At 45.9% G+C, this 137740-nt stretch overlaps 15 protein-coding genes, 2 non-coding genes and 2 pseudogenes across 20 annotated transcripts; 6 read left to right on the plus strand and 13 right to left on the minus strand.

The window, feature by feature from the left end:
* Positions 1 to 14422: 14422 nt before the first annotated feature.
* Positions 14423 to 15369, minus strand: LOC120647667 (annotated as a pseudogene).
* A 5508-nt stretch (positions 15370 to 20877) lies between these two features.
* LOC120647668 lies at positions 20878 to 21474 on the minus strand. The gene has a single exon (XM_039924538.1). The coding sequence runs from the start codon at positions 21472 to 21474 to the stop codon at positions 20878 to 20880; it is 597 nt and encodes a 198-aa protein (XP_039780472.1).
* A 1051-nt stretch (positions 21475 to 22525) lies between these two features.
* Positions 22526 to 26875, minus strand: LOC120649715 (UDP-glycosyltransferase 83A1-like). The gene is made up of 3 exons (XM_039926586.1): positions 26201 to 26875; positions 25218 to 25753; positions 22526 to 25120 (listed from the first exon to the last, which is right to left on the minus strand). Exons 1-3 carry the CDS (start codon positions 26688 to 26690, stop codon positions 24773 to 24775), a joined length of 1374 nt encoding a protein of 457 aa, XP_039782520.1. The 5' UTR covers positions 26691 to 26875; the 3' UTR covers positions 22526 to 24772.
* A 2205-nt stretch (positions 26876 to 29080) lies between these two features.
* Positions 29081 to 31895, minus strand: LOC120649716 (protein Asterix-like). Its single transcript, XM_039926587.1, has 3 exons — positions 31640 to 31895; positions 31324 to 31424; positions 29081 to 29342 (listed from the first exon to the last, which is right to left on the minus strand). The coding sequence occupies exons 1-3, from the start codon at positions 31805 to 31807 to the stop codon at positions 29276 to 29278; spliced, it is 336 nt and encodes a 111-aa protein (XP_039782521.1). The 5' UTR covers positions 31808 to 31895; the 3' UTR covers positions 29081 to 29275.
* A 129-nt stretch (positions 31896 to 32024) lies between these two features.
* On the plus strand, positions 32025 to 36903 carry LOC120649714. 4 transcript variants are annotated; one of them, XM_039926585.1, is made up of 7 exons: positions 32025 to 32215; positions 32654 to 33842; positions 34317 to 35303; positions 35498 to 35546; positions 35636 to 35859; positions 36069 to 36176; positions 36338 to 36903. In XM_039926585.1, the coding sequence occupies exons 2-7, from the start codon at positions 32668 to 32670 to the stop codon at positions 36561 to 36563; spliced, it is 2769 nt and encodes a 922-aa protein (XP_039782519.1). In that variant the 5' UTR covers positions 32025 to 32215; positions 32654 to 32667; the 3' UTR covers positions 36564 to 36903. The 4 variants fall into 4 exon arrangements, with proteins under 4 accessions (XP_039782519.1, XP_039782518.1, XP_039782516.1 ...); XM_039926584.1 differs by having other exon boundaries at positions 32036 to 32215; positions 35633 to 35859; positions 36338 to 36889; XM_039926582.1 differs by lacking the exon at positions 32025 to 32215 and adding an exon at positions 32544 to 32564 and having other exon boundaries at positions 35633 to 35859.
* Positions 36904 to 38090: 1187 nt separating this feature from the next.
* Positions 38091 to 43147, plus strand: LOC120649718 (guanine nucleotide-binding protein-like NSN1). Its single transcript, XM_039926588.1, has 8 exons — positions 38091 to 38481; positions 39990 to 40128; positions 40211 to 40384; positions 40476 to 40690; positions 41164 to 41428; positions 41613 to 41792; positions 41870 to 42078; positions 42561 to 43147. Exons 1-8 carry the CDS (start codon positions 38215 to 38217, stop codon positions 42915 to 42917), a joined length of 1806 nt encoding a protein of 601 aa, XP_039782522.1. The 5' UTR covers positions 38091 to 38214; the 3' UTR covers positions 42918 to 43147.
* Positions 43148 to 43769: 622 nt separating this feature from the next.
* Positions 43770 to 46737, plus strand: LOC120649719 (protein CANDIDATE G-PROTEIN COUPLED RECEPTOR 2-like). The gene is made up of 6 exons (XM_039926589.1): positions 43770 to 44229; positions 45174 to 45365; positions 45771 to 45930; positions 46024 to 46126; positions 46205 to 46286; positions 46440 to 46737. The coding sequence occupies exons 1-6, from the start codon at positions 43930 to 43932 to the stop codon at positions 46515 to 46517; spliced, it is 915 nt and encodes a 304-aa protein (XP_039782523.1). The 5' UTR covers positions 43770 to 43929; the 3' UTR covers positions 46518 to 46737.
* Positions 46738 to 49603: 2866 nt separating this feature from the next.
* LOC120649720 (PLASMODESMATA CALLOSE-BINDING PROTEIN 3-like) lies at positions 49604 to 55419 on the plus strand. The gene is made up of 4 exons (XM_039926590.1): positions 49604 to 49898; positions 50002 to 50241; positions 50391 to 50424; positions 54950 to 55419. Exons 1-4 carry the CDS (start codon positions 49835 to 49837, stop codon positions 55116 to 55118), a joined length of 507 nt encoding a protein of 168 aa, XP_039782524.1. The 5' UTR covers positions 49604 to 49834; the 3' UTR covers positions 55119 to 55419.
* A 5528-nt stretch (positions 55420 to 60947) lies between these two features.
* LOC120649721 (LRR receptor-like serine/threonine-protein kinase RPK2) lies at positions 60948 to 66136 on the plus strand. Its single transcript, XM_039926592.1, has 3 exons — positions 60948 to 64501; positions 65434 to 65654; positions 65766 to 66136. Exon 1 carries the CDS (start codon positions 61271 to 61273, stop codon positions 64454 to 64456), a length of 3186 nt encoding a protein of 1061 aa, XP_039782526.1. The 5' UTR covers positions 60948 to 61270; the 3' UTR covers positions 64457 to 64501; positions 65434 to 65654; positions 65766 to 66136.
* Positions 66137 to 67839: 1703 nt separating this feature from the next.
* On the minus strand, positions 67840 to 69280 carry LOC120649724. The gene is made up of 2 exons (XM_039926594.1): positions 68717 to 69280; positions 67840 to 68529 (listed from the first exon to the last, which is right to left on the minus strand). The coding sequence occupies exons 1-2, from the start codon at positions 68775 to 68777 to the stop codon at positions 67850 to 67852; spliced, it is 741 nt and encodes a 246-aa protein (XP_039782528.1). The 5' UTR covers positions 68778 to 69280; the 3' UTR covers positions 67840 to 67849.
* A 148-nt stretch (positions 69281 to 69428) lies between these two features.
* LOC120649725 (60S ribosomal protein L13a-4) lies at positions 69429 to 71358 on the minus strand. Its single transcript, XM_039926595.1, has 4 exons — positions 71002 to 71358; positions 70789 to 70905; positions 70605 to 70692; positions 69429 to 69782 (listed from the first exon to the last, which is right to left on the minus strand). Exons 1-4 carry the CDS (start codon positions 71271 to 71273, stop codon positions 69639 to 69641), a joined length of 621 nt encoding a protein of 206 aa, XP_039782529.1. The 5' UTR covers positions 71274 to 71358; the 3' UTR covers positions 69429 to 69638.
* LOC120653116 lies at positions 69984 to 70065 on the minus strand. The gene has a single exon (XR_005666799.1). It is a non-coding gene; the product is annotated as a small nucleolar RNA SNORD24 (small nucleolar RNA).
* On the minus strand, positions 70302 to 70380 carry LOC120653050. Its single transcript, XR_005666744.1, has one exon. It is a non-coding gene; the product is annotated as a small nucleolar RNA R12 (small nucleolar RNA).
* A 2766-nt stretch (positions 71359 to 74124) lies between the features above and the next one.
* LOC120649722 lies at positions 74125 to 77751 on the minus strand (annotated as a pseudogene).
* A 681-nt stretch (positions 77752 to 78432) lies between these two features.
* Positions 78433 to 84432, minus strand: LOC120649723 (ABC transporter B family member 25-like). The gene is made up of 17 exons (XM_039926593.1): positions 84241 to 84432; positions 84094 to 84141; positions 83909 to 83944; positions 83748 to 83822; positions 83236 to 83360; positions 82876 to 82975; positions 82613 to 82784; positions 82263 to 82381; positions 81956 to 82066; positions 81727 to 81871; positions 81418 to 81550; positions 81247 to 81322; positions 80373 to 80438; positions 80157 to 80264; positions 79360 to 79467; positions 79087 to 79284; positions 78433 to 78993 (listed from the first exon to the last, which is right to left on the minus strand). The coding sequence occupies exons 1-17, from the start codon at positions 84304 to 84306 to the stop codon at positions 78733 to 78735; spliced, it is 1947 nt and encodes a 648-aa protein (XP_039782527.1). The 5' UTR covers positions 84307 to 84432; the 3' UTR covers positions 78433 to 78732.
* A 2620-nt stretch (positions 84433 to 87052) lies between these two features.
* On the minus strand, positions 87053 to 95770 carry LOC120649726 (serine/threonine-protein kinase dst1-like). Its single transcript, XM_039926596.1, has 18 exons — positions 94926 to 95770; positions 94728 to 94816; positions 94420 to 94527; positions 94218 to 94325; positions 93958 to 94048; positions 93790 to 93842; positions 91529 to 91591; positions 91037 to 91081; positions 90897 to 90932; positions 90638 to 90693; positions 89667 to 89748; positions 89447 to 89563; positions 89251 to 89356; positions 88529 to 88679; positions 88196 to 88430; positions 87844 to 88044; positions 87685 to 87770; positions 87053 to 87591 (listed from the first exon to the last, which is right to left on the minus strand). Exons 1-18 carry the CDS (start codon positions 95704 to 95706, stop codon positions 87492 to 87494), a joined length of 2508 nt encoding a protein of 835 aa, XP_039782530.1. The 5' UTR covers positions 95707 to 95770; the 3' UTR covers positions 87053 to 87491.
* Positions 95771 to 98921: 3151 nt separating this feature from the next.
* Positions 98922 to 102886, minus strand: LOC120649727 (cleavage stimulation factor subunit 50-like). Its single transcript, XM_039926597.1, has 13 exons — positions 102561 to 102886; positions 102379 to 102476; positions 102208 to 102277; positions 101920 to 102003; positions 101750 to 101836; positions 101433 to 101503; positions 101224 to 101275; positions 101073 to 101130; positions 100566 to 100660; positions 100301 to 100455; positions 99616 to 99724; positions 99331 to 99387; positions 98922 to 99256 (listed from the first exon to the last, which is right to left on the minus strand). The coding sequence occupies exons 1-13, from the start codon at positions 102738 to 102740 to the stop codon at positions 99101 to 99103; spliced, it is 1272 nt and encodes a 423-aa protein (XP_039782531.1). The 5' UTR covers positions 102741 to 102886; the 3' UTR covers positions 98922 to 99100.
* Positions 102887 to 103390: 504 nt separating this feature from the next.
* On the minus strand, positions 103391 to 107788 carry LOC120649729 (solute carrier family 25 member 44-like). The gene is made up of 6 exons (XM_039926598.1): positions 107466 to 107788; positions 106805 to 107186; positions 106493 to 106689; positions 105611 to 105752; positions 104627 to 104780; positions 103391 to 103881 (listed from the first exon to the last, which is right to left on the minus strand). Exons 1-6 carry the CDS (start codon positions 107528 to 107530, stop codon positions 103850 to 103852), a joined length of 972 nt encoding a protein of 323 aa, XP_039782532.1. The 5' UTR covers positions 107531 to 107788; the 3' UTR covers positions 103391 to 103849.
* A 19487-nt stretch (positions 107789 to 127275) lies between these two features.
* On the plus strand, positions 127276 to 136093 carry LOC120649731 (COBRA-like protein 3). The gene is made up of 7 exons (XM_039926600.1): positions 127276 to 127479; positions 128382 to 128461; positions 128704 to 128830; positions 134401 to 134730; positions 134914 to 135067; positions 135185 to 135462; positions 135582 to 136093. Exons 1-7 carry the CDS (start codon positions 127386 to 127388, stop codon positions 135806 to 135808), a joined length of 1290 nt encoding a protein of 429 aa, XP_039782534.1. The 5' UTR covers positions 127276 to 127385; the 3' UTR covers positions 135809 to 136093.
* Positions 136094 to 137740: the final 1647 nt, after the last annotated feature.

The raw sequence follows: 137740 nt of genomic DNA on the forward strand, positions 1-137740 counted from the left end.
ATGAAATTCCAACCACTGTCATATACCATCTTGAAGGGAAAATTTTAGAAGAAATTCTGGTGGTTTGTGAATACCTCGATGTGTTTCCGGAAGACTTGCCAGGCATGCCTCCCGATCGGGATATTGAGTTTGTCATTGAGTTACAGCCTGGCACAGCACCCATATCTCGAAGGCCATATAGAATGACTCCGAGTGAGTTAGCTGAATTAAAAGTCCAGTTACAAAAGTTGCAAGATAAAGGTTTCATTCGACCAAGCACCTCACCTTGGGGTTGCCCGGCTCTGTTCGTAAAGAAGAAAGATCACGGGCTGAGGCTATGTGTGGATTACCGACCTCTGAATGCAGTCACCATCAAAAATAAATATCCACTTCCCCGTATTGATCTTCTTTTTGATCAATTAGCTGGAGCGAAAGTGTTCTCAAAAATAGATCTTCGATCTGGCTATCATCAAATCAAGATCAGACAGGCTGATATACCAAAAATAGCTTTCTCTACTCGTTATGGTCTCTACGAGTATTTGGTGATGTCTTTCGGATTAACCAATGCTCCAGCTTACTTCATGTACCTTGTGAATTCAGTATTCGTGCCGGAGTTAGATAAGTTCGTCGTGGTCTTCATTGATAATATCTTGATCTACTCCAAGACTGAGGAAGAACATGCTCGTCATCTTCACATAGTTCTTCAACGTCTTAGAGAGCACCAGCTTTATGCCAAACTCAGCAAGTGTGACTTCTAGCTGAAGGAAGTTCCATTCCTCGGTCATGTCATATCTGCTGAGGGCATCTCTGTGGATCCCAGTAAAGTACAGGATGTACTCGATTGGGAAGCCCCAACTTCAGTTCCTCAAATCCGCAGTTTCCTGGGTTTAGCTGGTTATTATTGTCGGTTCATCCCAGAATTCTCCAAAATTGCGAAGCCGATGACTGAACTTCTTAAGAAAGGTGTCAAGTTCTATTGGAGCAATCACTGTGAAGAAGCTTTCCAGAAATTGAAAACACTTCTCACCTCAGCTCCAATCTTGGCCCAACCCGACACTACAAAACCTTTTGATGTCTACTGTGATGCCTCGGGCACAGGACTCGGCTGTGTCTTGATGCAGGAGAACCGAGTGATTGCTTATGCTTCTCGATCACTCAAGCGGCATGAAGAAAACTATCCCACTCATGATCTTGAATTAGCAGCTGCGGTCCATGCTCTAAAGATCTGGCGACACTATCTTCTAGGTACATTGTGCAACATTTATACTGATCACAAGAGTCTCAAATATCTTTTCACTCAAGCTGATTTGAACATGCGTCAAAGGAGATGGCTTGAGTTGATTAAAGATTATGAGCTCGAAGTGCATTATCATCCGGGAAAGGCAAATGTAGTTGCCGATGCACTAAGCCGCAAAGCTCACTGTCATTGCATTTCAGCTATACCATTAAGCGAGTCTCTTTGCTATGAAATGGAAAAGCTGAATTTAAGCATTGTACCACATGGCACATTGGCTCATCTAGAGCTTACTCCTACTCTTCGTGATCTCATCATCGCGGCACAAAAGCAAGATAAAGGGGTGAAGGAAATTCAGAGAAGACTATCAGAAGGAGACCCTAAAGTGAATTGCTTCCACCAAGATAGTGAGAATGTGTTATGGTTCAAGAACCGATTGGTGGTTGTAAGGATCGATGGACCAAGAGGGGGGTGAATTGGGCCTTTTTCAAATTTCTAAAACAAAGTAAAGCAACCTTAACCTATGCAATACTAGTAAGGCTCAATTCACCAACCGGCTAGCTAAGCAAACGACACAAGCTTACGAAGATACAACTAGATAAGAAACTAAGCAAGGTAGAGCTAAGCTATGATCTCTAAGGTCAAGCACATGAATAATTGCATGAATGTAAGTGCTTGAAAGTAAAGAGTGGGCAAGAGACAACCGGATTTTTTCCTGTGGTGTCGATGTGTTGGCACACACCCCTAATCCACGTTGTGACACTCACTAAGAGTCTTGTCACCTCCCAAGTCACCGAGACAAGGGCGCTCACTAAGAGTCTCTGTTCACCATCCCGGCGTGGTGGAGCTCAAGCCACGTACAAACTTCTTCGGGCTCCCACAATCGTTGGCAAGCTCCGGAAGAAACACCTTCAATCACCAAGATCGCCTAAGTGCTGCCAATCACCAAGAGTAACAAGCTAGGGTCTTCACTTGAGCAAGAACCGATCACCAAGAACGGATGCACACAAGCTTCTCTCTACTCAAGTCCTTAGTCTTGCTTCTTGAATGATTGAATGAACAAATATGTGAATGATGAAGCTCAAGATGGCTCTCAACAATATATGAGTGTATGAATGTTGCCTGGTGTCAAGAGAGTGCAAAATGACCCATTGGAGGGGTATATATAGGCAGCTCACACGAATAGAGCCGTTGGAGAAAAGCTGCCAGAAAACTGCGTAGCGCCGGTTAATCCGACGATCCTCCAATAGCCAGCGTCGGTTTAACCGATGAATGTAAACTTCCCATTCTGAAAACTAGCCGTTACAACTCGGGCAGATTAACCGACGTATCATCGGTTTAACCGGTGAGTGTAGTTGTCCACTGATCAACTGAAAAACCAAGTCTCTGGACAACTGCACCGACGTTAACTCAAATCCATCGTCGGTTTAACCGGTGAATACAACTCCTGAAATCCCTGGAAAAACCATCTCACTAGTCAATTGCACCGACGTCTCATTTCAAATAGCGTCGGTTTAACCGGTGTATTGAACTTGAAATGCCCTGGAAAAACCAACTCTGGACTAATGCACCGACGTTAATTCAAACATCAGTTTAACCGGTGTATAGAACCTGTCCAGACTCTGCTGACTGCGTTTAACCGACGTATAGAAAAGTGGAAGCGTCGGTTAAACCGGTGTATAGACTTTTTCTGATTTTGTCTTTTCTGATTTGAGTCTTGAGTGAAATCCAAATATTCTTGAGATATAAGTTGAAAACTACTTATTTGAACTTCTAGAAACCTGAGTGACCATAGTGTGCATCCATTTTCAAATGACCATGTCCATGCTCAAGTTACTTGACCTTAACCCCTCTTAATAGTGCGATCACTACAAAACTATAAAACCTATACTAACCTAAGTGTCCTTCTCAACCTTACGACACTTAGGACTAGAAAGATCCTTAGTCTTGTTATATATTTGAGTTGAATACCGAGATCGCCTTTTTGAATAACGGAATTGAGGGGCCTCTTTTGACATATGACCAAATGAGCGATAATGATCTATTAAGCTGCACAAACTCATTAGTCACAATAATGGTTGTCATTAATCACCGAAACATACCTTGAGGGCCTAGATGCTTACAGTGGTGCCTAAGGACTTTGAGCTCAGAAAATAAATTCTTGATGAGGCTCATACCTCTCGACTATCAATCCATCCGGGTAGCAACAAGATGTATCAAGATCTTAAACAACGATTTTGGTGGACTCAGATGAAAAGAGAAATTGCCAAGTATGTGTCCGAATGTGACATCTGTCGAAGGGTTAAGGCCAGTCATCTCAGGCCAGCTGGAACTCTTCAACCCTTGAACATTCCTGAATGGAAATGGGAGGATATCAGCATGGATTTCATCGTCGGATTACCTCAAACTCAAAAGGGATATGACTCCATTTGGGTTGTGGTGGACAGACTGACCAAGTCAGCACATTTCCTGCCAGTCAAAACTGTATATCCAGCAAAGAAGTATGTCGAGTTGTACGTGGATCGCATACTATGTTTACATGGTGTGCCAAAAACCATCATCTCTGATCGAGGGACTCAGTTCATTGCTCGCTTTTGGGAGCAATTACATGCTAGCTTGGGAACCCATCTTATTCGCAGCTCTGCATATCATCCTCAAACCGATGGCCAAACGGAGAGAATAAACCAAATCCTAGAGGATATGCTTCCTGCATGTGTCTTAACCTATCCACAGAATTGGGATGAATGTTTGCCATTAGCTGAATTCTCCTATAACAATAGTTATCAAGAAAGCATCAAAATGGCACCATTTGAAGCACTATACAGTCGTCGATGCCGTACACCTCTCAATTGGTCTGAAACCGGAGAAAGAACTATCTTTGGGCCCGACATGGTTTAAGAGGCCGAAGAACAAGTCCGTCTTATCCAAGCAAACTTAAAGATCGCACAGCCTCGGCAGAAGAGCTATGCTGATAAAAGGAGTAGTCCAGTCGTTTTTGAAGTCGGTGACCACGTCTATTTAAAAGTATCACTTTGGAAAGACGTGCAAAGATTCAGAATAAAAGGGAAGTTAGCTCCTCGCTACATTGGTCCATATCCAATTGTGGAAAGATGCGGTCCTGTGGCTTACCGATTGAATCTTCCAGCGAATCTTTCTGCAATTCATAACATTTTCCATGTATCACAACTTAGAAAGTGCCTTAGAGTTCTGACTGAAGTTGTGGAAAGTGACTCGATTCAATTAGAGTCTGATCTCACTTATCCTGAGCATCCTATCAAGATTATTGATCGCAAGGATCGAGTTACTCGCCGCACAACTAACCGATTCTACAAAGTTCAATGGAGTAATCACTCCGAAGATTAAGCTACTTGGGAGAAGGAGGAATTTCTGATATCCAAGTATCCGGACTTTTTAAACGAGCATTCAGGTATTCACCTTCGAACCTTCTCGCCTTTTATATTCTCTCGTGCCTGAATCTCGGGGCGAGATTCTTTTAAGGGGGAAGGGTTGTAACACCCCTGTGTTAATCGTGCTCGCTAATCCCAGATTTAATCGCTAATCATGGATTAAACGCATCATTAGCGTTAATCGTGTTCGCTTAGTAAACATTGTTTTAGCCATGTTCATTTATGTTTTTATCCTTGATCCGAGCCTCAAATCAACTTTCGCCCAAAACGAAAGTTGTAGATCATCTTTTTATCTACAGCTTCTATTTTGACCAAATTTCAAGTTCCTATATGAAATTTGGAGTTTCAACTGGTCAAAATCGGTTCAAAACTTTTCAAACGCGGCACTGTTCTTCCCCTGTGCGTTACTGTGCTCGTACGCGAGCCCATCCCGCGACCGACCGCCGGCGACTCCACGCGTTGGCCGGCGGCGATCCTCGCTCTCCGCGCAGACGCGCTGCGCGTCCCTATAACTTCCCGAGGCCACGTTGCCCTTATCCATCCCTTGCCTCTCCTTCTTCTAGCTCGAGTCGAGCTGCCGCCACGCAGAGCACGAGTAAGCCGCCGCCGAGCCTTGCGCCGGCCAACCTTCGCCGCCGTAGCTCGATTCTTCGCGCCCCAACCTCCCTAGCCTCACCCCGAAGATCCACCACCCCTCCTCGAGCTCGGTTGAGCCCTCCGACGGCCGAATCAGGCATCCCCGACGCGGCCGCCATTGCCAACCTCGACGAGCTCCGCCCCTCTCTGTCGACGACCCCCTTTCGGCCCTCCTTCGCCCAAATTGAGCCCACGGTGAGCTCGGTCGCGACCTCCTCTCCCTCCCCGACCTCTTCTCCGCTCGAATCCGGCGCCGCAGCCGCCGGAGCGTCGCCGTGCCGCCGTGGCCGCCGCGCTCGCCGCCGCGGGCTGCTCCTACACGTGCTCACGCTACGCCACCGCGCGCCCCAGGGCCGCCTGGGCCCCCTGGCCGCGGCGCACCCCGCCTCCGCAGCTGGCCGGCCCTGGCCGGGCCGGAACGCTGCGAGCCGCCGAGCGCCCTGCCTTGCGCCACCACGGGCCATCGCGCGCGCCCCCCTCTGCGACTCCTCGCGGCCCCCTGCTCCGCCCTATGCCGGCCCCACCGGGAAGCCCTAGCTGCGGCCGGGCCAGACCCCGCCGCCGGCGAGCCGCGGGCCGGCGGGGGTTGCGCCGCTGCGCCGGCCGGAGCGATGGCCCGCGCGTGCGAGCGATGCAGAGGAGGGGGACTGGAAGCTGGGCCGGCGTCTACTTACATGTAGGGCCCGGCTGTCAGCCCCCCACCCCTTTTGTTTTTTTTTGTTTTTTTATTTCCAGAAATTATTATTTCAGCTGATATTTCATAAATGCATAATAAAATGCAGAAAAATGATAAAAATTCAAAATAAATTTTCTTAGGTTTCAAAAATTGAGATCTTCAGAAGAAAAATAATTGTGCATGGGAAATGTCACTTTTACCCCTGCTAAAAATTCGGGTTGTGTTTAAGCTAGATTAATTAATACCGGTTGTCCTATTGCTCTAAAAATTATGAAATTTATTCAGTAGATTACTCTTTATATGTGTAGTCCACTGAAAAAATTTCAAGTGCATGGCCTATGTGTTTTTTTGTGGATATGCTAGTGTTTGATTTCCTTTTCTAGTGCTAAAAGAAATACTTTTCTATATCAATAAATGTTGGTAATTTATTTATGCACTCCTTATCATTAGTTTTTCATGATAGAAAGGTTGTGCTACTAGATCCTTGCGGCTTGTTATGTTTTGAGTTTAGCTAGTTCCTAGCTTTCTTAAAGCAAGTTTAGTAGTGTTGTTGAAAGGAAACACTTCAGGCTAAGCTAGGTTGGAAACTGAACCCTCCTAGCGGCGCCATGTCTTTCTTTTTGCTCGGTTCTCTTTAATTGCTAGATAAATGATTGCCAGTCAGGTCTCTCTTTTAACCGCATTGCATTGCATCGTTTTGAAATACATCACATCCTGAGCACTCATGCGTCGCACTATGTCCTAACTGTTGCATGGCATTCTTTTTCATATGTGTAGACACCGCGAACGAAGTCGCCTACGAGCTGATCGCCGAGCCGATCCAGGAGCCGCAAGCGGGAGAGCAGCAGGAGGACGCAGTCGAGCCCACTTCCGAAGAAGTTGCTAACCCCGCTGACCTGCAAGGCAAGCCCCGGAGCATAACCCATAAATTTAGTATAGTAATGTTTAATTAAGTATTTGTGCATTTATGTTCTAGGAGTTGTATGGAACCCTAGTATGCATGTTTCCCTAGGTACCCGGGAGTCAATACTAGTATGCAGATGTCGATAGAAATGCTCTGCTAAGTAGGATCTCGATAGAAGTCGAGTGATTCCTGTCGCTCGTGAGATTTAAGATAGTGTTACTTATGGCAATGTGGTTGAGAGTGAATCAATGAGGAAAAGAATTGAAGACCGGGTGGAGATGAAAAGGGTTTTGGATATAAAATGGATGGAATATAGCCTCCGCCTGTGTCAATTGAGGACCGTACCATTGTTGGCATTGTTGATCGAGGATTGAACAGTACTAACGACATGCCGGAAGTAGGAGGTAGTCGAAACCGGTAAGCTGTGTACCGCTTTGCAACGATAGTTTGAATTCCGACCTGCTACGCTGGGCGTGGGAGTTGGCGGGTGTGGGATAGGATGCCACCTTCGGGTTCTCTGGGAGTTCACCGGGAGGGGCCCATCACCTGGGTTTTAGCAGGCGTGGTTCAGATGTCATGGTAATGATGGAAACAGTTGACGCGCGTGGCCCGACGGTTTTAGCAGGCGTGGTTCAGATATCGTGTTGGTTAGGTCCACCTTGCAAGGTTAAATCGGATCGATTCGCCGTGACTCGCGGATATGAGAGCCTTGGTCACTGTGTCACATCGTAGTAAGAAAGGGAAATGAGAACGGAATGGAAAAGGTTGGTTTGTGAGTTACCAAAGGATAATCTGATCCACCATGTGTGCTCTAGATACTTAAGCGAATTTAGTTAATACTCGTTATACTAAATGGAGCTAAAATATTGAAAGTAAGGATTCACTGCTAGCAGCCTTTCTGCAAAAAGAACTCCAGAGCCAAAAAGATTGCATGTCTAGGTAATGGGCTAAGTATACCCATAGTCGGGTAAGCCTTGCTGAGTATTAGTATACTCAGGGTTGTTGTTGTAACCCTCCTGAGCAGGTTGCGTTCCCGTTGACTTCGAGGAGGTATGTGCGTCCTGGATTGGACAACCACTTCCTCCTAGGTGGACCGTCGAGTGGGCCCGTCTTGCCCGTGAAGATTGGACAGGTTGGCATCACATTGGTGGGCAGGATGTGGAGCTCACCTTGTATCGTCGTCGTGGTTATCGTATTGTATTTCGAACTCGGTTTTAAACTTCCGCTGTGTTTTTGAACTCTGTCATTTGTACTTAAAGCTTTTATGTAAAACCTGTGTTGTAAATTAATTTTAATATTTCTATATGCTTGTATCACCTGTGCTCGTCTTCGTATGGGTCTACTAGTGCAATTGTGATCCTAGAGTACAGTAGTTTAATCGGGATTTACCCGACAGCCTGTCAGATTACACGTTTTAAGTGCACAGTAACTTGATTAAGTATTAAGATGATGGTTAGTACATTTAAGCTGTTTTAATTTGGGCGGTGCTGCTACAGCCAGTACAACAGAGTGCAGCATTAATTCACCTCTCTGTCGATGTGTGCAGCATTAATTTACTCTCTCTGTCGGTGTGTGCAGCATTAATTCACCTCTCTCTCACACACGTCTCTCACTCACTCCCTCTCTATCGTGGACAAAAGGCCACGAGGCAGCAGCAACATCTCATTCTCTCTATCGGCAGACTCCTCTCCTCCTCTGATTTTTTTTTTTTTGCTTCTCCGCACCAAACAAGCAGGCGGCAGCTGCCTCTGTTATTTTCCCTTCTCTACATGAGCAATCCAGCAAGCACGAGCTCTCTCTCGCTTTGTTCTTGCTTTTCCCACTACCGCAGGAAGCTAGCACCTATGCCGCCTTTTTTTTTCTCCCCCTCAAATCAAATAGCAGAGCTAGCAGTCGAGCAGCATGCCACACGGACAATGAGATCGAGCTTAGGAGCTACGCCGTGGCGACGACGCCAGCCTCAGGGGAGGCGGATTCGGTAACGTACGGTACATGACTTAAAGTCACTTACGTGTGGGGCCGAAATTAGAGGGGTCCACATGTTAGTGACGTGTAAGTCACGTACCGTACGTCACTGAATCTCAATCCGGCCTTGGCAAGGAGCTGAACGTGGACTGCAACGCCGATGCCCGCAAGGAGCCAAGCTCGAAGCTGCTCCTGGTGCTTCGCGCGGCTGGGATGGAGCTGCACGACACCGCACACACGCCAGCGATGAGGACTGCGCCGACCCGCAGAAGCACGAGCTCACCACGGCCATAGCGACTCCGTTGCCTCCTCCGCCTCCTCGCCATGGTCTTCAGGGAAGGCAACGCCGCCATGCGTGCGCGCTCGAGCTCGAGCGTAGCGGTGGAGTTGCAGCGCCCGGCACTCCGCCGTCTCCTGCTCCCTCCTCCAGTGCCCTTCCATGGCGCTGGCGGACGCCTACGCGGCGGGGAGACGGCGGGGCTGGCCAGATCTGGTGGCCTCGAGCTCGGCCCATGGCGGCGGCAGCCGGATCTGGCGGCCTCGAAATCCGACTACGACGGTGGCGGCGCACTCCTCGAGCTCCGTGGCGGCCCGATTTGGCACGCCCTCTTCCCCTTCCTGGCCGACGGCCATGGCGGGTGCCCGCGCGGGGCCATGGCGGGGAGCAGATCCCCGACACGCGGCGCGGTGGAGCGGCGGCGGCAGCCGGATGTGGCGGCCTCGACGTCCGGCTACGGCGGTGGCGGGTCCCTCCTCGAGCTCCATGGCGGTCCGATTTGGCGCGCCCTCTGTGGCGGAACCACCCAAAACTACTGGGCCCGGGTGCACTGATCTTTGTTGCTAAGCAACTCTGACCCAAATTGGCACTCACCGGTAGTTCCTCGAGTGAAGCCTCGATTAAAGCCACGCTATTCCAGGATCAGCAGACAACACTCACACGAAGGTGAGCCCAGAGATTACAACACAGAACACTTTATACAACTCAGAGTGATTGCAGCGGAAAAGAAATTTATTACAAACCATGTTCAGAATAGTAAAGTACTACAGAGTTCCATATACTCAAATTATTCAAGTTTCATTGTTCAGCGGAAGCATTAAAAGATAACTAGCGAAACACGTGATGCATCGATAAAAGCCCGTACGAAAGCGTCACTCAGCAGGAGGGCGATCAGCACCAGCTGAAGGGCCATCCCACTCAACAGACCAACCCGGAGGCAAGGTACACGGCCAAGTAAGACTCGCAAACAGATCCTCGAAGTTAGTACCTGAAAAACAGTGCCACAAGCAAGGCTGAGTATACTAATACTCAGCAAGACTGACCCGTCTCCGGATATAACATAGTCCGATAACTAGACATGCAAGGCTTTTTGGTTGGTGGGGTTTGTTTGCCAAAAACGCCACTAAGAGTTGATCCTTATTTTCAGGTTTTAATTAGTCATATTCTAGTTGGATTAACCATTCTAAATTTGCAACTAACTCTACACAAACATGGTAGAACAACCATTTAGTCATCCAGCAGTATTATCATCATCATGTTTCACTTGTTACTCTGTGTGACCGAAAGCATTAAGCAATCTCATGCTGTGAGAGGCGGACGATTCTGAATCGGATTTCAACCTAGCCAGGGGAACCTAGACCACACGCATGGGGATCGATTTCGCTCCCGCCCACGCTACAGTTCCCCTTTCTTTCCAGTCTGTGGATCCGGGTCACCCTCCCCGACTACAGAGCCCGACGTCTCTGCACCCGTATGTCGCGACAAAAATATAAACCCTACTTCTACCAAGAGGGTGAATGGTCGTTCCACTCGCCGGTCCAATCAGGTACTTAAGCTTACCGATTACCATATTTCTCGGCATGTGGCTAGTACTTTCAAACGCTTAACGAAATGAGCCACACACCACGACCTTAGCCATTTTTGACTACACCAGCGGGGTATCACAACTACACAACCCCGCCCGTTGTCCTTATATTTCAGCAGGAATTAAAGTCAGTCAAAAATCCTATTTGCTCGCGAGGGGCAGGAAACCACTCGGCTTCTACCGTTCCTAATTAGCATGGCAACTAGTCGATAAAAAGATCCGGGATCAAACATAGGTACCTAGGGATCATGCATGTAAGGTTTCCGATCAACGCCTAGAAAACTTAAATGCAGAAAGAAACTCTTACAACACATTATAAAAAGCTAAAATGGAATAATTCGGAAAATAAGGCATAATGCACTGGGGCTTGCCTTCTTGGGCACTGTCAGGCAGAAAAGCCTCTGGGGCTTGGCCCAGGTCTTGAGACAAGTTAGCACAATTCAGATTAACCTCCTGTTCCACACGAGAGTCCGCGGGCACCAACTCGTAGTCACCGTCCGCGAGATTAACCGTTTCTATATGCAATGCAAGATTATGAATTATTCATGAATAACAATTTCTTTCCTTCATGATAAAGTTGTAGTTCAACCAAAGTGAACTTAGTGATGATTTCAACATTTCATTTCATGGGCAGTCGTTTATAGAGTAGTAAACATGACTATGTTTCTTCATGAATGGGTGGGGTTTTGGTTTTTCCTTTTCAATTTAACACATAGCATGCTCTCATTATTTCATAACAACAAAACTACTAATAAGCTAGTGATGAACAACTAAGTAACACAGATCCAAACTTAAGCATGTATGGTATAAATTTCAGATTCTAACCATAGAGCAAAACCACAACTACTCATGTAAGTAGATTACTCTAGTTACTTCACCTTTTTTGTAAAGATCGTTTAACATGGGTTCTGGTACTACAAATTTTATGGGAGCATCTACAAAATATATACTCAGTACTGAAATTTTTCCAGATTTTATTCCCTTATACTGTAGAGGTGACAAAAAGAACAAAAACAGCAACCCATTAACCAAGATTAATTCTACAGAGAGTTATACTAGGAATATGGTTCTCAAATTTTTACCAGAGCCTATTCATAAGCTAAAAATACTCCAAAAAAATTATCAAGCTTTATATCCACCAGATAAATTAGTTATGCAATTAATTTAACACGAGTTAGCATAAATTTCTCACAGTTCAAATGACCAGTAAAGCATGTGAAATTTTTATTACAGACATATCATACTCTACACAAGAACATGTCAAAAGATCAAGATCAGATAGGGTGTATTTCACTCAGAACAAAAATGGTAAAACTAACCATAGGATGCTAAGCATGATTATTCACCAAAGCAAAACTCAGTAACTGTAGCTCAAAATTTTTAGGCAGGATCAAAGAGCCAAAAACAGACTTCAGAAATAAATATAGATTTTTCTGAGCATACAAACTATATATGAAGAATTAAGTTGATTAAACAAGCATAAAACATGGTATATAGCAAAAGAACTCTAATAAATCCAAAATTTTTGTATTAACAAGGTTTCAGTTACAAATGTACGCAGTAAAAATTCCAGATCAAGTTCATGTGCATAATTTCCAGTATTAAATCGAGATAGCTAGCAACAGATTAGAGAATCTTGATTGTTCCAACATCATTACTGTTTTTTTCTGGGTGTCATCTTTTTAATGTGATCTTAATATTCCATTAGTGATAACATATCCAAAAATTAAGGTCATTTGTTGAGTAGAACTTCCTGAACATGCATAGGTCGATTTTCTTATTCTTTTTCCTAGATTAAATTTGGTTGAGTTTCTGCAGATGTGACTGTTACAAAATTTGTAGATCTTGTTACAAGGATTCCAGATCATTTGAGTTTACATTTTTACAATTTTTTTGTGATTTATTCTGCATTTTAGAAATTCACTGGTATACACTGGAATTCTTGCAAACACACCCTTGAACGAAAAAAAGAAATTACAACCGGGCCCTTCGTCGGCCTTCTCTGCCGCTGCAGCTCGCCCGGTGGTGTTCTGCTAGGCAGGGCTTACCGGGGCTGCAACGGGGAGGCGCGTGGGAGAGTAGGGATCGAGGAACACCTACCCTGGTCGGCGTTCGAGTGTTTGGTGCACGGATTCGAGCTCGTCGGCGTCAATGGCGGAGCGGTTGTTCGGTTTGCCGGCGTTGTAGGTGAAGGAGGGCTCGGGGTAGGGGAACAGGGCATGCACGAGCACCGCGTGAGCTTGAGGATGCGCCTGGGGTAGCTGTAGTGCCCGGTCTCCCTCGGAGCTGGCCGGTCCGCGGCGAGCTCGAGCTCGCCGGCGGCAGCGCAAAAGGGGAACGGCGTCGGGAGAGGGAATGGATTCGATTCAGCACGCGTGGAGCTCAACTGGAAGGTGGAGAAGCTGTTGCGGTGGTTGGATGGGACAATGTAGGGCTGTGGTGGCCGGTCCGCGCGAGCTAGATCTCGCCGGCCATGGTGGAACGGCGGGAGGAGGAAGAAGGAGGAGAAGGCGCGCGACGGTGGAGCTCTGTGGGTCTTTATAGGCCAGAGAGCTCCTGGGCGAGGTGAGTAGCATCTGGGGGCGATCGATTTGGCCCTGGGCGAGTCGACGGTGGACTGACGGGGCGAGCGGGCGGCGCTGCGCATGGCGGGGGTGGCGTGGCGGCTCGGGAGCGCGTTTGGGACGCGTGTGCGCACGGGGAAGTGCCAAGGGGCAGGCCAGGTGGTGCTGGAGGGCTCCCCGGGTCCATTTGGCCGCGGGCGCACCGTGGACGAGGTCCACCGGCGGCGTACGGCAGGCGGCGGCGAAACAGAGCAAGCCGGGAGGAGAGAGATGGAGATAAGGGCATATCTGCAATTTCTGAAATTCCAGGGATCTCTCGGTAAACTAAAAATATCTCCTATTTTGAGGGCTCAAATGAAAAAGTGTTGAATACCAATTTTGCATAACTTTTCAAGATCTACAACTTTCGTGTTATGCAAATTTTCATTTGAAACTCACATTTTGAACTATTTGTAAATTTGCAAACTTACACAAAAGGGCTTTGGTTTTATTCTGTTTTTGATTGATTTTTGGCTGAAGTTCAATTGAGCACATGTCAATTGAAGTACCTTTCTTGAGCCAACAAAAATTTTGTGCACATTTTTTAATTGAATTTTGAGTAGCTTTTCACTCTTTTTCCTTTCTCCTTTAATTTCTTTTATACATTTTGACTTTTATTTGACCCCTTCTTTATGAATAAATTTTCCCCCTTTTTCTTTTAAGTTTAGTAAGGTACAGTGATTGTGTTTAAGTGTACTGAAGCACACCACTAGTACAAGCGTGTCGACTCTCAACTCATCGTTCACGCAGCAAGGACTTAGGAATTTTCACAACTACCTGTGGCCGCAGCAACTATCATATATAGAAGTGCACTTCTAATCCTCTTTAGTTCAAATATTTGTACTATTTCTCCTACACTCTTTAGGGTCACCAATTTGCACCTCTAGACTATCGAGCATTGCACTGCATCTTGAGCTTCTCCTGTGATTTCGTATGCTTATTTTCATTTTATATTTCTTCATAAATTTCACATGATAAATTTTCAATGTTGGTTTACTGGCCGTGAGTGATGTTTGTCCAAATGGTTTGAGAAATTGAGAACACAATAATGACACATTGTATTAAAGGCCCGCTTTTTGTTTCACCCCGGCCACAAAAATCTCAGGACCTGTCTTGCGTCGAGGGCATGCATGCGTGGTTGAAGCTGCTAACAGAGTCAAATATGAATGAGGAGTACACTGCCGGCGGCCACAACTACAAGCGGGCAGACCATTTCCCATGCAAGCAGGTCCACGGCGCCGGCCTCAACCTCGCGGAAAGAGTTGCACACCACCATCTCGGCGAGGGCAGGGAGCCTGTCGGTCCGGCGGAACAGCTCGAAGACGATGACTGACTGCTCCTCGGGCGCGCCGGAGTTGATCCACGGCAGCTGCGACGTGTGGAGCGGCGGAATCCCGGGGGCAAGCTGGAACGTCTCATCACGCTGTGTGGCCAACCTGCCGCAAGTGCGCCATCAGTAATGTCCGAATTCAAATTGAGAAATCCAATCTAAAATCATGTAAATTGAGAGATTTAGGAAGAACTAATAAAGTTGTTTGCACCGTCCGTACGTACAAACCCTTGTTGTCGAGGAGCCCATCCTCCGTCAACTTGGGGATGTTGAGATTAATGGCTAAGCACGCCGCCGCCGCCGGCCAGACTGCGGCCACGCGGATGCCGAACTTTTTGGCGACGTCGAAGCAGAAGGACCACCACGTGTACACGTCGCACACAAGCCACTTCACCTTGGGCCTACCGGCCGCCTCCATTTCGGCGATGAGCCGCTCCAATTGCCCCGGCATGTGCCGGGAGTTGGAGTCGACGACCTTGCCGACGTCCTTGCGGTCCTCATCGCCTTCCAGCCCGTCGGAGATGGACGCCAGGTGGATGCCGCGCCGGCCAGCGCCGCCGTGCCGCCCGCCGCCTGCAGGGCGCCGACGACCCGCGCGTGATGCGCTTCGGTGTTGACGAGCGTGACCTCGAAGGCTCGAAGCCGTGGTCAACCAAGCAGGGGGAGAGCTCCATGAGCGGGGTGACGTGGCCCTGGGCCGGCAGTGGCAGCACGAGGATGTGAGCCTTGGGTTTTTTAGAAAGATAGGCAGACCGCCCTGCCCCATTTTCCATTACGAAAACAAAGCAACATGGCACTCTCTCTTTCGCTCTTGGGTTGTACAAGGCTACAAGGGGCAAAAGCCGCGCTGCGAGCCTGCGACTCCGATTATTGATGCTTCATGGAACGACACATCAGTGTTGGAGTACATGCCTTGAATACTGAAACTGACCTGCTATTGAAATGTAGTAAAACAGGATCAGGTCCTGGAATAAGGCGTTACAGATCCTATGAGCCTGTCACAAGATAGTTCAAGATGGTAGAAGTAATTTAGCATACGACTGACAGTTCAAGGCTTTTAGTACTCACATGATCATTTTTTATGTTCTGATGTAGCATCTTAACAATTGTTTAACCGGGGTGGATGCATCTCTGTAGAACTGTATAGGGCAACCGAATCGAATTGTATTGATCAACAATGAGTACAATATATAGTGTACAAGGAGTGCCCTAGGCCGGCGATCAGCCGTTGTGCGCAGCGCGCATGCAATGGCGAAGCGTGCGGTGCGGACGCGAGTGCGCGGTGAGCGCGCACTGGGCGGGCGCGAGTGCGCGTGGAGCGCAGGCCGTTGGAGATCCGCAGAACGGGAAGCGCAGCCGTTGGAGATCCGCAGAACGGGGGCGTGCCCGGTCACGCGCTAGTCGTTGGCGATGTGATTCTGCTGACACCCCCCCGCAGTCGCGACGTCGCCGGTCGTGACGGAGAGGCTGTCTCTGAAGTCGAGGAACAACGCCGACGGTAGCCCCTTCGTGAACACATCCGCGATCTGGCGTGCACTAGGGACATGCGTGACTCGGACCTCGCCAATGGCCACCTTCTCTCGGACAAAATGAATGTCCAGCTCAATGTGCTTCGTCCTCCGGTGATGCACAGGATTCCGCGACATATACACCGAGGAGATGTTGTCGCAGAACGCCACGGTGGCCGACGGCACCTGGCAGAGAAGTTCGCCAAGGAGATGACGCAGCCAAGAACACTCGGCGACGGCATTGGCGATGGCTCGATATTCGGCTTCAGCGCTGGACCGCGAGACCGTTGTTTGGCGCTTGGAGGACCACGAGATGAGGGAGTCGCCGAGAAAGACACAGAATCCGGACGTCGAGCGCCGGGTGTCTGGGCAGCCGGCCCAATCTGCGTCGGAGTAGACAGTGATGGTTGGTGAGCGAGCAGCGCGTAGCTGAATGCCCATGCGCAACGTCCCCTTGATGTACCGGAGGATCCGCTTGAGCATCGCCTGATGCACGTCCCGTGGAGCGTGCATGTGAAGGCAAACTTGTTGCACGGCGTAGGCGATGTCGGGCCGTGAAATTGTGAGGTACTGGAGTGCCCCAGCGATGCTGCGGTAGGTTGTAGCGTCAGTGAGGAGTGCGCCATCAGAGGACGAGGACTTCGACTTGGTGTCGGCAGGTGTGGCAACGGGCTTGCAGTTCGCCATGCCAGCGCGCTCAAGAAGCTCGTCGGCGTACTGGGATTGTGAGAGGAAGAACCCCGCACTATCCCGGCGTACGTTGATGCCGAGGAAATGGCGCACCGGGCCCATGTCCTTGACGGCGAAGGCGTCGTGGAGACGGGCGATCACTTGACGAAGAAGACTCGGTGTAGACGCGGAGAGGATCATGTCATCAACATATAAGAGGAGGTATGCAGTGGCGCCGTCGCGGTTGTAGACGAACAAGGATGAGTCCGCCTTGGATTGTACGAACCCAAGCGACGTGACATGGCCGACGAAGCGCTCGAACCACGCACGTGGAGCCTGACGAAGTCCGTAGAGTGATCGCGTCAGGAGACAGACGTCGTCGGGTCGCCGCGGGTCGACGAAGCCGGTCGGCTGCTGGCTGAACACCTTCTCCTGAAGGTTGCCGTGGAGGAACGCGTTGGACACATCAAGTTGATGTGCCGGCCAGTTGTGAGTGGCGACGAGCGTGAGCACGGTCCGAATAGTGGCCGGCTTGACCACTGGCGAGAACGTCTCCCCAAAGTCGATGCCAGGCCGTTGATTGAAACCACGAACAACCCACCGAGCCTTGTAGCGCGCAAGGGAGCCGTCGGGATGCAACTTGTGTTTGAAAACCCATTTTCCAGTGATCACACGAGCACCGGGAGGACGTGGGACAAGGCGCCATGTTTGATTAGCCTGCAAGGCATCAAACTCACTCTGCATCGCGGCGTACCAGTTAGGATCCTTCAGTGCAGAGCGAACGCTCCGGGGAACTGGGGAGATAGCTGCCGTCAACGTCGTCAGGGCGTACTTTGGATTCGGCTTGTGAACGCCAGCTCGTGCCCGTGTCACCATGTGGTGACCGAGGGTAGTGGTGTCGGTCGGCGGCGCAGGTGACGGAAGCACCTGGGTAGAAGTCGAGGGCGCCGGAGCCGAGTCGGTTGGGGAGGGGGCCGCCAGTGGGAGTGATGGAGTAGACATTGGCGGTGGCCCGGATGGAGCCAGCGAACGCACCGGAGCTGGGGATGGTGGGAGCACGTTGGTGGAGCGCGCGGAACGTGCGCGTGTAGGAGGCGGAGTCAGCTCGGCGGCGAGGCGTGGGGGAGACGACATCAGTGCGGGCGCGCGTGGTGCAGGCACGTGGCGCGTCGGCGTCGGTGGTTCGCATGGAGCAGATCGCATGTTGTTGGAGATTGGGAGCGGGGCGTCGCGGAACGGGAAGACCTGCTCGTCGAAGACAACGTGACGCGAGGTGATCACGCGGCCGGAGCTGACGTCGTAGCAGCGGTAGCCTCGGTGATCCGGCGGGTACCCGAGGAACACACAAGCGGTGGAGCGCGCGGCTAGCTTGTGGGTAGAAGTAGCGATCAGGTTGGGGAAGCAGCGACACCCGAACACGCGAAGCTCGTCGTAAGAGGGTGGAACGCCGAAGAGGAGCTCGTGTGGCGTCGTGGTGCCCGTGGCGCGGCATGGACGGCGATTGATCAAGTACGTCGCCGTCTGCAGAGCTTCTGCCCAGAACGTAAGAGGTGAAGCACTGTGAAGAAGCATGGTACGCAAGCAGTCGTTAATCGTGCGAAGCACACGTTCGGCCTTCCCATTCTGTTGAGAAGTATATGGGCAAGACAGGCGAAACTGAATTCCCAAGTTAGAGAGGAGAGTGCGCATGGCATTGGAGTCGTACTCCCGGCCATTGTCAGTCTGTAGAGCCAAGACGGGAAGGCGAAACTGAGTATGAACATAGGAGAGAAAGGCACGAATGGTAGAAAGAACATCAGACTTGTTCCGTAAGGGAATGGTCCAAATATAATGTGTAAAGTCATCAAGAAACACCACATAGTACTTGTACCCGGAACAACTGTAAATAGGAGAAGTCCAAACGTCTGAATGTACTAACTGAAAGGGAAAGAAAGTCTGAGAAACAGAGGCAGCAAAGGGAAGGCGAACATGTTTCCCCAAGCGGCAAGAAGAGCAGGAGTGATCTTCAGACTTATTGCACTGGAAAGGGAAATTTGCTAAGACTTGAGAGGTGATGTGGTCGCCGGGATGCCCCAACCGTTGGTGCCACAAGGACGTAGTCGCAGTGGCGGTGAGAGCTTGATGAGGCAGGCGCAAAGGGTAGAGATCGCCATGGCTATCACATCGGAGCATCTCCGCCCTGGAAGGAAGATCCTTGATAGAAAAACCGGAGGGGTCAAATTCAATAGATACATTGTTATCACGTGTGAGGCGACGAACACTGATTAGATTCTTAATGAGGTGAGGAGAAATGAGAACATTGTTCAAATGGAGGGGTTCTGTGGCAGTGGGAATGAACGTGTGTGCTTGGTGAGAGACAGGCAACCGAGCACCATTGCCCACTGTGATAGAGGAGGAGGACGGGTGAATGGAGGACGGGTGAAAGTTACCAGAAGAGGAGGACATGTGCGACGACGCGCCGGTGTCGAAGTACCAGTCGGTGGCGCTGGGAGGTTGCTGTGGAGCGCCGGCAGACTGGAGAGCGGCGTAAAGGCCACTCGTGTCGAACGAGTTGCCGGGTGAGGGAGCCGACTGATGCGCCACCGTCATGGCCTGCTGAGGCTGGAACGGCGGGCGGGGCCCCAGAACGCCGGCACCCGGCACGCGGAAAGGCATGGACCAGGCCTGCACCATGCCCTGCCAAGGGTTGTAGCTCGCGGGCCAAGGTGCAGACTGAGAGCCGCCAGACTGGTTGTTGGAGCGAGAACTGCCGCCGGTGCCGGTGTTGGTATTGTTGCCGCGACCCCGACCACGACGCCGATCGGATCTGTTGGAGGAGCGAGCATTGACACCGCCATTGTTGGATCGGGACGGAGCGGAAGAAGATCCATCTTTGGCGCCGGTGGGAGAGGAGTTGGACGAGGCACCGTGCGTCGCGGCGAGGGCTTGGCTGGCCTCAGTGTTCGCATCGTGCTGAGCGCCCATTTCCTCAAGAACGAGGAAAGAGCGGGCACTCTGGAAGGTGTGCGGCGGGTACTTGGTATGGATGGCAGCGGGGTGGGTTCGGGGCGGATACCCGCGGGTTTCGGGTTTGCGGGTTTTGGGTTCGGGTTTCGATCTTCGCCCGCGGATTTGCGGGTTCGGATATCCGAAATATTTCGGGTTTGGTGCGGGTTTTAAAATGTACCCGCGGAGCTCCATTGGGCCTCCGAAAACAACCAGCCCAATAGAAGCCCAACTAATATCCATAACTATATAAGCCTAGAAACCCTATTCCCACCCTCACCCACACCTCACCCCGTCAGCTCCCTAGCCGCCGCCGCCTGCCTCCCCAATCCTGCCCGATGCCGCGACGGGGCGCCTGCATCCCGCCCGGCGCTCGCATGACTGCGGCTTGACCGGCGACGCGATGGGCGGAGCTCGGCCCCGGCCCCTGGCAGTGTGCGGAGCTCGGCCGCAGCCGCGGCCCCCGGCGGCCCAAAGGGCGGAGCGACGGCCATGGCGCGACGGACCTACTCCCCTCCTCCGGGGCCGCCGGCACTCGGCGCTCCCAAGGGCCCCGGTCGGGGCGGCGCTGGTTCGTGACCAAACCGCGCGGATCTGGGGGCGTGGCAAGGCTCCTGGAGGGGCCGCTAGCGCTCGCGCGGCCCGGCCCTGCTACTCCACCGAGGCAGGGGGTAGCGTGGAGGGGGCGAGGAGGGGGGCAGCGGATGGGCGGCACGGAGAGGATGGGTGGCGAGGCAGCGACCTCCGCGGATCTTGGGCGGTTTCTTGGAGCGTCGCGGTGAGGACCGGGCTGCGCGGCGAGGGTCGAGCGGCCGGCGAGGCGGCGAGGGAAGAGTGGCGTGCAGGGAGGGGATCAGAGGGTGGCACGCAGGGCCGGCGAGGCGGCGCTCGCCAGGGAGCTCGGGGTCGGATGGGGAAATCGGCCGCAACTGGATCCAGGAGGGGAAAAAATATTCGGGTTTCGGATTATCCGTCGGTTTTTGGGTATCCGCGGGTTTCGGTTTCGGGGATAGATTTCGACCCGAATTGAAGTTCGGGGCGGGTTTGGGTTTCAAATTCGGGTTTCGGGTTTGGGTGCCCAGACACTCCACCCGAACCGAACCCGACCCGTTGCCATCCTTAGTACTTGGAAGTGATCACCGGCTTGACGTAGCGATAGCGAGGGTTGAGGCCACGGAGGAGGTTGAGGACCTGGCTCGGTTCGGAGACCGGATGGCCGATGTCCCGCAGCTTGTCGGCGAGGCGCTTGAGTTTGGTGCAGTAGTCGTTGATGGACATGTCACCTTGCTGCACGGAGCGGAGCTCGGTCTCGAGGAGGACGGCGCGCTGCAGCTCGTTGTCGCGGAACAAACCCTCAATGGCGTGCCAGAGGAAGAAGGCGTCCTGGCGATCGCGCCGAACCATGTCAAAGATGCTGCTGGAGACCGTGGTGAGGATCCAGTTGACGATGCAAGAGTCCACCATGCGCCACTCGCCGTCGCGATCCGCAGAGGGAGTGGTGGTGCGAACATGGCCGCGGAGACCAAACTTGCCGAGCGTGGAGTCGAAGAAGAAGCGCCACTGGCCGTAGTTGCCTTCGTCCATGTCGAGGATGACCGGAACATGGTGGCGGATGGAGATGCCTTGAATCACAGAAGAGGAGGCTGGGGCGACGGGGGGAGCATCGTCGTCATCAGAGGAGGAGGAGACGCCGGAGTGGCTCGGCGAGGGCGCCATGGAAGCGGGAGGAGCGGAAGGAGGAGGAGGATCGGGTTTAAGCTGATACCATGTAGAACTGTATAGGGCAACCGAATCGAATTGTATTGATCAACAATGAGTACAATATATAGTGTACAAGGAGTGCCCTAGGCCGGCGATCAGCCGTTGTGCGCAGCGCGCATGCAATGGCGAAGCGTGCGGTGCGGACGCGAGTGCGCGGTGAGCGCGCACTGGGCGGGCGCGAGTGCGCGTGGAGCGCCGTTGGAGATCCGCAGAACGGGAAGCGCAGCCGTTGGAGATCCGCAGAACGGGGGCGTGCCCGGTCACGCGCTAGTCGTTGGCGATGTGATTCTGCTGACAATCTCGTGTTAGTGAAATTGATTATTTTCTGGAAGGTAGAGAACTGAATCAAATCGCTTTGAGTGCGACTTTGAGGAACTGAATCGGATCATTGTAGGATCTGATGAATTGCTACAGGTATGTTAAGCTAGTGTTGCAGTCACTTTCACATATAACAATGCAGTTGGTACCGTTACAAAAATGGTAGTCTTGTCCTGTCTGGCTGTCTGTGATCAATGCATGCCCAGAGGATGTGGATCCGAATGCAGATGAAGGCTACAGCGACCACACCTTTGGTGTGGCTGTTAATGGAATGGTTGCTCGTTGTGCTCTTACTCTTCCATACTAGTACTGGATCTCCGATTGGCACCTCGGTGAGAAAGGGGCGTCACCCTGCTTCTGATTCAGGTGTTTAGCGTTGCCTGGCTGTTCAACCGCAAGCGAGCCAGTCAGTTGGATGTTGTGCCATGACCATGGTTCAAAAGCATGCCATGCTGCTTGAACTGATGGTCTGCTTCCAAAACAATTTGCCGATCTGCTCTATGACTAGGGCCCACGACACGCAGCATCAGCTGCAACCATTTGGCAAGCCTTTAGAGCTTTGACATTGTTATTGGTGGCCCAATTATCAGGGTCACCATCTCTTGATCTCTGTAAACAAGTTAAATTTAAAGTCCAGCGAAGAGTTCTTGGGATCGATTATAGACATTCACTGCACAAAATAATCTAATTTGATCCACATTAACAATAGCCAACATAACAATTACAACCATAAGACTTAAATAGCAGTTATATGAGTTACCATTTCTATGGCACATTTACAGAATTACAGTCATGGCAATCTGAGAGAAACAGCAACATATCGCAATAATGCAAAGCCGGAAATTCAACTCTATACAAAACTTGTCAAGTTACTAGAACCATATCCTGCAATAATTAAATTAATAACCACTAGATCACATCAGGGTTAACCTTTCCGTTTTTTCTTAAAATCCCGCGATCATCCGAAACGGAATTTCGGCCGAAATTTCGGCGGATTTCGCTATTTTCGAACGAAAGGGGCTTTTGAATTCAAAAACAAAATTCCGATGAATTCCGGGCGAAATTTCGGTGATTTCGACCGAAATTCGTGGTTTTTCTACCGGAAAATGATGCATATTAACAGAAAATGATGTCAGTGTTATGTATATATGAAAAAATTGAAAATTTTGGCAGAGTTTCGCCTGATTTTGTGTATATTGATAGTTTATAATGCATAACATATATATAACTCCACAAAACAATGACAAATATATCATTTAACACATGAAGTTCATGAATAGCAAGGTGTAAGTTCATGAATATCACATGAAGTAGCAACTCGTGTTCTTTTTTATAAATACCTACTAACAATCCATGAATATCACATAAACTAACAATTCATTAAAACTAGCAATTCATACATATCAACTAACATGAAAAAATTCATACATATCAACTAACTGGTTTTTTCTATGCATTCTATGTCACATGGTCTCTAGAATCTCAAATCAACTAACTTAGATCGACATCAACAAGCATCAACATCAAAAAAAACTTCTCATACCTTAAGTTCCAAGAGCCGCGGCGAAATCCGGTCGATTTCACCGGTTTCTCGCCGGGAAATCACCGAAATCCGCTCGGATCTACTCAACGTTAACGGGTCCGAACCCATTTAGTGATTTTAACCAACCAAATCAACTTATATTTGAACGATTTCAAGTGCTACTCGCTCAAAAAAACACCTAGTTTTTTATTATATTTTTTTACAAATTTTTTTGAATTTTTAAATTTCGAAACGAAATTTACCGAAAAATACCGAAATTTCACTTCCCGATAACTAGCGAAAACGAAATTTTTACCGAAATTCCGCCGAAATTGTTAACCCTGGATCACACACCAACATTGTCATGATTTCCTAGAGATTATGCCATGTGTTTGGAATAACATAAATACTTCCATTCACAGATTCATTACCACCTATAGAAGTGCCATTTTGATTTCTCGATTCAGTGTACAAATCAACATGATATTAAATTAGACACCAACATTTTGATACATGATCCGATCATGATCACAACGCAAATGAAGGCCATTTTTGTTTGCCAATAAGATTATATAATCCAGCTTAAAATCTGAAAAATAATCTCACAAGGGAACAAACACTCCAGCTTATTCAATAGATTATATATAATCTACCCTCCTAGATTATAATAATCCATAAACTGCTGTAAACATGGTTATTTCAGATTATAGTAATCTTAGATCTCAGATAATCTATGTTGCCAAACAGCTCATAAATTGTTTCTCTCAAATTTATAATAATCCAGAATATATAATTCATTGCCTATAATCTAGATTATATAATCATGCTTGTAAACAAACAGGATCTTAGTCGGACAATGTAATTGGTCGGTGAATAAGATGGTAGATGCTGTATTTGATTGATCTGTCCATACCTCCATAGTACAGCCGTTTTCTATGCACTTGCACCAATTGGTGACTGCACAAACACAATAGAGCACCAGAAACACATCATAGACTGTAGATGATGCTGGCTCCCTGGTAGGTACTGCAGCCTTTTACTCGTCTGTTTGGCGGCAGAAATACAATGGTATTTGATAACAAAAAATATTCTTTCTTGCAGCTGATCTTCGCAACTACACATTGGTTACGAACATGGGCTATCCTACAACAGCCCTCTTCGCAGGACACCCTTGTGGCGGTGTCGTATTTTTTGGCCTAGGTGGCCAATGACTTTTTTGCCCGGGTGCATGGATGGCAATCTAGTCTTAGGATTGACAGCTATTAATGTGTTTGGTTTCTATTAAAAACTTTTTGGTAGGGTTGTGTGTCATTAGGGTAAAGGCCGGGAACATTTCAAGACGATGTATCAAACTTGAAATTAATAAAATTTCTTTAAAAAAAAAAGATGATGCTGGCTCCCCAAGCCAACTACTCACTCGCTTAGCAGGTCCACGAGCTTTTTGAAGTTCTCGTACGAGGATCCCCCTTCGCCGACGCACCGGAGAGCCGCGTCCCTCAACAGCCGCGCCCTCTGCCTGATCTCGGCGTCGCCGATGATCTGCTCCACCTTGCTCCTCACCTCCGCCTTGGTCACGACCCCGTCCGCGTCGGGGGACACCGCCAGGCCGGTCCTCCACACGCGGGAGATGTAGCTCCGGTTCAGGTACTGGTCGCAGAAGTAGGGCCAGCACAGGAAGGGCACCCCGTTCCGCACCCCCTCCATCGTCGAGTTCCACCCGCAGTGTGACACGAAGCACGCCACCGCGCGGTGCGCCAGGACCTGCATTGAAAATGGAGCACCGCTGTCTATCGATCAATCTCTGTCTCCCAACAGTCAAGCAATAGCGAGTACAGGGTTTGGTTGAATTGAAGGTGACCTGCTGCTGGGAGCACCAGCTGACGATCATGCCTCTGCCGGCGACGCGCTGGTGGAACTCGGCGAGCCACGCCTCGCTGAGGCCGGGGGTGAAGTCCGGGCGCACCACCCACAGGAACGGCCGGGCGGTGAGCTCCAGCCCCTCGGCGAGCTCCTCGAACTGGCGCGGGTCGAAGATGGCCATGCTGCCGAAGGCCACGTACACGACGGAACCGTCCGGCTGCGCGTCGAGCCACTTGACGCCCCGCTCGTCCTCCGGCAGGAAGCTCCCGACGGGCCTCCGGAACTCCCCGTCGGCGAACAGCGGCCCGATGGGCAGGATGCCGGGGAAGAGCGTGAACGCGCCGGGCTCGGCCTCGTGGAAGGAGTTGCCCACCGTCATCTCGGCGAGGCCGTTGAGCTTGTTGTTCCGGGTGACCAGGTCGAAGATGATGTGCTGGCCCTCCGGCGCGCCGGCGTTGTTCCACGACAGCTGTGACGTGTGCAGCAGCGGCATCCCCGGGGCGAGCTGGAACGTCTCCTGCCGCCGTGGCAAGCCTGCACGCGTTTTTCCGGCACGTTAATTGGATTTTTTTTTCATTTTTATGAAGGAACGTCATGTTAGAATTCAGTCCACAAGGGCGTGCGACAAAGTTTCAACGTCCATGTCCACTAAAGTTGCAAGTTGCATACTTGCATTAGTTAGTTCAAATTGTCTCAGCATGCTGCAGATCTGCCATATTGCTTGGCTGCTGAAATCCTTAAGATGTTGTTCGGTTAATGACTTAAATCTGTTCACAAGGGGGTTGAGAAGGATTTAAAGAGCTTGAGAGGAATTTTGAATTATGGGGTCTTCAATTTCCCTGCAACTGAACAAGGTCTAAACTGAGACTAAGCTTGATAAGACTTCGATCGATTAGTGCGCGTCAGCTATATATATTGATCGGTAGTAAAAGATTTAGGTGCAAATAAGAAGTGAACGAACAGGGTAAAAATATCGGTTACCCTTGTCGTCGATGAGTCCGTCCTCGATCAGCTCGGGGATCTTGAGCATGATGGCGAAGCACGCCGTGGCCGCCGGCCAGAAGGACACGACCCGGATGCCGAACTTCCTGGCGACCTCGAAGGACCAGCCCATGTTGACGTCGCCGACGAGCCACTTGACCCTGGGCCGCCCGGCGGCCTCCAGGTCGGCGATGAGCCGCTCCAGGTGGCCCGGCATGTGGCGCGTGTAGGCGCCGATGAGCTTGTCGGGGTCCTTGCGGTCCTCGTCGCCGGCCAGCCCGTCCGGGATGGACGCCAGGCGGATGCCGCCGCCCAGCGCCGCCTCACCGCCGGACGCCCGCAGCGCGGCGACCACCATCGCGTGGTCCACCTCGGTGTTGACGAAGGTGACCTCCAGGCCGTGGTCGACCAGGCGGTGGGAGAGCTCCATGAGCGGCGTGACGTGGCCCTGGCACGGCATCGGCAGCACCAGGACGTGAGGCTTGGCCATGGCTCAGCTAGCTATACGCCTAGACCCTCCTGCTTGGTCCCCCTCTCTCTGTCTGTCTGTCCCTCTCCGACTCCGAGAGGTGGCGACCTGCTGGGAATCATGCACTACAAGACACACAGTGGCGTGTGGTTGATCATCACTGCTTTATAGGCAGCCGGCCGGAGGAGAAGATAATAATCTCTTTGGATGAAAAAACAGAATGGATATTTTTTCTGGCTCACCGGCCAACACTTGCACCGCCGATCGCGTGGTACACCGAGCCAAGAGGGTCAGCTAGGAGATAAACTTTGACGACGAGACCCAGCTCATGTGTGGCAACAAATAAGGCTGTGTACTTGTACTCGGCATGATGCCATATTGTTTGGCACCTTGTCTCTAAAGTCCGGACACTGGAGCTGGTGCAATGGAGACCGGTGGCGAGAGGAGCAACCTTAATTGGTGTGTACAATGGAGAGCTCAGCTTTTTATTTTTTTAAAAAAAAATGGAGCTCAGGAAAGTAGATCCATGCATGGAACGTAACGTAAGTTTAGCGAATCCCATCGGAGCCTTTGAGGTTATGGCAGCGTATCCTATGAAAATCAGCTATTTCGTAGAAACTATAGAAACTCTAATCAAGACTTTTGGATGCTAATCTGATGGATAGAGGTGGAGGTGGGACAATTTTACTCTTAACCCCTCCCGCTCATCTTATGCTAATCTGTTTTTTCCAAATCACCCCAGCTTAGGGTCGACTGCCGCGTCTTTCGTCTACGCGATTACAAAACGCCGCCGCGATTAGAAGCCGGACGCCGCCGCCGCGAATACGAAGCCGGACGCCTCCGCGCGAGTCTCGCTACACGCCGCCGCCGCGCGAGTCGTCGCCGGACGCCGCGCCAGGTTGCGAGGTCTGGAGCCGACGATCACCACCTCAGGCGGCTGCTCCGTCATGGCCAGCACCTTCGTGTCCGGTGGCGGTTGGAGTAGGATGTAGGAGGCGATCTGTAAGGCGGCGGTGACGAGAGCCATGACCATCGCCGCCGCAAAAAAGTGCGCTGCTCGGGCTCACGGTGCATTTACCGTCAGCGTTGGCATGTCTCTCGTGGTCCGTGTTCATCGCAGCACCGGCGAAGAAGAGTGCCATCGTTATTATCGCCATGACCCTGCAAATTTTCACAGAAGAAAATTAAAGTATGCATGTTGACCAACACAATAATGGAAAGAGGAGAAGAGGGCGATGCCGACCCTGCGGGCGGTGTCCCTGGGGAAGTCCCACGGCCGGCACCACCCGGCGAGGTCGGAGGAAGAGCAGGTCGCTAGGGATAAATGAAGGGGCGGCAGACCTCGCGACCTGGCGGGGCGTCCGGCGACTCGCGCGGCGCGGCGGCGTCCGGCGACGACTCGCGCGGCGGCGTTTCGTAATCGCGTAGACGAAAGGACGCGGCAGTCCGCCCTTGCTGCGGGGGTGATTTGAAAAAAAAAACAGATTAGCATGAGATGAGTGGGAGGGGTTAAGAGTAAAATTGTCCCACCTCCACTCTATCCATCAGATTAGCATCCAAAGGTCTTGATTAGAGTTTTTTTAATTTCTACAGGATGGCTGGTTTCCATAGGATACCGTTGCAAAGACGTGCTGTATGTCGTGCTGAAAATTGAAATTGTTCACACGGAAACATTTTTAAACGTGATAGTGTGCTTCCCGGCTTTCCCACCGGCATAGTTCCTCAGTCGTCGTTAAGGCTACTGTTTGTAGTGTCGTTTGTATCTGAGGTTCGTTCTGCTCTCATTTTGCAACGTCATTCCCAACTGAAGTTACTAGCAGCCGCCACAAGATCATCGTGTAACACTACAGTAATCTTTGCTTCTTTGGCAGGCCTGACTCAAGAGTGTAAGCGATGGGGATCTGCTGCGACAATGCGAAATCAAACCGAGAACGAATCGCAGAACAATCCTGTGGATCTTTTGTGCAATGATCTGAGACCAAGCAGTTCAGGGGCGATTATGCAAAGGCAAGAACCTTGTTTTGCTTTTGAAAGGAACAGAAGCCATCAAGAGCAAAATTGGATCCACGTAAAATACAAGAAGAAAATGTAGTGAATGGAACGGAAGGAAGTTCACGCATCAATCAGTCAATTATACGGAGTCTCTTGTTTTGAAGAAAATCTCTCACGAGTCCACGAATGTCAACGAATGTAAATCTGAAGCAAAATATCCCAGCGTTTATGGCGAAGAAAGTTATCACCTCAACGAAAAGAGAAAAAACAAGAGCCAAAACAAAGAAAAACGGTGAGGGGAAATGAAGCGAACAAAAAAAAACTAAGATGCATCGATCAACAAACCATGAAGGCACCAAAACCTTCAGCACACACAGTTGATGCGCTGATAATGATGAATCTACAATAAAAACATTATCTAGGAGAACAAATGCTGCACAGATAAATTATTGAGCATCATGCATGTACCGGTCCGTTAATTGGTGTTGTACAAACGTACTCGTGCTCAAATTGAACATACATAAGTGTCAGCGCTGACCCATAACATATATTGAGGCATCTAGAAAACTGAGTAGATACCCTATGAAGGATGAAGTGTGGTGTGCATCCACAGATTAGCGCTTTGTACTACCTGGACGAGGGGGGCCAAAATAGTTTGTCACCAGACCCATAACTGCGAACCTGGAAAGATTAAAAGTTTCGGTGAACTTCTCTAGCTGCATACGCATTACATAGTGAAAAATTGTGATTTCTCAGAAAGAACAAAACTATATATGAAAATCTGAGGAAATTAAGGACCAAAAGTAGAAAACAGATGCAACCTAACTTCAAGATGAATTTGGTTCTTAAACTACTACTTTTGCTAGCAGAAAAACATACATAATTCCCTTCATGATATCTAATTCCCTTTCACGATACCTATCCAAAGTTCCAAACCCACCATGGTTACAACTATGCAGTCTAAAAATTAACTGATGAGGTCACATATACCCCTATAGGGAACAACATGCTAGAATCACATAGCCTCCTTCACATCATTAAAGCAACAGTAAAGGGTGCAAATATTGTTAACTACACTCCTGCTTTCTAAAATGGAAAAAAATTCTTTTTTGAAACACGATTCCCAAGAGGATAGTAAAATATTATGAAACACTGTATAGCTAATTTCTGGCTTTGCTAACATGGCATCAAATACTGAAATACATACAATGTGTTTGGCAATATGGGCTTATTCATGCAATTTTGTAGATGGGCAATTGGGAATTTCCGTCTAGAAACAGATTTTTGCTGACATAATATATTGAAAGCAGAACCCAAACAGAACATTTGAAAGCAAAATCCCAACTACAGAAGCAAAGTGATGCAAAATGAAGTGTGTGTAGGTCCCTCTTATCTCATTCTTAGGTCTATCTTGTTGCATGTCAATTTTTTTAGTCTCTAGGTACCGTTACAGTACACGAATCCTTATCTCTTAATACAGTATCAATCAAACAGGTCTTATCAATCAGTTTCCAGGGGTTAGCGAAATATAAACCATATTATTGCAACACCGATGAAAAGGAAATGCAGAACATTAAGTGTATAACTGGCAAGGAAATTCAGTATTTCACAATGCAAAGACAAGCCATTGCTAAATTTGGCTCAGGAAACATACAACCACAGCACATAATGTCATTTCCCATCTGGTTAATGCTTGCTTTTGGTTTAATGGTAGATTGACAAACAGAGAAGAACATATAGTATCGATTACTTTCTCATGCCATAGGTATTACTCCAGGTAAAATACTAAAAACTACTGTTTTGTTATATTTTATTTCTTAATTCTACAAATATACTCAAATAAAAATTGGTGATCAAGGTGTTTTGGAGACCACAATGATTTCAGATTTCTAAATGACAATATGATTGGAGGGTGTATTAATTTGGAGCAACACAATAGTTGTAGACTGGGCAAGTTGAGCCTTGAGATATATCAAGCTGAAGTCCTAACCACAGCCCCGGGCTGGGAACTTTGCTCAAATATACATTTACCAGTGTCTGTACTAGCAATCCTCAAACTTGTTCAGAGGTGCCAGAAAAGATAGGTCCTCAAACTGTTAATTTAACTGAGTGGTACATTACAAGGTTTAGGGAGCCAGATCTGTAAAATGATAGTGAGAGTATATTTGACTCGTACGAACAAGTTTGAGGACTGCTGATGCAATTTACTCTCTGTAAAATCACAATGGTTGAAACTCAAGGTGACTGTGACTCTAGACTCTAGAGCTCAATGCCAGGAAGCATCACCGTAACATCAGTAACAATGAAATGACTTACAGGTTGCAATAGTACACCAGCAGTAACATCCTAACAATTCCTATCAAGAGCAGCATAGTATAGGCAAATGCTAGTCGCATATAAACCAGCATTAACAAACCCACAAATTGAGGATCTCATAGGGCAATAACTAAGGAGGGACGATCCGAGTATACGCAAGTACTATATAGGCTCCTCAATTGCTGTATATGTTGATAAGCGTGCAGAATGAAGAGACTGTCAGGGTCAATTAAGATACTGAGGAAGCATATGTTGTTATACAACTCTAGATTTCAACTGTATAGTATTTTTAGAAGCCAAGCTCATAGTTCAATGTATAACCCTCAAGTCTGTTAAGAAAACTCACATGAAAGCCATGGAGAGCTGCTTCAGATCATTCTCGAAGTTCTTCATGTTTGCCAACGACTGCGCGCAGAAGATGATGGCAATCCACGAGCACACCTTGTACTGTAAACAGAAACCGGTCAGATTTCACAGGAGCTAGTGACAAATCCAGTAAGCCAAGCGCAGCATCACCGTCCACATCGCTTACAAGGCAACAAATTACTCACGCGGGAACGTACAGATCTACCACAAACTCGCCCAGATCCACTCATCACTCGGAAATCGAACTCAGATCGGAGAGGGTGAGAAGGGGTGTGGCGAGGAGACGGTTTACGTACGCGGAGCATGACGCCGACGACGCCGAAGACGACGGCGAGGAAGCCCGCGTAGTCGATGGGCAGGTCCTGCGGCGACAGCTTCGGCGGCGCGTACGGCTTCGCCGTCGACGGCTGCCGCGGGTCGTTGCCCCCCGCGGCCGCCCCTCCCCCCGACGACCCCTCCTTCATCTCCGATCTCTCCCCCTCTCGAAACTCCCTCTCTGGAGATCCAAAGCAAAAAATCGAAGAGGAGAGAGTGGGTGTGAGACAGAAAGAGAGATTAAGAGTAGATTTATACGTGGGCCCATACGGCCCGGGCCCGGTACGGCCCAGTTGGCGGCCCCCGCCGCTTGGTCGCCGACCGCTGAAAGAAAAGTCAAAGCGCACGAGTCGGCAACTCGGCAGGCAACTTCCCCGTTCCCACTTGCGCGTCTGCGCCCCACCCTCCTCCTCACTGCTGCTCTCCTTGGCCGCGCCGCTCCCAGCTCCAAAACCCTAACCCCGGCGAGACAACCCCGCAGCTGGGAGCGGGTCCAGGAGCTCACGGGGCCGCCGAGTTTCCGCTACACTCCGCCTCGTCCGCGTCGCCGGTTGCTGGTAAAGCCTCGCTTCAACTCGCCGCGCACTTGTTACTTCTGTCGGTGTCTCCTCATTTAGCTATTCTAGTGGTTGATTGGTTGCTTAGCTACCCGTTCCGGTTATTAATTACCTTGAGCTTGGAGAGGTGGCTAGCTGTTGGTTCTCCAGTGTGAATGTCGACGCCCTCGGGCATTTCAGAGCTCTGGGGTTTATTTGGTGGATTGGGGATGGCGCGTGCATTCTTTTGTAATTTCTAGCTCGCGGCTTGCAGTTCTTATTTCCTTTCCTTACGTGTTGTTTCCCGTTTTCATTTTCTTAATAGATGCACGTGAGGTGATTTTTTCATAGCTGATAAGATGTGAAATGGGTAATTCGGGTCTTATGATTGGTTCAGATTCTGTTGAGCTGCTCAATTTTAACTGGCTTGTTTAAATGTTTCGGTCTAATCATCTGCAGATGCTGATCAAAGCATGAGCACCACTCCTGTTTCAAGTTTCAGGGGCCCAGCCTCTTTGCAGTTGCAGCCCCAGTCTAACACTTGTGCCGAAATTTTAGCAAATGTGGATGGATTCACCGCAAAAGATGTGTCTGTAGACCCAAGCACATTTTGTTTTCCACAGGATGCTAATCAGAAATATTATAATCGAACTTTGCAACACAGTTATTCAGTTTCAAGTCAGGGATTTGAAGACCAAGGTCTCCTAGGTAGTGCTCCAGAGTTTGGTCTGAATAAGGATTCTGCGGCACTGGGAGGATATCAACAATTTGACCACTTTTGGGGGCCTTGTCAGCCTGGAGAGTATGAAGGAATGCAGATGCAAAATATCAATGCAAATATCGCTCACCGGCATAGACCTTCTAATGCATCATGTCTTGATCATACAGAAGAAATAACTTCATATGACAATGATGACAGAGCTGTCTCATTTGGAAGTAGTTGTAGCACGGGAATAGCAAGTTATCCATATAGTACTCCATTGCAAAGCAATAACCACATTTCTGACACACGGGATGGGACTTGGGATGCTCTTATGCAAATGCAAGAGGCTTTGGAAGTGACTAACAGTGACAATGGACTCAATGAAGAGTGCAGTGACTTGACTTTCAATCATGCAGAACTTTCAGGCGGACAAACCATGAAGCATCAAGTTGTTTGGGACAGTGGCTCTCTGACAAGCCCATCTTTCACCTCAAATTATTTCCCCTACCCTGGTGATTCTGAGACCACCCTCACAAATACCTCCACTGTATGTAGCTTTCAGAACTTTGCTGATCTCCAACACAATATGAATAACATCAAGCAAAACAGATCATCTTTGGAGCTTCAACCGTCCCATCAGAAAGGGCCCTCTGAAAGCCATATTTATGAAAGCCAAGGTGAAATGTATCCTGCTGAATGTGGAACAAATCCTGGTCATGTAGAATCTTCTGGTTTTACGCCAAACACCACTTACAGGCAAAATGATAGGTCACAAGAACTGTCAAGTTCATTTGTAAACAGTGCAGGTGGATCTGTGGATAATAGCCCAAAAAAGTCACACCTCCTGTATGAAAGTGAAGAGCAAATGGAAATTGATTCGCTTCTAAATTCATTTGGTGTATCAACTGATTCCCTTTCACAAACATATGGAATGTTCCAGCAAAGGTAAATATAAGTTGCTGCATATTATTGCTGATTAAAGCCTTGATTTCATTTTCTTGTGGAAATTTGAAACCTGCAACTTTCCTTTCATAGGTTTGGAATTGTACAAATGCAAAACATAAACTCTTTCTATGTGCAGATAGGATTGTTAGTTTGTGATGATGTATTACTGATACTGGTTCTTCACAGTAACAGCAAGGTGTCTGCAGCACTTACAAACACGAACAATTTCTATAAATAGAATTTTTGGTTTGTAACAAAAATGTACCAGCCAAATACTTCATTGGCGATGGCTCTTGCCATTTCCAGTTAGATGGGTCTTAATAGCTTACTGTACAAGAAACACATGGTAGCAAATAGTCCACATTATCTCTATGGAAGTATGGAGTGAGGTATTCTATCTGCCCTTAAGTATCACTGCACAATTTGGTATTTTTTGCATTGCAATCTAATTGAATGTGTTAAAATTTTATGCAGTGACAATTTGGTTGAATTTGATACAATGGTCAAATTAGAGGAAAGTGGTTCGGCTGCATGCTTTAGCAATACTACCACATATATGCAAACTGGGCCCCTGGAGTCAGCTGCATCTGATGGAACTTCTTATCCTGAACAGTGTCAATCTACTTCTCAAACATGTGGTTTATTTTATGATGCAGCATCACAGTGGCAAAATATTTCAAGTTCTGGATTGCCTTTTCTGGGTTACGACAAAATCATTAGTGAGCCCAAGTCAATAATTAACCTGGGGGGAAATGGCAAAGGTCATCTGCTGCTCTCAAGTGACAGTGCTTTAGTACAGCAACAACAGAGTGTTGCTAATGATACTAGATTGGAAATGACCGACAATGTTGCTAATTCCTATCTAGAGTTTACTACTAACTTGGATGGCCAATCTTATCCCATAGGGTCGTCTGCATGTCATTATGAAGAAATGGCAGACAAAATTGTACAGACAGCAAAACCAGACATTGTTGTAAATTGCCCCTTTGGAGTACATACTTCAAACCATGATGGACATTCAGACATGCAGCTACCCATTACACAGCCTACTCATGTCCAAGGGCCAATTCTGAGTTTGTCCAAGGGCCCCAACTTATCATGTATTGAAGGAACAGAGCTTAAGAATGTTGAGCCAACATTAACATGCAGTACCACCCAGAATCACCTGGGGCTTAATATATCTGAATGCTATGGCATCCTTCACTCCAAGTCTTTTGAACAAAATGCTCCTGAGAATATTAAAATGGACATATACCACAGTGATGATTATAGCCAGATTGTTGATCCTCAGAAGAGTACCATTCTCTCAGCGAGCAAACATTCACGCTCAAGTGTTCTGCCCATTATCAAGTTTGATGGCAAGGTGGTTCCACAGCAGAAAAAACGGAAAAGGGCAACAGAAAATCTTTTAGCATGGCATGCACAGGTCACGGTTGGGTGTGGGAGCATGCGTCTTAGAAGGTGTGGATTTTCAATAGAGCTCACCTTTCCTTCTTTGAACAATGTATTTGAGTTTTAGGTTTTTCTAGAACATTTGAGCTTTTACTTTGGCCTGCTTTGCTTCTTTTGTTAGAAAATGTTTATGCCACTCCTTTTGGCTTGACGTGTCCCAACTCCCAAGGTTCTGATGCATGTTGTGTCATTTTGCACTGTAGGACATCAGAGTTGGATTGGGCTCGTGCTACCAAAAGATTGGTCGAGAAGGTTGTATAATTTCTCTGTGTTGTATAACACCCTTTTTCTGTTGTGCAAATAAATTTTCTCTGGTCTGACATGCCTATCGTGCATAGCAGGTAGATGGTGGGAATACAGCAAATGAAAGAAGCAGCTTTGGAACTCGAGCTCGAAAAAGACTTATTTTGACAACTAGCCTAGTTCAGTACATCCTTCCTGTTGTGCCAGCTAGACTGCTTGCGGCAAACATCACTAATTCTGGTGAAAGCACTGTATACCACCTTTCAAAACTGGCACTCAGCGAAGCATGTGATGCTGTTCTATCTTTTGTAAATGATGACATGTAAGCATTCCTTTCTTTCTCTTGATGTGTTTCCAGTTGTAAATTCCCCAAAGTTTTAGTATGTTCAGAGTTAGGAGTTACATGAAAACTAAAGAAGTAATTACTTGATTTAGATATAACTATGTCATAACAGCAGCTGATTTATTATTTATATATATTTATGAGGTTCGTGGCACTACAAAAGCTTTCTTATTGTGGTGTTTGGCCAGGCTACTAAACCAGACCAGCTCTTCTGGGAAGGAAGATTCTAAAGTCGTACCGAGAGTTCTGGAAACCTTCAATTCAAGGTTTGGCAAGCTGGAAAGTTCCTTATCAGGGTATGGCGTACCAATAATTCAACTAAAACTTGCTTTAGTATTTGAATTTCTTCAATTTGTCATGATTTCATAGTTTTTTTTATTTCCAGTCACTGCAATAATAATGATGCTCTTATACTATCCTAATTTGTCATTCTTATGTGTTTCCCTGTGTATCTCAGTGCTGAGAAGGCGACCACGTTACATGATCTGGCGACTGAGCTACAGGACTTGGAGCGGTGGCATATTGTCTATCATCTTGCAAGGTCGCATGGATACGCTCGAAAGCATGGGGGTGATGGAGCATCTGGACTCGGCCCATACACAGCAACTGTCAAGAGACATGATGGAGCCGCTGCAGCACCAATACACTTGCTGAGTGGCATCAAGTGTCGCTTACTGAACTAGAGCATAGAGCGGTTCAGTGACAACTAACAAGTCCACCCTGTTTTACCAAGGTTTCAGCAGCTGCGCTTCACCGCAGTAGTGCAGGGCTGCTTATAGGAATATATATAACCATAGAATGAACTGCCGTCCCTGTTGCCTTAGGAAAAAATTAGACGCAACTTGTGGGTTGAAACGTAGGATTATGGTGATGTAATCTATTACGGGTTCTGTGATGGGATGTAGGAGTGCGATTATGTCGTCATTTTGCAAATGTAGCTACGATATGCTTTCGAGTTTCGAAAGAGGCTAATATTACTCGTGGGGCCGCTAATTGTCTGTAACTTGCAGATGCCGCTGTTAATTTCGGTTCCTTTGTTACTCCGCTTCATATTATAGGTTGTTTGACTTTTTTGACACTAAGTTTGACCGTTCGTTTTATTCAAAAAATTGTGTAAACATAGTCAAATTTAAATTATTCTTGAAGAACTTGTACTGATAAAGCAAAACACAATAAAAGAAATGGTATTTTGAATAAATTTTTGAATAAGACTAGTGGTCAAATTTAAAGATAAAAAAGTCAAACAATCTATATAATTTGGAGCGGAGGGAGCAGATGATTGCGCTCGTGGACATTTTGTATGGTGCAGATGTGGGACCACCTTCCGTTGCGGGTACTTGGAGGGTCCTTGTGGTGAAGATGTGGTCATGGCCATGTGAGATGAAGTTTCTTTTTTTTTTTTTTGAGGGGTTGAAGTTTCTTCTTATGCTCCGTTTGGATCTGAGAGCAAGTAATTTTTAGTTCTTGGATTTGGATGTTAACTGAACATGGGCTAATTACGAGCTAATTTGCATAGATAATGGTTAACTGGTAGGCTAGAGCCCATTATCTCTATTTAGCCCACAATTAGCCATGTTTAGTCCATTATCACATGTAGGGATGATTTTTTAGCTGGGAACATATCTGATGCAAACTACAATTTTCGTGAAAACCCGTGCAAACCACGGTAAAAAAATCATCTAAATTCACCAAAAAAATCACACATGTAGACAATATGATGATATACAATCTTATAAAATATTTTGTCCAAACTCGACTTCATTTGTGAGATATAAAAATAACAAATTTGAAACCAGAAAGTTGTCCAGATGATTTGTTAGAAACTTGTTATTTTTATCTCACAAATGAAGTCGATTTTGAACAAGATATTTTACAAGGTTGTGTATCATCATATCATCTACATGTGTGATTTTTTGGTGAATTTAGACGACTTTTTTTATTATGGTTTGCACAAATTTTCACGAATGTTGTGGTTTGCATAGATATGTTCCTTTTTAGCTCCTCACTTTTAGCTGATCCAAACCGGACCTTAGAAGACTTAAATTTTACATACACGAGATAATAAGTTCATCACATTATAGAGAAATTTCAGAGGGCCGAAAGCGAGTTTTGGCGTGCTGGTTCTTGTCGGGCCGGCCGAAGACGTCACAGTAAGCCCATCTCGGAGCCCACCACAAACGTTTCCCTTCTCTGCTCCTGGCTTAAACCCTAGCTCGGTAACGCCGCCGCCTCCGCCTCCGCCTCCGCTAACCTCCGCAGCCTAGCCGAGCCCCTGTCTCCCCTCTCTCCTCTCTCCTCCCTCCACCGGCAGAGACAAGAGAACACGGCGGCGAGATGGTGAAGAAGAGCAAGAAGAGCAAGAGCAAGCGCGTCACGCTGCGCCAGAAGCACAAGGTGCTGCGCAAGGTGAAAGAGCACCACCGCAAGAAGCGTAAGGAGGCCAAGAAGGAGGGCAAGGCCGGCCACCGGAAGAAGGTCGAGAAGGACCCGGGGATCCCCAACGAGTGGCCGTTTAAGGAGCAGGAGCTCAAGGCGCTCGAGGCACGCCGCGCCCAGGCGCTGCAGGAGCTCGAGCTCAAGAAGGAGGCGCGCAAGGAGAGGGTAAGTCCCCTGTGTGCACTTCCCGGCAAGATTCTTTCTCTCTCATCTGGTGTTGCTATTCGTGGCGCTATGCTGTTAGTGTCAGGAGCCAAAGCTACCTCCTGTTTGTTAGTTGAATTTCATTGTTTAATAAGCTAATGCTTCCTTAGAAGATGCTTCTCTAGATTGGTAGTTAGTGTGAAATATGAAAATCATGGACGTTATCAGTTTCGTTATGACCGTGTCATCAAATATTCAGATGCCTATATGCATGGTTGGCAAAATGTGCAGTTTTAGGGGCCCGAGTGAGGTGTGGATTCGAGGCACATATGGAAACAGGTTGTGGGTGTAATATTAGGTACTAGATGGCCTATAAGCTTGTCTGTGCTACCTTGACAAAGTTGGGTCTGATTCTTGCTGTCAGTTGTAACAAAATGCTCACGGAAACTGATATTGCTCTTATTACACATATGTTTTTGTTTGTGAAAGTTTGGCCATCAGTTGAGAGCTGAACTGAATGCATATCCTATACTACAAATGATATCATTCTGCATGAAAGGCATATTTTGTGATGTAGACTTGTTTCAGAGTATTTCTGATATTTCTACAGCTTTCCTAATGGTTGTTGCATTGGATTAGTTCTCGTAGCACCTTGGGGCTGGTAGCATGGATATGTTCTCGTGGTCAGTGTTTTAAAGGCAGCAAGGTGACCCAAGGCGAGCTGGGTACGCCTAGGCGGCGCCTAGGCAACAAGGCGTGGCTGTTGCCCAAGGCGAGCTGGGTCCGCCTGGATGCCTATGCAAGGCCTTTAGAACTATGCTCGTAGTGATGTGGGACATAGTGTATGGTTTTTCTAATTACAGTCTCTTATTATAGGTGAAGTTTTCCCTGAACATTTGAATACATGATTGTTTCCAGGGCAATTTTATTGTGCCTAATATTGTTTTCAATCATCCCAATTTTTATTTAACAGAATAGACTGTTTATTGTTTTCTTCTACTTGATGAGGAGAGTTTAAGTGTCATTCTGAAAGGCAAATTGAATCGTATTCTAGGAAGGGAAAATTCAATGCAGTATTGCATTCTGTCTAAAAGAGGTCTTTGGTAGAATTACTTTACATACTCACCGAAAGTATGAATGGAGCTTTCAGATCGACCAGAGAGTAGAAACAACACAAATGACCTCGACAGCATCCAAACACAATCTGTTTCACAAAATAAATAAAAATTAGCCAAGTATAGTCAGTACTATACTATGTCGATCGGTATGGTAGTGAGTTTGTGGAATGATGCTTAATGTTTTTTGTATAAGCTTTCTGTTAACTCTGTGGACTATGGGCATGTCTATATGCTGGACTTGGCAAATAAAATTGTGTTGCCTTTTTCTATGCTAGGCAGATGAACTACACAGCATTTCTTGCTTGAAGTATTGTTTGTTTTCTTTATTTAGTTCCATAGATACACCAATTTTCTTGTTCCTTGTGGTGGTGGAGTGGATCAATGATACATAAATATGCCTTTTGTTTTCAGGCTCGGAAGAGGAAGCTTGGATTGCTTGAGGATGAGGACATTGCCAAATTGGCATCGGCAGCTTCTGCACAGGGCAATGAGTTTGCGGAGAAGGATGCAACAAAGGAGAACGCTCCTTTAGAAATTGCAAAGAGCCATGGTAAAGTTGTCTTCTATGAATGATGATATTGGCTAATGCATGCAGTTACAGTACTGAGTAAAGATGCTTAATGTGTCATCAGATCATTCAGAGAGATCGTTCTACAAGGAGCTTGTTAAAGTGATTGAGGCTTCCGATGTGATTCTGGAAGTTCTTGATGCAAGGGACCCACTGGGTACCCGTTGCATTGATATGGAAAGGATGGTCAGGAAGGCTGATCCTAGTAAACGAATTGTGCTGCTACTCAACAAGATAGGTATATAACATTTTATTGAGTTTGGACTCTAGAATTGACTCATACCTTTTTTTTGACATTTTTTATATCGATTTTGATTTATCATTGCTAGACCTTGTTCCCAAGGAGGCGGTCGAGAAGTGGCTTACATATCTAAGAGAAGAAATGCCAACAGTTGCATTTAAGTGTAATACCCAAGAGCAGAGGACCAAGCTAGGATGGAAATCATCAAAACTTGATAAAGCGAGCAACATTCCACAAAGCAGTGACTGTCTTGGTGCCGAGAATCTAATAAAATTACTCAAGAATTATTCCAGAAGCCATGAGGTAAATGATCCCGGTGCTTTTAGAGAACTGTGATGCATATTTAGCTTGGACACCTGTCTCACTTGTTCACTGTTGTTTGGTCTAATTAATTAAAACGTCATGTGCATCAGCATCCTATGTGCTTTACCCTGGCTCATTGTAATTTGATCTTCACTTACTTTTTCTTGCTCATGTGCCCTATGTTGTGGAACTATACGGCCATCCTTTTGATTTTCAAGGGCGAGTGTCGTGAGTTTCAAATGTGGACCTAGTGGCTTGGTGTTTCTAGTTGTTTTATTTACTTATATCTTATCATGACAGTTTGATTGGTAGTCGTCTGTTATTAATTTCTGGAATCTGAATTCAGTTTCTAGATACTTGTACTTCAGTATTACCAATTTTGTAATGCTCCTAGACGATTTATAGGTTTCTTTTCTGTCCTGCTTGGTTCGGCTACTTTAGTTAAGTTTTGTTATGGATGGGTGTTCTTGCAGCTTAAACTAGCAATTACAGTGGGTATTGTTGGGCTTCCTAATGTTGGCAAGAGCAGTCTGATCAACAGCTTGAAGAGGTCCCGAGTTGTTAATGTTGGTTCCACTCCAGGGGTTACTAGATCAATGCAAGAGGTTCAATTAGACAAGAAGGTGAAGTTGCTGGATTGTCCTGGCGTAGTTATGCTCAAATCTTCCAACAGTGGTGTGTCTGTAGCCCTTCGCAACTGCAAAAGAGTTGAGAAAATGGAAGATCCAATCAGTCCTGGTAAGTGCTTTTTGCATTGTTCTCATTTTGTTAGCTCTGCTGACTTGCTTTGTGTTTTCTACTATGGTCTTATTCTTGTTTTATTCTGTAAGTACTATTCCATTTTACAAAATGCATAATGTTTTTGGAAGTGCAACAAGACTTGACATGTTCCAATTTTTTTCTGTTTCTCTAATGCATTTAGTGAAGGAGATCCTAAGTATTTGCCCGCACGAGAAGTTGCTGTCTCTGTACAGGGTGCCAAGCTTTAGTTCAGTTGATGAATTCCTCCAAAAGGTTGCCACTCTTCGGGGGAAATTGAAGAAGGGTGGTATAGTGGATGTTGAAGCTGCAGCAAGAATTGTGCTTCATGACTGGAATGAAGGTACGATTGTGAATTTCTCTCATTAAGTTTTTGTTGATTCTTTTTTATCTTCAGTGATGTGACCCTCTTGTTTGCAGGTAAAATACCGTATTATACACTACCACCTAAAAGAGATGCTGGGGAGGACTCAGATGCAGTGATAATTTCAGAAGGTGGGAAGGAATTTAATATTGATGAAATTTACAAAGCTGAGTCGTACATTGGTGGTCTTAAGTCTATTGACGATTTCCATCATATTGAGATTCCACCGAATGCCCCACCTGGCATTGATGAAGAGATGCTTGAGGTAATATCTGTTGTTTTCCCTGAATTCAACTAATAATTTTACTATGGAAATCAGTGTAGATTTTCTAGAGTCTTCTTACTGTTTCCTATTAGTTCTACAGTTCTGCATACATAATTCGAAGTCATTGTTTGTCTGAGTCCTTTTTCTGATATTGTCCCATCTCCACATGCTTATGCTAGGAGGTTTCAGTCACTCTTTTAGTTCTGCATACATTGTTTGTATGGGTAACACTTGTAAGTCGTCATTAATTGTCATCATGTTAAAAGGCAGTGCATTCTTCTGGGGGCTCCCTAGGAATTCTGCAAAGGTCTTGTGACTTATACCCCCATAGGAATTCATATGGAAATTTTTCAAGGCAGTATGCTTTGTTGTATACAAAATCTTTTAAATGCATGAGGAACAATGTCTTTCACATGACCTCTTGTCATGTGAAATTCATATGGAATTCTCTTTTACATGACCTCTTGTCTTTCACTAAGCAGGATGGCAAGAAGCCGAGTGAGCCTGTTGAGGAAATCCATGAGGAGTTGATGTCTGATGTAAATGATCATGAAGGAAGCAAGACGACCAGTGGTACCACACAGCATGACAAGCTGTACACAGCTGAGGGCATACTTGATCCTCGCAAGAGGAAAGCAGAGAAGAAACGACGCAAGGCGAACAAGTTCAGTGCACTGAGCGACATGGATGCAGACTATGATTTCAAGGTGGACTATCAAATGCAGGATGCGGCAGCTGATGGTGAGGATGATGAGAGTAACGGAGCCCCTGCCAATGGTAAAGATGGCGGAGATGAAGCCAAGGATAATGACCTGATGACCGGCGTCGATGATGCGTGAATGATGTAACCCCTTCCATGTGTACTGAGTCACCACTCATAGGTGATGTTGAGTGCTAAAAAATGGAATTGTGGGGTTACAAAATTAACCCACGAAAGTTTTGTGCTCAGTTCGTTTCAGTTAGAAGATAACAGATGTTAAACATTTCATGAGTAGGCATGTGATTTTATCATTCCCAGCAGTATATTCACCATCTCTAAAATCTGCAGCTGGGTTGGGCTGTTCGCTCTTTTATGAGTGAAATTTCGTAATTTCTCAACTCCTTCAGAAGTCAAACTGAACTGTGCCTCTATGTGGGAGCTGTAAAAAGTCATATCATGTGATAAAATAAAATAATTATATATCGATCCGTATCGTTATGTATTATTTCTCGCCCCAGTGAGCTATATCAATATATAGATCATCCACCGTTACAACGAATTGAAGATATATTTGCTAAATTATTTTGGCCCTTTGAAATGAAAAAAATATAGAAATTTTAAAGGATTATAATTATAATATAGGAAATTCCCTACATAACCCTTTGAAACAAGAACAAGGGCTTGCCCCTCATGAAATTTCCTAGGATTTATTTGGGATACATGAATGCATATAATTTTGGAGGAAAATTAGTATACGTAAAAAAAATAAGAGGAAAACTAACTTCTTTTTTTGAAAATATGAGGAAAACTAACTTGAGGTTGGATATCATGGAAATTTATGCTCTCTCTCTCTCTCTCTCTCTCTCTGAATTCATGTATTTCTTTAAATGAAGTTGAATTTAAAAAGATTCTAATGAAACATGATGCCCCGGTTTGCACCTCGTGTAGTCGTGCTCGTGTCAGCCCGCAATATTGCGTACGCCGTCCTCGTCCTCCTCTGCCTTTTGACCCCAAAATCTTACCGATTCGGCAACCGGCTCAATCTCCGTGCGACTCCACCTCCGAACCGGAAATCCCCCCACACCGACCCAAACCCTAGGGCGCACCCACCTCCCATCCCCGCCCCTAGCTCCGGCGAGTGGGCGACTGAGATGCGGGCGCTGCTCGCGGAGGGCGCGATGGCGCTGGCGGTGGCGCCGGAGGCTAACGCGTCGTCGGGCGGAGCTGCGGCGTCGTCGGCGGGGCCGCTGTGGTGGGTATCGGACTGCCACGGGGTGTGGTACAGCCTGGCGGTGATGCTGCCGTCGCTGGCCTTCGTGGGGTTCCTGGCCTGGCAGGCGCGGCGGAGCTTCCGCAGGCTCAGCTACGGCCGCTCCCACGTCGTTGTGGTCGCGTACTACGCGCTCCTCTGGGCCGTCGCCCTGCTCAACCTCCTCTGGTGCTTCCTGCAGGTTCGATTGCTAGCATCTGTTGGTTGTCTCTAAGTCCGGATTGCCTGATCATGAAGCGCTATGTTATTTGATTAAGTTGTTGATCTGAGCATTCGATATGTAGGGGTTATTCCTCCATGAAAAGTCAGCAAGCAGTAGCATGTTGTGCGTGCTGTTCTAGTAATTACTAGTGCAAACTGCAAAGCAGGGGCATTACTTCGTGAAAATTCCGGGCAAGTGGACCTAATGAGTCATTAATTAGTTGGTGAAAATCAGCTGCCACAAGCCTACACCGACCAAAGTGATGATCATGAAACTTTTGAAATTTGTTTTCGATTTCAAGTAACAAGCATTGACGTTTGTATTTCTGCTAGTGTTCGATTGCTGAGTAGAATAAATGGGTAACAGAGTGGAATGTGAACTTTTGGTTGAGCATTAGCTGTAGCTTAGTAGTCTTTTGATGCTTCAACTTGGTAATGGAATAACTGAAGACCGGGTTGTGATTTAATCCTATGGGTAGGATGGATAGGCTAAGAGTTGGTCAATGGCCAGGGAATCATAATCATAATGATGAGCCAGTAGCAAGCTTTGGTGGGTTTCCAAAAAGGAAAGAGAAACCTTCTGGTGGTCAGGTAACAGCTGGTAATGATGAACAGGTAGCAAGCTCCAGTGGGTAAAGGAAAAATAAAACCCTGGTGACTAGGTGATATTCGAATAAGTACCAAGACTTTACATTTGTTCGGTTATTAGGCTTAGGTTTCAAGTGCACGTCTTGGTATTGTTATTAAAATAAGTGGATTGATTCATATTTTGATTAGATGGGATGATTCTGTACAGCAGGGAGATCAAATGAACAATCATGGCCTTATGAATTCAAATTTCGTCTGTATTGTATTTTTTTTACATTTTATATTGACTGTTCTCTTTTATAAATATGAAACCTATTTTGTTCCCTCAAATGGCAGGCATGGCAATGTATGCCTGACAGGGCATTCTCATGGAATGTGCTGTCACTGTTTACAAAATCAGGAATGCTGTTCTTGGAAGTCAGTCTCATAGCATTTCTACTTCAAGGAAATGATGCCAGTGGTTTTGAGTCTTTGGCGCGAACCTTTGTTATCTCTGGAGCTGTAGTTGCTGCTGATGTATTGCTCAAGGTACGATGCTACTCCAAAATGCAGGCATAAATTTTCAAATATGACATGACTTGTCCATAATCCGTTATTTCCATTGACTGGTGTATCTTGTCCATAATGTTCCTTTATTAATACAATATAATATGTTGTTTCCATTGTTCCATAATGGATTGGTCATTGCAAGTAGGTATAGGTTTTCTATTGGTAATAAATCTTGCTTGCTCATCTCCTGCCCACTGCAAAAGGATTTTTTGGCTGCTCAAAAAAAGACAAGGCCTCGTGACTTAAGCAGACCTGTTACACCTTGCGATGTTTCATTGTGTTGAATTACACTGCCAGTGGAAACTGGGTTAATTCTCCATTTCCCTTGTTACAGCCTTTACGTTATGTTATGTTACCCATGAACTAACTTTTGTCTTTATTCAGACCATATATGTTTTTGGCTTCGGTGTTCCTTTGTTCATTGATGCTGATCAAGGAACTGGTGGGAAATGGGGCCTATGGATTCTCCACAAACTGGTGCTTACTGGAATCTATGGTCTGATTGTTTTCATGCATCACTCAAGATGGAGAGACAGGCTACCTGGTAATCAGTTACTGTTCTCAGTAGTATCTTGTATATTTCAAAATATTTTGTTTTCTCTTTGATGACCATGATCTCGTGGTTGCTTTACTCCAGCAAAACCAGCATACTACAACTACGTATGCGCGATGTTGCTACTGAATGGCATATCACTGTTTGGATGTTTCCTTGTTGCAAGTGGAGCTGGATTTGGTTTATGGTAAACGCTATTTTCAAAGTTTATGGTATCTTATTCATCTTCAAGAGCTATATTTGACGATGACCCCTCCTTTTTTAGGCTATATAACCTCACAACTGTATGCTATCATTCTCTTTATCTTCCTCTCCTATACGCAACTTTCTTAGCAGACTTCTTCCAGGTACCTTCTTGCCTATGATCTGTTACTTAGTTTTTCTGTAGTGCTTTTTTCTGAGCTTTTTTTTTAAAGGATTCTTCCTGATTTTGTCTACTGGTATAATTTCGTGTGCTTGTTTTAGTGAAATTGTTTTTCTTTGCTGATTTATTTGTGTAGGAGGAAGACATGCTCCTAGAGAACGTCTACTATTCTGAAATGAAAGACGCTGGGTTCTTTGACGCTGACTGGGATTAATCTTCAGCTACCACGCTGTATGATTATTCTCATGTGAACTGCACGCTGTATTTGTATTTAATCTCTATACCCAGCGATTGACAGAATGTATGTAGCTAACCATGGTGATGAATGAAAATATGTAAATCTTACTGCTGCATGCTTCCAACTTGGAGTCATCTATCTCTGTTGGTTGAGACATGAAATGACTACCCAGCAATGGATGAGAAATTCACATCTATGTTAGAAAACCGCGTAATGAACTGTCCGAAATTGCATTTTTGCAGCCACATTTATAAATACGTCTGAGCGTATCTCATAGGGTTCTATCAACGAGTAGATTAGTAAATGCTAGTACATGTGTATTCATATTTCTGACTTTGTTCTGCTGGCTGCTTCTCCAGTCAACCAACAGTATTTGTCTCACACACCAAATTAGCACCGGCCACCAGCTATTAATACATGTTGTTTTCTGGTGTTTGTTTTTGTTTTTACCTGAAGAGATGTCTGCTTTTGTTCGCTGTGCCGTGGCTGGTGGTTAGTGCTGATTTGTTGTGAGAGAAAAGTACTGGTGTCTGCTGGTTTGGTGTGAGAGAGAAAATATTGTTGTTGACTGGTGAGAGAAAAACACTTTCGTTTTATCTAAATCAAACTGCCACCCTGCAATCCATTGCTTTCTCGGTGCCATGCCATGTACCGCAAGAAAATGTTATTTCGTAGGCTTTGCTTTCTTGGCCTGCGTTCTATTCCTACTTGTAGAGCGTCAGTACAGCAGTATAGGGGGGTCAGTGCCGCATTGCATTTGTTGGTGCTGCTGATGGTGACGGTATTATTTACGCCTTGAAGTTGAAGAGAAGGGTTGCTCTCCATACTTGATACTCCACACAGTGAAACCGGACAAAGGTGGGTGCTCGGAGTTCTGACTGCGACAGCACCTCAACGGGTAGAAACATCAAGCGCCCCCCAAATCCCCAGTGGGGCTGCCGCGCCCGTGGACATGGCCCTTGTCATGGCAAGTTGCAAGTATCGGCATGATTTGATAGCACACGACGCGTTTCGTGCGTTTCTTTGTGACCAAACTGTCATTATGCAGACGCTTACGTATAGGCAAAGATTTGCTCCTAGCAATACTCTTGCAGCAGTAGGTTCGTGTGAATCTCTTTTTGAAAAACTGATTCATGTAAATTTCAAACGACCAATTGCTCGTGCAGCTTCGTGCCTTTTAAAGGCACGGCCGCGGGATGTAGCGGACCAAGTGCCATTACTCTAATACTGCAATGCACCTAGCTGCACTGTGAACCTGTGATGAACTGAACCCATGGTGCATCGAGATGTACACGGGTTGTGGAAGTAGTGCGCGCCCCTATCCAACATTCCAGGGGTCCATTGGCCATTGGGCCCCCAAGCTCCCCAAATCCATGGCTGCCAGGACAGGACAGCACAAGTGCAGAACCCTTGCCTGGGTTTGGGACCTCGGGGTGGTGCCGTGGTGACTTGGCCGTTGGGGTCTCCCCTTCAGGCTCTCCGCAGTGGGACTCGCTACCCCGCTGTGTAAGGCTTTAGCGCACGTATAGCGCACTTTTTTGGCTACAGCGGCACTCGCTACCCCACGCGCTACCGTTGCGGACGGGGCTCCCGCGCGCCAAAGCTAGCGCGGTAGCGACGTGGCGTGGGGCCCGCCGCCGGCAGTTGCACCCTGTCCTCCTCCCGCGCCCGTCGCCGCAGCGCTCCGCCGCAGCCGCCGAGCTCCATGAGCAGAGGTGGCGGCTGTCTCGCCGCGCGGCCCGCCATGGCCCCGCGCCGGCGACGGAGGAGGAGGGAGGCGGCGGTGGCGGCCGGATCCGTCAAGGCTGCCGAGGGGGCCGGCCGGAGCTCCGCTAACGGGGAGGAGCAGGGGAGGGGATTCGGCCCCACGCCTCTGCCTCGCAGCGCGGGCATCCATGCCGCGCCAAGCTCCGCTGCGCAAGGAGGGGCCGGCCGCCCGCCCTGGAAGGAAGGGAGGAGGGGCCGGCCGCGCACCGCTCCGGATCTAGTCGCCGGCGAGGGAGGGGGAAGAGTGGCGCCAGCGATGGGCGAGCTCCGCCGACGGGAGAGGGAGAGGCGCGGCGGCCGGTGCTCGGGCGGGCGGAGCTCGGGGCGAGCCGTGCCGCCGCCGCCGCTGGCCCGCGCGGGCTCGCGCGCTTGCCGGCGCAGTGAGCAGGGGAGGGAGGGGCAGGAGGGGGGGTTGGGAGTGGGGTAGGGAGGGAGGGAGGGAGGGAGGAGGGGCACGCGCGCGGCCCCCTCCGTGGCCGACTCGCGCCATCCCGCCCTGAGGCCGGCGCCGGCAGTCGGGGAGCGCCGCCGCCATGGCCACGGGGGGCAGGGCGGAGCGCGGGCCTGCTCGGGCACCGGCCGCGCAGGCCTCGGCCTCCGCGCCCGGATCTCGCCGCCGCGTCGCGAGGCCCGCCGCCGGAGGAGGAGGTGGACCGCGGCGGAGGCCGGAGAAGGTGGCCGGCGGCGGTGGTCGGGGGAGGAGGGGCGCGGTGGCGGAGGGAGAGAGAGGGGCCGCGGTGGGAGAGAGAGAGAGTGGGGAGGGAGGGGTAAAAAAAGAAAAATAATTATGACACGTGGGCTCCACTCGCGGTAGTTGGTATAGAGTAGAAATTTAGATAGTGAATGAACGCGGAGAAACTAAATATAAAGAGGAGAATCTTGATGACCAGATAAAAATATTTCTTTTAGAAAGTGAATTTAGAGAATGACGAGTGCGGAGAGGCTCAGGCCAACGCAAACGGACAGTATACTCCCTGTACAGTACCCTGGCACACAAAGCATACGGGTAGTAGTCACATTTACTGCACCCACCCTGGTGGGACCCGGCGCGCAGGGCACAGGGTCAGCACGTCTGCCATAACCACCCACCTGGTCCAGTCAGGCTCTCTGGCCATGCGTTTTTTGACCGTTCATGAAAAGCCACACTGCCTTCTGGCACTGGCGCCGGACCGGCCGGGCAGCGGCAGCGGCGGACACGCCACTTCACGAAACGGGGGCGCTGCGCTGCTGCACGCGGCACGCCCAGCGTGCAGCAGACGGGCGCCCTGCGCGTGCTCGTGAAAACAGAAGACACCCGACCCCCGATCCGCCCGACCCTTCTTCCCTTCGCTTGTGACTCGTGAGGAGCCAAACAGGGAAACCCTTCCTGGCGCCTGCTCGCCTGCCGTTGCATTTAAACCCCCCCTCATCGCTTCGGGGATTTTACACAAGGGAAGGGACGCCGCCACCCCTGTCGAGGTTGCTTTGCTCGCCGTCGCCGCCGTCTGCAAACCTCGCAGCCGCCGCAGCACAGCACGGCGTGCTCCATGGCGGACGCGGCTCGCCTCTTCCTGCTGGTGGCGGTCGCCGCCGCGCTCGCCGGCCGCTCAGGTGCGCCGCGCCGCCATGGATTTCTTTCTTCTCTTGGTTTCGTCTCTCGGCAACCCTTCTGAAAATTGTTTCTTGCATTGCCTGCGGCGATTGGATTCGGAAGACGGCGCCTGGTGCGTGTGCCGCTCGGACCTCGGGGACAGCGCGCTGCAGAAGACGCTCGACTACGCGTGCGGCGCCGGCGCCGACTGCAAGCCCATCCTGCAGAACGGGCCCTGCTTCGCCCCGGACACCGTCAGGGCGCACTGCTCCTACGCCGTCAACAGCTTCTACCAGCGCAACAACCAGAACGCGCAGGCATGCGTCTTCTCCGGCACCGCCGTGCTTTCCAGCACCGACCCGAGTAAGGAACCTGCTCGCTCTTCTTTCTGAATCCCTCCGCCCAAGGTTCAGATGAAATGCCTTCTCTAGTTCTCTTCTATATCTGTGGTTGGCCGGAGTTTCGATTTCTTTCTTGGTTTAGATTCCTGACGCCGTGTTTCTTGGCTGCAGGCGGCAATGGCTGCACTTACCCTGCAACCTCAAGGTAATCCTCGCACGGCATTGCTACTTTCCCTACTCCTTTCTCTCTTTTCTTGGCACGAGCACAACAGGTGTGAGTTGGATCCATTACTTTACCTTTACTAATCAGAGCAAAAAACCAGCTAGCATTTCCCATTTACTGAGCCGATGGAAAGAAGATAGGGATTGTTCAGGATTCAGGAAAAAGTCGCATCTTTCTTAAACCCCCTGAATCAATCTGATGGACGTTGCCAGTTCTGCTTGGCCCTCTTGAGAATGTCTTAATGCCTAAGCCTGGGTCCAGGGTCCTAGTAGTGCCATGACAGATATGGTTGCTTTGGCCTTGTGGTACCAGTACCAACATCCGTTGGGCGGCCGTGTGTTCCTTTTTTTTTTTTGAAATCACCCAGGAGCACTGGGGAATCATGCAAGAACTCAATTGGCCGTGTGTTGTTCTTGGGCTGGAAATTCTGGTATAAAGGCGATTTGCGCGTAGTTCTTTCCTTTCCCACATTTGCCTGCATCCATGCCATGAACAACTCTGTATTCATGGAGTCTTTTTAGGGGAATCCGGTACCTTTCTGGTTCCATCAACCAGCTAGATGAGCCAGCCTCTCTGTCTCTTTTTCTTGTGCGTTTGTTTCTGTGTAGGTTCTCGCATATTCCTGCCTCCTTTTTCAAGCTATGGGAGTAGTGGTATTCATAAGAACCTGGAATCTATGATACGTGGATACGCCTGGAGAGTGGCGTATCCGTATCTGACACGTATCGGATACGGATACGCTTTGGATACGCTTCGGATACGTTTTCAGCCGTATCTCAAAAATATAGATACGTATTGGCTCGGATACACGTATCCGACACGTATGGAACACCTATGTGAGAGGGAAACCATGGGGGGAGAGACGCGAGAGTGAAAGGACCGTGATGTCGCCTAGAGGGGGGTGAATAGGCGCACCTACAAATTTTCACTCAAACGCAGCGGATAAAATTCATTGTCTGCCAAACCCGGAACTTCCGGGTTTCAAATCCGGAACTTCCGGATTTGGGCTAGACAGTGGGTGAGCTCGGAACTTCCGGGTTTGTCAATCCGGAACTTCCGAGTTCACTCAGAACAGAGTGAACACAAAGAGTAGTGCTAATAAATGAATGTAAATTCAAACCCCAAATGTAGAGTCTGCTCAGAGAAGTTCCTTGAGCAGGTTCACGCAGATCCTGCACATACGAAAACACAATATCTCCAAGACACAAGTGTCTAATGGAGAGTTCCTCAAATCCACAAAACAAATGTAAATGCAATGAACACAAGGATTTGTTTTACCGAAGTTCAGATTCACCCCGTGCACCCACGTGTGAATCCTAGTCTCCGTTGAGAAAGCTTATATCGACCCCAAGGTCAAGCTATCTCCTCCTTCCACTATATGACCATGCGCCCTCGTGGCACAAGATCGGTGTTGCAATAAACTTGCCGCTGCTCACCACAATCCTTGGGAGCTAGCCGGCGACGCCTAGCCGTCTAGGAGGCTTCACCTCCAAGAGTAACAAATGCAAATCACACAAATCACGGCTAATCTCAAGTGCTCAAGGTTTGCTGTGCTCTCTAGTGCTCTCAAGCATTCAACTCTCTCAACCCAACTCAAGGATATACAATAATCACACAATCTCACAAAGAGAGGTTGGGGAGAGCTCAACTATGGCTACCAAGCTTCTTGGGACGACCAGCAATCAATAGAATGGAGCCTGGAACAGCAGCCCACCAAGGAGGGGGCTAAGGGGTATAAATAGTCAGTCCCAACAAAACTAGCCGTTATGTGACAGTTAGAATCCGGAACTTCCGGATTCTACAACCCGGAACCTCCGGGTTTTCAAACCAACTAGCCGTTAGTACCACGTGTGCCAAATCCGGAACTTCCGGATTCCAAATCCGGAAGTTCCGGATTTGCCCTGGCAGCAAAGTTAATAAGTGTTCTTGAGGCTTTTGTGTCTCTCTCAACTCACATGGGTTACTTGAGCACTGAGACTAAACCAAAGACTATTGTGATGCATCCATCTTGATAGTACGGCATACCTAAACTCAAGATCAAAGATAAATTACATTTCAACTTCTTGAGCTTCTATTTTTCATCCTATGCCGTGTGTTGATCAATCACAATCTGAGGTGTGCATCCAACTTGGCTTCTTTACTTTGAGCACATCTTCCTTGAGCTAGTGACCTTGAACCTTTATCCTTGAATGAAATCCACTTCTAATTCAAGTCGCCATCTTCACAACAAGATTCTAGAAAGATTGATACTTGCCAACATGAACACCACACATGACCAAGATTCTTCAAATTGAACCCAATGAACGTTTCGTCACCCTAGCATTGGTTCATCGGCACAACCACAATTGCCCTTCTCCAAGCTTAGTACCTAGAAGCCCATTCCCGAATTTCAACTCTTCATCCTTGCATCACATATAGCTTCATATAGGCTTGTATCACAATTAACTTACAATGAAATCTATGTTTGATCCACAAGCAGTTTTTCTTCTCTAATGAATGACACTTGTCAATATGAAATTCTCCATGTCTCTTAGAATTCTTGGACTTGATCATTATCGGTTTATTTGCTCATGCCAAGCCTTTGCTTACATAGCCTCTAGAAACACGCCTTTCGATCCCATCCATTTATCCTCAAGAGCCCTCTTGAACTCACATTGATTTTGCCATTACAATGAACATCATTTCTTTCATGCTAGCTTGATCATCAACTATCTCATATATTCCTTATGACAAGTTTCTTCAATTGTGAGACTATGCCTAAGCATACCTTTGTCTCATTCACAATACCTTGGCTTGTCATTTTGAATTCCACTTATGTCAACAAGCTTCATTTGGATATACTAATAAATTCATTATCGTTGATATATATCCCAATTTCCATGGTAGCTGTTGCTTGTTAATATTCTCATACTAGAACATGTCATTCATCTTGTCATATGAGCATGTGTCTTGAATCTTGATTCATTTCATCACATAGATTACAATTGTGTTAATCAATTCCTGCTCATATACTCAACAAGATAGTTAGTCCTTTAATCGTGGTGTCAATCAATCCACCAAAACACATTAGGGGCCGAGATGCACTTTCAGAGAGAGAGGAGGCGGCGCGGCCGTGCGCGAGCCAGAGGCGAGCGGCTAGGCGGCCTCGACGGTGGCGGGATGCGGACGGAGGAGTTAGGTGCGGTGGAGGCCGCGCCGCAAGGGAGGCAAGAGGCCTGCCGCCGCGCCATTGGGAGGAGGGGAACTAGCTAGCGGATGGAGCCGCCGTCGCCGGCCGGACCTGGGCTTGCCCAGCCTGGCCGCGCTGCTCCCCTCGCCGGAGAGGGAGGGAGGGGGGTCGAGCCCCAAGCAGCTCGGCGCGGCGGTGGCCCGAGGCGGTGGCCGGAGGATGGGCGCCCCTGCTGCCAGCGCGCCGGCCGCCCCGGCCGCGAGGAGGGAGGGAGAGGGAGAGAGATCGAGAGCAGAGGAGGCGTGGAGAGAGAGAAAGAGAGAAAGAATGGGAGGGAGGGGGCCGCGGGGTCCAGATGCACTTGATCTCTTCGGGGGGTTTTTTTTTTGAGGGCCAGTTGATTCTCTCCAGTTGAGTAGGACTCTAGCCACTACAATACTATTAGTTTGATGTAAATACTACTCTCATCACTCAAGAGTGTGATATTTTATATAAAAATTATTAATATTAAATTATTCTAGCCGTATCCCCGTATCGGTGTTTTTTGAGGAAGTGCGTATCCGCGTATCTGATACGGTATCGTATCCGATACCCGTACCGGTATCCGAGTAACATAGCCTGGAATGCTATCAGGCCATTAGATGTGAGCATTCTTCAAAGTAGGTTCTAAGATTCTTAGGGCAGGTACAGCAATGGGCGTTTCGCCCAACACATCAGCTGCCGGACCGAGCTGGAGGAGAGATAAAAGAGGCGAAGAGTGAGCTTGCTCCTGTGACCGCGAGCGCTTGCACTGTTCCTTGAGTAGGTGGGGTCTGCCACTTCCTCTCATCCAACCACAGCGCTTTCAAAGTCAGGAACGCCTCCACTCAAGGACGAGGTGGGTCCAAACAAATTTAAATAAATGAAGTTGGAAGATGCGAAGAGATGACATGGACTTGGCTTATAGCCAAGCTTATTGGCCATGCTCTTACTGTATGATTTTGATGCCTTCCTGGTCTGGTCTCGTTGTCGGGGTGGGGTTGATGAACCCTGGCATTCAGCTGGTCTTTGGCTGCAACTGCAGGAGTGACCTGCATTCCTCTGGCCTCATCTGTAAATGCCTGCAATAATAAATTGCTAGCGTAGTAGCGTTTTTTTTTTTTTGAGCATGATAAGCAAACACCACATTTGGAATTTTAATATGATCACTCAAAGGCCAAAGCACGCACACAACTGACTTAATGGTATCCCAGAGATAGCCGAGCAAGCATCAACAATAGAGACTGTACTACCCCCATCTCATCTGCCTATGCATCTGGCCTTTGAAACTGACTGCTCATGTTCATCTGTGTTGTGCAGCGCCGCTGCTACAAGCAATGGTGGTTCGCCTGGCGTTTACAGCCCCCCGACGATGGGCCCGTCAGCCCTCAACGACAACAGCGGCGTGGGTGTTCTCCCGGTGGCTGGAGTCGCTGCTCAACTGGTGATCCTAGCCTCCTCGCTCATGGCTCTCTGCCTGAGCGCGTGATCACGGCGCCGAGACGAGACGCCCCTACGCCGCACTGTGTCGGGCGTCTTGTTTGTTCAACTTTTCTTCTAGTGGCAGGCAGACGGAACCCTATTGATGGCACCGCGTTCAGGCGAAGAACTAGGTTTGGATGACCCGCATTGTGGTTGCTGCAATTTCCATTCACTTTTCTCTGCTGTAAAATCTTAGATTGTAGGAGGGAAATGTTGACTTGAGGACGTGGTGTTTAATCGGGTGTTTAGGAGGGAAATGTTAAGTTGCCTGAGTTGTCTGATGTTGCCTTTACATCTGTTTGCCCTGATGCAGACTAATCTGCTGGTGTTTCTGACGGTAACACATCTTCTAGGGAGTGGATCCGTGAAAAAATTGATCTTTTTTCCATCGCATCCTAGCCAGTGGCCCCAGTGAGCAGAAGAACTCACTCAGTCATATGACCTCTAGGTTCGTGTTTACTCCTATGCAACAGAAAATCAGAAATGTGAAGTCAGGAAAAAAAATGTCAGACGATGAGGAAATTGCCAACTGAAGTGATGCAGCAAAGCACTCGGAAGTGTGAGCTCTAAACAGGCCAATCCAGCCCAGTCTCATGAAATGCTCTTGTAGCCCGGCCCACAGATTTATTTGGGCCTTACCCTCTCTTTTCACCCCCAGCGGCCCCGCCCCGGGGCATTTCCGCTACAAGTGGCCACCATTTTTAGTCCGCCGAGAAACCATCGGTGGGTGGGAACACAGCGGGATTTACCAGGCACAATAATTTACCTCGAAGTGGCTGCTTTTCTATGACCTTTACCAGAGTACCAGACCCTGGGCTTCCGCTAAAAGTTTCGTCCGCTCAGTGGTACGGGAAACTGACTTTTGAGTAGCTTTCCACCGATTAATTCACACTATTTTCGTTCAAAAAGAGAACAACAATTCGCACTAATTTAATTTACTAAGCAAATATACTCATACATTGCTATAGATAAAGACTATATAAGTATCGGGTACGTATAGTTGCCAGTGAGTTAATTTGCAGGGGTCACCGTAATCTAGTTGTGGATAGAGCGCTGGTTCGACTCGCATATGGGATGAATCAAAATTCACATGTTAATGATAGAAGTTGAATAAAATTAAAAATTAAAGTGGAAACATTAGGTGATTAGAAATAGGTACTCCCTTTATTCTAAATTATAAGTCATTCCAAGAATCTTGGAGAGTCAAATTATCTTAAAGTTTGACCAAAATTATAGAGAGAAATATAAAAACTTATGACATCAAATAGGTGCACTATGAAAATATAGCTAACAAAGAATCTAATGATATTTAATTGGTATCATAAATACTATTATTTTGTCATATAAATTTAGTCAAATTTGAAAAAAATTGACTCTCTAAAATTCTTAAAATGACTTACGGAGGGAGTAAAGAACTTGACCGTGGTCGGTAATTGCCGGTTAGCACAGGGGGGAAAAGGCTGGTGTTTGTCCTGCACGGCTCTGGTCGAGTCAGCACGCAGTCGGCCGATGCCTCCCGAACGTGGACGCGACGTCGCACCGACGTCACGTGCCCGCCGGCGAGGCGAAGCTGCGACGCGGCTGCCTGGGGGCCTGTTTGTTTCCGATTAAAAGCCGCTTTTTGGGGAAGGAACGCGAGAATCGGAAATAATCCCGCCAAACATTTTGCGGTGGGCGCGATTGTTTTCATCGCCGCTTCATTCCGACGGCCGGTTTTGTACTAGAAAGCGAGAATCACGTAACACGGATAGGGCGTGTTTGTTTCCGCTCGATGCGGACGCGCGACTCGGTCGATCGGCGTTCCCCAGAATCGTGATTCTATCCGTGTTACGTGATTCTCGCTTTCTAGTACAAAACCGGCCGTCGGAATGAAGCGGCGATGAAAACAATCGCGCCCACCGCAAAATGTTTGGCGGGATTATTTCCGATTCTCGCATTCCTTCCCCCAAGAAGCGGCTTTTAATCGGAAACAAACAGGCCCATAGAATCACGATTCTGGGGAACGTCCATCGACCGAGTCGCGCGTCCGCATCGAGCGGAAACAAACACGCCCTGGGTCAAGCGCGAACTCCAGGGAGGCGCGGACCACGCGCAGAAGCGAGCTGACAGGTGGGTCTGCCTACGGGCGGTTAGTGAGGTGGGTGGTTGGGAGCTCGTGTTGCACACTTGCGCACACCTGGCGCTGGCGGCTGGCAACTCGCGGCTCGGCTGCCCGCAGCCAATAGCGACTGCGCCACCGTCTCCTCTCCTATGATTCGCTTCTTTCTTCCTCTTCTTCCCACGCAACATCAGTTGTCCAAAGTCCAAACCCAGTTTTTTTTTGGGTGGGGGGGGGGGGGGGGGGGTGGGGGGTTGGGGGGCGCTGCGACCGATCAGGCCAATCTGAATTGATGTCACTAAGCTGTTGTATGGTTTCATGAGCTAAACTTTAGATCATGTAGAAGCATTTAGAAGTATTAAATAAAAGTTAATTATAAAACTAACTACAAAATCTTAGGGCTAAACTACGAGACGAATCAAATAAGGTATATTAATCCATGTTTAGCGGATGGTACTGTAGCATCACTGTAGCAAATTATGAATTAATTAGACTCATTAAATTCGTCTCGCAAATTAGCACTCAGCTGTCAAAAAATATTTATAAACAAATTTTATTTGATAATATAAAATGGTAAGATTTCTTTTGATGTGACAGGAACTTAAAGAAAAGTCCCTATAACCAAACAAGCTGTAAATGTTTTATATATGTTTACCCGCTTAGCCTGAGAAGATGTATGGCATTGTATTTATGCTGAATGATCATTTACGTTTACAAAATAATCTGCAAATTAGAGCCTCGGATTCCTAACAGACTCCATGATGCAACTGGGCATAGCTTAGAGCGTGTTTAGTCCACGAAACTTTTTTGAGTTTTGGTACTGTAGCACTTTCGTTATTATTTGATAATATGTTTAATTATGAACTAGTTAGGCTTAAAAGATTTGTCTTGTCGTTTACAGTTAAGCTGTGTAATGAGTTTTTTTCAACTGCATTCAATATTTCATACATATGTCCGATGATTCGATATAATAGATATTGTATAAAAAAATTTGGGAACTAAATACGCCCTTAAGGCCGTCTCCAATGAGGTGGCCAAATCACCGGATCATGTGGATGTGACTAGCGTGATGGAACGTAGGGCCAAAGTCAGAGACAGTGGCTTTCTCATTAGGTGTTTGCGCTTAATCGACTACAGGCTTGCTCGCGCCTTATTTTTTTTTCTCTCTGTCCTCCACGTCGGGGAAAAAAAAGCTGCCGTCTGCTGGCGATTTCGACCGGCTTTGGAGATGGCCTAGGTCATGTTTAGATGCATAAACTTTTGAGTATAAAGTAACGTAGTACTTTCGTTTGTATTTATTAATTATTATCCCGTCACGGGTTAATTAAGCTCAAAAAATTCGTCTCACAAATTATAGACAAATTGTGTAATTAGTTAGAGCATCTTCAAGAGTTTGCCATATTTTACTTGGCATATCTTGTGTTTTGCCAACTTCTAAAAAGATATGCCAAGTAAAAAAAGAGCTTATCTCCAACAGTTTGGCATAATTCACTTGCCAAATCCAGATCTAACTTACATCAAGAACTCTGAGAGAGAAACAAAATTATATTTATGCCCTTCCACCTCTTGAAAACTTAAATCATGAACCCTTCTCTGTTATTTATTTCTTTTTTCACCCTCCCACCTGACTAGAAACCACGATGCCAACAGCGCGTCGCGCGCGTATATTTACGCGCTGGAGGCTGGTTTTTCCCAAGTTGCCAAAAATTGCCAAGTCTTTTGTCAAACTGTTGGAAGAGTATTTTTAACGTTTTTGTCAAAAATCAAAGATGGCAACTCGATTTGCCAAACTGTTGAAGATGCTCTTATTTTGTTTAGCTACATTTAATACTTCATGCATGCATTGAAACATTCGATGTGATGAGAAATTTTGAAAAGTTTTGAAATTTTGAAGGCAACTAAACAGGGCGTCGACAAGACTGCACTTTTGCTGTCACTTGATCCTTTCCCGTTTTTATTATCTTGCTTCCAAAAAAGCTTTCAACTTTACCTAACATAAATCAGGAGAAATAGTACAAAAATGAACAGCTCAAGGAAGCAGGAAAAGAAAAGGAAAACATGCCAAAGATATTGGAATGTGCAACGAAAGAGGAAGGAGGCAGGCACCACACCATCAGCTGATCATAACATCGCTACTTTTATTTTAGGGGATCAAACATCGCTACTGAAAGGGTGGGCCATGATTGGTGCTCAGTGCTGTGCTCCTGGACTGGGCACCGTCGCAAGACCGACCCAGTCGTCCTCCAAGTCTTCCCTGGCAGGGCCCACGCTCGGTAGATGGGCAGCTTGAAGGTTTTTTTGGGTTGATTTTTATTACTTCTAGTGAATTTTCAATGAAAATAGCACATGCTGTAGCTTTCTTGTGCTACAACTTTCGTAGAACAGTGTACCTCCGTGCACTGAAGATCTAGGGGCCGTTGATGTCTTTGCGCCCATTTTGGGTAATACGAAATGTAATTGTTGCGGATTTAGGTGTCACTAATATCTCTGTGTACATTGTTTAATAATTTTTCGTTATGTCTAGAAAAATGAATAAAATAAAGATATGCAAAAGAAGATAATATATCTTCAACACGTGATAAGAAATGTATGAACATTTTTTTTCTTTTTCCCTCTGTTCTATGAATATTTTGTACCACAAAATATTAGTTAAATTTACTTTGAGTAGCTGGAAGGAGTATCTTGCATTGTTTGACTTATATATATATATTTGAAAAGGAAAAAATGTTAACATACGAGAAATAATAAATTCTGAAACAGCTGGTGCTTATTACAATATTACTGCTTCGTCACTGTTACATACTCACACCGTCCCACAAAGACTATTTATTTAGCCTCTAAAGTTTATCCTACAAAGGTTGTTTATTTAAATTGTAATGAGGTTTATCGAAATAAAGTAATGTCAAGTACCAAGAAACTATTTACTAGAGAAAGGTAAGAAGCCAATCAATCAAGTACTCAAGTACTCCCTCCATTCCAAAATGTAGGTCGTTTTGATTTTTTTAGATTCATAGTGTTTGCTATGCATTTAGATATAACATATGTCTAGATACGTAGTAAAATATATGAATCTAGAAAAATCAAAACGACCTACATTTTGGAACAGAGGGAGTAGATGTTATTTTTCTGTTTCCAATACATCTACATTTATTAAAGATCCTGGGAACAATAAACAGCGTGATTTTCAATCACAACTGCTATAATTAATTAGGGATAATAAGGTCATTTCTCACCACCAGTAACGTGTTTGAAATTTTCTAAACGAATAGTTTTTATAGGACGGAGAGAGTAACATTTTTTTATCAAGCTATAATACCCAACCTGCATGGTAATCATTTCTCACTTCTGGCGTTTCAGTTTCAAAAGAAAGTAAAAGCATATTAGAAAGAATAAATACCACCATCAAGCCATCAAGTAACAAAGAGCCATTAGTACATCGACAAGGCACACACACATTCTAGTAGTCTAGTACTGTACTGGAGTAGTATCAAGCAATTCTATTGCCACCATTCTCCCTTAACAAAGAGCCATTAGTACATGGATATTTTTTTTCACCCATGAAACGCGAGCACGAGACGCGGAAGAGTCAGCCCCAAAGCATGGGCAGGCCAGGCGAGCCCCCATCAGGCCATCAACAAACAAAACCAATCTTTCCAAGGGCAAAATCGTCACGCCAATCAAGCCCAAAAATGATTAAAAAAATCAAGCAAGAAATAAAGAAGAATTATTGTTGGACCTGGAGTCCTGGACGACGAGTAGGGGACGGTGGCGGAGAAGAAGAAAGAGCATCGAAGGAAAGGAAGCAACAGAACGAGGACCGGCACCAACCAGAGAGAGAAGAAGCAAGCCCGGGAGAAGAGGAGAGGCCAGCGCGAGATCATCAGAGGGAGAGAAGTTTGCAGGCAAAAAAACTAGCTGTCTCCCCTCCGGAATCTAGCTAATTACTTTCCAGTCCTTCTCCCCCATGTAAGTCTCCCCTCCCCGCCGCCTGCACCTACCGGAAGCGACGCCTCCTCCAGCGGTTCTGGTCCATTCCCGGGTCGTCGCCGTCGGCTATCTAGATGGTGGCCGCTCACCGGAGCACGGCCTCCACCGCCGCGCTCCTGCTGCTCCTGCTCGCGGCTGCGGCCTCCGTCTCTTCTTCCGCCGAGTTGCACCTCGGCCAGGAGCAGGACAGATCGGCGCTACTCCAGCTCAAGAACGCCTTCCCTTCCGTGGAGCTGCTCCGGCAGTGGTCCCCGGACTCCGGCGGCGCCGACCACTGCACCTGGCCGGGGGTCACCTGCGACGAGAGGTCCCGGGTCGTCGCTCTGGAGGTGCCCGGCCCTTCACGGCGCTTCGAAACCGGCGAGGAGCTCGATGGCGAGCTGCCGGCCGCGGTTGGGCTCCTCGCCGAGCTGAAACAGGTCTCTTTTCCGTTCCACGGCCTCCGCGGCGAGATCCCCAGTGAGATCTGGGGGTTGGAGAAGCTCGAGGTGGTCAACCTTGCGGGGAACTCTCTCCGGGGCGCCCTTCTGGCCGTCTTCCCGCCGAAGCTGAGGGTGCTTACCCTTGCTTCCAACCTGCTTCACGGTGAGATCCCCTTCTCCCTTTCCACCTGCAAAGACTTGGAAAGGTTGGATCTTTCAGGCAACCGGTTCACTGGATCGGTGCCCGGAGCTCTTGGCGGCCTGCCCAAGCTCAAGACGCTTGACTTGTCCGGAAACCTTCTCTTGGGGAGCATCCCCTCGAGTCTAGGGAATTGCGCGCAGCTCCTTTCACTGCGGCTGTTCTCCAATTTGTTGAATGGTTCTGTTCCAGCAGAGATTGGAAGGCTGAGCAAGCTGCGGGTTTTAGATGTCTCCGGTAACAGGTTGAGTGGACCAGTACCATCAGAGTTGGGTAATTGCTCAGATTTGTCAGTTCTCATATTGTCTAGCCAGTTAATTTCAATCGATTCGCATGAGCTAAATCTGTTTGAAGGGGGGATTCCAGAGAGTGTGACAGCTTTGCCAAGGCTCAGTGTTCTTTGGGCGCCAAGGGCTGGGCTGGAAGGAACTGTGCCGAACACCTGGGGAAGGTGTCATAGTTTGGAAATGGTTAATCTTGGGGAGAATTTACTTTCTGGAGTGATCCCAAGGGAGCTAGGGCTGTGCAGTAACCTCAAGTTTCTCAACCTTAGCTCTAATAGATTATCAGGTTCGCTGGATAAGGATCTCTGTCCACATTGCATGGATGTGTTTGATGTCAGTGGAAATGAACTGTCAGGATCAATTCCAGCATGTGTGAATAAAGTCTGTGCGTCTCGGCTAATGCTAGATGAAATAACATCCAGTTATTCTTCACTCCTCATTTCCAAAACTCTAGAAGAACTGTCATTGAGTTTCTACAACTCTGGAGGGCATTCTATTGTGTATCATAATTTTGCAAAGAACAATCTCGAAGGGCATCTTGCATCCTTGCCATTCAGTGCAGACAGGTTCGGAAACAAGACGTCATATGTGTTTGTTGTTGATCACAATAAATTCAGTGGATCACTGGATTCAATTCTGTTGGAGAAGTGTAGCAGCTTGAAGGAGCTGATTGTAAGCTTCCGAGACAACAAGATATCTGGTCAGCTCACAGCAGAGTTTAGCACAAAATGCAGTGCTATCAGAGCTTTGGATTTAGCTGGCAATCAAATTTCAGGAGTGATGCCTGCTAATATTGGTTCGTTGGGAGCTCTTGTCAAGATGGACATGAGCAGAAATTTGCTGCAGGGTCAAATACCTGCTAGTTTCAAAGGATTCAAGAGCTTGAAATTTCTGTCATTAGCTGGTAACAACCTTAGTGGTAGAATACCGTCCTGTTTGGGTCAGTTGAGATCACTGAAGGTTTTAGATCTCTCTTCAAATTCTCTTGTTGGGAAGATCCCAAGTAACCTTGTGACACTAAGAGATCTCAGTGTGCTTCTACTCAATAATAATAGGCTCTCTGGAAACATTCCTGATCTTACCTCTTCTCCATCGCTGTCCGTATTCAATGTTTCATTTAATGACTTGTCAGGGCCACTGCCTTCAAAATTTCACTTACTGACATGCGACAGTGTTCGTGGAAATCCATCCCTCCAACCTTGTGGATTGTCAGCACTCACTGATCCACTAGTGAATGTCCGAACTCTAAGTGAGACAGACACTAATCCACCAGCTGACAATACAGCTCCTGATGGCAGTAGTGGCGGTGGATTCAGCAAAATAGAGATTGCCTCAATAACTTCAGCATCAGCAATTGTTGCCGTTCTCCTGGCTCTGATCATCCTTTATATTTACACACGAAAATGTGCATCAAGACCGTCAAGACGTTCTCTCAGGAAAAGGGAAGTCACTGTTTTTGTTGATATTGGTGCTCCTTTGACATATGAGACTGTTTTACGTGCCAGTGGCAGCTTCAATGCAAGTAATTGCATTGGAAGTGGTGGCTTCGGAGCAACATACAAAGCTGAGGTGGCACCTGGAAAATTGGTGGCAATAAAGAGGCTTGCTATTGGAAGATTCCAAGGTATTCAGCAGTTCCAAGCAGAGGTCAAAACACTTGGGAGGTGTCGCCATCCCAACCTTGTGACACTCATAGGATACCATCTCAGCGATTCAGAGATGTTTTTAATATACAATTTTCTGCCTGGTGGCAATTTGGAAAGGTTCATACAAGAAAGGACTAAAAGACCTATTGACTGGAGAATGCTTCATAAAATTGCTCTAGATGTTGCACGTGCACTTGCATACCTTCACGACAATTGCGTTCCACGCATCTTACACAGGGATGTCAAACCAAGTAACATATTGCTTGACAATGATTTCACCGCATACCTTTCTGATTTTGGATTAGCAAGGCTGCTTGGAAATTCAGAAACACATGCAACCACTGGTGTGGCAGGTACTTTCGGATATGTTGCTCCAGAGTATGCGATGACATGCCGTGTTTCTGATAAGGCAGATGTGTATAGCTATGGAGTTGTACTTCTTGAACTTATTTCAGACAAAAAGGCACTGGATCCTTCTTTCTCTCCATATGGGAATGGATTCAACATAGTTGCCTGGGCTTGCATGCTTCTACAGAAGGGGCGAGCTCGTGAGTTCTTCATAGAAGGGCTTTGGGATGTGGCCCCGCATGATGACCTTGTTGATATTCTACACCTGGGTATCAAGTGTACAGTTGATTCTCTTTCTTCTAGACCCACAATGAAGCAAGTTGTTCGGCGATTAAAGGAACTCAGACCTCCATCTTACTAGGGATAGCAAGGATGGATTGACTTGCTTCTGCAAATTAAGAGCAAGGTAAATAACAATTTTTTCTGTCCTTTTTTGCTTTGTTGAACTCAACCAAATAGTTATTTATTTGGATTATGTTTGGTTGTGCTGATAGTATAGTTCTAATCTAAAAAATGTTAGATCATTCTGTTGCATATGATTGTGTTTTAGGAACCATGGACCTTAACGAATATAAGCGTCCATGAATCTTCTTGTACAATAACTGTTCTCATTTTGTCCCATTGCAAGTTGCCGCTTAATTATATTGTCCTATGGATACTGTTTTCTGGAAGAAGTATGGCATGCACCAGAATATATGAAATTGCTCTTTTGGGGTTGGTTTCGTATGTGTTCTGATCGATATCAATAGTAGAAGGTCAGCTAGCAATGGTAGACCCTCCAGTTTTAGAGGATGCCCACCTGGGCTCAGAAGCCTCAAACCCAGGTGCTTGTATGTCCACGTGTAGATTTCTCCCTGAGAACTATTTTGTGAAAGTTGCCTGGCCAGCTCGGGTTTGGTTATCCGTTATCCCCTCCTTTATGACAAAGCTTGGGGGTGTCTTCTCCCTGAGGTCAAATTTTTTTTTGGAAAAAGTAGCTGCTTGTTTCATTATGTGGTTACTCACTATATGGTCCTTTCCTGAATATGTGACAAAAAAGTGGTTTTATCATGTGGATGAACCATAAGCTGTATTCTCAATCAGATGGTTTTTTTTTTACTGCAGCTGGTTTATCTTGTGGATGAACCATAAGCTGTTTTTGATTGTCACTCGCCAAAGTGCAAATTTTATAGTTACATTGCCTTTTCTTATGCATTCTTAAATTGATAAATAGCTGAAGAAGTTTGGATGTTCTGAATGCCCATTTATATAGGTTTTTGACATGTGCTAACTGCTATGTTTCTTTCATCTTTATTATCAAAATCTGAAACGTTCTGTACTTTTTTTCGGGGTATATAGGCTGTTGCTGTTCTGGTGACTGCAACTACCAGTAATGTTCCCAACAAACTAGTGGCAAGTAATTCAAATGCCATCTCTCAAGGGGCCCTCAAGCAGGATGTTCATGGTGTTTGTACCCTTATTGATTATGTGGCCTTGGATTGCTGTATGGAACACTGACATCGCTTCAGTGCCACTGCAAGCCAGAGGAAGTTCTTCCATGCTTGCCAAATGCCAAAGCTGTAAGCAGCCTCTTCAACTACCCGTGGCATTGTTGTTTCTTTTGGAAAATTTCGCTCATGTATCATTACCTAACCTGAGGACACCCTTTGTTGACTCTTTGTCCCGTGCAGGATGAGGCACAACCCAGTTAACATGATGCATTTTTATGCCTTACTGAGCAATTAAATTGGCTCAAGGCGCCTCAGCTGCTCTCCTTATGGGAGTTCGATTACCATGTACCATGGAACATACCAAAGCCAAACCATTGATCTAGCAGTTCTGGCCATCTGTGCGATCAGTCAGTGGAAAAGGATTGGCTGCTGACCTGGAGCTTGGAGGACTTCTGGACTTGTAAGAGCGTCTGGATAGCACATATATGTCTATCAAAGCAAAACCATAACTATGTAATCACTGATTAGCTTATTGCCTTTGTAATTGTACATATTACTTTCTTGTCATTATGGTTCATATTGTAATGGAAGAGATTGTGCCAAGTCCATAATGGTCAAGATTCCACACAGAACATACCATAACCCTAAACCCTAACCCTAAATACCAAAGCCAAACCATTGATCTAGCAGTTCTGGCCATCTGTGCGATCAGTCAGTGGAAAAGGATTGGCTGCTGACCTGGAGCTTGGAGGACTTCTGGACTTGTAAGAGCGTCTGGATAGCACATATATGTCTATCAAAGCAAAACCATAACTATGTAATCACTGATTAGCTTATTGCCTTTGTAATTGTACATATTACTTTCTTGTCATTATGGTTCATATTGTAATGGAAGAGATTGTGCCAAGTCCATAATGGTCAAGATTCCACACAGAAGGGTTAAATCAAGGGCCTTTAGCTTGGAACCTCCTGACTTACCTGAGCACCATCAAAGACCTTGTCATAAAGTATCAAAAAAATATGAACAGAGGTGGATGCCAATGTGGGGGGGGGGGAGACGACTCCCGCGCTGGGGATCGAACCCAGAATCTCTGGTTCCATAGGCCAGCGCCTTATCCATTGGGCCACGGAGTCCTTGATGATAATATATGATCTTAGTAGTATATTATTATCCCCATAACATGCTGACTCCACGAAATACTTGATTATGGACCAGTCGATGTTCAGAGCTGGTAATGTGCTCAAAAAAATTTGCTACTCTTGATGGGTGCTCCCATTTGATGATTCTAAACCACCAAGATCTTTGGACGCCATTACTTGATTTATGCAGTGTATCTATTGTATTGTAAATTACTAACACATATACACATACACCGACCACTGTGATGCGCCACACCCTTCTCATACCTCAGGCTCTCACAGCAGGTGCGGAAGGAATGGACTATCTTACATACATTTGTTTGCAAGATTTGGATGGGCTACAGGGTCTATTTGGAACAAAAGAATTCAAAACATTGGAACAGAAAAAATGCAAAAAATGAAGTGAAGTGATGAGTGAAAAACTGTAGGATTCCAAAATATAGGAATGTAAAGTTAGACTGTTATTGTAGGAATCCATAACATAGGAATCACAAAATGCTAGGCTAATAGAAATACTGACTTGATTTTAGTGATGCAAATTAACACGACCAAATGATGAAAGCTAGATTTTTGTTACCACGCAGAACAGGTGATATATCTCTGGTCTTACATGTGGGCCCTATGTTTATTTTACCATCTGGATGCTAGAAGTTACCCCCATCGACCTTATCCACAAACTGTCACACACCAACTAGCTCAGGCACCATGACCCCAAGGGACAACGGAGTATCCCCAACTGGTTTCGCCTGAACCTCTCGTTGGCCAACCAAAGTTACGCTCCCAAACCAAGAGAAACAAAGTTCTCTCTTTCTATGGTTGTGTCAAAAAAAAAAGTTCTCTCTTTCTAGGTGGAGTTTTTCCAAGTGCTCAAAGGATTCGTTAAGCTCTTGTTCAAGCTGAAGCTCAATTCGATTTTGTTTGGGCTTTTTCTTCAATCCTTTCTATTGCTCGAATGAAGTTTCCTCATCTCAGGCTGCGTGACAACGTTTTTTTTCTTTCCTCCAAAAGTACAGGCTTCCCCGACATTCCTCTTGAAAGTTTGTCTTCGATTGATTTTCAGGCTTCCTCGCCAAAAGTACAGGCTTCCTTGCCATTCCTCTCCAAAAGTACGGGTAGCTTGTCTTCCTTTCATCTAGAACTGAAACCTCCATTTTTTTTTTTGAAACAAGGCAGCAATATATAAATTAATTTAACAAGTCGTTACAGAGGATAGCCCGGATAGATTCCGGAGCATTATATGACCAAATAAAACCAGCATTCTGATGAGCTAATCTAGCTATTACATGAGCTGCCTCATTACATCCTCTAGGGATATGAGTGAAGACAAAAGAAGTGCCTCTAACTAAATTTATAATAACTCTGATAATGGGACCCACCAGGGATCTATCCATTCCAGGAGCTTTAATCTTCCTAACAACATTTAAACAGTCAGAGGCCACTATAACATGCTGGAGATTCATGTCTTTTGCATAGACAACTGCATGTCGAACCGCCAAAGCTTCAGCTAGTTCAGGATCAGCTGCAATGTCCATCTTTTGGCAAGAAGCAGATATAAACTTCCCACAATGATCACGGATGACAACACCCATTCCTATAGAAGGCGGATCATTTAAGATTGCTGCATCTACGTTGGCCATCATCCATCCATCCGGCGGTGGAGTCCATTTCGAAACAAGATTATTAGACTCACACCTGTGATATGTTGATGGCTTAAATATGTGCAGCAGGATCATCTCCACATAAGCTTTCACCTTTTCAACAATCATTCGTGGGTGCATCACATTCTCCCCATTTCTAGCTGAATTTCTTGCTTCCCAAATATGCCAAAGAGTAACTGTGAGTAATGTAGCTTCTCCTTTAGATGCTGCAGCAAGAAAAATCAAAGAGCCAATGTTTAACTGATATGAAATGTTGGAACTTAAGTTTAAGGCCAGAACACCTTTTGATGAGGTGCCAAACTACAGAGGCATGCTGGCACATAAACATAGCATGCTCTAAAGTTTCCTCCCGACCGCAAAAGAAACACATATCAGAAGTAAAAATATGCCTACCCTTTAATAGTACCCCTGTAGGCAAACAGTCATGGGCAATTCTCCAAAGTAGAATCTTCATTTTTGGTGGTGCCTTGATGGACCTGAGTTAAGCTATGAAAATTTTCCAATCTTGTAAGACAGTAGCCAGATTTCACAGTATATATTCCTGCTTGGAAACCTCCATTTTTTCTGCTGCCGGGATCACCGCTCAGCTTACGCCAAAAGAACTCAGACGCCGCGATAAATGGTGAATAACTTAGAGCAACTCCAACAAATTGATCTTCCTCTTTCCCTTTTTCACTTTTTCTCAATATAGGAGATTGATGTTGAAAAAACCTACTCCAATAGATTGATTTTTCATCTCCCTTTTCCCTTTATTTTTCTCATTCCCCAATAATTTCTCTCCAATCCCCAATAAAAAAAAGAGACATCGCATCTCCCTTTCCATATAGAAAGAAGGAAAAATCAATCTGCTGGAGCACTTCTTTCATATATGTTGAAATTGAAAAAAAAAATTCCTATATAGTGAGAAAAGAAAAAAAAATCAATCTGTTAGAGTTGCTCTTAGCTCCACATCCGGATTTAAGCTTCCGATTCCCTGGCGGCAACCAGAGAACGTACGAATCATCTAAGCCCAAGATGCTACCACATTGCCCGGTTTCAGACAATTGTTTTAAGATGCTACCACATTGCCCGGTTTCAGACACAATCGTTTGAAGATGTACAAACAGACAAGATGCATACCAGGGCATGCACCAATAACACACTTGACAAACGAAACAGTTCATTCGACTAGAAAATGTTTGAAATAATAGTCGCAGAAGTTGACAGATAACACGGTTTACCACTCAAGATTATACTGCCACAAAGTTTTACCGAACTACTGAAAATAAGGGGCCAGATGTTCCACAAAACTGGTGACGCGCGAAAGCACAGCTTCTCAATACTTGATCGGGGCAAGAATCTCCAGCTGAGATCCCAGCTTCTCCTCAGCAGCCTTCTCAGCCTTGACACGGAGCTTAGCCAGTTGCTTCCTCCTCTCATAGGCAACCTTGGCCTTCTCCTTCCTCTTCTCCTCGAGTTCCTGATTAAGGACAAACACATGGTGAATGAGACATTATGACTGGCAAGCTAATTTACAGGAGCAGCAAATAACATGGTGCACATCACAAGAGCTGTAAAAGCAAACCTTACAAAAAAAACATACTCAATGCAAAATAAGATGTTATCTCAAATTACAGATAACACAGTCAACAATACAATGAAGATGCTGCGAAAAATAAATGGCCTCAGAGATCTTGGTGGTTTAGGATCATCAAATGGGACACCCATCAAGAGTAGCAAATATTTTGATCACATCACCGGCTCATCACAAAACAGGGTAAATTACATAACAAAATGATGAACCTTTACAGAATCATAGAATACAATCTGAAAGTACTATACTAAATATAGGCAATTAAATCATTGTGCCCAAGTCCAAGCAAGACTTGGGTCAATTATTATATCATAAAAAACTGATTTATAATCATAAAAAAGCACAAGCATCAGCCAAATTATAGCATTGTCAAAGAAAAGGAAAACATGTCCTGAAATGGCATGATCTTGTCAGAAGTAGCTGGTTGTTAAAATCATATTGAAGAATCAATGGGAATCCGATTGATTTTCTTCATCATCCAGAACCATGACATTTCAACAGTTCAATTTCAAAATATCAACATTCAAGCACTATGAATTCAATAGCAAAATTTCTAGTACCACTAGAATTAGCAAAACATCACGTTTATGCTAGATGTAACAATGTGAACAGCTCTCCCTATAGTCAGTTTCATTTAGTATCGATCATGTGATGTCTCCGTGCAAACGAAGTCACATAAGAACAAGGGTAAAGAGGGGGGGTGCTTACCCTGATGGTGTCATGGTAGTTCCATCCGACCTCTTTGGAGAGCTCGCCAAGGAGGCAGTACTTGTGCCCAGGCTGTAGCCTCAGAACCCTACAAGACAAACGAGAAAATGTCATCAGACGCGGATCACAAAGAAAAAAATCAGTAAATAATTCAGATGCAATCTAGATAACGAATGAAACATACTTGAGCGCGTCAGGGATGACCATGCGCTTGGTCCTGTCGTACGGCGGCGGGACGCCCTCGTACGTCTTGAGCCTCGCGAGCGCAGCCTCTCCCCTCTTGGTCTTGTGCGGAATCATACTGGAAAAAACATAACAAGCAGGGAAATCTCACCAACAAAATCGAAAATGGGCAAAACAAAGCAGGAACCCAACGGATCCAGTGATGCTCACCTACCCGCGGATGGTGCGCCACAGGATCTTGGCGGGGGCGCGGAAGTGGATGGGCCCGTGGGACGGCTTGGTGTTCATCCTCTTGCGGAGGAAGCGGAGGTACTTCATCTTCTGGCGGACGAGGCCGCCGGACATGCAGATCTCCTCGCAGCGGACCACCACGACCTTCTGGCCGTTGAGCAGCTCCTTGGCGATGATCGAGGCGAGGCGGCCGAGCATGTGGTGGCGCGCGTCCACCACGATGCGCTTGGCGCACACGCCGGAGCCGGACACCATCGCGCCCTTACCTGTGTGAGGCGGAGGCGGCGGCGGCGGCGCGCTAGGGTTTCGAGTGGCTGGTGGAGGCGGATGGAATGGAGGCGCGGCTCTAGGGCTTCTTATTTATAGAGTTCGACGATTAGGGTTCCATATTGGGCCGGGCCGTGGCGCTGTTTTGTTTTGAAGGCCCAATATACGCCGGGGGGGGGGGGGGTCTGTCGTGTGGTGTACTATACTCGTGTGGTGTTTCCCCCTCCTTTTTCTCTGGGATACAGAAATGTGCTCAAGTTCATTTCCAAAATCCCAGAATAAAAATACTTCTGTTTGAAAAACGAATAAAAAATTAAAAATTGGAAAAAAAAGAAAGAAAAATTGTGCGAAGTTTGGAGAATAAAATCACATCACGAACTAAAAACACACAAAAAATTTGAAAGTAAAAAATACATATTTGGAACTATGTATAAACACGTTTTTATTGACGAGAAACCTTGTACTCCCTCCGTTCCAAATTATAAGACATTCCAATAATTTTGAAGAGTCAAATTTTTTTATGTTTGACCAAATTTATATAATAGAATAATGATATTTATTATATAAACTAAGTACCATTAAATTCTTTATTAGTTATATTTTCATAGTACATCAATTTGATATCATAAATCTTTATATTTCTCTATATAATCTTGGTCAAACTTAAGATTGCTTTGACTCACCAAGATTCTTAGAATGTCAATAATTTAGAACGGAGGGAGTACTACCTTTCAAAGTAACTTTCCGTGAAGTCTGCGTACTGCATAGCGAGGCAGCGGAGAACTGCGGGTAGCAAGAGCTGCATCACATGCAGATCCTACCATTGGCTCGATCGCCTGTGATCTATCCCTGAATCGTGATCTCTCTGTGATTCAGGAATGAGAATTGAAGAAACTGAAGTCTGCTTGGAGGGACAGAGATTTTTATATAGGATCATACTAGCAGTAGCATTGGGAAAGTCTAGTTTTAGCTCCTCTGCTCCTCTTTATTTTTTTATTTTTTTGTGGCTGTCGGTATGGTTTAACCGCACCCTTTTTGCTGCAAACGTTATCCGGGCAGCCCTCCGCTATCTCCTCGTTGCATTCCCTGCTCACCATCACCAAGCACAGATTGCTACGCAACGGAAGAAAAGCATGCGAGATGTTACAAGTCTTGTCTACGTACTGTGGTTTTGCATAACTGTTTGGCATGCTCAATCAGTAGCTTGCAGTAGAGCTCAATGGTGTCGAACGCCAGCAGGCTGCAGCACGGAGAAAGGAGCAACCATTAGTGCTCCGGCATTGGAGAGCAACCATTAGTGGCCGAGGGACAGGAGCTGCGCGACATCGCTGCGGCAGATTGACCTCCGAGCGAGGCGGCGGCGGCGGCGGCGGGAGATGGCGAGCTTGAGAAGCTTCTCAAGCCTGGAGGTCTTCCTGTAGAAGAATCCCATGGTTGATCCCGTTTGGTGTGGCCGTGTGGGGACAGTGATTGTTGTGCTGGTCTTGTTTGTGGATACTGAGGTTCAGCTTCCCTGTTGGTCTTTTGCTTGATGGAGAGGAATGGTCGAATGGGAAGATGGTGCGTTGCTCGTGGATTGATCTTTAGCCTGCATTTGAGGGGATAAAGATTTTATAGGGCCATACCAGTAGCCTTGGGAGATCAAACTTTAGCGTTTCTGCTGTCAGCTCAGTCTAAAATGAGCTCGTTTTGCATTTGTAAGTTCAGAGCCGTGTTGCAACTTGCAACACGTGCCTCAAGGGTAAGAAGCTAAACGTGCGCAAACTTACTGGCGGTAAAACAAAGTAAACGTGCAAAGGATTTACCAAGGATAAATCAAACGGAGCACGCCAAAAACGGTGTGGTTTAGCTCTTTAGCTATCTGTATAGCTGTCCTTCGCTTGGCCTATTTTTACTGTCAGGTGGATAAAACTAGAGATATTTGCATGTCCTTGATTATCTTTTTTTCCCTTTTATTTATCCAGTGGCCACACGAGAGTTCTGCCAGAAAGAACACCCCATGGATGAGCAAGCAACTAATTCTGCATCATTGAGAGTTGAGCTATTGGTATCGGTGACAGACAGACATATAAAAGGAAAATGGAAGACAAGTAAATAAACATGAAGAGATTTCTAGCAAATCGAGACTATGAACACTGCCGCACCATTCATTCATTTGGTTACCTCTCATAGAGCCTACAGATAAACTGATACTACAAAAACTCTGTATCCTCAATAGCGATACAAGCAAACAGGTACTCCTCAAGAAGATCACAACATACAAAGCTTAAGGGCAACTCCAACCAACCCCTTATTCACACCCCTATCCTATTTTTGAGAGTCCAAACGTCAAAAACTATCTCCAACCAATTCCTCATCCAAACCCCGACTCTCATCTGAACTCTCATTCACCCACCCGAACTCCTAGATGTAGGAGCTCCTACTCGAGCTCTCATCCGGCCGCGCCACCAACTGCCGCTACTCGCGCCATGGATCGGAAACCTCCCAATCGAGGCAGCCACTGCGTTGCCGACAATATTCCACAGAGCCCAGCAGCAACAGCACCCGCGTCGTTGCTCCCCAGGCGGACAAGCGCTTCCTCCTGCCCCCCAGCAGCTGCTTGCGCCTCTGCAGGGGCTCCGCCCCAGTCTCTCCTGCCCAAGCTAGCTTGGCGTCAGTGGCTGCTTGCCGGAGTGTGAGAGAGAGACAAGGAGGGAGAGAAAATACTAGAAGACGAGACGAGAGAGAGAGATCAGCTGGATGCGAGCTTGCCGCTAGCTGGTGTTGTTTTTATATACAATTCATCTCATCAATAAATTACTTTTGTGTTTTCTTATTATATATTTTTTAAAATCATGCCCATTTAATTCGTGCAACTATGTATGAACAACTTATCACAAATAGTACCATTTACATATAAAATAGCTATCTTGTTAGTTACAAGATATAGATAAAATAAAGGTGTGTGAGAGAAGTAGGGAGGCAAATGAGAGATTGGTTGGAGTGCACGGAGAAATAGAGAGTTGAAATGTGGATGAGAGACTCTTATATGGTAAAGTAGAGGCTCAGATTTGAGAGTTTGGTTGGAGGACACTACTGGGCTCCCAGGAATAGGAGAGTTCAAGCACAACATGTCAAGGGGGCGCTCCCTTTGTTGGCAATCTGAGCGTAGAAGTTCCAATGTGGATCACTCTCGGTGATGAACGGTTGACCAAATGGATTATTACGGACAAAACACTCAACATCATCTGCAGCAGCTAGGTGCTGCAGATAAACACGAAGGTCTCCACCAGGGCCTGCTTATTAGGAATTGAAATTTAAGCATGAATAAGTTGTACTAAAATAGAGGTAGAACATTAGTAGTGATGAGCACATACCTAGTGAATTGTCATTCCAGTTCAGATAACTGTACGAGCGAGGAAAAATTGCAGTATGTGGCTGCACAAGAAAGACATAAAAAGAGCATTTGAGATGTGTAGTGTAAGTAAGTGTATTTGAAAATTGGTGTATAGAAGAGGCTGGAGAAATACAGGATTACGCAGGGCTTTGTAAGGAGAATCATCCACAAGTAATGTATTCGAAGCCAGGGGCGGATACAGGAGGGGGGCTAGGGGGGCTCAAGCCCCCCCTAAGCTCCCCTAATTACATGTAAAACACTGTAGCAAGAGTCTCAAATCACCATTAAATCTTCACACAAATCAACATTTCTATTGTTTCAGCCCCCCCCTTGTCTCCCAACGTGCATCCGCCACTGTTCGAAGCTGAATAGTCCCCGTCTTCCCATGGAAGATCAGGATCTTCCTTATTCCACAGTTTCCTCAGTTCCTTCAGAACCAATGGTTTGTGCATGTTCTCCAGTGTTTTGTGTCCAGTAAATGTGCATTGAGACATGTCCTGCGCAAATTAAGGTCATACACATGTTATAAGCAAGCAAAGAAAAAGTCAGAATAAGAACAAGCATGTGCTAAGTAGACCTACCCAACAAAATAGCAGGCGTGGTTTGAAATCTCTCATAACGATATTAACAACTGAAGCGACATTTTCTCTGGAGAAATTATAGTGCCATAATGACTAGCAAGTAGAACAAAGTTTGTTCTCTCCACAAAGTAGGAAAACCAAAATGAAGAAAGATGAGAAGAAATCATACTTTTTTCTTGAGGACCATACACCAAGCTCGAAATTCAGTGCACAGAAATTGAGAAAATCATCACAGTAAGGCCTTCGGAAGACTGATAAAAAGGTATACCAATCTTCTGTCAAATTTTAGATCAGTACTGTTGCAAAATAACAATTACAGACAACAGTAGAAACTTCACCTAATTTTCCTCGAACCTTGGCATCAGCCATGTGAGCATTGTGGTAGTCATCATTGATGTCCGCAAGTAAACCATTAAGATCTAAGATGAGAAGCTTTTTCTTCAGAAACCCTAAGGGTCGTCCTGGTGAAAAGGCAAGTTTGAGCTCTTCCATATATGCCTCAGCCAAATGGGAAGGGCTCAGGTAGTTAGCACTGTGATATTTTGATGAACATAGTATGCCTCGCTCTTGCAGATCATTTCTCTCCATATCTGTGTAGTCCAAAATACTCTTTCCCAGCTCACACCTCTTTTCAAAGGTGCTGTCTAAATTACCAGTTCCCCGTCCACACCTCTTTTCAGTGTTGCTATCCAAATTTACACCATATGCTTCTGATCTCTTTGCAGTATCCACTGGAACAAAGTTACTTATGGGTACCTTGTTCTGATCCTGATCCTAACCTCTGTCCCTTGGGTTTGAGACATGAAGTATTCTCTTCAGAAACAGCTGCCATCAAACCACAAGTATCAACAGCAGTTGGCAATGGAGAATCCTGTGGAGTTGCTTTTTTGCAACGATTATGTCTTTTCCCGCCTCTTCTTTTCCTTCTCTTCTTTTCCTCCATTAAACTGCTGGAGTTGAAAGAAGCTCCATTTTCATTTTCCTTATATTTCTCCGACTTCTGCAGAGAGCTACAGCCAGGAAATATTCTGTTCTGGTATACTTCTTCCAGGTTCCCTGACAAATGGTGACTCTTCATCTCTGGAAGGTTTGATTTTTTATTGTGATAATCAGATCCTTGTGCCGGGCAACCATCAACAGGGAATCTCACATCAGATCTCTTATGTAACTTGCTCCTTGAGGCTTCAATTTGTCCAACGGAATGCTCATGGCGAGCAAGACAAGAGCAGGCAGCACCATCTGCCGCAGAAACATTCAGCACCTTATTTCCAGCCTGAAAATCTCTCTTTCTTGTTTCATTTGAGTCCGTTATCTTCTCAGCCGTAGTCTGCAGCACACTGTCGCGCAAATGTTCTGCCACTGCTTCCAGATGACGACTTTCTTGCAGAGCAGGACCTTCTTGAGTCGAAATGGCATCTGCCAGACAATTAGCTGTGTCATGCAGGTTCCATCTCGTACAAAAAATAATAAAACTGAAGAGGTATAAAAACAACAACAACAAAATGATACGCTTGTCTATCTATTTCTCAAATATACGTGTCTGAAAACTGAAAATCGCACCCTTTCACAAATGCTGACCAGAAATCTAAAATGAATCGAGGTGATCATATATTAAGCGTGCAGAAACAATTTCCAAACATTTTGGGAGCATAAAACCTACCAAGCACCAAAAGAAGAAAAAAAAACGAGGACACAAGTAAATACTCGCCTTAAGTGCAGATTTTACTTTCTGCCGAGGCACCCTAGGAACGTATATTTTTCTCGGATTCCATCATCAAGTCGCAACGGAATTGCTACAGTCCGCTGCAACGATTGTCTTGGCATGACAAACGCGAGGCTTGGAGTTTTTGGCCCACCAATACAAAAGGCGGTCACGGAACCAGGAAGAGCAAATCCATGGCGCGGGGCACGTCAGGCAGTGGCGGATTACCTGAGACGGGAGCTCCCGTCTTCTCCGACGCGGCCGCCTCCTCGCCCGCCGCCGCCGCCGCCGCGCCCGCGCCGGCACTCCGATCACGCCGCCTCCGAGACCTCCGCCGGTTCCTGCGCCTCGCCGGCGTGGCGGCGCCGCCCGCAGCCACCGTGGCTGTCGTGGCCGCTGCGCTTCCCAGCTCCACGGCCAGCACGTCAGCAGCCCCCGTTGCCTCGGCTGCAGCGGCGCTCCCCCCACCCCGCCGCCGCCGCCGCCGTCGGCTATCCCGGCGCCTCGCCGGGGGCTGGTCCATCCGGATCTGGCTCCCGGAGGAAAGGAAAGGATTACGCGAGAGAGAGAGAGAGAGAGAGGGGCGGCGAGCCCGGTGTCTGTCTGGGCGGCGCGCAACCGCACGAGTCATGAGCCAGAAGGCACGTCGGCCATGACGCGCTAAAGAGCCTCGTGCTCCTCCCTTCTGCTAGCGTGAGGAGCTGAGGTGGTCGGACGGACCAGCCGTGCGTGACGCGAGCTGGGAGCCTGGAGAAGCCGGCGGAGGTTTTTGGTTCGGTCCTTGGCGTGTCCCACTGTCCAAGGATGAGACACGGTTGACGTGCGCCTTCTTCCCTTTCTTTCTCGAGATGTGTGCGAACAATGTCCTGGTTTTGAACGCCAATACCCCACCCGTTTCTCCCTTGGAGCATAAGTTTAGGTAATTTGCTGCTGATGTAATAAAAGCACTTTGTTAGCAACCAAGTAGGGGATACACTTGGGATTACTCGACATGTTAGCAAATAAATGGTTTTCAAGAACAGAAAAAAATCCAATGGTAACGTACTACAGTAACCCCGACATGTCGTCAATGAAAACCGGTAAATAGTTTCCACAGCTAAGATAAATCCAGTAGTAACGTACTACAATTAATCGACATTTTGTGCGTTGTCGACAAAAACCGACAAATAGTTTCCATGAACAAGAAAATTCCAATAGCAACATAAACGACGAAACAAGACGAGATGAACATGACAAGTAACTCAAATCTTCCCTCTCAACTATCTTAAGAAGGACCTTCTCCAAACATGTTATAGCCTTATAATTCATCAAATCTTGGGGCTTAGATCAGCCTGCACAGAGTACAGACATAGCTACCTATAGGTGAAGGTTATGCGTTAGTGCAGTTTCTTTTAACACGCTTAACACAAAGGATCGGCAGCTAATAATCACAAATGAATTTCAAAGTACAGTATGCTTTGAATAAAGTTTAGAAACGACAACGAAGAATACCACTAGACTATACAGTGGCGTTGTGTAACGAAGCAAAGCAACGTTGAGAACGGCATTTCCACAAAAAGGCCCACTACAGTGTAGCAGCAAGAAATCAGCACAGCATAAGCACAAACCTGAACTAATCATGTAGGACTACCCTTTACTCCTGCAACATTCTGTAGCGTCGTGTGACATCTAAAATGTTTCATAGTGTGGCATACATCAGGATCAGGGTTACATATAATTCAGTGGGGTTCGAATCAACTGTGGCCTGACTAACTTGGAGGGGGCCAGGGCACCTATCAGCGCGAAGGGCTATTGCCCATTGCTGCTGGGTTCGGCTTGTATTTCGCCTGCCTCACTGATGCTGCTGGTGGCCTCGAACTTCGGCCCTTGCAGCTGCCTCTTCACCAAGGCGGTGTAGATGCCGTCGCGGGCGAGGAGCTCGTCGTGCGTGCCGCTCTCCACAATTTGGCCGTCGGAGATGACGGCGACGGTGTCGGCACTCTTCACGGTCGAGAGCCGGTGAGCTATCACAAGAACGGTTCTCCCCTTCATCAACGAGTCCATTGCGTCCTGTGACAAGTAGGGAAACAAGAGCACTATAGTAAGGGTGCTGTTTGGTTCTGGCTGGAATCAGCAGTTCAGGAGATGAGAAGTCGTGCTTACCTGGACAAGATATTCACTCTCGGCGTCCAGGGCACTGGTAGCCTCATCCAGGAGAAGCACTCGTGGGTTCATAAGCAAAGCTCTAGCAATAGCGATCCTCTGCTTCTGCCCCCCGGATAACCTGATCCCTCGCTCGCCAACTACGGTCTTGTATTGGTCCGGAAAGCTGCATATGAAGTTGTGTGCGTTCGCCATTTTCTGTATCATAAAGTTAGTTGATAAGGATGTAAAATCCTGCAGTCATGCACTAGTTTTCTGAATGCAGATACTTACCGCTGCGCTCTCAACATCAGCAAAGTTAGTTTTGCCCTCTAATCCATAAGCAATGTTCTCTTCGATGGTGCAGTTAAAGAGTGTAGGCTCCTGACTGACTATGCTTACCTGAAATCAGTCAGTAAACATTGGGAAACATAAGGACCTTCTCTGAACTCAGTGAATATCCATATTAATAACTGTACTTGTAATTGTAATTGCCAGAAAAATAATCTCAGGGAGTCAGGGTTTGCAGCGCGGTGCTCATATAATATAGAACCTTTTCAAGGGCTTTCCTTTAATTCCTACAAATTATCAATTTACTTGTTGATTTGTAACAAATTGTCTGAAAAAACATGAAAGAAATATTGAGTCTTTTAAAAAAGAAAACACAATAAGTATGGAATTTTCGCTGTTAAAATTGGCCACGTGATAATTAAACAAAATTGACTGAAAATAAAAACCTATAGGTTCTCTTAACCTCACAGTTAAAATAGCTACAGATTTAGATAGGTAGGCTGCTTGTTTTTAATCCCAACATTGCATAGTATAGACAATAGAAAACTAAGCACCCATCAGTAACATTAGCCAGAATTACTGGATTCACCAGAGTCCAGACTATTAGGTGGAACAGCTAATTATAATTTTGGCACGAATGAAAAGATCTTACTTGCATACAGACAGTTCAGGACAATATTCTATCATCAGTGATCAGTATTCTGAACCTTGAAACATTATAATAGCTTAGGTAAAATAATCTTTTCCACCATATGACTTGAAATAATCTTTCCCACATGACAAATAGTTGCATGTCATACCTTGTTGTGAAGATATTTATGCGAAATTTCTAACAAGGGTACTCCATTAAGTAAGATCCTTCCCTTTAGAGGGTCATAAAACCGTTCAATCAAATTTGCTATTGTGGTCTGCAAGAGATAATGTTGCAATTGAGGCTGCAGTTTGAGTACACTTTCTACAATCTACATTAAGACAAAGCATGTCATGTAACTATCACATGGACAAAAAATCCTTACTTTACCACCACCACTTGGCCCGACAAGTGCGACCTTTGAACCCAGGGCTAACTTCAGTGTTATTCCCTGCAATATTGTTGACAGCAGGCATAAGCATAACTACAATGCTCACCTTGCAAGTACTAGCTGAAGAGCGTATGTTGTGATATTGATAAGGCTAGTAAATGACTGTATACTGTACTCTGTTATGAAACATGTAGGCTTTATTTTACAAGTAGATCTAATTATAGCACCAACTGGCCACAAACATCCTTGCTGTGTCTGACAAGGGGGGCGTCCCACTTATCACTGCCAGATTTACATTGGATCTCCTTTAATTAATAATTTGTGCTTAAACTAAAAATGAAATATCTGTCATTCTAAAAAAATCCCATATGCATCAATCAAAGCAGTGTTTTAAACAAAACTAAGTTCATTTTTGTTGTTAACATTGTAATGTTAGTTCATGTATATCACTGCATTTTTTTCCCTTTTGGAGTGAGAATGGTAGAGCTCTGCCTACAGCCCTAGTTAAAGTAGACAGAATACTATAATAGTACGAAACAGGCTTAACATTGGGCAGCACCAACTGGGTTTCACAAAAGAGCAATCACCTGGGAACACAGAGGAACAAATTACAACAAAGCAGAATGAGAGAAAACACGATGAAAATGAATAACCTTTTTTTTTGGAAAGAAAGCCCGCTAATATGGTAATCATGGAAAAGCCCACAAGAATATGGACGATAACTGATGCAAGTTTGGGTCGTAGTTTCTCTTTCAGACGTACATTATTAAAGCCCACAAGAATATGGAGTACATTATTAACACATAAGGGAAGAAAATGTCAAATCTGGTAAATATCCATGTCAGTTCCACAGTATTCTGGAAAATACCTTAAGAATCATATGACTAGGGCGAGAAGGATATGAAAACCAGACATCATCAAGCTCAACTTCCCCATCTTCCTCACTAAAAAAAAGAGGAATTTTCAATATTAAAGGTGCTGCGTGCTGCTATTGAATAAGTACAACCACTCCAGAAAACTGATAGACAAAGAAACTAACTTTATCGGACATTTGTCCCCAGAGTTTGGCATCGAGGAAACACGGTCCAGAAGTTGAAAAACTCTACGGCTTGCACCAGAGGCTTTCATTACAGTTGTGTATAGTCCTGACAAAGCAGATACTGACGAACCAACTGTATACAGACAAGGAATTGAATTGTTCATAAATATCAATAAACCGTAAACGATACATGTAAAACCAAACGTGCCACCCTGTGTACATGATGAATATTGTGGAATTTTATATTTACAGATACAAAACCAAGCATGATGCTAGGTTCAATATAAATACTGTTGATGTGAAAAGTACCTGTAAGGCTGTATAAGATGAATGATGTGAGAGAACCAGTTGTCATGTAACCATTGATGGTCAAATTGGCACCATAAATAACAACAATAACCACTGACAGGGTTGATGCTGCATTAAGCCCTCCAGAAAACAAGCCAACAACTTTCTACAAAAAAGAAAAACATGAATTGAATTAGACCATTATATTATGGAATGTGGTGCTATTTTACACAAACGGTTGGGAACTCACAGCTTGCTTGAGACCAAGTTTAAGCGTCTCCTCTACTTTTTCACCATAGCGTGAAATCTCGTGAGATTCCTGAGCAAAGGATCTCACTGTGCGAATGGCACCAAATGATTCCTGAATGGTAGTATAGACTTATCAAGGCATGAATACAAAGAAACAACAGTTCTGTTATATGCTTACAGTTACACTTAGAACTGAAAACACCAATTTGCTTGTTTTTGGTGACAGTGCCCAAATAAAGGGTTCGGAGAAAACCTCCTCACATGCCCATTAACAAATCACAAGCCACAAGATGCTCTGGTATACAAACCTCAGCTATGGATGAGGCTAGGGCTGCAGCAGCTTGTGTTTGATGTGAAAGTTCACGAAGAAATCGTCCAAATCTACGCACAGCAACTGATATAACCGGGACAATTACAAGTGCCAGCACTGCGCAGATAGTAATCAATGAGATTTCCTTGTTCAAATTACATTGAGTTTGTTTAACAAAATTAAAGAAAATGCTCAAAGAATTGTTGATGATTTGATGGTATAACATGCCCAGCCATGTTCCTTTCAGAAGTTCAGCCAAGCATATAAAGCTTCTGTGCATCAAGTCTTCCAAAGCAGAACAAAATGCCAATGAGTTCTATATATATAGAGTACAAACATATTACTTACATGTTAACTTCCATGAAGTTGAAAACATAAAACCAAGACCGATAGCTATAGTAGTGATATTGCGCAGTGCCTCCGATAAGTTGGTTGTAGCCGCATTCTTTATTATCTGTGTATCTTCAGAAAGCCTGCTTAAGAGCTCTCCTGTCCTAGTCACATCAAAAAATGCTATTTCCTGTGGTGGCATAAGATAAGTCTTAAGAGTATGAATGATGCTGTGTGCAGGACTATAAATACTAACTTTTATAAAAAGCAAACTTGCTTGCCTGGTTTATGAGATGACTGAACAAGTCCTTCCTAAGTCGAGCGACTACTCTCTCACTAGCAGAATTGAATAGCCATGCCCGAAGAGCCGTGCAAACTGAACTGAAACAGGGTAAGAGATGTTTTTTTACTATTCAAGGCATCCACCAAAGAGTTAACTTGGTATATTACATAATCATATTCCATTTTCTAAATGAGAGTGTATTTAGAAAAGAAAACATGGTTTAATTAGCGCAAGGTAAGATTGCGGCATAACTCAGATTCACTAAACATACAGGGAAACAAAAAGAAGCTCATAAAGTTGAAGTACGGAGCATTTCTTAATGATTTTCAAAGTAAAGTTTTTGAAGAAAGAAATATACCCGACTACAACGATTATCACAATGTACAAGATTGTGCCCTTCACGTCCTCCAAGGCTTGAGCTTTATCTTCTGGGCGCCGAACATCTCTTGACACAATGTCAATTATCTTGCCACCATATTTCGGCTGTAGGACACCACAAAGACCATCCATCCATTACAACATGAAAAGAATGTTTGATGACCTTGTTGTTTAAGAATGAAAATAGCAATTGCCCAGAAAGATGAGAAAGTGGTTGTATTTTACTCATATCACTGAACACTGATTCATACTAACAACAGAGTCGACTTATTTCAAATTAATTAAGACTCGTTAACTCGTAGTGCTAGCTGAATTTTAATCAACATACATGCTAATTGCTAATAGAGGAACCAGAGCTCTGCACGCAGTGCTCAGCATTCATGAAGACAGGAAAGGCTTATTCAGCAGGTATCCTTTCATTTCAAAAAAGTTAGCAAAAAAGAACTGTTAGCAGCAATAATTTTTTTTTTGTAACAAGTTTCAGGTACCTACAACGAGAATGTTGCTGAGGGAGGCTACGAGCAGCGCTATGGTGGCGAGGACCAGCTTCCCGGCGTCATGCTTGGCCTGCAGACCCGTGCTCACGCGATCAGCACGAGCAACCTCAGCACAACAGACAGAGATAAAAATCCAAGGCAGCAGGGCTCACTCACCAACTTGATTACTCGACAGAACCCGACGTTCCCTGGCTGAGATAATTCCAATTTTGACGATGAAAAAGACAACAGAGAGAGAGAGAGAGAGAGAGAGAGAGAGAGAGAGGAAGGTTAATCAACTGGTTTGCGCGCGGGGGTGGAAGAGAGCGAGGGGTTTGCGGGAACGGGGCTGGGCACCGAACCTGAACGTTGCTGCCCTCTTCCAGGTCGGAGAGCGTCCTCGACGTCTCCTGCACGCACCAGCGCACGCAATCAGAAACCAAATTCGAATAGGAAAGCCGCCGCTGCGCTGCGGGGCAGAGAGGGAGGGAGAGAGATAGAGCGCCCACCCCGTCGCCGAGGAGGGGGACGCGGTTGGCCTTGGGCGCCGTCTTGATGCGCATGTTCTTCCCCATCGCCGCCGCCCCCTCGGTCCGCGCGCGGGAGTGGGGGGGAGACCGGCAGCCAACGAACGGGGGTGGAGTGAGGTGAGCCGCGGGGCAGGGAAGACGAGACGAGACGGACGAGAGGACCTGCTTTTGGGCCCGTTTGGCACGGCTCACGCCGGCTCCGGCTTCAGCACTGTAGCGCTACTGTAGCACGGAGCCGGGTGAGCCACCCAAACCCAGCTCTGCAGTTTTCATGAGCAGTACCGCATGTCAGTGAGAGAGACGAGGAGGAAAGAGTGAAGCCGCTCCATTGAACAGTGTTGCTACAGTGTTTTTTGCAGCGAAGCCGGAGCCGCTTGAAGCCCTCCCAAACGGCCCGTTGTTGCGTAGCGCCGTGCCCGTGCCGCGCCGCGCCGCGGGGCGGTTGCTGGTCGTGGTGGTGGCGATCACATGGCGCGGGCAGGGACAGGGGAGGGAGGGGAGGCAGCGCGCGTCCGGCCAAGGCCAACGACCCGGGCCGCGGACGCGACTGGGACAGGCGCTACGTACTGCCAGTGTAGGACAACGTGCGCGATCCGGCGACTGGCGTGCCCACCTGGGAAAATTTTCAGGCTTAAAGGACTGATTGGTTGGTTAGCTGGGGGATCTGCAGCTTGATCATTGGCGTCAAGACCCATGTCGCACAGGAATCTACCTCTATGCCCTTTTGTTTTAATGGAGTACAGCTAGGCGCGCATCACACGCACTCGGGTTACCTTCTGCTGGCGTGCAACATCTACGTGATGCACTTTCTTTATCTAGACCTCAGACCTCGTTTAGTTGCCTTTAAAATTTCAAAATTTTACAAGATTTTCCATCACATCAATTTCAACGTATGCATGAAATATTAAATGTAGCTAAACAAAATAACTAATTACACAATTTATCTATAATTTGCGAGACGATTTTTTTTAGCCTAATTAACTCGTGACGGGATAATAATTATCAAATACAAACGAAAGTGTTATAGTATTTTACACCAAAAAAATTTCGCATCTAAACAGGGTCTAGTATGTGCCGTGCATCTTTCTACGGGGTAGTACGAGGCACTTACAGTCTGACGCACAACAAGCTCCTGCAAGCGGACACATACAATTACCTACGCAATTTCTATATTATCGAACTAATTAGGTAGCAGCACTAGGAATGCACGTCATCACTCACGTCACTTGCCCCGTTATCTCCCTCTCTCTCACACACACAGTTCGGTGAATCTGCGTTCGGTATTGGGTATGCTCAAGTGTTGTAGTCTCTGCCAGCTGTGGTTCAGTGGGATGCGGCATCATTAGATCCCAGGATGTCACATCCAGCTGACTAGCTTTGAGGTATGGCCGGCTGATTTGGTGTTTCCTGCTGGTTTCCGGAGTATCAATCAGCTTGTGCTAGACTGCTGGTACCAATTTTGTGTACGTGGAACCTGTTTGGCTCACAGAATCGTGGAGTACTTGGCAACCTAGATGGATAGAGATGGTCAGGACACAATCTGAATATATTCACCATGTTCGCTGTGCTGGTGCTGGAGGCTGCTGTTGGAGTGGTGTGAGAGAAAAACACTATTGACTGATTAGTGGCTGGAGATTACTGCTGGAATGGTATGAAAGGAAAACATTGTTGGCTGGTGCTGGAGCAGGTGATTTCAATTCCCCGGCCGGCCTCAGCCCTCAGCTGGGGCAGGCGTGAGCATGCATCAACAAGAACCACACCGTCGTTCACATGCTGCGCGGCTACAAAGCACCGGCACCTGTGACGACGAGAAGAACGCCTTAAAATGACCAATCATAAGAAAACAGGTGGGGAGGCAGCAAATATCACGCCTTGCAAGAATTTGAAGAGTCAACATAAATGATGACGATTTTTTTTTGATAAAACAGTACATGTATTAAACCAACATCATACGTGTACAAGACCAGGACCATACAGGCACCTACCAGAACCATAGAGAGGAACTGTCCACATACATTTGCACAAAAGACCTTGACAAAAGAGAAAATTACAACTAGGTCCAGCAGATCTTTTGCACACGCTGTGGCCACCAGACGTCGCCGTCGCCTTCCTCCGCCGTGCCCATGGTCAGGGCCAAAAGAAGACGACGTGAACATCGAGGTCAAAAGGAACTCCGTCGCTACAAAGCTTTGAATCGAGCCACAATAGAAGAGAACGAAGAAAGCGCATCGGCCGGGGACGCACCCAAAACTCCTTTGACCGTGGATCTACCCTCCTCGCCGATGAACAGCAAAGAACAAGTCCAGATCCACCCACCACGTAACCAACAAACCAGCAGTCATCCCCCTCCAGAGCTTCGCAGACATACTTTGCTGGAACCTCTGGAAGCCGACTCCTACCTTGGAATCACGAAGGACCAGAAGAAACCTCGCGTCAACGAGGCACCCCGCTCCATGGGACCCCACCCTCACTAGCCCCTCGCCAATGCCGAAGGAAACATCGCCGAGACAATGAAGGAGCTGGAGGGACTTATTCCATCGCGCCGCCGCCATCATCGCCTCGGTGACGCCGCTTGAACACCTACCTGGAAACACAAATCTAGACAAGCTAGTACCTAATCTACACCACCGGACTGAGAACCGGAGATCCCCCTCACATCCGAGGCCTAAAAGGCCACCGGAGGCGGGGGAGATCAACGGCCTCGCCGGCAGGAGCACGGGCGGCCTAGCAAAACAGTACGGATAGTACAGTATAGCACAAAGAAGAGGTACATGGTAAAAAGCCAACCATCGAAACTTCGAACATAGAACTCGATGTTGTTTATTTCGACCTATCAATTAGTAGATCTATTTATTTGGATGGATGACAGTTGCCTTGTCGAAGTCCCAGAACCAAAGTACAGATCGGCACCGCAAAATTTGATTAGCCAAAATCGATGCACGGTCTCTACATACACGGACCACTGAAACAACTAGAGGCTATTAACACGCGACAAAAATTTCTATTTTCCAGAAGAGAATTCACAGCTTCCAGTCACCAAGCGCCACGAAATTCAACGTAGGCTCCATCTGCGTTGCCCCGCGGTTCGCGCCATTCCTCATGCCTGCTTTCGATCCTGGTCCTCCACCCCGAGCAGGTCATTGTCCAACATGGGAAGCCATGTTCACCCTTGGCTCCCAGACGCGCTTCAGAACTGCCAAGGTTGTAGGCTTGTAGGCACTCATGCACGTCTACAACCTCAGTATGGTTCGAAGGGTATCACAAAGATTTTGTATCGTCTGCTGCTCTTGTGTTGCTTGTGAATCTTGTAGAGGCATGTCCTCGTAGCAGCTATAGAAAAAATGCAGATAAGCTATTAACTTCAGTCATATTGCGAAAAAGAAAATAAAAACTAGCAACACAGAGTTGTCCAAATAAACACACGTCTTATGGTATGCTAGAGCTCGGGCCAGGTTCATCAGTGTGGGGCATGTCGTTAATCTGTGATGCACACCAGGGGGAAGAGAGACCTAATGCAACCAAATCCAGTATTAGAGTCAGTATCACTTGGCAAGTGTTTATTAAAAAGAGTCTGCAGCATACTTCGTTTTGCCCTTTGCGTCCTTTCTTTGCCTGCCCATCACCACTGAACAGCTCCTTAACTGCTTCCAAGGCATCATTTGTACTTGACCCGGCCAGGCCATTTCCTGCTTCATTTTCTGACACTAGAGCTAGCGGTGAAATGTCAATTGCCTTGAGAAATGGTATAGGCACAGTGTTGCCGGCAGCATATATTGACCAGAGCTACAAATGAAAAGGAAAATTCATAGGACACAGGAAAATTAGACATGGGGCTCAAAGGGGAAGGCGGGCAATTATAAAATCTGAAATACTTTACCCTGGTTCAGTTATAAAAAAAGTAGTACGTGCTTATGTCTGAGCACAGAGCATATACCTTATCCTGAACAGAAAATGCTTTACGGCTTGGGCTGCTACTCAACTTAGTCGTTGTGTTGGCAAAACCTGGTGATGAGCCAATTTGACTATCATGGCGTCGCATAGTCCCCTCTGCACTCATATGCTTCTTCACAGTTCCAGTTGAAGTTGTGATTGCTTTTGGTTCCTGCATGTCAAGATGATCATCCAGATCCCGATCTTTATTGGCATCACTATCAGCTGCATTCTCCGCCCTACCAAAATATCATGCATGAGATTTCCGATGGGGTAAATAATAAGTTTCCGTCGTGATGTTTTCTATGTCTGGAAATATAATTTGTGTTTATCATACCAAAACTTCGAAATGAGTTCGGCTCTCTTTGGATCATGTGTGAAAGAACTGATGCTACCCAGGCCTGGAATGAACTCTGTTTTTGGGAAAATGGGTGATTCTGCCACATCGTCGCCATCTTCAGAATGAACTATCATTGTACCGAAATCACCTATAAGGGAAATAATTAACTGGTAGTGTTGGACTGAGGATAAAAGCCCCCACCCCTCCCACTATAAAACCTGGGTTTTATGGTCGGGTTGGCTAGGTGGGGCGCGCTAACTGGTAGTTTCAAGGTAACAGCACAAGATATGAACTCATGAAACTGTACTATATTTATAAGCATCCCATTTAAGGAACAACACACTAACCTGACCCCCAAGATAACCAAAGAATCCCCTAATCAGCTATTTTAATAGAAGCCATATGGAGAAGTATTATGACTTACGAGCATGCCAAAGAAAAATGTTGTATTCAATTGATATTATAGTTGCTCGACAAAAACATTCACAAGAAATAGGAAATGATGCTCATGTCAGTTTAGCAATCATCACTAGCATGTCTAGTGTGCAAATGGAACTGTGATGAAGAAAGACTACATGCAGAGGAAAATAACAACAAATCTCAATTGAAAGATTACATGCAGAGGAAAATAACAACAAATCTCAATTGTTTTAAGAAATTGACGTATAAGCAATATAAAGAACAATAGCGATATACTAGACTTGCTCATTTATCATTACCTGCCTGACCATCATTATATGTTGTGTGTTTCATGTGTTGCTGAGAGTTCGCAGGAACAGTTTCCCCAAAGTCTTCATTTATTCGAACAGTTGCATCTAGCATTGTCTGCAGATATAAAAGCCAATCCTACAGAGTTGAGCGAATACCATAATAACCAACCAAATGCAAACGACAGTATAAGAGAATGTGGCATACGTCGTCAGGGCCATCCAGCTGGTTTTGTGCAGCAAGTGTGGCTCTAATCTTCTTGGCATCCTTGATCTTTGCCAACATTTTTGAAGCTCCAGTATTGCACTTCTCAATAAATTTGTGCTGCAGAGGGAATTTGAAAAAAAAATACAACAATAAGTAAATATATAAATAAGAGATAATGAAAATGCACCTTAAAAGTCACCCCTGAGCATGAATTAAGTACCTTCAGCATCTCACTTGCAGCAGGCCGAAGTCTTGGATCTTTTGTTAGACACTTTGCAATAAAATCATGGAAGAGGAGAGACCTGATGGGTAGGATAGCAAGAACATAGGCAAACTGATGCTCAAAACTATTGTCTTATGTATAATCTTTTGATGTTTTTTTACCACAGAAAAAACTTAATAGATCATTTTGACAAGTGTTAGTGTGTGATATAAATGATAAAATCAAATTTGGGAGCCTATAGTTGCAACTCTAAATAAGTCAGGAGTCCCAATGTTAACTCTCATACCTGTCAACTAGTCTGGTATTTTTAAAGCCTACAAAGGTTAAATGGATAGAATCTGCCAGCTTCTTGGACCAAGCACTAAGCAAACAAGATCTTGAATTTTCACAAAGAGAACTGGCTGGAACTTCCATCAAGCTATATACCTAGACGGAACAACTATCTCATATAATTCAGGTCAAAGTGGTAACTTTAAGACAAGCGACACAACTGCTGCTGGTCATAGCAAAAAAGCTAAGTTGACTATAGAAGCCCACAGAAGAGGAAGATGGGATAACTGGATAAGAACACAGTTAATAGAAAGGCAGCATGTATTTCTGCTCACTCATAAGTTTTCTCACTTTCTATACTTTGTCTTCAAGTCTTCAAGATATAATATGGCCCAAATACAACAACAACAACAACAACATAGCCTTTTTTCCCAAGCAAGTTGGGGTAGGCTAGAGATGAAACCCGAAAGAAAAAAAAAAGGTACTGACAGACAACTGATTAAAGCATCAGTTTACAATCCCAGAAAGAGCTTGTTTGGATGAGTGTGCCTTTAATTTCAACAGTTGCTTATGTTCATATCAATTTCATTGCAGATCAAAAGAAATCTGGGCCAGAATCCTTTTGTAGGCACTTAACAATCTGAGATGTGACGGGCCTATCCCCTATTCAACTAAATAGATGATAAGAAACCACTTACCACTTCTCCTTATCCTCCAGCATTGGTGCAGGCTCGCTAGATATCATGAAGATAACCTGAAATAAGGGAGGGAAAGAGAATTAATCGATGAATCAAGCTGGATGAAGATGGCATAATAGATTGGTAAGAACATATGCAAAATTGCAAAGTAAAGAGACAAGAGTACAGTACACAAAGTTCAAAGCAGCCTTAATTATGCTATAGATTATAGCTACATTAGCTGCAGAAACTAACAAGTATTGAGAAACATTGCACGTACTCTCATTGGATGCACAGTGGATCTTGGTGGCATGCCCTACAGTAAGAGATACAAAAGAAATATGAAAACAATAGCACGTCATAACATAAAATAAAAAATTGTACTACAAAAGAAAAAAAAAATCAAAGAATACTGTCTACCTCTGCCATCTCAATTGCAGATACACCTAATGCCCAAACATCTACCTGGGGCAAAAGACAGGGACATAAGGTTACCTTTGTTATGATAGATGGACAGGACAAACTAAAGAAATAATCCAACAGTCAATAGTAAACAGTATATTGTTGTTTAAAGGCTTAGTTATTAGGTACGGAGTAATAACCATTAAGTTTTGTCACTTGAGAAACCACCAAGAGGCAACAAAAAGAAAAGATTTCCATATTTCTGCAACGGTTCTATAATATTCATTCACTGGATGCAGTGAGTACTGATGCCCTTGCAGCTACATGTAACTTTCTTCTGCCATATGTAAAATCTTCACACCCAAAGGAATATTTTTTTAAAAAAATCCTACTTGCTGAAAAAATCCAAGTATCAAAGTCCTAGAGTAAAATGCCAAAATCCATTAATTAATAATATTGCAAAAATGAACAATTTTGAAGCTCTATACTGTAGAGGGTACGAGATGATACCTTTCCATCATAACGACTTTCTTGGATGACCTCTGGTGCCATCCAATGTGGAGTACCAATGAACTGAAAGTATAAACATGAAGCATCAAGTTATGGAAATTATTATGCCACTTAAACCTTTATTCGTCGCCAAAAAAGAAGCACTGAATATTTTTGGGGGGCAAATTTCATTCTAGAGTAAGTTTAGTGTCAGCCAGTTGTGCAACGATAGAATTATTTTGCAGTAAATTTGGGAGTTTTATCCATGCATTTTGGTTGAAGTATGTTTCCCCCAACAATAGAGACATCCAAGATACTATGCATGTATGATGAATTTCATGTGGTCCGTCATGAGGGATCCAGTCTCAGCTTTTGTATGCTTGCAGAAAAACAATGAATACCTTTTAGATAATAACTATTGTCACCACGCTATGTGACAAAAAAGGGATGTAAAATGAATCATTTTGAGTTCCTCCAAGCATCTAGGTATGTCCACGGTTGGCAACTAGAGAGTGCAGCAGCCTAGCAGGGGTAGAAGAGAAAATAGAAGCCTTGGGAGCAGTTGAAGAAGGGAGTATTTTGATTTCTTTCTTGTTAGATTTCAATAAAATTATATAGCCAACTCTTTTATAGCACTACATGAAAGAACCTTCCTAGGGCTGTAACTTTCCTAATTCATGACTCAATTTAACTCCCCTCCCAACCTGATTTGCACTTCCTCTGCGTCAACTCTTCCTCAAGTGCCAAACGGAGTCTGCGATCCATAAAAGAAGATGAAACAAGAAACTAGCTCAATACCATCCCAGGGGTATAATTTGGAAAGTGCCATCCATAGCGAAGATGACATGTCAGGCTGCATGCTGCATGCCAATAAGACAGTAGCACATTGGATGGTATGTCCCAACTTGGCAACCTTTGCAATGGTACTGATTTTCGCAGAACTGTTGGCTGGATATGTTACTGTCACAGTAACCCTCTACTATCTCCCGTAGCTCCAGCAATTTGCCAGTTTGCACCCAGCAGTATGAACAGAAGAAATGTTAAGTGGTCCTGCACCAAGTGTGCTACTGGTCGTTCATGATGTCAAGGAAGAAGCACAGTTGGAGCATGGCAGGAGCGAAGGGGATTAAGGTTTTGCTTCGGTGAGCGAGAGTGTCCAGTTGGTCCTTTGTCGTTTTCTTGACATATTGTGGCGTGAATGTAATGAGATGGATGCAAGGGTGTGGGTGGGTGTGCTGTAATTGAACCTTTTATCTAATCTTACTACAATGACATGCAATTCTCCTGCGTGTTCGAGACAAACGAAAAATCTGAGTGGTGAACGTGGGTGAATTCAAGTGGGAAGTGAGCAAGCTCGTAAGAGGTTGCTTGGGGCCTAGAGGTCATCAACAAGTATTTGCTTTGAAGAACGGAAGTACCAACGATTGAGGCAGCACATAGTATACAAACAACAACAACAACATAGCCTTTTTTCCCAAGCAAGTTGGGGTAGGCTAGAGATGAAACCCGAAAGAAATAAGTTCAAGGTTCAGGCACATTGATAGCTAGTCTCCAAGCGCTCCTATCCAAAGCTATCTCTTTAGAGATATTCCAATCCTTAAGGTCTCTCTTAACCAACTCATCCCACGTCAGTTTAGGTCTACCTCTACCCCTCTTTACATTATCGACCCGCTCAAGAACCCCATTACGCACCGGCGCCTCAGGAGGCCTTCGTTGGACATGTCCAAACCATCTCAGCCGATGCTGAGTAAGTTTCTCCTCAATTGGTGCCACCCCGACCCTATCCCGAATAACTTCGTTCCGGACTCTATCCCTCCTTGTGTGCCCGCAAAACCACCGCAACATCCGCAACTCCGCCTATGCTGACTGGAAGACTCTCTCTCTCCGGAGTCGTCTCAACATAGCCGGTCCCAAGCCCGGGTAAAGGAGGAGGGTTGCGTTAGGTTTTGGCAAACCAGCATAAAAAATGTCACTCTAATGGATTTGAAACCCACAAGGCAGCACATAGTATATTTTCCCTTTTTTCCATTTTAACCTAATAGAACCAATGCAGTCGCAAAAAAAAAATCAACATAAATAGTCTGGATGTTGGCGTTATCATTCCCAATACAAACTGTTTCCAAGTTTTCCACCAAAGTACCATTATATTAAAGAACTACGAATAAGCACAAATGCGGGCTCTTATGCTAAGCTTGCATCTGTTGCTTCATTTTACGTTACATTGATGTAATGGTTATGGAACTTTAGATTTGAAGTAGCAAAACAAACATTGTTAAGAATACCGTGTTGCGCTTTGACATGGTTCTTGTCAGCTGGGCAGCTACACCAAAATCGCCTGTTTGAAACATTGTCGTTGTGGTACACCATGCCAAATTTACAAGTCAGGACATGCAGAAATATCAAGCAGTAATAAATGAAATTAAGAAATAACAGAAAACAACTGCACTTACCCAGCTTCACCTCGCCTTGCTCAGTTAGAAGAATGTTGCCACCTTTAATGTCTCTATGAACTTTAAAAATTGAGTGCAAGTAAGCAAGACCCTGGAGAAGAAAATATCCAGGCAAAAATAAGTATCTGAAAGAATTTGACTACCCCATACAAAATATTTCTAAACTCGTGACTAAGGGTGTTGCGACATAAGTAGCAAATCTCATAGTTATGTGATACGATACTTTAACTCCACATGCAATCGTGTTAGAAGAACAATACCTTTAGTGCTTCTCTACATATGTAAGCTATCTGGGATTCATCAAGAGGCTCCTCTGTGATGCCTATCAAGTCAGCGACACTTCCACCGCCACAGTACTCCATAATTATCTATAAGTAGAGAATCGCATTCGCATCAAGCTTGTTTCATAAGTTGACAAGCAAATATAACAAAGATGGACATTATCAGGTTATTTGATTATACCCATAGGTATTCTTCTCCTTGATAACTTCCAAAGTAGCGGACAACATTTGGATGGCTGCATTGCTGCAGCATCTCAATTTCTCCCCGTATGTCTTCATATCCTTCTTCCTGAAGACCAAAGATAGAAAGTTTGACTTTGGAACAGGCAAGTGCTCAGACGACAGACAGTGAAACAGCTTCAAATTTATGAGGTTCTCTCACAATTTAAGCCCATGCAAACTAAATGATCACAACAAAGCAAATATGGATGCAAGATATGTCACTGGTGGCCTTTAGAATCTACACAGAACTTTGTTATAGAAACTGACCCCTTCTGTTAAGGAGATGATCTTGACAGCCACAAGTTCCTGAGTTCTAAGATCCCTTGCTTTGTACACTGCACCATATGAACCTTTCCCTGCATTCCCAATTGAATGTTGCATTATGCAAACAGCTCGAAGCTTCAGACATTCTACAAATAGAGATATCAAAGCAATAAAATACTAATTCCAAAGCGAGAGCCGTACCGAGCTCATGGAGCAGCTCGTACTTGGTGGAAGGATCCTCCCTGGTAATGCTGTCTGGCACTGAGCTCACCGATGGCTTCCGCCTTGAATTTTGCTGTTGTTGCTGCTGCATCAGAGGCGACGGCTGCCGGAGCTCCTCCGACTGCTCCACCTCTCGACTCCAGAAAGAGGACCCGAACCCCCCGCCGCCGCCAGTGACAGCCTCATGGGGACTGGAGCCCCCGCTGGTGTGACGAATGAAGGTGCCAGAGAACGACTCGTGGGGGCTCGACGGGCTCCCTGTCCGGCGGATGAATGTACCGGAGACGGAATCGCGGGGGCTTGACGGGCTGCCCGTCCGGCGGATGAATGTGCCGGAGGCGGACTCACCTGGGCTGGAGGAGGCAACCCCTGAGCGCGTGGTGGAGTGAACGACGAAGGTCGAGTAGGGATCCTCCTCGGCGGCGCGGGGGCTGGAGCGCCGCAGATCCAGGAACGGGGATCGGGCGGAGGCCGGAGCGCCGCGCTTGACGACGACGGTAGCGGAGAGGGAAGCGTCGTCGGGGTCGGATGAGTAGGGGTCCTCATCGTCGTCGAAAGAGGCACCGCCGAAGTCCTTGGGGAGGCGCTGGAGGAGCGGTGGCAGCGAGGAGGGGTCCTCCTCCTCGTCGTCCTCCGCACCCGTGGCGGGCCCCCCGCGGCCGCGGGGGTCGTCGTCTTCGTCGTCGCCGTGGACAACAAAGGTTGAGTAGACGTCGGGCTTCCTGGCGCGCGACCACGGCGAGCGCGGGGTGAAGGCCATGGCGTGCCACGCGAGGTGGGAGGAGGACGGGGAAGAGGTGCTCGTCGGAAATGGCAAACGGGGAAAAAATAGTTGGAGCCAGTTCACTCGAATCTGGCAATATGGGTCGGGCTCGAATGGGGCCATCCCATTCCCATCTTAGGCCCACTTGACGACATAGAAAATCCGGTTAAATTCTCTCCCCGCTCGTCGTCGTCAGGAGGGAATACTTTTTTATTTTTAACCTATTTTTGAATTTTATTTTAAAAATAACCCACCCGGATATATATTTGCAGATCTAACCCTTTTGGTCGCGCCGGTCTGCGTGGCATGACAAAAACACGCTGTCGCGCCACATGCATTGGCGTGACAAAATGTGCCACATTGTCGCGCCACTCCAACAAGCATGACTGTTGGGGATTGGACCTTCGGGTCAAGCCCTCACCCTCGGAAATGCTCCCTAACCTGTTTGCAGGGCTACAACGAAATGGAGCTAAGCGCACCCGAAAGTATCGGATGAACGCTGAGAGGCGCAAGCTCGAAGACCATGACCTTCGGTCCGAAGGATATCACCTTCCGAAGGCCGAAGGTAACGGATAGCTACCCTGAAGCGCAAGCACAAGCTCCAAGACCTTCGGTCCTAAGGATTTAGTCTCCACCGCGTCGAAGGTGACGAACATCTACCCGGAAACGTAAACTCGAAGTTCGAGACCTTCGGGAGAAGAGCCCGCGACCGGGGACGGTGACGACTGACCGGTTGTTGATGAGACCTTCAAGACCCAAGCTCCCGGAGGTACCCGAAGGTTATGGTGACCTTCGTCGACTGAAGACACGTGAGTAAAACGTGAGTATGTAAGAAGGGCGGAGTTGTACACCCTCCAAATGCGTGAGAAGGTCGGATTTGTAAACCTCTCATCTTGTAATTTTACCCCGGAACCGGCCAAGGGTGAGCTGTAAATGAGTTGGGAGGGGGCAATTTAGGAAAACCTAGCCGAGGGCTAGGGGTATAAATAGCCCCCTCTCTCCACAGTGTAAAGGGTTGAATTTTCGAATCTTTACTGGAAAGTTCGACATCTGCTTTCATTGTCTTCGTATTGTTCATGCTCCCTGTTTGGGCATCTAAGAAACAAAGATCCCAACAATGACAGTACAGCCTTGTCACGCCACCCCCGCTGGCGTGACAAGGTCTGACTTTAGAAAAATCATATCTTTTTCATATGAACTCGGATGGAGATGATTTTTATAAAAAAATTGTAGCTCTCAACGAGATCTACAACTTTGTAGTTTTGAGTTTTTTCATTTGAAGTCATTAAGATGGTTAAATAATTGATTTAAATTTTTGACAGCATATTAAGCACTTTACCTCTATCGGATCATCTCTAACTTGACATGTTTATCATGGTTCTACAAATTAAGTTATATATAATGTTTGATATATGAAATAATATGGACTAAATAATAATAGTTCGATAAGAGATACAATGAGAAATCAAACTATATCATCATTGAGTACATAATATAATGCAACACTCTAGGTATTATTAATTATAGCTTTAACTTGTGAGTTGGTCTATGCTAATAGCGTGGCTAGTTTTGCTACGTTTTATTTTTTATTATAAATACTTTATTGTAGCAGGCTATTTTGTTTGTTCCCCTATAGTTTGTTCTTCAACCACTATACATCACTAAGTCTTATTATACATATTTTCACATTGCCTATCAAATTACGTGCATATATATTATATCTATTTTGTACAAATCAACTCCAAAGTTACATGTGCATATGTACAACCGTTTTGCCACCACCACCTGTATGGAGACTTCTCTACTACCGTTGTGCCGAATTTCTTACGGTCCCTGACGTTGTTGGAAGCCCATATACAAATAAGCATATAAAACAATCAATAATTGTGTCATTCTTTTGCATCCATATATTATGTTGTTTTGACCTCATCATCATGCCCCATCATTTTACTTCCATTTATCAGGATCAACCTGTTTTGATCCCCATTAGACGTGCCATACGGCATAGTTTTGATTGGGTGGGAAAGTCTGACGAATTTTTGTATTCAGCATGAACTCTATAATTATATTCTAATTTTTTTAATTCTTTAATTATAAAATTAGATATTTTTCAATTGTATATGATATGGCCTCTTGAGTCAGTTTAGATCATTAGTTCTTCGTAAAATCCAACTGTGCAAATTCTTCTCCTTTTTAGATTAATGTATAAATTTCTAGACCCTCTCGACGAACGTGGTGGCTCTTTTTTTTTCTATAACAACACTTACTTATTAATATAATATATATCTAGAGTGGTGGGACCATGGAGGCAACTTGAGCGATGATCTTGGCTAGCCAAACCAAGTAGTGCAATCGATAAGCGTTGCACTGACCAAAGGAGATACAATGAAAAGAAGGCCATAAAATGGAGAACAACAAAGTACTCATTTCATCTAAACCACTTAATTACTAGTATAAAACTTACACATTTGTATCTTTTTCAAACTTTTATCATATTTTAAGATCTTAATCTTTCAAAAAAATAGTTGATCTAGCTTATGGCTAAAATTAATATCTAGGGTGTTGCATTATATTTCATACACAATGATGATATAGTTTGATTTCTTATTGTATCTCTTATCGAACTATTATTATTTAATCCATATTATTTCATATATCAAACATTATATAGAACTTAATTTGTAGAACCATGATAAATATGTCAAGTTAGAGATGATCCGATAGAGGTAAAGTGCTTAATATGCTGTCAAAAATTTAAATAAATTATTTAACCATCTTAATGACTTCAAATGAAAAAAATTCAAAACTACAAAGTTGTAGATCTCGTTGAGAGCTACAATTTTCGTATAAAAATCATCTCCATCCGAGTTTGTATGAAAAAGATATGATTTTTCTAAAGTCAGACCTTGTCACGCCAGCAGGGGTGGCGTGACAAGGCTGTACTGTCACGCCGGTGGGAGTGGCGTGACAAGATTGACACGTGAAATATGAGCTGGCAGACCCCTTCCAAGCGCTCCGAAGCGTGCCAACGTGGCACATCTTGTCACGCCAATGTATGTGGCGCGACAGCGTGTTTTTGTCACGCCACGCAGACCGGCGCGACCAAAAAGGTTAGATCTGCAAATATATATCCAGGTGGGTTATTTTTAAAATAAAATTGAAAAATAGGTTAAAAATAAAAAAATTCAAGTGGAGAATAAGGAGCTTGTCTCTTTTCTCTCCTCGCAAATGTAACGCGATAAATTAACTGGTAAGTTTACTACAAAGTAAATAAACGTATAGCTTGTACAAATTTCTCCCATATACAACACTCGAGTTACATGAGAAAGATTTATCCTGAAAGAGTACTGCTACAAACAAAGTCTTTATTTGAATGGTTGAATCTACAAGCCTACGCAGTTTGTTTCCAGAATCTGATGGATCTATCGGTTCCGCAAGTAACAAACACTGGTTCTACTGGGGAGTGGTCGAGCCATCTAGGAGCACCGGTGCTGCCAGACGGCAATCTTGCAACCTTTTCAGCAGTAAGTGCATCCCAGACAACAACCTGAAGACCAAGCATTATCACAGTGAGGCTCTATTTGCCCTACTGAATGACATAGATAAAAAATTGGAACTTACCTCGCTGTTTTGTTCGTCAACTGATAGCACAAACTCCTCAGTTTCATTGAAGACAGCCTAAACAAAAGGCCAGTTATTAACTTATTATTGTAGTTAGAGGTATATTTTGGTAGCCTTAGCTGCAAGCTCAAACCAGTCTATTTCGCATTAAGAAAATTGCAACCTTCTGTTTGGAATTTAAGAACACGTTTCCTAAGCTCCGCAACAAAAACATGTAGAATGATTGAAATGAGTAAATTTAATTAAAAAGGATAACCTTACAGAAGCACACATAATTTATCTAACCTGACAACGGAATTGTCTGTGAACAGCTCCTCCATATTGCTTCACAAGTCGTCCAGTGCCAACTTCCCACAACTTCACAGAAGAATCCTTTCCACAAGACAGGAGGTACCTGAAAGAATATTGTAAAGATATTACAAATAGGTAAGATAAAGTGCCACAATTTCATAATTTCCATGAACATTATAAGAAAAGCACTACAAGTATTTGAAGTTCACTATATCATTTTTTCTGTTCAATCTTATATGCAAGGTGCATTCAGACTAAACAATGATATAAATACAATGTCTTTGAGCTTTAGTTCTCAAAAGAAGTTTATATGCAGGTTGTTAATGTATTGCTGAAATATTAGGGCTAATAAAACTTGCTACTCACTCTACAGATTGTCAAACAGTTAGATCTGTCTAAAACACAGGAGTTTCAAATTTCAATGACATCTCACAGATACTTCAGAATCCTGCAAGATTCCTGCATCCCAAATACGGCTTAGGTTGTTACTATCTAGATATAATCTTACAACATATACCTTTTTGTTTGTTCTCTAAACTGAGTCAAACTTACAACACATATCTCTCTTTATTCTCTGAGTTGAACTTACAACATATACCTTTCTCTTTGTTCTTCTCTAAAACAAACAACGACTGAGGTCTTATCTTCAGAGAAGAGCACCTTCCAACAGCTCGCTTACCTCTCATCTTTGGTAAAAACTGCACTAGTAGCTTCTGCAGATCCATGTGCTCCAATAATAGGACGAACACATTCAGCAGATACTCCATCCCAGATGCGCAGAGAACCATCTTTAGAAGCAGTCACATACAAGCTCCCAGTACACGAGTAACGCACCTGGCACCAACATCAGTAAATTGGGCTACAGAGTAAAATTGAGCCACTAATGAGAAAATAACTAATGCAGTCTAATGCTTGTGAATCAGAATAAGGGGAAAAAAAACTACCTGGTTAATGGCAGAACTAGAATCCTGTGGATTTGCTGATAAAAAGCATGTGAAAGTGTTTACATCATACAGATGAGCAACTGGGTGATCAGTTCCTGCAAATATTTTTATCAGCACCAGTTGCTTCCAGGATTTGCATACTTAACATACTGAAATGAATTTTCATAAAAAAAGGTATATTCGAATTTACAAAACACAAAACCTCTAGATGATATACTTGCAGTATTTTCTAAATGTCCAAGAAGCAGAAACTTCTTGATACAGGAACAAAATTCAAAATCAAATCCTTGAGCTAAAATATCAAAAAAAAAACTTGTTAAAACAATTAAACTACTTGACTGGATAATAACTAAAATATGTTAAACCGTTTTTTCCTTAAACAATACTAAACGATTATAATTTCACAACCATGCAGAAGAGTCAATGCATTGATATCAGAAATCAAGAATCAGTATATAACAGCACAATTACTGGTAAACTTTAAATTGAGTGAAAGGAATGTCGTACCTGCTAAAAGGTAATCCCCACATGGATGAAAACATACAGATCTAACATTATGAGTATCCTGTCCAAGTATTAACAAGTGAGCCTTGATATATGAAATGAACACACCATGCTAGACAATATAGCGATACATTGGGTTACTAGAATTTACTACCTGAATAACTCTGAATGCTTTCCTTGCATTGGTTTTTGAGAAGTCAAAGAATCTGTTGGGCAAATTTCACGTTCAGGGAAATAACAAAGAGATCAATTAATACCACAAAAAAAATATTCAAATAATTGGAAGGTATGCTTAATCCCAGTATGAGCACCTCAAATATTCAATCAAACAGCAAGGAGAGTAGACATCAAGGATTAGCATACTTTATTGTATTGTCTTTTGAAGCTGATATCAGTATTGGACTCTCAGGATGAAAATCGAGATCGTTGATGGGCTGCAAGAAATCAAATGTTTACCAGCTGGCAGAGGGCATGTTAGAAATTAAATCAATGGAAAATAAAGGAAGCCACTAGAGTACATGAATTTATGTGTTACAACAATGCTTCACAAAGCTCAGTGGGCAAATTTTAACTAAAAACTGCAGGAGCCTGAACCAGAAGCAATCTTGTGGAAGTGTTGAAAACAGTCTTACAGCCTTGAACAGTAAAGATACCCATATATGAACATAAGACATGCTCACCTGCATGTGATCATAAAATGTACGTATCGCTGGCCGGGCATTGCCATCTTTGGAGTCTCCTACCATCGTCTGCTTAACTTTAGCAACCTGCAAGAGAGAGAGCAACAGTGAGTTGCAAGTACAAAACAGCAGAAGCCCACATTGCACTTAGAGTGGCAATTCAAGCTCACCTCAAAGAACTTAATGGATGTGTCAGCACTTCCAGTTGCAAAATACTTGCCATCAGGACTAAATTTCGCACACCGGGCAATGTTCTAGAGAAAATACAAGGGTAAGCCGTAAGCCAATAAACATCAGCAAAATTCGATGCCAAATCATTAGTAGAATCTCAAGCTTACACATAATAACAGAACTGCTGCAAGTGCAAAGTGCGGAATGCAGTAGTAAATGTTCAGTAAACAGTAGATTGACACAAAAATAGCGGTGCAATAGCAAGGAAAAACTAGAAACATACGCACCTTATGGTCAGAGACGTGCCTCGCCTCGTGCTTGGGGAAGCTCTTGGACGAACCCCTGACATCCTGCACACTACACAGCATCGGCGTCAACACACACCACTCACTACTCTGCACCAGAACCAAATACACAATCGCGAGGCAACACCACGGGCGAGCAAGGTTAGGGTATACCCGAAATCCACGGCACCGGAGCCGAGCGGCGGCACCACCCCACCAAACCCGGCGGAGTCGAACGCGGAAGCGGCACCTCCTCGCTCCGCCGCGAGGCCCTGCGAACTGACAGCGAGGGTTTAGGCCGGTGCAGAAGAAAATCATAGGCGGGAAGATGGGGAGGGTTGGGGGGGGGGGGGGACCTTGGCGACGAGGCGGAGGAGGTGGTTGGCGGGGACAGAGTCGGCGTCGGAGAGGGGGGTCATGGTGGTGGCGGCGGCAACGGCTGCGGCGGCCTGCCCGAGCCTCTGGCCGCGGAGGTGGGCCACGATGAGGGCGTTCACCTGCCGCAGCAGCTTCGCCTCCTGCACCGCCTCGTCCATTGCTTCGTCCTCGTCGCTTCGATTTCCCTCCCTCCCCGCTCCGGAGGCCGACCCAAAATGCTTCGACGCCTTCCTGCGCGGCGGATTCGGTTTGTACTGCGATCTGTGACTGGACTGAAGCTGAAGAGTAGCAAAGCTCCGAAGCCCAGTCCTTTGTTCGAGTATTCGTGAAAAGTGCCACCCGTGCCTCTTACATGTGGGCCCATGACCACATCTCAGAGAATTGGGGGCAAATCCCGAACAAAAACCGTTAAAATCGTTGAGTTCGGGTTACAAGTATGAATATATATATTATATATGGCACAACATATCGCTCGTGTAAAATTCATATGGCGTAAGACCTCTGTTTTGCAGAGAATACGCTAGTTCCTCGTCCTCCATTGCAATCTATTTCCAAAAATCAAGCATGGATCATCGTTCAAAAAAAGAATCATGGATGCCTAACCTGAACACTGACCGGAGGTGAAAATGGTACCACCCACAAAAATTCAGGAAAACGATTGTAGCTTGAGCGCCAAATTAAACGCATCCAGGACACCCTAAGCGATTTGTTAGCTTACTAAAGCATGAAAATATGATTTCCATAGTGATTCATTGAACATGGGTACAGCAACATTTCCACTTTTTGCATTCCGTGGGCAGATCAAAAGGACAAGAAACCACATGTACATTGGCAAATAAAATAGTCAAAACGAGCATCTTTTGGAAACATCGCTCCATGTCAATTACAACTGGTCTCTATCATCCAGCGCCATAGCAAGCCTTGATGTTTCAAAGAATGAGAAGTGTGTACATCTGATCTCTTTTATATGTCCATCTAAAATAATCTTCCTAATCCATATTCAACATAAGCGGGCAAAAAAAATAAGGGCCCCTGTATTTTCGAAAATACTGCCCAGAGAACCAAAGTTTTGTATGGACTATTGTCTAGCATCAAATTAAGTCTTTAACACCGTCAAACATCCATGCTTAATGCTTTCGCCTATGTCAGCAAGAACTGGAGCTTCAGTAGGGTGTCACTGTTGTTGACGTATAGCATTATTTCACTTCTGCTAATACAAAACTTCCAGCATTGTAGAAATTGCATTGGTTTTAAGGCGACTCAGAAGTCAGACCTCTTCATCTTTAGCACACAAGCGCTCTGTGGGGAAACAAATGTAAACTACAGTAAGGCCAGCAGAATAGTTTTTCTTGAACAAACAGCAAATAGTTTGACTTCAGGTCAAAATTACCAAAATTAAATGTATGTTCTCATCCAAATATTGTTTTTGCATACAACTGTAAACAACTTATATGAAAGATCTTTAACTACACAACTTAGATGATATAGATGTTTAATTACATGTAGAATTACCCACTAAACACTGAAATGCCCACTGATTCAGTAGAAATAGGAAAACATAATGAGTGATTTTATACAAAGGACAAATTGGTTTCTTTTGCAGAGGTTACATCCAAATAGACCAGATTCACAAATGAGCAAAGCAACTGATAGTATTTGCTATTTGCATGTGCTAATGTTTAGCATGCAGCCACCCTACAGGAAATAAAGTGTGCTCCTTGGCATTAAAGCAAGCAAGTTTTCATGTAAGGTAGCAGCTTTGTTCAGAAAAAGTAAAAAGGTTCCACACTCCGATTTTAGTCAAGATTTTCATTGCTCATGAAACTTATGGTACAACTTACAAGAGAAATTGATTGGAGATGCCGGTTGACCTGAATAATCCATATAAACTAAATTCTAAATGTGAACTATTGAGCATGTAAACTCAACTTGCATGAGCTGCAGTAAAATATGCCACCATATATGCATGTGACTATCATTTGGTACAGTAGTCAAGGAACCAGGAGCATAAGTATACATTTGACAAGGGGAGGTGAAAACATACTCAGATATTCGTAGCATACTATCATCGAGGTACCCCAAGCTGATGAACTGAAAAATCTTGGACCTAACCCTCTGTACAAACCTTTCCATCCATCTTCAGCAATCAATCTTTTAACTACTTGCCCAGCTTTTGGCTTATTTTCGTTATCCATTACCTGAAAGGGAAGGGAAAAAACTTGATGAAATCATATAGCACAAATATAAAATGCAACAACAAAATAAAGATAAACAATATGCTGTACTATCACTGCAAAATCAACAAATTTAACATAGGAATAGATGAAGAGAGATTTTGAACACAATGGTCAAAATATAGGGTTGTGAGAACTATCAGGTATGGTAGTTGATCTCTCCAAATGTAACATGTGATATTTGGGGATATATGAAGCCCGTTGTTAAAATGCAAGCCATATCCCTGGCATACTCATAGTCAGTTTGAAAGTGTTAACTTTTGTCACTCACAAGCAATGAGGTCATAGATAGATCAAGTTTTTCCAAAAAAACAGGTTGGGGCTGCTTTTGCTTACTCCTTTCCTTGGTACTGCCCAGCAGGAAAGAAAAGAGAGTTTCTTTTAGACCTTAAAACAGATCTATGCCAAATTAATCACGGTATGCCAGCAGAAAATAGATAGCTGTAAAAATAGAAGCAGATATTGCTTTAATATAGAGAGCAATACAGCATTCCAGTCTAGCACCTCAACACCACTCATTAGACAATATACCAGTATAAAAAACATCTAGGTCTTCAAGTCTGGCATCAAATATACTTCCAAGACAAAATATCCATGTCCCTAGACTTAGTGGCATTGTATAATATGGAATCAAATTATAGAAAAATGAGAAGCATTAATGTACTGTAAAGTCAGGAATTATTAGTCACAAGCATAAACCTGACAACATATAGCCCTAAAAAATGGCCTGACAAAATATAGACCACTCAAATCAAGTTACAAGATTAAACAGCGAACAGAGTGTCACAGAGTACCTGCAGCCTGGTCTTGATTGTATCTATGGGAGTTGTAACAAAAGAGGTCACTGCACCAGCAATAACTCCACCTGACGCTTGAACACCAACTATTTTCATTTGGCTAGGAGCCTCTTCTTTGTTTTTCCAATGGCCAAGAGCACTGTTCATACATGTACAAAGAGAACGACAGTGAATTACTTCAGCTAAGTTAACAAGATAAGAAAACTAGGAGCCTCTTCTTTATTTTTCCAATGGCCAAGAGCACTGTTCAGACATGTACAGAGAATGACAGTGAATTACTTCAGCTAAGTTAACAAGATAAGAAATCTAATCTTTCAACCATCAACCAGGAAGAAATAAACTAACAAATGGAACTGATTCTGGGACGCTTACATACATACTCTTGAAAACAGTAACAGCATACTAACAGATCCTGTTTCCATTAAGTGAGTGATGGCTGGACTCATGCCCTTTACTCATCATATTTCTTTAGGTTGGTAATTAACCTCTCTGAACTGCCAACGTATGGAACAGTCTATGTACTTTATTCAACTCCCCGTTTGGTTAGTTATCAAACTTATCCTGGCAAACTTTTCAGCAGTGGAGCAAATGTGAATTGATCACCACAATAAATCAGCACACCACAGCATGCATTGGTATGCATTCTTGTTTCTAAAATATATATTGACACAATAGAACAAGCATCAGGAAACAAAATTGCAATTATAACTGCAGTTTGGGCATCAAGAAGTGCAGATTGAAAAGTTTGTGGGAGGGTGAAAAATACTAATTCAAATTATCATGATGTAGAAATGTATTGCTTGCCTTTTTCTGTTAAACATAATAGAATGCGCAAGACTGAGAGGAACATAGTGGTGTGTCAATCAGATTATTCCTAACCTCCAAATTATGCGCTGACTGGATCCATAACTCGCCCACCACACAGCACTAGATGGTGCGTAGGTCATAACAGACAACCCAAATCCTCTGTACAGCCCCCTAATCCCATCAGCCTTTATGACCTTTCGAGCAACATCTATTCCACCTTTATACCTGGCGTTACCAGAATATCCTTGAACCATCAATTTCTGGCTTATCTGAAACATTCCAATGTACAACGCAATAAACACAATATTCTAGTGTGATAACAGCAACATATCATAAGCTCATTTTGCCTCTATAGAACATGTAAAGGGAAAACAATAGGCATACCACATCAATCGGAACAAAAATAGCCTGTGAACATGTTGACGCTGACAGACCAGCAAGGCCATTGGCAAAGGCGGCCTGCACCGGCTCTGACAGCTTGAAGGGCTCAACAAGCTTGAGCGAGGCTGCTTTGGTTGTCTCAAGCGCCGTGAGGAAGATGATCCTAGTTGGGACAGCCCCGATGATAACAGTAAGAAAACCTCGGTACAGCCCTGGCACACCGTCCACCTTGAGGATGTTCTTGAAGGTAGCCAACGCGTTCCTCCTCAAGGCGTCCCCAGAGGCCACCTGCATCCGGGTCTTTACCACCGAGACCGGGTACAGCGCCACAGTGACGCCGCTGAACATGCCAGCGCCCACCACGTAGAGCTTGGTCTTGTCGAGGCTGCAACATTTCAGCACCGCAATTTGAGAAACAGAACAAGCATCAGAAACAGACTGCCAGAACCCCGGAATCAGCTAGAACTCCCCGAATCGCGCCCCATCCAGGAGCAAGACCAACCATGTTCAAATCCTCAAACCACAATTCCCAATCCTAACGCCAATCCCGAATAGGGCGGAGGACACGCTTCAACGATCGGAGCTAAATATCCAGGACCGCAAGAAACGGGGCAATCGGCGCGGAATGGAAACCTAAGGAATTACAGGATCGGCGGTTGCTTACTTGTCCCAGTTGATCTCCGTCTGGTGGAGCGACGGGATCTTGGCGGCCCTGGTGGTCGTGTCCATGGCCGCGCCGCTCGAATCTCCTCGCTTCCTCTACCAATCCGCGACTCCCGAGGCGAGAACCGAAGGGGGGCGCCGCCTCGGCGCGGCCGGAGCCGTGGACTCGGCTCGGCAAGAATGGCGAGTGGGGCTGCTGCGGGCAGCGGCCCTGTGGCTTCCTCCCGTTTTCCCTTTTCCGCTTCCGTGCTCTTTTTCTTTTTGTCCGCAACAACCTCCTCTCCAAGAATGAGAGAGCATGTGTTCCTCGCCGGGGGTCTACCGCCCGGCAGGGGGCGGTAGGGATCTATATGTAAATAAATATTTTTTTTCGCAGAGGTCCTTGGCGGGAGCCTGCCGCCCCCCTGCCGGGCGGCAGGCTCCCGCCCCAAATATAAAACTCCGCCCCTTCCCTCGCGTCCTCATTTTCTGCCCACGAGATCCAGAGAGGGGAGAGAGAGAGATGAGGGGTGAGGGAGGTAATTCCACCGGCGAAGCCCTGCCGGATTTTGGATCCGAACCGCAGGTAACCAATATTTCTCAACTTTGTCATTCCAAAATTTTTGTATGTTTAATTTTATGATTAGTATTTTTTATTATTGTAAGCACTTAGGGTTCGGATTAGTGGTTATAATTGAAGCCATAGCATATTTCTAGATATTAGATTAATTAAAATGAAGTCTTTGGATGGCCAGATATGTCGAGCAAAGTGCCGTTTCAAGTTCATTACGGTGACTTCTATAGAATTACTCATGATTCCTATGGAGTAAATCTATCAGCATTGGAAAGAAGACAGTGCAGTCTAGATAAACCCCTAGAGAGGAGTTTTGAGTCCATACGGAAATGTCTTTACATGATGTTCAATGTGAATCCAAAGACTCATTTGCTTACAGTTCATACCTTGACTTCCTGGGAAACTAATGGGGATTTCTGGGAGTTGACGCATATAAGTAGTACGGAAGAATGACAATATTACATGCACGCAGCTCTTAAAAGTGGGTGGCCTCTCGCAATGGTAATTCAGATTCACCAGAAGACCGGTGATTTAGGTGAAGGGTCAACACACACAACATCTGACTGCAATGAAGAGATGGAAGAGGATAAAGAAGAAGAGAACATGCAAGCTCCAGAACCAGAACCAAAACCACAAGGTTTGGCAGATGATACCGAGCGGATACCTGGAATTGTGGAGGAAATGGAGAAAGAAGACCAGGATGCGCTAATAATGGAGCAATGTGGGGACTCATCGGACGATGAGGACGATGAGCGCTTCCCAGTGCTAGGTGAATGGCGTGAAGAGGGTTTTTGGGAATCCAGTGGTACAAGATATTAAGAGTTCGGAGTTTGAATACAGAGTGAATGAGGTTGTACAAGGGGCAAAGTATCGTACCATTGAGGATGTGAAGGATGCTGTGAAGCTCTGGGCTGTATCTCTGAGGAAGGAATTCAGAGTACTGAAGTCTAGCAGCAAAGAATATGAGGTGAGGTGTGCAGATAGAGACTGTACATGGCGAGTGCATGCATACAAGGGAAAGTTCAAGACACACTGGGAATGATCAATTGTTACACCACATACTTGTAGATTGACAGGTGTTATGGGACATCATCATAATATCACATCAACTTTCGTGGCTAAGAAGATGTATGGGGTGATTCTTGACAAAATGGATTACGAGCCTGCATTGATAATTAGGGACATTGAACAGAATTTTCAGTATGTGATCAGCTATGCAAAGGCTTGGCGGGCTAAACAAAAAGTATTTGAGATGATGTTTGGCACTTATGAAGCATCATATGACAACCTACCTCGTATGCTTGAAGCAATTGTGCACAGAAATCCTGAAAGTGCTTTTGATACATACAGTGTACCGAGCTTGTCAGGGGGGCCAAGCATTCTGCTGCGAGCTTTCTTCTGCATTGGAGCATGTGTGAGGGCATTCATTTACTGTCTTCCTATTCTGTGTATTGACGGCACTTTCCTTACAGGGAAATATAAGGGAACAATATTGACGGCAATCGGAATTGATTGTAACAAGCAGATAGTTCCCATCGTGTAACATCCCAGTTTTCATCACGATTAAGCTTGGATGTTTTCTTGTCATGGTAAAATTTAGAATTTTCTAGAAATAGATATTTATAGGGAACTTAGATATTTGTAGGGAACTTCCTAGAGTGTGACAAGTGTCACTCATCCAAAAGGGTATGGGTGCCTATATAAAGAGAGTGCCACCCCTTGCCATGCCATACTACTCCACTCCATCCCACACACATCCAAGGGCATGGTAGAAGTGAGCATAGGTAGAGTGTGCTAGGTGTGTGTTCCTTTGTTGCTCCAATAAGGTAAGCGTCTTTATAAGTGCTAGTCTTCCGGTTAAGCTTAGTACTTAGTGTATAAGTTGTGATCCATCGAAGGTTGGCTCTGCCGCCCGGGATCACAAAAGGGTCTGGGCTTCATCGAAGGTTGGCTCTGCCACCCGGAAGCCAGCTTCATCTGTTGGTAGGTGTTGGCGCTCCTTAAGTACCCGCTTTATCCCTTGTTTATCCTTGATAATGGCATGAATTAAATATCAAAATCACTAACCGTCCTAACCCCAGCCTAATTATTAGTCATTTTCACATTTGCACATATATTTTGGAGGAACTTCGTTTTTGCAGGTTTTTGGCCTTTTTTGGAGCATGAAATGATGAGGCCCGTGATCGAGCGCTAACACGGAGAAAGACGAAGGCCAAAGCCCAAAGGAAGGACCAAAGCCCATGTTGATTCGAAGCCCATTCATACACATCCACCTTCCAAGAGAGCCCAAGAACCAAAGCACGAAGCCGTAAAACTCTGGGGACTTAAACAGAGGATGCTGGAGCTTGGACGACAAGCACCCCTATCTAAATCGCGGAGATAATGACGTCTAAAGCCACATGTAAAGGTGAAGAAAGTCAAAATGTCGATAAAAGCCACATGAAGGAAGATGGGCTTGAGATTTGGAGGTTTACCCATGAGATCAACTCAGCCCGAGAGATATTCGCGCAAACAGCATGATCTTTCGGTGCGGATTCAGAGACTTAAACGGCCTCTAATGGAAAAAAGGTTGAATACCAAAGTTGTGGGCCTCGATGAGAGCTTCGATTTGGACATATGGAAGGCCCAATTCGGGTCAAGGAGCTAGGAGATATGGCCCCCGAAATACCTGCTGCGCAGACAAGTCCGAAATCAGACAGATTTTCTTCCGAGGCTGTTTTGGGGATCTTATCTTCGTTTCCAAGGAAAGCAATGAATACCAAAGTTGGAGATAATTTCGTGGCACACAATCTGGACACCGATTTTGCATTATTTAGAGTCCGGACATAGGAGATATGGCATCGGCAAGGAAGGGCTGCGAAACAGGAAAATCTGGACGAGGCTGATTTTATTCAAACCAAGTTTGCTTCTCTCCCAAGGAAGATCTCGTGCAAGGCAAGGTGGAACACGTCCCAAGGCTCCCCAAGGGCATAAATACAACCCCCTAGGCGCCCAAGGGAGGGGATTCAATCCACCCAGAACTCGACGAAAACCTAGGGCTAAGACCGGAGGGAGACGACGGCCGCCGCAAGTCTTCGAGGGTACCTAAGAGATGGCTTAGGCCACCCCTAGCCGCCATGGCATCCCTGCGAGGTTGTGCCATGGTGGGGTTCGAGAGTCATCCCCAACATTCGTCGGGGTATGTACACACACGATGGTGATATCAATCTACTCTTTATTCTAGTTATCTCGACTTTGGTCTACTTCAATGCATGCTTTCTTTCTCATATGTAATGCATCCATATGTTCATAGTAAGATTAGATCTATTCGTGGTAATTAGTCTACATCTTGCGGATATGTTGAGGTAGCATGTTTTATCTAGTGGTTGATTACCCTGGTGTGGTGACAGCATGGCGGAGGGAAAAGTTCTAGCGATGACATGATGTGGAATAGGATCGATGGCGAGTACCATGGGAGTCTGGGGTAAAGCTTTGGGAAACCTTAGGCGTCGACACGCACCTCGCTCCGGCGACCTTGGGAAAGTAGGCCGCTTGTGAGCTGCCTTTCTGAGAGATGATTTCATGTACCTTTAGTTGAGATGCAATCTATGCTTTGATCACCTTTTTCACTAGAACCGTACCTAGAGACGATAGGCCCTAGCTCCTTGGTTGTGTTATCTCATCTACGGTTGTGGGTGTGATGAACACTTATGCTTCATTCATATCTATCAAGTGTTCAATTTATATGCAATCTTCGCTTCATGTTTAGGATAGGTTTGATAGATTAGATGGAAAACCCTAGTCGGTTCGCTTCCGATCCACGGATGATAAACCTTGGGGGGGTACTCTAAGGGAAAAACTACCACGATCCGTGCGCTTGCGGTACGTAAATTGGCGCTTTAAGAAGCGTCAACAGTAGGCTCTGCCTCCCGTAAGCAAAAGGCGGCTCTGCCGTCAAAAGGACCCGGTACATTAAGTAACTAGAAGCTGACCGACTCTGAAGTGAGTTGGTGTAGATCCTCAACTTAGTAGGGTCACCTCAATTTCCAACAATCACTAAAATAAAACTTATGTTGCAATTAAACTAGTAACGTAAAATAATACTAACGTTATACGAGGTATTACATAACTACTAGGTAAACTATTTTATACTCTTGCCTTGTGTTAGTACATTCGTTCCCTCCAATAACCAGCATATGCATGCTTGCACCTACGACAAAAATCATCTCGTCTCTTTCCATTAAAGCCTCTCAAGTCACCGTACCATGCCATAATTCCCAGACAATCTTGACAGCGCCTACCTCCTTTGCCATAACTTCATCATTCCCTGGAAGCCACAGAGTACCCACACCATTGACCTTGAAAAGACCCGTCATGGCAGCACCCACCTCACCCACGCCGCTGCAGCGTCCTCGCCGGCTTTGCCGCCTCGACGCTCGCGCTTTCAGCGCTGCCACTATTCGCGTTGACGGCGAGCTATCGCAGCGCACGCCGTCGCCCGTCCCTGCGTCCTGCGCGACGCCGCTGCTGCTCTCCTCGCCTATAAAAGGAGCAAGGCCGTGACGAGCCCCGTCACCAGCCCAAGCACACCGAGCCGCTTCGCTCCGCTAGCTGAACCACTCCTCCCGAGCCCAGCTCACTCACGAAACGAAGTTCCAACAGTTGGCCCTCTTCCTCGAGCTGTTCCGCGCCAAGGTGAGATGGCAGGCAGCTCCCCCGACCATTAACTCCACTAATAAAGGCCAAAAACACCCCCAGGCCGTGAGCACTTAATCCAAATTATTCTACCAATCAATATTGTAAACTCAATATCTCCTTCATATCAACTCCTTTTCACGTAACTCTTTTTCCTAAACTCTCCTCAAATCATATACTATCTATTCCTCATATTTTCATCTCCATTTAAGCTTATTTTATTGCTTGCTTGTGTTTGTTTGCCGGTTGTGCCGTTTTCGCCCGTAGATCACGGAGTGACCGAGGAGGAGCTTGCCAAGGAGCCAGAAGACCCGTACCACGAGCAGGAAGCCGCCGCCGCCGACGCGTACGCAAGCGAAGGCAAGTTTCATCGACCCCTACGTGAGCGGTTGCATCCATGTGAGGACGTTTAGCTGTAGCCTGGGTCTAGGATCGATTACATATACCAGTACTTGAGTGATTGAGTGTGCTCATGCATGCATCTGAGTAGTCATGCATATCCAGAGCTGAGACTAGGATACAAAGGGATCTGGCTGAGACCAGGGCAGCTGGGTGTGCTGGAGCCCGCGCTACCGTGGTGGTAGACTGGCGGGTGAGTGCTACCGTGGTGGTAGGCTCGAGTTGGTATGTTGAGGGATGGTTGCTGCCCTGGTGAACCATAAGGATCGAGTTGTTTTGACATCTCACCTAGCTTACTTTAGTATGACCACAGATTCCGGTATGGGACGGACTTAGCCTAATCCCACTGGTTAGCCTTACGGTCGCAGGGATGGTTTACGGGTATGGACCATTGAGGTCAGGGCCCGAGGGTTTGTGCGGCCGGGCTGGGGCGTGACCACGGCTGGGTGTCGGCTATGTCGGTTGTCCGTTCGGGTAGTCGAGCGTGTGGGTACAGTGTACGACCTCTGCAGAGTGTATAATCCATTCGAATGGTCCGTGCCCACGGTATGGGCAGACTACGGTGTGGTCCTGACAACTAGTGAGCTACCTACTATGGGTTGTGTCGGGAAGAGTTGCATACCATTAGTTGCATTGCTAATGCATTGTGTTCAATGTGCATCGTGCATGTCATTTCCCCTCCCGTAGGGTGAGGTGGAGCTTGCTGTGTACTTTTGTACTCATCCCTGTTGATTTTTCTCCAGAGGATTCTAACTTTGTGCCAGAAGACTATGAGTAGATCGTGTCCGCACCCAAGCTGATCGAGTGGAGCCGTGATGGATGAAGAGCTAGTTCTCCAGACCGTCATGCTAGTCGTTATCCTATGGTTGTTCTGTGTAGCGTTGTGTTGTCACTTCACCCCTCGTGTACGTGTTGAATAAAGCTCTGTATGACTCTAGACTCCACTTGATGTAACATGTATTATGCCGGAGACCTTATTCGGTAATTAATACATGATTTAGCCTTGATCTTCGGGTCGGGGCGCTTCAGGTGGTATCAGAGCCATGCTTGGCTGTAGGACGCGAACCGGTAGTAAACGATGACCGTAGGAGCCCTAGGATGGTCAATCCTTGAAAATATATTACTCCTTAAACTTTATCGTTGTTATGCTAACCCTGGCTTTGTAAGTCAGATGGCGGATGACTGGACAACCACCTACTGCATCAACGAAGATGGATTCCCCAGAGTGCTTTATGCTGCCACGGTGTGACTTGGTATTCCGGAACGTCCAGAGTACGTGGGTCGCGAGTTCATGGAGCATGGCACCAAAAGCTGTGAGGTCACCATCCATATTGGCGCCAGCGATAAGTACTTAGAGATGCATCCCTGGAGCGTCACCGCCACTGGAGCTCGTATGCCTGACACCATTCAACTTGCAGCTCGCAAGGCGCTGCGGTACCTATGCCAGATGTTTGAATGGCACTTGGGTTCCACCCCCATGAAGTACTTTCCACCATTGGATCGTAGCCGTCCTGCTTGGGCGGCGAGGATCCGCAACCTGGAAAGCCCCACAGGGACAGAGAAGAACCCCACAGTTGTCGCTATGTCTGGCTATTTGCTTAGTCTCGACGATTTGTGCGACCAACTGCATCAGCATGTGAGAGATTTAATCCAGCGTGCTGAGAGAGCGGAGTCCCGTTGGCGTAGGGCTAAACTGGCTGTAGCCTAGGCAGAAGCCCGAGCAGCCGAAGCTGAAAGCCGCCTTGCCGTAGCCGAAGAGAACCTTAGGGAGCAGGCAGATCGCCATAGTCAGCTCCTTAGGGGTGTCTACCTAGTGGACCGTGCCAAGCGCAAGGAACGCCATCCCAGGACTGCCGCGGAGCTGCCAATCCTAGAGGGAATTCCGCTATGTTCCTCGTCCCAACCGCGCTGGAGGATTTGTGAATCAGTGCCGCCCACGCCTCCCGCATCTCCCCGAGATCCCGGAAACAGTGACCCCGAAGACCGTGTTGTAGGGTTCAGTAGTCGAGTCGTCCCGGCCGACCCTTAAAAGTCTAGCCGCGATATTGTAATCCGTCGTGTCATGTATCCCTGCTTGTTTGAATGAATGCTTGTGTGGTGCTTGAATGATTCGTTTGTGTTGTGTGCTATTATATATATACAAATCTACCCCAGCAATATACTAGGGGAGTCACCTAATCTTGCCCTCCTTGGCCGTAGATGTCTCGTCGTTCGAGCTGAGTCCAGGGACTCCATGCTCAGGAAGACGGTGACGAGGTCAACCCGAGAAACCAAGCCCCTCTGAATGTAGCCCCAGAAGCACCAGAAAATGAACACCTACCGCCGCTACCTCCCCGTGCCCCAGCACCCATTGATCTGGCAGCCATATTACAACAGCAGAACCAACTCCTCCAAGTTCTTGTGACCACTCTCAGAACCCAAGCTCAAGGCAATCCTGGCAACAATAGACCTGCAATGCATCATAATGGCAATGGCAACAGAATTGCAGATTTCAACCGCTTGCAGCCACCTAAGTTTGGAGGATCTGATAACCCCATTGAGGCAGATGATTGGCTAAGAGAGATTGAAATGAAGCTCGAAGTGGTCCATGCAGATGACAGAGACATGGTTTTGCTCGCAGTATAGCAATTAAAGGGACTAGCCCTTGCTTGGTGGCAGAGTTACCGGGAAATAAATGAAAACGCTAATGAGATGGTATGGGCTGACTTTGTCAAGATCTTCAGAGAACATCACATTCCCAGCAGTGTTATGAAGCTCAAGAGGGATGAGTTCAGAAAGCTTCGTCAAGGTGGTATGACTGTGACAGAGTATCTTCATAAGTTCACAGAGTTGTCTCGTTATGCACCAGAGGATATCAATGATGACGAGAAGAAGCAAAAAACTTTTCTTGGTGGGCATAACCCTGAAATCAGGACCTTGGTTGAAGTCACCACCCACAATGACTTTAATGCTATGGTCAACAGGGCCATCACCACTGAGAGAAACAGGAAGGCAGAACTCAGTGAGCGCAAGCGTCAGTTTGAAAGCAAGAAGCCCCAGCAGTTGGAGAAGTTCCAGAGGACCCAGTATCCGGCTCACTCAGGCCCAAGGAGCCAGGGTGCCTTTTCATTCAAAGCGCACCCCGGTTCTTTCCAGAAGCCCACTCAGTCAGCTCCTGTTATGAAGACCCAGAGTACCTTCCGCACCCAACAGACTGGCGGAAGTCAAGTAACCAATGTGAAGACTTGTTTCCACTGCCGTGAAGCCGGACACTACAAAGCCAACTGTCCATATCTCAGTCAGCCCGCTCCTTCTGTTTTCTCCAACTCTATTCAAGGACCAAAGCAGCCGACTGGAGCCAACCATGCAACACCAGCTAAGAGCCAGCAACAGTCCTTCGGCAAGGCAAAAGTGAATCATGTGAATGCTGAAGACGCAGAGGATGCACCAGGAGTGATTCTCGATGAGTTTCTGGTCCAATCAGCTCTAGCCTCAGTGCTTTTTGATTCTGGAGCATCGCATTGCTTTATATCCTCTCACTTTGTGGAAAAGCATGATATACCTACTATAGCCCTTAAGAGGCCACTAATGACCCATTCCCCTGGAGGTCATATATCTTGCCACTTAGGTGTCTTAGATATCCCTATAAACCTAAGTGGGGTAGTATTCTGTGCCAACCTAGTAGTCCTTACTTCCAAAGGGATAGATGTCATACTCGGTATGGACTGGCTCACCAAGCACCGCGGAAACATAGCCTGTGCTGAGAGAGCAGTGACAGTCACCAACCACCAAGGGATTACAATCACATGCCTAATCTAGCCTAGCCTGTCAGACTCCATGGTGAACCACATCCAAGCAGAATCCCCAGAAGATGTGCCAGTAGTTCGGGAGTTTGCAGATGTATTCCCGGATGAATTACCCGGTATGCCTCCAGAAAGAGATGTAGAGTTCACTATTGACTTAGTCCCTGGAACCAAGCCTATAGCAAAGAATGTTTATTGGTTAGCAGCCCCAGAGCTTGCCGAGTTGAAGAAACAGCTTGAGGAGCTTCAACAAAAGGGATTTATTAGACCTGTTGCTTCTCCGTGGGGAGCCCCAGTGCTTTTTGTGAAGAAGAAAGATGGAAGCATGAGACTTTGTGTGGACTACCGTGATCTGAATGCAGTCACCATCAAGAACAAGTACCCTCTGCCTCAGATTGATGACCTGTTTGATCAGCTGAAGGGAGCTAAGTTCTACTCCAAGATAGATCTGAGGTCAGGTTATCATCATCTCAGAGTGCGACAAGAGGACATATCTAAGACAGCCTTTAGGACCCGTTATGGCCAGTATGAGTTTACAGTGATGCCTTTTGGTCTGACTAATGCCCCTGCCTTTTTCATGACCCTCATGAATAAGGTGTTTATGGAGGAGTTAGATCAGTTTGTCGTGGTCTTCATAGATGACATACTGGTCTACTCTAAGAGTGCTGAGGAGCATGGACAACATCTCAGAGTTGTGCTGGGAAAGTTTAGAGAACACCAGTTGTATGCCAAGTTAAGTAAGTGTGAATTCTGGTTGCAGAGAGTCAGTTTTCTGGGTCATGTCTTAACAGCTGAAGGTGTTGAAGTAGACCCAGGAAAGGTCAAGGCAGTATCAGAATGGAAGCAACCAACCTCAGCCTCGGAGATCAGGAGTTTCTTGGGATTAGCCGACTATTACCGGAGATTCATCGAAGGTTTCTCTAAGATAGCCCGGCCTATGACTGAGTTGCTCCGGAAGGACACGAAGTTTGTCTGGTCTGAAGCTTGCGAGAGAAGTTTTCAAGAGTTGAAGAGGCGACTAACTTCTGCCCCAGTGCTAGTCTTGCCAGATAATCAGAAGAGCTTTGTCGTTTATTGCGACGCATCCCGACAAGGATTGGGTTGTGTGCTTATGCAAGAAGGAAGAGTTGTAGCTTATGCCTCAAGACAGCTGAGAACACATGAGCAGAACTACCCCACCCATGACTTGGAATTAGCCGCAGTGATGCATTCCCTCAAGATTTGGAGACATTATCTAATCGGGAACAAGTGTGAAATCTACACGGATCACAAGAGCCTGAAGTACATTTTCACCCAGTCAGACCTCAACCTTAGACAGAGAAGATGGTTAGAGTTGATCAAAGACTATGATTTGGAAATTCATTACCACCCTGGGAAGGCTAATGTGGTGGCTGATGCGCTCAGTCGTAAAGCATATTGCCATCACTTAGTCACACAAGCCCCAGAGCTGAGTGAAGAAATGAGGAAGTTGAACCTAAGGGTTGTACGCCACTCTTGCAACTATAACCTTAGTGTCCATCCCGTCCTGGATGACCAGATAAAGGAGGCTCAGATGGAGGATAAAAGATTGGTATGTATTAAAGGTTGCAATAGTGAAGGCAAAGCCCCAGATTTCAGAGTAGATAAAGACGGAGTCTTGTGGTTCAAGAAGAGATTATGTGTTCCTAAGCAAGGTCATTTCCGCAGGACCATCTTGGATGAAGCCCATAACTCAGCCTATTCCATCCTGGACCTTAAGGAGAAGTATTGGTGGAATGGTATCAAGGGGGATATCGCTCGATTCGTCACTCATTGTGATGTGTGCAAAAGGGTTAAGGCAGAGCATCAGAAGCCCAGTGGATTACTCCAGCCATTGCCGATCCCAGTATGGAAGTGGGATGAAGTTAGTATGGATTTTATCACCGGTCTACCAAGAACCCAGAGCGGTCATGACTCAGTTTGGGTGATTGTTGACCGACTCACTAAAGTGGCACACTTCATCCCAGTGCGTACCACTTATGGAGGTGATAGATTAGCCAAAGTATATATTGAGCGTATTGTGAAGTTGCATGGAGTACCTAAGAGGATAGTGTCAGATAGAGGCACCCAGTTCACTTCGAGATTCTGGAGCAGGTTACATGAAGCACTTGGTACAAAGTTGGACTTCAGTCCAGCCTATCATCCTCAGACTGATGGCCAGACCGAAAGAGTCAATCAGATCCTTGAAGACATGCTAAGAGCATGTGTTCTTACTTATGGCAAAAATTGGGAAGACAGTTTGCCATATGCAGAGTTCTCTTACAACAACAGCTTCCAGTCAAGCTTAAAGATGTCGCCGTTTGAAGCCCTCTATGGGAGGAAGTGTCGCACACCTCTCATGTAGACCGAAGTCGGCGACCGCATTATTGAGGGCCCAGATTTTATTAAAGAAGCAGAAGACAAGATAGCAGAAATCAGAGAGAATCTAAAGGCAGCTCAATCCCGCTAGAAAAGTTATGCCGATAAAAGAAGACATACTCTCAGCTTCGAAGTTGGAGACTATGTGTACCTTAAAGTTTCCCCAATTCGCGGCACACGCAGATTCCAAGTACGAGGAAAGTTGGCTCCACGCTACATTGGACCTTTCCCAATTACCAAGAAAGTGGGACCGGTAGCCTATAAGCTTCAGTTGCCAGCAGAGATGTCAGATGTGCACGATGTATTCCATGTGTCCTAACTCAGAAAGTGCCTGCGAGTACAAGAAGAACAAGTGGCCCCAGAGACAATCGACCTGCAGGATGATCTCAGATATCAAGAGGTACCAGTAAAAATTCTGGACACTGTGACGCGAAGAACCCGCAACTCAGAAGTCAGGATTTGCCGAGTTCAGTGGAGCAGGCATTCGGAAGCAGAAGCAACTTGGGAGAGAGAAGACGCGCTCCGAGCCGAGTTTCCCAGTCTCTTTAGTGGTGAAGCTAAATCTCGGGGACGAGATTCAACCTAAGTGGGGTAGGTTTGTAACATCCCAGTTTTCATCACGATTAAGGGGGAGTGTTGAAATATATAATGCAAACTCCTAGAAGGTTCTATAAAAATAAGGATAAACCATGGCATAATTTTGTTCACCATGACAAGGTTCTAGAATGCTCCACAAGAATCATAAGAAGACATGAAGCTTGGATATTTTCTTGTCATGGTAAAATTTAGAATTTTCTAGAAATAGATATTTGTATGGAACTTAGATATTTGTAGAGAACTTCCTAGAGTGTGACAAGTGTCACTCATCCAAGAGGGTATGGGTGCCTATATAAGGAGGGTGCCACCCCTTGCCATGCCATACTACTCCACTCCATCCCACACACATCCAAGGGCATGGTAGAAGTGAGCATATGTAGAGTGTGCTAGGTGTGTGTTCCTTTGTTGCTCCAATAAGGTAAGCGTCTTTATAAGTGCTAGTCTACCAGTTAAGCTTAGTACTTAGTGTATAAGTTGTGATCCATCGAAGGTTGGCTCTACCACCCGGGATCACAAAAGGGTCTGGGCTTCATCGAAGGTTGGCTCTGCCACCCGAAAGCCAGCTTCATCTGTTGGTAGGCTCTGCCTCCCGGAAGCAAAAGGCGGCTCTGCCGTCAAAAGGACCCGGTACACTAAGTAACTAGAAGCTGACCGACTCTGAAGTGAGTTGGTGTAGATCCTCAACTTAGTAGGGCCACCTCAATTTCCAACAATCACTAAAATAAAACTTATGTTGCAATTAAACTAGTAACGTAAAATAATACTAACGTTATACGAGGTATTACATAACTACTAGGTAAACTATTTTATACTCTTGCCTTGTGTTAGTACATTCGTTCCCTCCAGTAACCAGCATACGCATGCTTGCACCTACGACAAAAATCATCTCGTCTCTTTCCATAAAAGCCTCTTAAGTCACCGTACCATGCCATAATTCCCAGACAATCATGACAGCGCCTACCTCCTTTGCCATAACTTCATCATTCCCTGGAAGCCACAGAGTACCCACACCATTGACCTTGAAAAGACCCGTTATGGCAGCACCCACCTCGCTAAAAATCGGGGTCGCCACGCACAGTGCCGGCCGAGATTTTTTCCGCCGAACCGCCTCACCCGCTCGCTCTCGCTCGCGCACGCGCGACACTCCGGCCCCACGACGGGACCGCGCACTGCCGCCGGCACCATGCCGTGCCGCCCACTCCCGCGTCCCCACCTCGCCCACGCCGCTGCAGCGTCCTCGCCGGCTTTGCCGCCTCGACGCTCGCGCTTTCAGCGCTGCCACTATTCGCGTTGACGGCGAGCTACCGCAGCCCACGCCGTCGCCCATCCCTGCGCGACGCCGCTGTTGCTCTCCTCGCCTATGAAAGGAGCAAGGCCGTGACGAGCCCCGTCACCAGCCCAAGCACACCGAGCCGCTTCGCTCCGCTAGCTGAACCACTCCTCCCGAGCCCAGCTCACTCACGAAACGAAGCTCCAACAGTTGGCCCTCTTCCTCGAGCTGTTCCGCGCCAAGGTGAGATGGCAGGCAGCTCCCCCGACCATTAACTCCACTAATAAAGGCCAAAAACACCCCCCAGGCCGTGAGCACTTAATCCAAATCATTCTACCAATCAATATTGTAAACTCAATATCTCCTTCATATTAACTCCTTTTCACGTAACTCTTTTTCCTAAACTCTCCTCAAATCATATACTATCTATTCCTCATATTTTCATCTCCATTTAAGCTTATTTTATTGCTTGCTTGTGTTTGTTTGCCGGTTGTGCCGTTTTCGCCCGTAGATCACGGAGTGACCGAGGAGGAGCCTGCCAAGGAGCCAGAAGACTCGTACCACGAGCAGGAAGCCGCCGCCGCCGACGCATACGCAAGCGAAGGCAAGTTTCATCGACCCCTACGTGAGCGGTTGCATCCATGTGAGGACGTTTAGCTGTAGCCTGGGTCTAGGATCGATTACATATACCAGTACTTGAGTGATTGAGTGTGCTCATGCATGCATCTGAGTAGTCATGCATATCCAGAGCTGAGACTAGGATACGAAGGGATCTGGCTAAGACCAGGGCAGCTGGGTGTGCTGGAGCCCGTGCTACCGTGGTGGTAGACTGGCAGGTGAGTGCTACCGTGGTGGTAGGCTCGAGTTGGTATGTTGAGGGATGGTTGCTGCCCTGGTGAACCATAAGGACCGAGTTGTTTTGACATCTCACCTAGCTTACTTTAGTATGACCACAGGTTTTGGTATGGGCCGGACTTAGCCTAATCCCACTGGTTAGCCTGACGGTCGCAGGGATGGTTTACGGGTATGGACCATTGAGGTCAGGGCCCGAGGGTTTGTGCGGCCGGGCTGGGGCGTGACCACGGCTGGGTGTCGGCTATGTCGGTTGTCCATTCGGGCAGTCGAGCATGTGTGTACAGTGTACGACCTCTGCAGAGTATATAATCCATTCGAATGGTCCGTGCCCACGGTATGGGCAGGCTACGGTGTGGTTCTGACAACTAGTGAGCTACCTACTGTGGGTTGTGTCCGGAAGAGTTGCATACCATTAGTTGCATTGCTAATGCATTGTGTTCAATGTGCGTCGTGCATGTCATTTCCCCTCCCATAGGGTGAGGTGGAGCTTGCTGAGTACTTTTGTACTCACCCCTGTTGATTTTTCTCTAGAGGATCCTGACTTTGTGCCAGAAGACTACGAGTAGATCGTGTCCGCACCCAAGCTGATCGAGTGGAGCCGTGATGGATGAAGAGCTAGTTCTCCATGCCGTCATGCTAGTCGTTATCCTATGGTTGTTCTATGTAGCGTTGTGTTGTCACTTCACCCCTCGTGTACGTGTTGAATAAAGTTCTGTATGACTCTGGACTCCACTTGATGTAACATGTATTATGCTGGAGACCTTATTCGGTAATTAATACATGGTTTAGCCTTGATCTTCGGGTCGGGGCGCTTCACATCGCCTTTGCCTTTGTTGAGAATGAGAATACAGAAAGCTGGTTCTGGTTTCTTAAACGTCTGAAGAATCACATTGTTGTTGGAAGGCCTAATGTTTGTCTTATCAGTGATAGACATGCAGGTCTCCTTGCAGCTATAAGACAGCTACAAGAAGGTAGTCCATTTTCACCTCCTATATGGCCAGATGTTGTCAGTAGGTGGTGTGTGAGACATATGGCTGCTAATTTTTATGAGCGGTTCAAGAACAAGGATCTGATGAATTTGTTCAAGCGATTATGCATTCAGAATCAGTAGAGGAAGTTCGATGCTTTGTGGGGTACAATTGATGATATGAGCGCCGAATTGCTTATGAGTCAGGCCTCATCATCCAGCAGGAGACGTTCTACAAATTAATTAGTTGGACATGCTAAGTCATTTTCACAGTGGATTGATTGTGTGCCTAAAGAGAAGTGGTCACTTCTGTATGACACAGATGGGAGATGTTATGGGATCGAGACGACCAACCATGCTGAATGTTACAATATGGTAGTGCGTCGTGTTCGTGGATTTCCTTTTATTGGCATTGTTGAGTTCATCATGTATGGATGTATAAGGTATTTTAGGGAGCGATACGCATCAGCCGCTTCCTTACTTAATGATCTAGGAGTGCATTTTTGCAGAAGGGTCAATGAGTACATGGAGAAAAAAATTGAAAAGGCTCGATTTCACTCAGTCATATCGATGGGCACAAAGGAGCAAAGATTTGAGATATCATGCATAGACAGTACCGGACAGGGTGTCCGCAGACAAAGGGTAATTCAAGAAGTCTTGATAACCATTGACGAGAGGGTGTTCTGCCGATGTCAGAAGCCAAAGGTGCATCACTTACCATGCTCTCATATCATCACGGTTTGTTCTGTATCTGGGTTAGATGCTGCATCATATGTTTCTCAATATTTCACAAAAGAAGCCGCAGCACAGACTTGGTGTCATGAGATATACGGCATCGGTATTCTAGGCCCATTCACTCAAAAAAAATCCCCATCCAATGCTCATCCCTTATGCAGCTACGAAGCGGGGCATAGGCCGACGGCAGACACGTCGTATCCAGAACGGAATGGACGAGTCCGAGGCTGGAAAGAAGAAAAAAGGTTGCAACTTGTGTGGAGTAGACGGTTACACTTACAAGAAGTGTCCACAGCTTTCAGTACCGACTGCTGCTGCCGAGGCTGGACCTTCCGGGAATCCGACGGATGGATCGGCTCCACCTACAAGAATTCGCCGCATCTAGTTGTGCACGTAACAGCTTGCAATGTATTTGTGTGTACGAAACTAAGTATATTATGTATATACTATGTCTAGATGTCTTGTATAATTAGTTGGTAGTGCGTATTTGTCTCGAATTTGGTTGTAACGAATGAAACCTTCAATGTAATATGTTATGTGGTATTTTGTTTAACGTTCTATTTATATTTCGTTCATTGTATCTTATGTGGTATTGTATCATAAATATAATCATTGCAATCAAACATAGCAAACATATAAGTATTGCAATTAAAGGTACAGGCGTCCCGTCACAATTTGCATCACAATATAAGGGAAGGGGTAGAGTTTTATATTTGTGGCGGGAGCCTGCCGCCCCCCTGCCGGGCGGCAGGCCCCTGCCGCCAGCAGGGGGCCTCCCGCCCGGCAGTGGGGCGCCAGGCTCCCGCCAAGAACCTCTGCGCAAAAAATATATTTATTTACATATAGGTCCCTACCGCCCCCTGCCGCCCCCTGCCGAGCGGTAGGGGTATAGAACTGTAAAATCTAAAACCAAAAATATATTTCTGTAATTTTTTTAAAAAAAATATAAAAATAAAAAAGACGCCGATTGGACCCGTGTGGGGACGCCCCAGGATTGGACTCGTTGAAGTTTGAATTTCTCCCATGTGCCAAGCTGATTGCCGCCAGCTGGATTAGGTCCTTAACGAAAACTAGTAATCCCTCTCTGAAAATCTGAAAATGCGATCACTAATTAGCAAACTTGTGGGTTTTAATAATGTTAAATCTGTTGCTAATTTAGGCCTTCTCCAACAGTTATGACTGCCCCGTCCGTTCTAAATTATAGATCGTTTGACTTTTTTATTACAAACTTGACCAGTCGTCTTATTTAAAAATTTGTGCAAAATATCACTTCTTTTGTTGTGGCTTACTTTATCAATACTTTGCTAAGCTCGTTACAATTAGAAAAGGAGAGAGAAATGACAAATAATCACCCTAATCCCGTATGACTTAGTTGCAAGCTCACGTATAAAACTATGACTTATTTGACTTATAAGAACATTGCGAGTTCACGTCTGCACAGTGAGAACATTGCAAGCTCATGAGGCCCTATCCCACTATGTGACTTAGTAATACTTCACTTATTATAAAACCTGTGCTAAAAACAACTATAATGTTTACCCGTTTATCTCGAACATCTCAGAATACTCAATGCAAGTTTTGCAGCATTTCAGAGCTTTTTTGTACTTCCTTTCTCAACATATCTGTTGGCGCCGGGGGCCAACACACGATCGCGGATCCAACGAACGCCCGCCCGGCCGTGACCCTTTATATTTATAGGGTGGAGTGGACTTGTTCTGCAAGAAATCATATTATAAAATCTAATCTATAAAAATTACAAGTTGTACTAGGACTCTACCTTGACCGATAAGACCGGTTGGTCATGCCAGACCGGCTACAGACGCCTTGACCGGTCAGACCGTCTGAACACACCGGTTAGACCGGTATCTGCCAATTTTAATCGTCAACAATTTTACTATTACTAATTGGAGGCTTCTTTTGAAGCCTTCAGGTGAAGCCACATAGAATCCTAGGTGGACAGTCTAAAAAAATAGAGAAATCATATAAATTCTTAAAAAAATCAGAAACATCTGGCCATCAATTCGGCAACTCTAATCATAATAGCCACTGTATCTGTTATCTTTTTAATAAATTACCCACTTTTACCATTATGAAAATAGACTAAAGTAACTCCCTAAATATGTATATAAATTACTCACCTCTGCCATTATAGAAAATAATCTAAAGTAACCCTCTAATTTTCATGTAAATTACCCACTTATGCCATTATAAAATAATATCAAATGACCCCCTAAATTTTCATATATATATTATCCAATAATAATATAATAAAAAGTTAAAATGAATCCCAAATCTGAATCAAAATTATGTTATTATAATAATTCTTAAAGTGCATCAATATAAAATTCTAAATTACTATTTCTATCATTATTAATATATTATTTATATTATTATTTATATAAACACACTAACTATAATGTGTTTGTCACCATATATTCATGTATAAGAGAAGAGATAAGAATACTAATTTTCATATTGTTCACATAGCTCAAACAAAATTTTCAATTAAACACATATCAAACATATATGGAGGTGTGATGCGAAGTGAGAAAAAATTATTAGTAACTAAACCTATTATAATTACATAATGATAAATATGTATCTTTACAGTATTGGATTAGAATATTTAATTAGTCAAAGAAAGTGTGAGATAGATAATTATTAGATATCTCTAACTAATTCGTGCTAGGCTAAGCTAGCATCACAGACAATCTCCAGCCCAAGGGAAATCCCTCCTTGGTCAACACGCCGCTACTCCACGCACCACACTCTACCCCAGACGCCAGCCTGACAACCCATGTGGTTCTTTATTCCCTCATCGAGCGTCGTCGGCTCGCGCATGTGTGGGATTAGATTAGCCGCCCCCGCTCTGATCGATCGCTCACGGGTCATCAGCTGCCATCGCCCTCGTGCCATTGTTTAACCGAGCTCCCAGATGCGGAAGATTTTATTGGCCGCGATTGATCGCTAGGCCGCGGCTGGTGACTGGGACGAGCTTCGTTTGGGATCGCCATGACTGGTGGATCGATGGGCGAAAACTAGATGCTCTGCAGTCAATGACGTACGCGTGACCCAGGGGCAATTACGGGTGTGGGTATAGGTGGCCAAACGGGCGGCCCGGCCCGGCCCAGCACGGGCCCGTCTAAGCAAGGCCGTTTGGGCACGACTTGCTTAAGCACGAAAATATTATCGGGTCGTGCCGTGTCTGCCCATGGGCTGAAGTCCCGGCCCAGGCACGGCCCGAAATTGATTTAATCGGGCCGGGCCGGCCCATTTGGCCCGGCAGCCCGGCGGCCCGAAAATATTTAAATTGGGTTTGATAATGGATAACATAGTATTAAAACGTGCCTATCGTGCTATCCATCGGGCCGATCGGGCCGCCCTTTTTCGGGCCGTGCTTGGACGCGTCCATGGGCCGGGATTGAGGCCCAGGCACGGCCCGGCTATCGTGCCCGTGCCGGCCCGAGCCCAATAATATTCGGGCCCGTGCCGTGCTCGGGTCGGGCTAATATGGGCCGGACTTCGGGCCCCATGGGTATCGGGCCAAATGGCCATCTATAGGTGTGGGGTGCTTCGGTGAGGTCAACTCAAGGGCATTGACTGATGTGCTATAAACTGAGCCGATCTCCCCTGCCCTCCTCCACATTCTTCGCCGATACCCTGCGGCCGAGCTCGCAGCTGTCTGGAGCGAGACCGGCGGGAGCAAAGGAAGAATGGCGACGGCCGGCGGCAGACGGGTCATCACTTGTTACGGCGCCGCCGTGCTGCTCGCCGCGGCGCTGCTGCTCTCCGCACCGGACGCCACAGGTTCGACTTGTTCCCTCTCCCCTCCGACTTGTTCCCTCTCCCCTCCCCCTCATTCTCGTGTCTCGTCCTGCTTGAACCGCGGGAATGGCATCAGGTTGACCGGCGGGGTCGAATGGCACGAGGCGCGCGGGGGCGCGGCGTCGTGATGCCCAACGGCCGGTCCCCGTTTGCGTTTGGGGTACGTACACGGTTAGCTGGCCAATGCGGATTAGGGATAATCTCGATGCAAGCTGCTCCATGCCGAGCTCCTTGATGCTATATCTGTTCAGGATGCGGGGTAAAGGATTTATATGTCTCAGAACTTGGAATTCAGATATATAGTTCGTTGCTGTCAAGAGCCGCCCCACCAGTTTCTTTTTTCATACTATACTAGTAACAACTTTTGGCCAGTGACAATACAAACGTTGGAGGCAAAAAGGGCTACCCAATTTCATAAAGGGAGGGGGGGGGGGGGGGGGTAGCCAAAATGTTGGGAAGCTTAATCTGGTAATGCTGCAGGCTGTGGTTGATTGCACTTAATTATTTAATGGTTTGTTCAACATGGTTCGGATGACGATTCTTGAGGAATACTCCTTACTTGTGACTAGACCTGCCATTCAAGATCCAAGTTGACCATATTATATGCTACACTGTTACTAAATGTCATTATGCTGATGGCATGTGGTCCCACGTGTCATTGACATAAATAAATAACATCCGTCGTCAATTCAGCATCAGATCAATTCCTGGCATGGCCGCAATCCAAATACGATTCGCTCGCTCATGTCTTTGAATTAGCCATGGCCAAATATTTGGTGGCGCAACTTGGTGCTCAAACCGAATGCATTTGTGCCATTTTCAGTTATTCATGCTTCAGAATTTGGAACCTGTCGTTGATGGGGCCCTCTTTGTTTTCTCTGCAGAGGCTTATGATTCCTTGGATCCAAACGGCAACATCACTATAAAATGGGACGTCATGCAATGGACTCCTGATGGATATGTTGTAAGTTCCATTCCCGTACCGACAGTTGTCGCATCTCTTTCTTCAAGTTCAACCTAGGCACCTAGCAATAGGCTGATCTTATTTATTGAATATAAGCAGGTTTGATTCGCACAACACAAATTGTGTCACTGCTAATAATAATGCATCATAATGGATCAGTTCGTTAGAAACATGCGGTAGATCAGAAGAATAGCATACTATCTATAGCTAGCTCATCATTTTAAATAAAATGTCTCGTGCAGGCTGTTGTCACAATGTACAATTACCAACAATTCCGGCACATTGGAGCACCTGGGTGGCAGCTGGGGTGGACATGGGCAAAGGAGGAGGTCATCTGGTCGATGGCTGGGGCTCAGGCCACCGAGCAGGGTGATGTAGTAACCCGTGGCCGCCGGCGAGGTGCCGAGGCGTGAGAGACACAGAGACACCGGAGTTCAGGACGGAACGAGGAATGATTCCCCTTCCAATTTTACTAGATCATTTGTTTGTTACCTTTTCCTGTTCACAGGTTTGGCTTATAAGCCCATTACACAACGGCCTCGGGCCCACACAACTAATGACAGCTACAAGTAAAATTCCAAACGCAATCGCCACCAACGTGATCACCACGCCGTCCCGCGTCTCACGGCTGTGCCATGACATCTTCCCCCCCTTCAGGAGTGACTTGTCCCCAAGCACTTGACGCAGGAAAACGCTGCTGAACCACATATAGGTCCTCCCAAGTAGCAGCTTCAGCTGGGAAATGAGACCATTTGATCAGCACCTGTGGAATGGCCGTGTTACCTTTCTTGACCAAACGACGATCCAGAATGCACTCAGGTTCAGTGGATGATGCCGAGAGGTCCACCAGTTTCAGAACATCCGAAAAGACTGGAGTGTGGTCGGGAGTAAAAGCCTTCAGCTGAGAAACATGAAACACATTATGGACCTTGCTGTCCTCTGGAAGGTCCAGCCGGTAAGCAGCAGATCCAAGGCGTTCAGTAATGGTGTAGGGTCCAAAGAACTTGAAAGCCAATTTGGGAAATGGCCGATTAACCACCGAATGTTGAGCATAGGGTTGAAGCTTAAGCAAAACCTGCTCCCCAACCTGAAAGACACGATCAGTACGATGACGATCAGCTTGTATCTTCATTCGATTCTGAGCAATTTGTAATTGGTCCTTGAGCATGTCCAAGTGTTGTTCCCTGTCTTGAATCAAGTCCACCACAGCGGCCTCAGTGTTTGGAGACAAGAAGGAAGCGGACAGAACACCTAAGTCGGGATCGTAGCCATATAGAGCTTTGAAGGGAGAACAACCCAAGGATGTGTGAAGAGAAGAGTTGTACCACAACTCAGCAAGTGGAAGCCACTGTCGCCACAATTTGGGAGAGTTATGAACAGCACAGCGCAAATACATCTCGAGGCATTGGTTCACTCTTTCGGTTTGCCCGTCGGTTTGTGGATGGTAAGCTGTACTATGTAAGAGTTTAGTGCCCAAAGCAGTGAATAGATCCTGCCAAACTTTGCTCAGAAAAATCTTATCACGATCAGACACCATTGTTTTTGGGAGGCCATGTAACTTCACCACTGAATCCAATAAGGTAAGGGCCACCTGATGAGCAGTGAAGGGGTGTTTGAGGGGTAAAAAGTGACTATACTTGGTGAACCGATCAACTACCACCAGAATGACATTGGCATGCTGAGAAAGGGGTAGGCCTTCAATAAAATCCAAAGAAATATCTTGCCAAGCACCCGCTGGGATGGGCAGAGGCTGTAACAAACCCCCGGGTGCAGAATGCTCATGTTTGGAATGCTGACAAATACTGCACTGCCTGACAAAGTCCTCTACATCTCGCCTGAGACCCTTCCAATGAAACAGCTTCTTCACTCGGTAATAAGTGGCCTGAATGCCGGAATGACCACCAATGGGGGTAGAGTGGAGAGCTGCAATTACTTTGGTGCGAAGAGCAGAATTATGGCCAATCCAGATGTGATCCTTATATCTGATCAAACCATCTGTCAGTGAGAAACCCTGCTCATTAGGAGAATTAACAGACAATGACTGTAAAAGTTGTCGTGCTTCCTCATCAGTATGATAGGAATTAAGGACTGCCTGCAGCCAAACTGGAGTGGTAGAAGATATTGCCTGCAGAGCCATGAGATGTCCTACACGAGATAAAGCATCAGCTGCCAAGTTCTCTTTGCCTTTTCGGTACAACACTTTGAATTGAAGGCCCATCAACCTTGTCATTGCTTTGCGCTGTAAGTCAGACTGCAAATTTTGTTCAGTCAAGTAGGAAAGACTCTTATGGTCTGTAAGAATAGTGAATTCTTGGCGCTGCAGATAGGATCTCCACTTCTCGATGGCCATGATCAAGGCAAGAAATTCCTTCTCATAGATGGACAAGTGTTGGTGGGTGGGGCCTAATGCTTTGCTGAGAAAAGCCACTGGTCGCTGATCCTGCATCAACACTGCTCCAATTCCTGTGGCACAAGCATCAGTTTCCACCACGAAAGGAGCATCAAAATTGGGAAGAATGAGGACCGGAGTTTGAGTCATAGCATGTTTAAGAGCACGGAAAGCCGACTCTGCTGCAGGAGACCAGGCAAACTGCTTCTTCTTCAATAATTGGGTAAGAGGACGAGCTAATAACCCATAATGCTGCACAAAACGTCGATAGTAGCCGGTAAGACCCAAAAACCCTCTCAATTCTGTCACTGTTGTTGGAGTAGGCCAATTCAGCATAGCAGAGGTCTTAGTAGGATCTGTGGCAACACCTTGCTGGGAGATCACATGTCCCAGATACTCAATTTCAGTTTGGGCAAAGGAGCATTTGCTGGTTTTCAAGTAAAACTGGTGAGCCCTCAACTGCTCCAGAACCTTTCGCAGGTGATCTAGGTGAGTTTCCCAAGTGGGACTATAAATGAGAATGTCGTCCAAAAATACCAGCACAAACTTTCGAAGGAATGGTTGTAGAATGTCATTCATCATACACTGAAAAGTAGCAGGTGCGTTGGTGAGACCAAAGGGCATAACTCGAAACTGAAAATGACCATGATGGGTTTTGAAGGCCGTTTTGTGCTCATCTGCAGGACACATTCGTATTTGGTGATATCCTGCAGTCATATCCAGCTTGGTAAAGAATTGAGTACCAGCTAACTCATCTAAGATCTCCTCAATAACTGGCAAGGGAAATCTATTCTTGATTGTCAATTCATTCAGTTTCCTATAATCCACACAAAAGCGCCAAGTACCATCTTTCTTCAAAACAAGTAGAACAGGAGAAGCAAAGGGACTAGTACTTTGGGTGATCAAGCCTGCTGCTAGAAGATCCTTGACCTGCCTTTCAATTTCAGTCTTGTGAAGGGGAGAATACCGGTATGGTCTGGCATTGACAGGAGTAGTATTGGGCAAAAGAGGAATGGTGTGATCATATACCCGTGATGGAGGTAAAGTAGTCGGTTTGGCAAACACATCAGCATACTCCTGAAGAAGTGTAGCAATTGCAGGTGGAGGGGCTGAAGAAGAAGAAGTGTCAGCAGAAATCACAGCAAAAGCCCAAATGTCATTCCCTTGACAGCTCTTGACTAAACTAGCAGCAGAAATACCAGATATGGTTTGTGGAACTGACTGAATACCCTGCAAGGTGACAGTGTGTCCATTTTCCTGAAACTCAATAATTTTCTTGTCCCACTGACAGAGCATAGGACTGCGAGTCTTCAACCAGTCATAGCCCAAAATGGCATCATAGGCTCCTAAATCCAGCACACGCATGTCAGCTGTGAGGGTGTGCCCTTGGCACCACCACTTCATGTGAGGCACGACCTTGTTGCTAAGGATCATTTGACCATTGGCCATCTTGACTTTCTTGGGTGGCGCATCAACAGGTTGAATGCCCACTGTTTTCAGAAAAGATGAGCTGACAAAGCTATGAGAACTCCCACTATCCACCAGCACTAACATTACTTTGTTGGCCACTCGAGACCTTAACTGCAAAGCATCTCCATGAGCAGTGCCAGCCAAAGCATTCAAAGACAGTTGCTCAAAATCTTCAGATAGAGTGTCCTCCACAGCCAATTGATTAAGAATGTCTTCAGTCAATGGTTGGTCGAGGTCATTGATAGCCAGAGCATGCACCTGAGGCTGAGGACGTAGAGTACACGAGGCAGCGTGGGCAGCATCATATTTATCCCCACAATACATACAGAGGCCATTGGCTTTCCTGAAATTACGCAGTTGACGTTCTTTCCACAGAGAACTAGTAGCAGGAGTAGTCTTACTGTCAGATTTTGCTGTAACAACAGCTGCTTTACCAGTAACCGATGATTTGGAGTATCTGAATTTGGTGTTATCCAGGACTTGCTGCTGCACTCTGGCCAACAAAATAGCGCGATTAACTGAATCAGGCACTTGGCACTGCACTCCCCCTCTGATGTCAGACTTCAAACCTTTAACAAACTGAGTGGTGAAATAAAGTTCCCCCAAACCAGGATTATGCATTGAGACACTATAGCGAAGATCCTGAAAAGCGACAATATAATCCTCCAGCGAACCCGTTTGTTCCAAAGCAATGAGTTCAGCGATAGCATCACGATAATCAAAGGACCCAAACTGAGTTTCAACTGCAGCAATAAGATCCTGCCATGAACCCAAACCAACCTGCAACTTATACACCTGTAACCACTTAGCCGCCTGACCATCCATATTCAGAGAAGCCAATGTGGTCCAGAAGCTCTCAGGAACATTGAACAGATGGAAGTAATCGAGACACTTATCCTTCCAAATACGGGGATTCACACCAGTAAATTTGGGAAACGACATCTTAGGGACAACATGTCTAACACCCGAATGATCACCCCCAGTCCCAAACGAACTCTGAAAAGGGCGGTGGGCTGGAACAGCACCTGAAGAAGACGAAGGAACTTGACGGTGCGGCGGGTGGAAATCTGAGGAAGAAAACCGAGCAATAGCTTGACCCGCGACTTCCATCTGTGTAGCGAGAGATTGTTGATCCTTGAGCATCTGCTCCATAACCTGATTGCCGAGATCCATCTGCGTCGCCATACGCTGCTGCGTGGTGTCAAGCTGGCCAACCTTCACGAACAGCAAGTCCAGCGACTCCAACACCTGGTCGAAACGCGACGAGTCGCGCTCATCCGAAGACGCCATCGCCTCCAGGATGAACTGCGTCTGCACGGAAGGCTTAGGGGGCGCCGTGTCGACTGCACCTCAAACAAGGAGACACTGCTCGATTTGGGAAAACCTCCACGTGAGGCTCGAACAGCGTCAATCCAAGTCGAAGGATTACAGCAATCGCACACCACACCCGCGAACAGCGACGAATCGTTCGCCGCCGCGCCCTGGATGCAGAACGCTGGGACGCTACCAACAATCACCACCACGCGCCGCCGGAAATTCCTGAAGAACGAGGAATCCAGCAGAGCGAGCACCACACCCCAACTACACCTAAGCGGCGCGATAAGGAGGAGGTGGACGACGGCGCCGGACTGGCTAACCGGCGTTTTGCGGTGGCCGTCGCCGGTTGGAAGCCGAGGACGGGGCGTGGACGCCGAACTCGTGCGAGCCCGGCGGAGCAGGTCTGGTACGCCGAGAAGGCAACCAGACAGGGGTGGGAAACGCCGACGAGGTAGGAATGGTAGCGCGCCGAGGAGGCCTGAATCTGATACCACTGTAGTAACCCGTGGCCGCCGGCGAGGTGCCGAGGCGTGAGAGACACAGAGACACCGGAGTTCAGGACGGAACGAGGAATGATTCCCCTTCCAATTTTACTAGATCATTTGTTTGTTACCTTTTCCTGTTCACAGGTTTGGCTTATAAGCCCATTACACAACGGCCTCGGGCCCACACAACTAATGACAGCTACAAGTAAAATTCCAAACGCAATCGCCACCAACGTGATCACCACGCCGTCCCGCGTCTCACGGCTGTGCCATGACAGGTGACTGCTCACGTTTCAAGGGCAACATTCCCCACAGCTGCAAGAAAGATCCCGTGGTCGTTGATTTACTTCCAGACACTCCGTACAACATGCAGATAGCAAACTGCTGCAAAGCAGGAGTGATAAGTACGTTTACTCAGGACCCGGCAAATGCTGCCGCCTCCTTCCAGCTCAGTGTAGGTCTTGCTGGGACTACCACTAAGGCCGTTAAGCTGCCAAGGAACTTCACTCTTAGGACTCCTGGTCCCGGGTACACCTGTGGGCGTGCTATCGTTGGCAAGCCTAGTGTGTTTTTCACCGCGGATGGGCGCAGGGCAACCCGGGCTTTTAGTAAGTTCTCCATCTGTTGAACTTCACATTTTTCTTGCAATCAGATGTTGGTTTTGCTCTGCAGCAGACAATGTATTTTGAATTGAGAATGATTGGAAGGGTTCCATATAGTATACGAGATGCTGCTTTGTCTAATGTTTAGTTGATGGGTTAATTTAACAAAGACATTCTCTGCATGTGCAGTGACATGGAAGGTGACTTGCACTTATTCTCAATTCCTCGCTCAGAAGCCTCCATCCTGCTGTGTATCTCTATCCTCGTTCTACAACGACACCACCGTGTCTTGCCCTACATGCTCTTGTGGCTGCCAAAACCCAAACGGGACAAACTGTGTGAAGTGAGCTGAGTTACTCTTAACACCGCCCTTCCTGTTAATAATAGGGACTTAATGATAAGATCATCCTATTCTTTTTTATTCACAAAGGCTCTAATAAGTTGGTGCATTTCACAGTAGGGGGTCACCTCATCTAGGATCTGCAATCGACGACCCTGGCAAGTGGACTGGCCAGCCTCTCGTCGAGTGCACTTCCCACATGTGCCCGGTAGGAATCAACTGGCATGTGAAGCAGAACCACAAGGACTACTGGAGAGTGAAGATCACCATCACAAACTTCAATTTCCGCATGAACTACACGGAGTGGAACTTAGTCGTTCAGCATCCAAATTTTGACAACATCACTCAGCTGTTCGGCCTCAACTACAAACCACTGACCCCATACGGGGGCGACATAAGTAAGTAAACTTTTGCCCGTTTAATTTTTTCTTTACAAAATAAAAGAACACACACACACTCTCTCTCTCTCACTCTCTCTCATCATGTAGTTTGGTTTTTTTATTTGGTTCCATTTCAGATGATACCGCAATGTTCTGGGGCGTAAAACCCTACAACGATGTGCTGATGCAAGGCGGTAATAAGCTTGGGAGCGTGCAAGGAGAGCTGCTTCTCCGCAAGGACTCCCAGACTTTCATCTCTGAAAAGGGATGGGCCTTCCCTCGCCGGGTGTACTTGAATGGTGATAACTGCGTCATGCCATCTCCAGAAGATTATCCATCGTTGCCGAGAATGCAAGCCCTGTAACGAAAGAACCGTCCGGGTGATTATGGTTCATTGCCAATTTCCACAGAATAAATGCTAGGGAGGGCAGCTTGAAGAGCCACTTTTAGCAACCATAGATCGTCTGGACTTAGGCAATGGGAGCCCTACTGCTGGCGGGCGCGATTAACCATCGCTTCGGGTGACGGTTCCGTGAACTATCACCTGAACCGGGGAAATTTATTGCTACAGGTTGCAGTTATTTTATTTTGGGCCGCACGTATAATTTGATTCATCAGGCCCACATACTTAATGGGAAAATTAACATCACCAGCAGTAGTCACACAAGATTTAAAATAATAGATGCATGCATGCAAGTGGAGACAGAAAATGATGACATCAGCCACATGCAAGGGGACTCAAACTAAAAAAAGATGTAAATCTTAAAATATATATCCAAATTAAATTCCAACTACACCACTACCTTTCTTATGCCAAGATATTTAAAACAAGACCACACTTGCCTATATTTACACAATATTTTCTAAAAACTATTTTCTAATAATAAATAATTAGTTTTAGCTACACGGAACAAATATTTTAGAAACAAGAACAAATAATAATTTTCTACGAACAAAAACTTAAACATGACGAACAAATAATAATATACTATGAACAAAATATTAAACATCTCGAACATTCGATTATATAGTATAAATAATTAAAATAAATATTATGAACAAATGACTCAATATCACCGAACAAATTAATTCAGAAAATGAACAAATAATTTGGTATTGCGAACAAATTAGTTACACAAATACAAGTAATTTACCATGAAGAACAAATGCTTCTACATTGCAAAAAAAATATTATTCTTATAAGTATACATGAACTAAACAAGTTACTATGAAGTAAATAAATCATTTCAAACAATAACTAATGTGTATACAATGAAAATAAATTAGTTAATATTGAGCATGATTGTAATATGTAAATATAGATATGTTAACACTCAATTATATAAGAAAAATTATGAAAATAGTGTAAATTAAAATTTAAATAAAGTTATGTAATCAAGAAAGAAACAAAGAGTAAATAAACTTGTCCATGCAAGTTATTTCAGCATATGCTGCTCCACAAATCTGAAGAAGGCATAGCACATAAAGAATTTGTTTTGTACTTTAGCAATAGATAAAGATTCAGAAGAAAAATCTTCCTCTGGATTCCCTTCTTCTATAGACAGACCCCCGGCTAGGGCAGCAGCGTTTTAAAGAAATACGAACAGTTTGGTTTTCAATGAGCCCGCTTCTTAGTGATAGGTTTCTAAAGTATCTATCGCGTGAAATCTTCTAGGATGTTAATGGGTAAAAGGATTGGGGTTGGTTTAATATATTTCTCGAAATAACTCAATCCTTTTTTGCTAAGACCCGCATAAAAATATGTCGCTGATGTTTCCCGTTTCGGAGATCCGATAAAGGAATGGTAAATCGATATCTGGGCTCGAGCCAGGGAAACAAATAAAGAGTCCAAAAAGACGTACGCATAACAGACTCGGTACCTAGGTCAATGGGTTCAGTGGAGAATTGCGTTACTGTCATAGCGAAGGTATCTATGAAATGCAGTACCAAGGTCAATGAAGCCCCCCCCCCCGACCGCCCGGATCCCACGAGTGAATAGAAAGTTAGATCTACATGGCCCGCTTACTAATAGGCAAGAGGGGACCCTTTCTCGCCCAGCCCTACCTACATCAGTGAAGCTGGAACCGAGGAAGACAATGTTCAACACACATGAGAAAAAATGAAGGTATGGGACGGCCCAGTTCACCACGGAAAGCGAATTCGATCCTTTAGTAGTCTTCTTTGTTCATGATCCAATTGACTTCAACGGTAGTGGAGGCAATGGCCCGATATTCGGCTTCAAGTTTGAATCTATTCGCTCCGCCGTCTAGTTATCCACGAGCAAGGTCTCCCTACT

The sequence above is a fragment of the Panicum virgatum genome, chromosome 9K (assembly GCF_016808335.1).
Source record: "Panicum virgatum strain AP13 chromosome 9K, P.virgatum_v5, whole genome shotgun sequence".
Lineage (NCBI taxonomy): Eukaryota > Viridiplantae > Streptophyta > Magnoliopsida > Poales > Poaceae > Panicum > Panicum virgatum.

Bases quoted from the DNA above. Each gene is read 5' to 3' on its own strand.
- LOC120649729 (XM_039926598.1), bottom strand. From the start codon at position 107,530: ATGGACACGACCACCAGGGCCGCCAAGATCCCGTCGCTCCACCAGACG. The intron at 105,753-106,492 runs GTTAGGAATAAT...ATGTATGAACAG, and splicing joins AGTCAGCGCATAATTTGGAG to TGCTCTTGGCCATTGGAAAA. The intron at 104,781-105,610 runs GTACTCTGTGAC...CTTCCCTTTCAG, and splicing joins CAATCAAGACCAGGCTGCAG to GTAATGGATAACGAAAATAA.
- LOC120649724 (XM_039926594.1), bottom strand. From the start codon at position 68,777: ATGAAGATTCTACTTTGGAGAATTGCCCATGACTGTTTGCCTACAGGG. The intron at 68,530-68,716 runs GTAGGCATATTT...TTCTTGCTGCAG, and splicing joins TACAGGGGTACTATTAAAGG to CATCTAAAGGAGAAGCTACA.
- LOC120649727 (XM_039926597.1), bottom strand. From the start codon at position 102,740: ATGGACGAGGCGGTGCAGGAGGCGAAGCTGCTGCGGCAGGTGAACGCC. The intron at 102,477-102,560 runs GTCCCCCCCCCC...GTCAGTTCGCAG, and splicing joins TCCTCCGCCTCGTCGCCAAG to GGCCTCGCGGCGGAGCGAGG. The intron at 99,725-100,300 runs GTAAGCGAGCTG...ATATTCTTTCAG, and splicing joins GTTTTTACCAAAGATGAGAG to GTACCTCCTGTCTTGTGGAA.
- LOC120649723 (XM_039926593.1), bottom strand. From the start codon at position 84,306: ATGGGGAAGAACATGCGCATCAAGACGGCGCCCAAGGCCAACCGCGTC. The intron at 83,823-83,908 runs GTGAGTGAGCCC...ACGGGTCTGCAG, and splicing joins TCTGTCGAGTAATCAAGTTG to GCCAAGCATGACGCCGGGAA. The intron at 79,285-79,359 runs GTAAGTATCTGC...TTTATGATACAG, and splicing joins CTGATGTTGAGAGCGCAGCG to AAAATGGCGAACGCACACAA.
- LOC120649714 (XM_039926582.1), top strand. The intron at 33,843-34,316 runs GTAAATATAAGT...AATTTTATGCAG, and splicing joins TATGGAATGTTCCAGCAAAG to TGACAATTTGGTTGAATTTG. The intron at 36,177-36,337 runs GTATGGCGTACC...TGTGTATCTCAG, and splicing joins CTGGAAAGTTCCTTATCAGG to TGCTGAGAAGGCGACCACGT.
- LOC120649715 (XM_039926586.1), bottom strand. From the start codon at position 26,690: ATGGCCAAGCCTCACGTCCTGGTGCTGCCGATGCCGTGCCAGGGCCAC. The intron at 25,754-26,200 runs GTAACCGATATT...AAACGCGTGCAG, and splicing joins CGGACTCATCGACGACAAGG to GCTTGCCACGGCGGCAGGAG. The intron at 25,121-25,217 runs GTCACCTTCAAT...TTTTCAATGCAG, and splicing joins GCTGGTGCTCCCAGCAGCAG to GTCCTGGCGCACCGCGCGGT.
- LOC120649716 (XM_039926587.1), bottom strand. From the start codon at position 31,807: ATGAAGGAGGGGTCGTCGGGGGGAGGGGCGGCCGCGGGGGGCAACGAC. The intron at 31,425-31,639 runs GTACGTAAACCG...TTCTGTTTACAG, and splicing joins TCGTCGGCGTCATGCTCCGC to TACAAGGTGTGCTCGTGGAT. The intron at 29,343-31,323 runs GTGAGTTTTCTT...TAATCTTTCCAG, and splicing joins CAGCTCTCCATGGCTTTCAT to GTTCGCAGTTATGGGTCTGG.
- LOC120649726 (XM_039926596.1), bottom strand. From the start codon at position 95,706: ATGGCCTTCACCCCGCGCTCGCCGTGGTCGCGCGCCAGGAAGCCCGAC. The intron at 91,082-91,528 runs GTATCATCTCGT...CTTTTGCCCCAG, and splicing joins AAAGTCGTTATGATGGAAAG to GTAGATGTTTGGGCATTAGG. The intron at 88,431-88,528 runs GTATGATAAACA...ATATTTTGGTAG, and splicing joins GAACTCATTTCGAAGTTTTG to GGCGGAGAATGCAGCTGATA.
- LOC120647668 (XM_039924538.1), bottom strand. From the start codon at position 21,474: ATGGCGCCCTCGCCGAGCCACTCCGGCGTCTCCTCCTCCTCTGATGAC.
- LOC120649731 (XM_039926600.1), top strand. From the start codon at position 127,386: ATGGCGACGGCCGGCGGCAGACGGGTCATCACTTGTTACGGCGCCGCC. The intron at 128,831-134,400 runs GTGATGTAGTAA...GTGCCATGACAG, and splicing joins GGCTCAGGCCACCGAGCAGG to GTGACTGCTCACGTTTCAAG. The intron at 135,068-135,184 runs GTGAGCTGAGTT...ATTTCACAGTAG, and splicing joins AACGGGACAAACTGTGTGAA to GGGGTCACCTCATCTAGGAT.
- LOC120649718 (XM_039926588.1), top strand. From the start codon at position 38,215: ATGGTGAAGAAGAGCAAGAAGAGCAAGAGCAAGCGCGTCACGCTGCGC. The intron at 38,482-39,989 runs GTAAGTCCCCTG...TTTTGTTTTCAG, and splicing joins AGGAGGCGCGCAAGGAGAGG to GCTCGGAAGAGGAAGCTTGG. The intron at 40,691-41,163 runs GTAAATGATCCC...GTGTTCTTGCAG, and splicing joins ATTATTCCAGAAGCCATGAG to CTTAAACTAGCAATTACAGT.
- LOC120649725 (XM_039926595.1), bottom strand. From the start codon at position 71,273: ATGGTGTCCGGCTCCGGCGTGTGCGCCAAGCGCATCGTGGTGGACGCG. The intron at 70,906-71,001 runs GTAGGTGAGCAT...TGTTTTTTCCAG, and splicing joins CTGTGGCGCACCATCCGCGG to TATGATTCCGCACAAGACCA. The intron at 69,783-70,604 runs GTAAGCACCCCC...GTCCTTAATCAG, and splicing joins ACTACCATGACACCATCAGG to GAACTCGAGGAGAAGAGGAA.
- LOC120649721 (XM_039926592.1), top strand. From the start codon at position 61,271: ATGGTGGCCGCTCACCGGAGCACGGCCTCCACCGCCGCGCTCCTGCTG.
- LOC120649720 (XM_039926590.1), top strand. From the start codon at position 49,835: ATGGCGGACGCGGCTCGCCTCTTCCTGCTGGTGGCGGTCGCCGCCGCG. The intron at 49,899-50,001 runs GTGCGCCGCGCC...TGGATTCGGAAG, and splicing joins CGCGCTCGCCGGCCGCTCAG to ACGGCGCCTGGTGCGTGTGC. The intron at 50,242-50,390 runs GTAAGGAACCTG...TCTTGGCTGCAG, and splicing joins GCTTTCCAGCACCGACCCGA to GCGGCAATGGCTGCACTTAC.
- LOC120649719 (XM_039926589.1), top strand. From the start codon at position 43,930: ATGCGGGCGCTGCTCGCGGAGGGCGCGATGGCGCTGGCGGTGGCGCCG. The intron at 44,230-45,173 runs GTTCGATTGCTA...CTCAAATGGCAG, and splicing joins TCCTCTGGTGCTTCCTGCAG to GCATGGCAATGTATGCCTGA. The intron at 45,366-45,770 runs GTACGATGCTAC...GTCTTTATTCAG, and splicing joins CTGCTGATGTATTGCTCAAG to ACCATATATGTTTTTGGCTT.